Consider the following 142907-nt stretch of genomic DNA (forward strand, 5'->3'; position numbering starts at 1 on the left):
CAATGTTACTTCATATAATAATGTATGTTGTTCTAGTTGAGGTCATGAAGAATAGGTGAGGCCAAAACAATGACTCAAATCCAGGCCCCAGCCAAATATAACTTGGGTACACTCATGTTCTTTGCCTTTGCCTTTTTAAAGCGATATTGCAATTTGGCATCTCAAGCCAGTTTACCTTTTTTTTTATTAAACCGTGGCGTCAAATTACTCATACCAATGAATTCAATAGTTGAAACAAAAACACTGAAACAACCATTGAGGATTTTCAGGACAATTATATCAAACATTTGTTTAAAAAAATAATTTGGAGTAAAATGTGAGTGGTAAATGTTTTTTTTCAAATTTAATATGTTGATAACTTCCTCAGGACAGTAACTGGTAGCAAAATGGTGGAATATCAGAACATCATGTTCAGAAATTGAGCAGATAAATTACAAAACATTTCTTACAAATTTGCAATTTGACCTTTTACCCATGTGGTGCAGCCCTACTCTAAATTTCCAATTGTTACAGCAAAGGTGAAAAAAGTGCCTTAAGGTTCTAATGTCTTTACCTCATTTTAAGTTAACCAAAAAAAAAAAAAGACAATAACAACCGATAAAAGTGGTGAGAGTGGTAAATTATAAAACATTATTTTCTATGTAATCTCTAAAAATCAATCACTCCAAAGACAGGCATAAACTATTAATCTTATGAAAACCTGTTTGATTGGGACAATCATCAGTGTTAATCAATCAGACACTTAAAAGTGTTTACACAGCTTTCCTAGTATTTGAGCAATTCTATGGATCCATCAGAGCCAAACAAACAGATACATTATCAAATTGATGCTTTAATATATAACAGAGAATCTGTTCATGTGTATTAACCTATCAGCCTAGTATTCTCAAAGCTCAATCAAACTGACTGAATTTTGTTATGTTCATGAGCAGCTCAACCCATATGAACAAGAACAATCAAAGGTCACTGTTAACGGACACTTTCATGTACATAATGGTTATCGCTGTATAACAAAGACATTGTTTTATCAAGCCGAAGCACCGGTACTGGTCCTTCTCAAATTATTGCAGTCCAAGCTTTTTGTTAAAAAACCGAATCTCATCACAATGATCAGAATAAGTTTTAACTAACACTTTTTCAAATTTGTGTCATTTTGATGCAAAAAATCTCTTGTGTTCAAACCCTCAGTAAAAGCTGAAAAGTTGCTAATGTGATGAGGATTATTTTGGATGGAGGGCTGACGCAGACGGGAGCCAAACTGACGTCTCTCACAGCAGCACCCATTTCAGCAGGCCGGGTTTTCACTCTGCAGTACAATCAAACACGGACGGAGCAACAGCTCAACCTTCCCGGATCTTGGCAGCAAGAGCCGAGTTCTCCTGACGAATGGCCTTGTAGTCTTCAAGGATCTTCTCTAGGTTGCTAACTGTTCTTTTGCCGTTTTCAGTGTCAATCTACAAAAACAAAAACAAAAAAAACCCACTGAAGACAGTTGAAAAGTGACAATGAAATGATGTTTGCTTAGATCTAAACTTGACTGTGTTTCACACCTGCTCCTCAAGATCTCGGATTTCTCTCATGATGGTTCCTGTGTCCTCTATAGTCTGAATCAGCTGAGTGCAGTTCTGAGAGCACATAAATGTTAGACTGATAAAAATAGCCAGAATCACGTGGATGTCAGGAAGGGCATTAACTCTAAGATCAATTGTGTAGTTCAAAGGTTAGACAGATTGACTAAAGCAATGCTAATGGCCTTAAAAAAAAAAAAGTGCCATTTTTGTCTAAAATGTTTTTTGCAGGTTCACAAGCAGCTTGCCTTTTGCTTGTCTTCTCACATGGGACAAAAAAATACAACACCTGCATTTTAGGACTGCAATATGAAATGTTTCTAAATAATCAAGACCAGTGACAACATCAAAAAAAATATATATAATCACATTTATTTGTAGATCAACTTATATAAACTGATACGCAGACACATACCTCATGTAAGGCAGCCAAGTACTTGTAGGATTTGCGGACAGATTCATCTTTTTTGGCATCCTGCAGTTTGAAAAAATTCAGTTGTTTAATATTTAATTATTATTACAAAACAATGAAATGACACTTTCTCTAAGAGGGTCTGATATCACACCGAAAATAAATTATGATTGCAGTATAAAAAGAAGAAATGCAAATATATCTATCTTTTTTTTTATATACACTACAAACATTTGGAATCAGGTTTAATAAAAAAATTAATACTTTTATTCAGCAGGACTGCATTAAAGGGGTCATGAAATCAAAATTATCTTGATGTTTTGACATATAAGAGATCATTGTACTGTATAAACATCCTGTAAGTTTCAGAACTTCAGAACTTTCTCGTTAGTCTAAAAATAGCTTATATATTGACTCCAGTCAACCAAAATGACAGGCTGTGGAACATGCCACTTTATGATGTGATAGTGTGGCTAAACCCCGCCTCCATAGAATAACATCACCTGCTCCTTCTACATCACTGCCTGTTTAGCCCCGCCCACCAGTACACACGTATAGTAGATGAATAACAAGAGATGCAAACACAGGTCTATGCAGAAATCAAACAATAAAGATGGCCCCGAAGTCTTTGCATTGACTTCCTTCTGATCCCAACATTAGGAAAGAGTGGATGAACTTTATTTTTATTGAAGATCCACACCGCTTCAGTAAGCACTTGGTCCTTTGTTCACTTCATTTTACCACGGATTCGTTTTGACAGGATTTTCAGAAAGATTGAAACTAAAGTCGATGCTGTGCTGAAAATATTGGAGCCGAAAATAATGTTGGACCATACAATTGTGAGTAATTGCTTTTATTATGTGGTCACTCACTATTGCTTTGTTTGCGATCACAGATCGTTGGATACGTTCTGAGTATTTCTTCGATTTTAACCTAAATAACAGCAGCGTTCATCTATGAAGGTCGTAGGATGTCTGCTGTCAAATATACACAACTGTTAGCCAATCATAGCAGTGGGTGTTTTATTTTTGAGCCTACAATCCGCCACGCTTATTCAAACAGAACATTCTGATGAGGGGGTCAAAACAGGACAGAAAATAGCCTATTACTGCTAAATTATTTTTGATGTAAAAAAATAGGTGCACCAAAGAAAACAGTACAAAAAAATAAATAAAGGCAGTTTTCATGACCCCTTTAAATTGATCAACCATTTCTATTTCAAGTAAAGGCTGTATCTATTTAAAGAACCCTAAAAATAAAAACCACCATTCCGCAAAAATATTAAGCAACACAACTGTTTTAAACACTGATAATAAGAAATGTCAAATCAGAATGATAAAGGATCATATAAATAATAGCTTTGCCATCTCAGGAATAAAATACATATTTTAATATATATCAGTTATTATAAATTGTAAACTAAATTACTGTTTCACTGTATTTCTGATCAAATAAATGAGCATTTTTGGTAAGACTTAAAAAATGTAAAAAGAAAATCTTATTGACCACCAAAGGAAAGATAAAAAAAAACACTTTTGGACCCCACTAGATATAAGACTGACCTTAAACACCAATTCATCTGTGACGGCAAATGTTCGGTCCAGTTTTCCAGTCAGGCTGTTAATCTCTTTCTGCAACTCCTTCGTGTCGGACAAGATCTACAGGGGGTGGATTAATTGGGTCAGAGGTCAAAAGGGTTCTGAAGACCTGCCAACTTCAAACACAATGCTTAAGTCTGTGGACACAGGTCATGACCTCAGATGAAGTATTTTATTGAGCGCTAGATAAAGGATAATCACAAACAAAGACCTTAGTGATTTCCTCCTTCTGTTTCTTTATGTTGCCTACAATCTCCAAGATCCTCATGGTGTAGGCTGAGCGAGACACATCTTTAGATAGCGTTTCATACTCAGTTTGCTGTAGAACATTAAGGAAGGAGAGTAAACATACAGACTGAATGTTAAACCAACAAACAATAAATATTATAAAGATATACATAACATATAAATGCTTTCTTAGAGCACATCCTAACCATGCATTCTGATAAAACACAAAACGAGACAATCACAACCAATCAGAAAACATGTTTTTGGTGTGGGGTTACAGGGGATGGGGTGGGGTTACAGAGCCAGATGTAACAGAGATGGAAACCAGAAGATCATTTATCCTATGATGACTAATTAGGTCAAAAACTCATTTACATGGAACAGATGGCATTGAACACTTGTTTTTGTGAGTGTGACTGGTTAGGACATGGTGTAAGTGCTAAATGCATTTCTTGTATGACTGAAAGGAGAGGGAAGGGATGAAAAAAAAAACACATTACGTACCAGCTGCTTATGTAGACTTTCCTTCTTTTTGGCTTCCTCAGCAGACTGTCTGATTTTGTCATGCAGGTCTTTGATCTCCGACAGCTTCCTGGAGGACTCGGACTAAGAGAAAGTTTACATAACTGGTCACTTCATGAAGGCACACATTGCAGTCAAAGTGATAATTAGGGCTGCACAATTCATCGCAAAAAAACCCCCAAAATCTCAATATGGCTTATTGAGATCATAAAAACACTGTGTTCTTTTACGTGTAAGCTGCTCATGATGCAGTGTTTGCAGTGTCTCCGTGCGGCTTGGTTCACTGTAAATAGATCACAACATGCAGGAACCATCAAACTTGTAATGAGAAGTGCTTATAAACTGGCTGTTATCAACAAAAGAGAATCTTTATGTTCTCCCTGCAGTTTTACTGCCAAAATATTTTAACATTTTAAATACTATACAAGTTTCTATTTTGCCATGAAATATTATAATAGAAACATTTCTTATTTAATATTTGTATTTCACAAAATAACTTTAGTAAAAAAGAAAAAAAAGTAAAAAATAAGAAAATCTTATTTTATTTGTAAGTTTACTATAAAATAACCGTATTTGTATTTAATACTCCCTTTTTATTATAAAAATCGAATAGTATTATCAAACTTTATTATTTTATTTAAAAAAAAATAACTAAATAAAGTGCAGCAATAATTGAATAATCACTATTATTAATTTACTTTTTTATAGTTATATTTAATCGGTCACACTTTGTGCAGTGTGAGGACCAAACCAAATCTCCAGGTTCTCTTATGAGAACCAGGCTGAAAAACTGCACCTCTGTATATGTATATTATTGTTATTATCATTATTATTGTTGTTATTATACTGATATACAATCAAAACATTTTTGTGCAAAATTATGCAGCCACAATAAAAAACAAGCATAGTGAACAACACAAACCAACACAGAAAATCTAGTACTTAAAAAAACAAACAAACAAAAAAAACATTTAGATTCCAATTGCAATTTGTATCAGAAAAGCAAAACAAAAACAAACAAAAAATTAGACTTTTTCATCAAAATCATACAGGCTTTTCATATATTCAGGGATTTGATAGACAAAGAATTGAATTGATATCAATGTGTTTGGCTGTTTAGATAAGAGTACATATTAGACTTGGATGACTGCAGAGGTTATAGGGCTGTACAACACATCAGGGTTACACAAGGTACCTCTCTGTTGCTACACAGCTCTTTTAGTCTGCGGTGCTCGTCAATCAACGGGACTCTGTGTTTCTCCCACTGAGAGGCCAAATGAACCACTCGTTTAGAGCTTGCTTCTACCAGACTCTACCAAACACAAACACAAAAGAAACATGTCATTCGCCACAGGCTAGTTACATACCGTTTAAATCTGTCTGCACTGCAATGTTATTCCTGATTTTTGATACAGGTGTGTAAGGTGTGTGACTTGTGCACCTGTAACTTCAACAGGTTGTTCTCAGCATCAGGTAACAAGTCAATGGTCTGTCTCTTCATTTTGACTGAATTCTCCTTCTCAGCATTTCTAATCTCTTTCTGTTGTAGTTCATCTGACACCTGCAGACAGGAATACAACATATTAATGATTAGTCATGACCTAATGGTTAGAGAGGTGGATACCAGCATGGGTGCTGCAACAAAAATGGTTGCCCACTGTTCAGGGTCTGTGTTCACTGTGTGTGTGTGTGATTACCTGCTGGATAGACACAGTGAGCTGCCTGATGTCTCCGCCCACTTCTTCCATTTGGACTGACAGCTGCTGCAACTGTTGCTGCAGAGAAGAAAGTTCTGCTTCCTGCTGGGCCTTTAGGTCCTCCTCTGATTGGTGAGAGCTGGGAAGTGCACTTGCTGCTGCTGCCATCTGCTGGGCAGCTTTCTCGGGTTCCTGAAAATCAGATTGACCTTTTGGTTTAATTTGCCTTTTTAGTTAAGAGCCTAAACATCAAGATCCACTACATTCAGCTGCAGATTCGAATCAGATTAAATTAACTGGATAAAGAGTCTAAAATGATCAGTTGGTTATAGATTTAACAATAAATAAGAATAAGAAATGGCTTTAAGTAAAAAAAAAAAATAATTACTATATAATTGTTTTACAATTTATAATATATATTTGTTTTGAAAGGTGTATGTATTGTTTATGAATACGATTATTACTACAATATGGTTATGTTGATGATAATAATATTATGAATATATAAAATATGAAATAATAATACTTTTGTGTTTTGTAATGTTTATGTATGATTTATAAAGGTGTGGTATAGGCCATTAGTTTACTGGAATAATCATACAATCTAAGAAATAAAAAATGAAAAAACTGTAATAACCAATCACAGCCCTGCTGAGAACGCATATTTTCAGTATTAATAGTTTACCTATGTTTCTCTCAGCCTTTATTACAAACAGCCTACTGACACATTATTTTTACCATGTGTTTACTGTAAATAACTCATCTACAGTCAGTCAATACATACAAAATTACTGTACTGACATCGCATATTAGCACTTTGCTTCTCACTCAAAACAAAAAACTATTTTAGACACATATTTCTGGTACATTTCCATGTCTGGCAAGCTTATTAGTCATAGCTGTAGTCCCAAAATGTCTACATTTTGAAAAAGCCTTGTTAGTAACACCGTCATGTCACTATTATTTTCCATGACATGTGTAAAAATTTTCCAACTCTGGCACATCACAGTTTGAGTAAACCAATTCTGACAGGTACCTGTGTAAAGGTGAATTTCTCTGTATGGGTAAAGCGTGTGCCTTTGGTCAGCACATCTCCCGCAGTGGAAGCCCCACCGAACGCCTGCAGCAGTTCAGCGAGGTCAGAAGTCGAGCGCGTGGCTCCGTGTGTGTCAGGTCGAGGCTGAGACGCTGCTCTCAGCTGCTCCTCGATACGCTTCTGCAGTCGGGCTTTCTTTCTGGATCGGTACTCCTGAAGAGACAAGATAACAAGGACGGGAAGGATTTAATTCCCCAAATGAAATGCTTATCATAAACATATCTCTTTAGTTGAATATCAGTTTATTAATTTAATAAATCATGACAGCTCTGAATAAACTATAAAACCTAAATGTGCTATGGTTATTTTCAGACCCACAACTATTCTCAAAGCTCAAAGCAGAACAGAAATAAATTAGAAACACAGATGAAGCCTTGCGATTGGCAAATAAAATGAAGAACATCTTGGAGAAAATCTAGAGGTCAGACAGTAGGCCAGTATGTGAGCTGGAGGGCAGGTGAGGTGAGAATGTGGAACTGAGATGTGAGAGGGCAGCGGTACAGTCAAAGGACACATACATGCTGAATGTCACACATCTCTGTGTGCCATCCTCATGTTGATACAGAGACGCCATCAAGGAAAGAAGGACGGCAGGAAAAATATGTACATGCTAGTGTTATTGTTATTATCAAGATGGAACCTAGACGTTGTGCTAGAGAGATGTCATGCTGAGGCTGTAAAACGCCGTCTGTATGAGTAGCCTGAGCCACATTTAAATCAAGTGCTTGCCAATTTAATGAAGTTCAGCTTTAGACTTTGTTAAATGAATACACAATGGAAATTTATTAGCTTAATAATAATAATAATAATCAGTTATTAAAGGGATAATTTTTCTGCTAGTATGTAACCCTCAAGTTTTCCACATTACACAAAACATAATTTTTTAAGAACATCATAGCCATTAGACAAATTGGACATTGTTAAAATACCAAAAGGTAATTGAAATAAATCTGAAATAAAATAAAATATAAATATTAGATAAAAAAAAAAAAAAACTAAAAAAACCTCAATTAAATTTCGAAATGTTGCTTTAATAACTTTCTGAAAATGACTGAATTTCTTACTGAAGTACTTAAGTACTAGAATTACTTATGTTGAGGAACACACCAAAAGATAATCGGGCTGATTTTGGGCCGATTTCCTCCCTTGCGACATATATATATATATAAAGCTAAAGTAACACCATTGTGAACACCTTGGAGACCTAGAGTTAATGTCAAAACTTTTACTAAACAACTATTTAATAATGACAGAACGTTCCTTTATGGTTGAACTATCTCTTAAAAATTGAAAGAGAATAACCTCAGGTGTAAGTCTTGACAGAAGGCCTTGGCTGTTCCATTCACTCTCCCACTCCTGTGCGGCACTAAGTTCAGAGATGTGGTTCTCCAGGAGGGACGCTGGCACTGAGGCATGCTGGGAAGGCTGGGCAGTCACAGGCAGCAAATAATTTCTCCAGTATTCTTGTACCTCTGAGAGAATTCACAAAGAAACACCAAAAACATACTAATGTTAGCAGAATGAATCATAGAGATTCCTCAAAGGGGTAATCACACTTCAGGGGTAAGTGGCATCAAGGGCAATACCACAATGAAGAAGACATATCACACCAAACACCTAAGGGGGCTTACTGAGCGGAGTAAGTGAAAATAAGCATGCCTTTTAACTGTTTCCTGGAAGAGACCTTCACTGAATATGGGAGGCTCAGCGGCTGGGTGTGGAAACTGTGACATGGGCCGGAACTCTGAAATTACATTTTACACACATTTGACAATTAGTTAGCTTGGAAGAAGTTTTACCTATGTAACTGAACATGTACCAACACTGAAATATCATGAAAAAATTACTTTAAGCATTAGTGTCTGTGCATTTATACTAATACATTACTGCTCGGATGTTTGGTTAGTAACTTTTTTTAACGAAAGAAATTGCTAATTTTATTCAACAGGGATGCATTAAATTGATCAAGTGACATTACATTTATAATAATGTTCTTCTGACTATTTTCTATTAAACAAAGAAACCTGAAACAAATGTATCATGGTTCTGACAAATATTAAGTAGCACAACTTTTTTCAACATTGATAATAATAATAAATATTTACTGAGCAAATCAGCATATAAGAATGATTTCTGAAGAATCGGGTGACACTGGAGACTGGAGTAATGGTTTTGGAAAATTCAGCTTATTTAATAAAATGTTTAAGATAAAAAAAAAAATAGTTTCAATTGAAACAATATTTCATTATAATTCTGTTTCACTGTATTTTTTAACAAATAAATGCAGCTTTGTTAAGCATAATACCAAGAGACATAAAATACATTAAAAAATATTACTGACCGCAAACTATTTTAATGATATTGTATACATTCTTCAACCACATCAATATGATATTTGTAGAGTTGCTAAGGTAAATGTATTTAAAATGTAGAATTCTGCATATAAGCCTTGGCCTTGGATTTCAAGATGTACACATGTTGAGGTACCTGTGTTTTATGATGAACGGGGAGTTTACAGGACGGAGGGAGCCAAGGCACTGACAACTGCGCTTTAATTTGAGCAGCAATTGATCTTTGCAACAGTGCAGATTTTCCTAAGAGAGGAGAGATAAAGGCAACAATTAGACTATTCTGAGAAACTAACCTCATCATTAATCATATTAATTTGATCTAATAATCAAGAGCAACATGGGATGCCACAAATGCAAACAAGCAAAAAAATAAATAATAATAATAATTATAGTGAGTCTGAACCATTTTCCTACTGAGTTTAGAACCGAGTTAACAAGCTATTAAGTGGGGCTGACTCTGAGTTCTTTCCAAGATAACAAAACATTTGAATTCATTTTTAGGCAATGAAGAGTGTTTAATTAATATTGCAGAATTGAGAGTTTACTGAAGAAAGCTGGGAATAATCAACGCTCTGAGCTCTTAGATTAACACCTTAGTTAATCACATTATCCTTTGATCCTAGCATGAAGAACACATAACCCAACCATAAACTTTATTATTACACAGCCAGAAAATCATCTTGGGTGTTGGAGAATTTGTTGAAGACTTTGAGTCCCACCAGATTTCATATGATGTAAATCACTGCAAATCACTATTATGGCATTATTCTCTAGTATTATCACATGCTGTATAAAGTAACTGATATAACATAATACTAGAATAGATTGCAATTTTATTATTTCTATTGCACCTGGCAGATAATGCTGCTGAAGTTGTAATAAAAGTAGCAACATTTATTACAATGAGATGCGTGATGTTTATTCACGTGAAAGAAATGTTAAAAAATGGAAAAAAAAACTTGGTTCCAGAAGATCTGAATCTTAAGTAGATAAAATGATGAAATCTGGCATACATAACCAGAAAGAAGTCTGTTGTTTCAACAGAAGATTGCATAACATTTTAATAAAAAATACAAGGTAAATGAAAATAATAAAAATTCATTAATTAAACATATAGATGGATTCTTGATAAAATGCATTTAGAAAATAAATACAGTGAATTTCCATTCTATGCTGTGTTCAATATCAATATCAGTCATATGCCAAATACATAAATGCAAAAAAAACAATGGTCAAAAGTACCTGCAGGCTGGTCCGAGGCCTCTGCACTCTCTCTGGGCAACTTCTCAACCAGAAACATGAACAGAGAGCGAATCTCTGGCTCATTGCTGTAGAGAAATGTCTGGTAACCAATTTCCCCTTTAAAACCCACATCCTAAACATACAGAACAATGTAAAGATTACAACAGAGTCTTTGAAGTCTCTTTTGCTCTACCTTGCTAAGATAGAACATTTAAAGAGGTACTAGTGGTATCACTTTCCAATAATGTTTCATTTGTTAACATTAACACTAACACATAGTTAATGCATTAACTAACATGAACTAATAATGAGCAACATATTTTTATAACAGTTATTACTCTGTTAATGTTATATTGAAACCTTAATAAAAAGGTTCATGTTAGTTGAGAGTACATAAGAAATACTTTTGATTTTAATAATGAGCCTAACTAAGAAAGATAAAATATGACTAAAGACAAATTAACAGCCAGTAAAAAATAAGAACAAATACACAAATTACAGATAAATAGAGCAAAGTTACAAATAAAATAAGGTCGGTAGTATTCAGGTACAGAAATGTAATAATTAAGTGGAAAATAACACTGCATACTGTTCACTGTATAAATTAAATATAGATTAATCTTTGTAAAGGCTGTGTTTTGTTGTTTGGTTAGCATTAATGACAGCAGCAGATATTTATAGGCCGCTGTCCCTTTAAGACCAGATGCAAGGATCCAATATAATGATACACATCCGATCTCGTTCTCTGTTGTTTTGTTCACTTAAACGGTTAGTTCACCCAAAAATGAAAATTATGTCTTTAATTACTCACTCTCATGTCGTTCCAAACTAGAGATATATCGATATACCAATATTTTCCCAATATTTAAAGGGATAGATCACTTTAAAATTTAATTTTGTTATGTTTTAGCTTACCTGAAGGGCATCCAAGATGTAGGTGTCCTTGTTTCTGCAGTACTCTCAATTTGGATATTTTTAGGTCAAACCATTCATGTTTGTCACACACACGCACAAACGTCACACACCAGGAAATGCGTGTGCCTTCAGATCACTTGGATGTGGTTGTGTACAAGAGGTAAAAACTATATAAATACTGTTCATTTTTTCACACAAACAGCTTGTTTCGTGTCTTAGGCCATCGGTGTGTACTTACGATGGGGAATTGTTTGATTTGGACTCTTCTGTGCATGATCTTTGAGGTGGTGACCATAGACCTCCAGTATATGAGTAACAGACAAGAACGGTTTGACCTAAAAATATCAAAATTGGAACTACTACGGAAACGAAGACACCTACATCTTGGATGCCCTTGAGGTAAACTAAAACATACCAAATTTTAATTTCAAAGTGAACTATCCCTTTAAGCATTTTGCCATAATCGGGGATCTGTTTTGTAATATTCGTAATGTTCACTCGGATTCATTGCGGATTGATGCTCAGGAAATGCTCCAGCAATTCAACAATAAAAAAAAAAAAAGATGACTGAAAAGAGGAAAAATCAATGTGAACTATGTTCTTACTCAGTCATTTATTTACTTTATAACAGTAAATAAATATCAGTTCCGCATATCGGTTATCGGGCACATAAGCATGCAAATAATTGGTATTATATATATATATATATATATATATAAAAATCAATATCGGTCGATCACTACTCTAAACCTGCAAGAGCATTGTTCATCTTCGGAACACAAATTAAGATATTTTTTATTAAATCAGAGAGCTATCTGAACCTCCTTGGACAGCAACATAACTGAAATGTTCCCAGGTCCAGAAACATAGTAAATACATCATATTAAAATGATGAAGAAATAAAAACAGTCCATGTGACATCAGTGGCTCAACTTCAGTTTGCGATGTTACGAGAATACTATTTTTTTGTGCAAAAAAAAAAACAACAACAATTAACTCAACCATTTTTCTCCCCTGGGTTACATCTTCTGCCATTTTAAAGAGTATTACAATGCATATGCAAGCTTTCCCCTAAGCGTAAGCAACATTTATTACACAGATTAGGTTCATGAGTGCCTAAGTAAATAACGCTGATTACATCAAATGCATTTTTGAATACTCTCCAAAATGGCAGAACTCGTAACTCAGGGGAGAAGAATTGTTGAGTAAATTATGTAATTTTTGTTTTCTTTGCGCAAAAAAAAAGAAAAAAAAAAAGACTAACTTTGAGAGAGAAATGCAATTTCAATTCTCTGTATGTGCTGTACATGTGGCAGAATTGACAAAGCAGACTTTGACTTTAACTATTTTCCTGTTTTCACACTGTAAAGCTGCTTTGACACAAGGGTCAAAAATAAAGGTGACTTGCAGTAAGAACCTATTTACTGGCCGGAGGAGAACAGGCCCCCAACTGAGCCTGGTTTTTATGAAGGTTTTTTTCTGTCACTGCTATCGCCTCTTGCTTGCTTATTTGGGGACACTTAATTTCCAGTGATATCGCCAACTTGATTTCACAGATACCATTTAAACTGAACTGAGATGGACGATGACATCACTGAATTCAATGATTAACTGCCTTTAACTGAAAATTAAATGTTAACGATTGTCCTTTTGCATTGAACTATTTTCTTATGTTGATACCGTAATGCTGCTTTGACACAATCTGTATCGTTAAAAGCACTATATAAATAAAGGTGACTTGACATTTATCTTTTGTGAGAAATATTTGTACATAATCTATATACTAAGTCTGGTTAATTTATTATAAATGTCATTACTGTAACACCTTTATTCAAACTCAAGATAAAAACAAAAGTGCTTATTCACCAGCAGTAATGCATTCTGAATGGCTATCAGCTGACTGTCAGCTGTGAGGGGTCAAGTTAACCCAAGCACACAGTGGGACATTCAGGCACCATGTCTCTCACCTGACAGGCCTGTGCCAGGCTCATGCCCAGTCTGAAGCGGGCAGACATGCCAGGGGGGAGTAAGTGGGACAAGCCATTGCCCAGAGCCGGGTCGATCACACGCAGGCATTTCACCACCGCTTCCACGATCAGCTCACTGGTGAACTGCTTCACACTCTGAACATCCTCATCAATGTCTCTGGAAGATGAGGAGGTGGTCACACACACACACAGACACAGACACAGACACAGACATAGACAATAAATAAGTTTGACACGTCCCGAGATGCAAATCACTCCAAAGTGTGAAGAGATGAGTTTTCACAACTGAACAGACATGTTAGATTTTGAATACTTACGTGCCAGCTTTTCTTAGAGAGTGAATTAAAATCCTGTCGACTTCTTCCATCACAGAAAGAGGTCAGATATAGCTGCTCGACTGTCTTCTGTAACAATATTAAACCCCCACCGTGGCCGAGGCAAATGAGTATCATAAGGCTTCAGCTAACCCTGAGCATCGCCTTCACTTACAGCCGTGCAGGGCTGCTAACCAGGACGACCGTTCGGTTGCCATGGTTACATTTCAAACCGCAGCTTCAAATGAACCGTGAACTGTTTTTAAACACATACTCCAACAAAACGGCGCGTCAAAATACAGCTTTTTTCACACAGTCTCTTCAAAATCTGTTTTTTTTTTCTGGAGAGGAAGTCAATACCTAGGAGTGTCCGACGCAGTGCACAATGGGACATGAAGTTTAAGATCTTCGAACCGCCCGTACTGAACTACTCGTAAAAAACTAAAGTTCCCGACATCCACAGCGCGCTCAAGTCTCGTGACGAGACCGACGCGTAAGCACGTGCGCTGTCCAGGAGAGAATTGAAATGTTTGAGATGTTTTAGCAGAGGAAGATAAAATCAGATTTAGAACAGTCATATTATTTGCAGATGCTTAAGCTAGAAAGAACATTCTATTAGCCTCAATATTATTAGTGCTGAATATTAGTGTTGAGTGCTGACTAAATATTTAATGATATATTTAAATTTATTATGTTTTGTAGCCTGCAGTAAATCTTAAGAGATTTTTGTGATTTTTTTTCTTCCTTAAACTAGGAAACTACGTCTTACATAAAGCTGCTACTTTGATTCATTTCTGTTTACTTTTTAATTTACTGTTTTCATATAAATCAGTTACAATAAATAAACAAATGTATATCACAAGACAATTTAGAAAATATGACATTATTCCTCAAAAAAAAAAAAAAAAAAACGAAAAAAAGAGGCTATAACAAACCTTTAAAAGTCTTTTTCAGCCGACAATAGTTTTGTGTGCTTGAGACCAAAGTGTTTTATTCACTTTAAATCTAAAGCCCTAGGCCAGGGGTTCCCAAACTTTTCAGTTCACAACCCCCAAAATAACAGTGCCAGTACCTTGGAACCCCTACTTTCCTCTGAGGGGTTTAAAGTATACAAACGTTTTGCACAATGGCCTATATGCACTTATAGCATAATGGCAACACAAAGGAACACAACAGTTCAACAACAATAATATTATGTTATAGTAATTTACTCATTACTTAGATTTCAACCTTAATCTTACCTAATTAGTTGGGTGGACAACATGCTGGAGTACAAAAGTCCATGCTGGAGTTAGATTTTTAATTCAATTTATAATTTTTTATTTATGGGTAAAATATGCTATATCTAATCCTTGATTAATTATTAGATTTCTGGAAATCATCTTGCAACCCCTTCTAGTGGTTTTACGACCACCTGGGGGTCCCTGCCCTAAGCCACAATTTATATATGATATATGGTGATTAGTCATGTGACATAAAAAAAAAAAAAGAGTACCCAATCTGGGTTGTTTTTAGCCCAGTGGCTGGGTAAATATATAGAACAGAACACATGTTGGCCAAATTTGCCCACAAATTGGATAGTTTATTTAATCTGGCATGATATGTTGATTTTACCCATTGATTTTTACAATAATATTAAATATGATATATACATTTTTATATCATATTAAATATCTTTACCTACAGAATAACTTAATCTTGGTAAAATACACAATTCAACCACTAGTTAGTATACAGTCCTTAATACACCATATATATGTATATATATATATATATATATGTATATATATATATATGTATATATATATATATATATATATATATATATATATATATATATATATATATATATATATATATATACATATATATATATATATATTACCTACATTTAAACTTACAAACATTCTACAAACAGTCTAACAAACATTTTAAAAAGTAAGTCAAATGGCATTAACTGGTCTCTGTTATTCCATTTCTACTGTAACAGTATTGGATCTCTTTCTGGAGCTGTGTTTGTGTTCGGCGGGGGAATCACAAACCTCAGTCCGCTGCTCTTTATTCATGGAAGCCGAAATATGCTGTGACTGACTCATAACCTGCATTTGACCCAGCCAAAGGGTTCCAGAAAACTACCCAACACTGAAAAAATTACACAAAAAATTACTAAACAGTAACTTTTCACTTACATAAATTTATTTACATGTCTTGTTCTGAGTTTTGTATTTTCCAGCTCAAAATATGGAGCTTCTTGTGGATTGCATTACATTCTATCAATATGATGAATGAGAGAAAAGCAGAGGTGAAAGAGTTGAAGAGCCATTGAATGGAATGCTGTTGTCTGCATTAGTGGCTTCAGTTGTACATGACATCACAAGTAATTTGAGACTGCATTGAGAAGCTCCCTCCCTTTCTAGTTTTTTTCCTCCATGTGCTTCCCACCCTTGCCTTACACCCTTCTCCAGAACCACACTGTCCTTTCTCTCTTGAGCTCTACTTAAATCTTTTAACAACTGGGATAAAAAGCACCACCTCAACTAAGAAAAGCTCCCAGAGAATGCTTAACAAGCACTGTCTTTGAGAAAACATCAACAGCCATTTAAAAGGGTGAGAGAATCTGAGTTTTCTGAGTATCTGTTGTATAGCACATGGTCTATAAAAATCAAACTGCTGTTGACAGGAAAGGCTTAATGGCTTAGTAGAGTTTTGAAAGCATTATTACAGCTTTCATTATGTTCTGTAATTTTTTTTGTATATACATTTTGTTCTTTGATTGCTATTAATTGCACTTTGTGGTGGCTTTTTATAACAATTTGGGTTAGTGAGATTTAAAGTTTGTTATTCCCCTCAATGACATTACATTAATTGTTCTGAAGAATATGTGTAAATATGACTAGTTAATAGCGTGTGTGAGCTGCAAAGGAAAATCTTTCAATGCACACTGTTCATGACCTTATGCGGGTGTCATATGTCCGATCACAGGACTAGAATTAACTCAAGCCAGATATAAAAGACCAATAGCTGATCTGGATTTAGACAGAAAAATTATTGGAAGTAGAGGGCAGTATGTATGTTCTTATGTCTTTTATTATGTCTTGAGATGGTTTCTGTTGACTGAGAGCAGTGTGCACCCACCCCAAATATCTTAAAAAACAGTCACTCTTTCTTTATGAGGTTGCTTAGAATATATTTCACACTTGGAATGTTTCTATTAAGTTAAACTACCATGTCAGTGTAAGAAAATCAACTTGATAGACATGTAGGTTATATGTAAACTTTCAGCATATATCAGTCAATACATATGCATATATATCTGAACCATTCAAAAAAATGTGTTGCGCAACATTTAAGAGTACACCCAATGCACTGTGAGAAGTAGATCAGAATATAAAATGTATTCGGTAGAAGCATTTAAAGAGCAACGAGGTCATATATTTGGGAACAGAGACATCAAATATCATTGAACTTGGTAACTTCAGTTTGGTAATTCACTATTAGAAATCTGTTCAAAAACTGTTATGAAGTTAAATGGGAGAGCAGAAGTATGTAATTTAATACACTTTACTTGCCTACTGTAGTGGTGATTAAAATGTATATTTCTTATGTTGTTCATAAAATGTAATCTGATTTGGATCAAAGTCACAAGTATAGACAAAAGCTTATGTAACATGTAAACTGTTATAATCTTTCATGTATTTATTGAACACATTCCATTAAACATGCTCAGTGCTGTGGATGTTAAATAAAAAGTAAATGTTAAATAAAAAGTAAATGTTGTTGTTGTTACCTGGATGACCTACAACTGTTTTTCATGTTTTGGACAGTTGTTCATGAATCCCTTGTTTGTCCTCAGTGATTTTCTAAAGAACTTCCTAAGGTTCTTTAGAAAAAATCCTCCAGGTTCTGCATAATCTTTGGTTTTTCAACATCTTCTGCAAATCTGACACCTTTACAACTTAAACTATGATTTTGAGATCTAACTATTCACACTAGGGACCAGTGATGGACTTGACTCAACTACACAACTATAACAAAAGGTAGAAACATTTACTGATGCTCAAAAAGGAAATGTGCTTTAAATGCGGGGCGGTGTCAAGTTTTTGAAAATGATGATCAGGGCAAATTGTACTTACTGTACTATGAAACATAAGTATCTTACATAGCTACTGAATTGCAGTATTAAAAGAAAAAATAAGACGTTTATTTTATAGGTATATAGGTTGTCCGAATACAAAGCATTCATGAAACAGTAGATGAATATTATTCAGATCTTCACCTGCTGGGACTTTGAATTTCACAGAAAGTGGACACTTTGTTATCTCAATGAGGCCATGAGAAACTGTAACTTTAAGTCGCTCTTTTCAAATGCAATTCAAGTGAAACTGCAACTTATCTCAATAATGTTGTCCATCATAGCATAGTTAATACTTGTTAACTCCTGAGTGCATTATTTATTAGTAGTATGTAGCGCACAAAGGACAATGGCATTTCTTATAATACGCAACGGCAACATATATCAATCATAAAGAAGTATATTCCTTGTCAAATTCAGCACGTACTTTGAAACTATGTGATTTTGAACACAGGAGATTTCACTGTGCACTTTCCTTATCTGCCACTGACTGGCCGAACACTTAGTCCCACCTCATGCCTTTGGTTGTGCTATTATTGCTATTTTGGGTTGGTCAGAATGCTTAACCAGAGTAATTTATTGATAGCACGCCAGTAGTAAAACTTTTCGGTCTTCAAATGTCTTATTTATAGCCTCTGTATAAAAGAAAGTATTTTAACATGTTTACTTTAACTTAGATGTTGCGTAATGCTTAAACTGGATGGGCAGTATTTCTTCTGCTATTTGCTTGGAAAGCAAATTTAACCACAAAGAACAACAGTCCCTCAACCCAGTCTGTTTAATTTTGTGCATCTGAGAGCGTGATTTCATACAATATCATTTTGCTTACCAATTTTAGCTGTTGGATTCGGGTGAAGCACTTCCTGCTGTGTTGTAATCTTTGAAGCACATACAGTTCTATGGCTAGTGTGTTGAAAACAACACATCACTTTCATATATTTGCTAACATACCAATGTTATCTGAAAGGAAAATTAGAGGAAATCATTATCAGGTGGAGAATGAAAAGGAATGTGTTCAGTTTTTTGAAGGGGTGTTCAAGGCCCAGTGTACACACTGAAGTTGTGACCCACACAATTGATAAACCTCAAGAGGTTTCCGGAGCTTTTTGAAACGGATGTCCTGGACATATTGAATATATATGGCGAGTGCATTGTGTGGTCTACAACAATGACCAGACCTGGTCTTCTACTTTGGCTTCCACTCTTTGAGGCTTTTGGGTTTAAAAGTAATTCTGATGTGGAAAATGCATTCTGTTAGTGCTATTATATTAGTAAAAATGACTACGAGTTTATTAAAGCCTGCGTTTTGGCATACAGATGAGATTGAGCGAGGGGATCATATTATCTCCGGGGAAATGCTCTGGAAATTCAAGTATGGGCAAGTGCACTACCCTCTATCTGTCACAAAAAGAGCATTTGAGCACTGTAATACACCTCTGGCCAAGGCCATAAAATGGATAGCAATAGTGTGATTTGTTGACATATAGGGAGAGAGTCTATGAAGAATGAGAGTTGAATGACAGGAAATGGATGGAGGCACAGAAAGGAATGCCAGTGTAATGGGTGGAGAGATGATTGCTCAGCGCTGATGGGTGAAGATAGTATAGAGGGTGGGATCTGCAAACCTGCCAAATCTTGTCCACAAATCTTGTTGCAATTCAGGTTTAAGTGTTACAAATGTGATTCAAAGGTACTTTTGATCACTGGTTTAGTTCAGTGCCTCTCAGTAGATTTTGCTTTGGATCCAGATTACAGAGCTTATAGTACTACAGTGTCTGTTACACTAAAGTAAATAAAATTGTTGAAAATATTGAAATAATGCAAATATAGAAAATATGATATTAACCATAATAACATTACAAAATCTAATATTTACATTACTATGTACAATATAATATTTTTCAAGTAACACACTGCTGTTAAACAGTTTGTGGTCACAATTAATTTGTAATGGCTTTGTAAGCCTTTACAGGGATGCGTTTATTTGATCAGAAATACAGTAAAAACAATAATATTGTGAAATATTATTACAGTTTCAAATAGCTGTTTTCTATTTGATTCTATTTCAATTGATTTCTGTAATGATAACGCTATTTTCAGCAGCATTCTTCCAGTCTTTAGTGTCACATGCTCCCTCTGGAATCAGTCAGGCTGATTTGGTGCTCAAGGAGCATTTATTATTATTATCAATGTTGAAACCATTTTCTTTGAAAATGAAAGAACTATTCATCAAAGAACAGCATTCATTTGAAATTGATTTTTTTAATTACATTTTATTTTGAAGCACATTTGCTAAATAAAGTCCAAAACTGTTAATTTTTTTTTGTTAAATGTGAATAACCAGCAATTCACTGCACAAAGCAATTTTATTTTTATTGCAAGTGAAGCTGTATTTTCTTTTATCTCACATAGTTCTTTTACCATGGTTTCCGTATATGATGGCATGTCACAAAAACTGTCTACCTGTCATGTGCCTAATTTGTTTATTTTTGTAAGTGACAGATGAATTTACACTGAACAATACTGCTGATTGGATGAGTCAGATTCAAGTTGACAAGCTTATGTGTGTGTGATTATATGTTCAAATGCATTTTGCATTGTTTTCCCATGTAGTCAGAAAGTTGGGTTTTACTACATGAATGTTATCCATCTTGAGAATCTCTTAAATTTAATTCAGCAACAGCGAGTAAAGGGTTAAAAGTTATTCAGTGTCCCAGCACCTCCCCCTCCCCTACCTTTTTCTCTTTTTTTTCTCTTTTTTTTCCAGCCCCTCAATAATGTCTCCCCACCCTGCATGTTTTAACTGAGTGCTAAGAAGTTTAAACAAATAAGTCAATGATTCCCTGAGAGTGAAGCGGAAAGGCTGCCTGGGCCAAGTAACATTTAGCATTTAAAAATCAGATCCAGAGAACGTGGCTTTACAAACAAGTCATCTAGTGCTGCATGGAGAACTAGTATTTCACACTTGAACAGGAAGTTATTGGGAGTGGTTGGATACTAAGTGGTCTTGTCACAGAGAGTTTAAAACCTCTTTCTCCATTTGCATATAGGCAAGCTGCCTTCAGGGTGAAATTCTTGGCATAAACATGAGTGTGACATTTTGCATCTGACAAATGTAATTTATAGGGGTTTTTTCCATGAAAAGGTTTTTGGTGTTCGTTTAGTAAGAATTTGCTATATAAGAAATATGCTATAATTGGCATCATTTCCATGACTTTCAAGAAATGATCACTTGTCTGTTGTTTTAAAGGTAAACTTAATAAGTTAACAAAAGCTTCCCTTCAGGAATGTTGTCCAGTCGGTTTCGACCGTAGTTTCCACGTGACTCTATATGTCTCATGCCTTTAAAGCTCATAATCTTCTTTGGTTAAACCTGTGGTTTGTGCTATTGGCCACACTCTACAACAAGATTCTATATGTTAACAGTATAGTTAAAGAAATAGTTTACAAGAAATAACACTTTTAAACCATTTATTAATCCTCTAATGTTAATTTCTACATAGGCTTTGCTAATATATAACATTACCACAATATATGTTTTAAGAAGTGTTGTTTTTATTATTAGTTTCTAATGCATCAACTAATGTCAACTAATTGAAACTTAAAATGTTGTTTTATAGCTATATAAATTCTCAGAAGTCCATCAATACTGCAATTGAATACTTCATATAAACAAAAATATTTTAGTGCTATTTATGTACTATTAGAGTATTCAGTAAAAGCTTTTATATTTACAGTTTTCATTTAAATTTTAGTTTATGTAATTATTTTTTCGCTTTGTACAGTTAATTCATTTTTTTATTCTTCTCTTAAGCTCTGATTTTCATTCATGTTTTTCTAGTTATATTTGAGTTATTCTAGTTTGTTTTTTTTCATTTGATAGGTTTATTTTTGTAATAATAAAAACTGATATAACGTACTAAAATTAGGCATGAAACAATGATTATGAGCTTATGAGAAGGTGCAACAACTTTCCAAAACAATGCTTCATTATTGTTTAATCGTGCTCGTGCACAATTACATATACATATAGCATAAACATTACAGATTGCGCAATTCTCCATTCCAGTCTGCAGTTGGTACAGAATTACCATTCAGCCTGATGTGTCAGACACTTTAATGACTTTTACCATACAGTGTGGAATTTTGCCAGTCCATAGAGCAAAAGGTCATCATTTCGGGATGGCAGCTGAATGCTAAATTTTGGAAACCATATAGTGACAAGATGAGGCATACAAGAGTCACAAACTTTTAGAAGATTTGTGTTGCTTTTATGTCCTCCAGATGAGTTTGTTAATTGTGTTGGCAAAATTATAATTTATTAGTATTTAATTTTGTCACACACACCTCATGAATTATGTAAAATCATATTTAGCTTTTTTTAAATAAGCACTGAATTTTAAGGCACACTAATAATATTCCCTTTAAAGTCTCATTCGGTTTCATATAGCTTATTATATTTTAAAAACTTCAGCACTTTTAATTTCATTAACTTCTAGTTTTATGTGTTTGGGGAAAGATCAAAGCGTGAATCGCCATATGCTGGCAGTATGTTATTATTACAACAAATCTAATCAAGTTTTTGGGTGTACAAGGTTGCGCTCAGAAAGCAGTTTGAGAACGAGAGGAGCTGGCAGGAGCTGCTGGAAAATTTCCTAACCTCCGAATACTGAGCCACGTATTCAGACTTTTGGCTGAAAGTGGCTGTGGATTTCATATCCCACAGTAATTTACCGTGTTGCTTCTTCCCACAGCATTTCACATGGTCTTATAAACATGCTGATCTCATATTTGTTTACATTTTTCTGTTAGATCTGGGCATTGGAGAGGGATTTGTTTCCATTTACACTTTCTTATGTGTTTGAGACATTGTGAGATAATTCACATAAATGTGGCAAGAGACGTTCTCAATAGAACTGTCTGAGTCACACACTGTTATGTCTGTTAGCATGTGACCATTATTCCCGCCAGATGGAATAGATCCCACTGAGTTCAGCATTTGAACCATCAGTAGTCTGCAAACCATGCACTACTGAGTTAATATATAACATACCAATGTTGGTCTGAGTGATGTCAGTCATAATGATGGAATGCAGATGTACTTTTCATTCAACACTGTGCACACTATAACCACTACACACCCTCATATCTCCACCCAGGGTTCTTATACTAAAACCACAAAAAGCAAAATTTTTCATTTTGATGAAATCTTGACTAACTAAACTTAATAAAACAACAACAACAACACTATAATAGCTATAAATAACACTGACCCCCACTCTTTGTAAAAGCTAAAACACAGAATGTCAAAGGTAGCGTCTTTCCAGAAGCAGTTTCGGCCGCGCTTGTCAGTCAGTTAAGATTAAATGTGTGTCCCCTTTGGGGATGAGTGTTTTAGCAACACAAAAACAACAAGTGTAATATTTAATCTTCCAGAGTTTCGGTCCATATTATGGTGTGCACGATGGTTTTAGAGTTATGTAATGACTAAATGGAGCACAGAAGGTTTTTAAGTCAAACATTAGGTTACAGTTCCAAAGCTCATCATTCAACAACAAATTCACACACATAGAGAATGGAATGCAGCACCAGAATTATAATTTGTCTAGAAGCATGTGGTGTTTGACATGTCTGTCAAATCAGAAGTGCTTTCTCAGAAGCTGTTTCTTTATAAACGCTCATTTACACAGTTGAAGGCAAGAATCCAAAATAAACCCAGAATTACAGATTTCTTGTGTATTTTTAAGCTCTTTCCCCACTTGAAACATGGCCTTTAGAGCTAATCAGAATAGAGGTGGTGGGAAACAGACACATGGACCTTATGTTTCCTGGACGTTCAGCTACATCTTGACAGCTCTCACGGATTTCTCATCGGATAACTTTTAGGAGAATTATGAAAAAGAGGCTAAATAAAAGGTTGTATGAAGACAGGGTCAAAGAGTGCACTTAATAGTCTTCAGGTAGAGTTAAGGCTGCTCAAAAGTAGCTCTGTGATCGTCATGGCAAATATTGTGTAACATCGCCTGGTATAGAAATACTAAAATATCTGTATGACAACAAAGAGACACTTTGATTGTGCTTTGATTCTTTGCAAAGATTGAAAGGTAGAGTATTTTAAAATGTGGAATCTATCATTTTTATATTTATTTGATATTTAATTTATAATTCATAGTTAGAATTTCTTGCTTCCATATTGATGATGTCATATTTAAAACATTAATGTCATAACATTATTTCTGCAATTGTATTTCCTATGTAAACCCACTTATATGCTGCCTCTGTCTAAATACTGTACTGTATGATACATAACTAAATGACATTCTTTTTGAAGGATTTTAGTTAAACTGCTTTCACTGTGTCATTATTTCCTGCAGATCTGCTTTAACGAAAACCCTTCACTCCGCACCTCACAACTTTCACTGCTCGAAAAATATACATCATGGAACTTCACAAACTAACAAACGGTCACCACCAAGACTTTCAACATCTTGAAGAAGGGTATGTGTCATTCATTGTTAGGGATTTTGCATTAAAAACAGAACTGCGAACGCGCTTTCTATCACTCACTAAATCTGTCACTACATATCTATTTTCTACTGCCCTGCAGATTCATGTTAAAAGTGAAGCAAACACACAAGTCAGTTGCTTAACTGTCTGATTCTCTAGAACAAAACCACAGTCATAAGCAGAGTTACATTTATTTTAAGTTAATATTTGGGTAAACTTAAACTGAACCCAAAAGGAAAATGTGAGCATTGCACATCAGAATATTTTTTTCCAGGGAGTGAGAAATTTAGCAGCATACCACAAGCATAGCCTTATTAGTACATACACAGAAATAACATTTGATTTATGGTCACATTAATGCATTCTATACAGGTTGAACAAATCAGTGTTAACTGTTCAACAACAGTTCATTAAGTGATATTATCCTTGACACATTTTATTACATGTAAACACCATTATATTGTCTATTTTTTTAGAGAATCACCTGAACGAGAGGAGTTTTTACCACACAAGAGTGATGGAGGAAAACCCCCTCAGTTTACAGATGTGAGTGCAAAAATATAAAGCTCATATTAATAAAGCATCCAATTTTCAAAGTTTCAAAGTTCCAGTGACTCCCCCCACACACACATCCTTTCCCTCTTATTGTTTCTGTGTCTGTTGTTTCTTCTAGTTTGAAGGAAAGACGTCATTTGGAATGTCTGTCTTCAACCTCAGCAATGCCATCATGGGCAGTGGGATTTTGGGACTGTCTTACGCCATGGCCAACACTGGTATCATCCTCTTTCTGTGAGTATCCCAGAATGCACTTCAAATCCCTTAGTTTCACAACTATAGGCACAATGTAAGTGCCCTTTCATGGCATTTCTAACCATCTGAATGACCTATCGTTTGAAAAATGAAGACAGCTTAGCATCTAGTGCATCTAGTTTTAACAGTGTACAATGTTCTTGCCTTATGTGTTCTTCTTTCTTTTTTCTTTTTTTTGCTGGCTTTTAACAGGGTCTTACTGACCTCCATTGCTGTCTTGTCATCATACTCTGTCCATCTTCTGCTGAGGAGTGCAGGGGTTGTTGGTATGGTGATTCAAGAGATTTGGGGTTCTTTTTAGTATTATTTAAAATATTTGTGTTATAAAAATAAAAGAGACTTGCTTGTTTTTATACAGTGGAGCTAAATGCTTATATATATATATAGTTATATTCTTCTACTTTACATTATTTTTCAATTAAATACACTAAATATAAACTTTTAACTAAACTTTTAAACTTTACTCTAAAGCTTTCTGATTGTTTCCAGGTGCAGTTAGATTTTGTGGTACCAGACGTTTGGGCCCCACTGTTAAGATTAGAGTTAGTCCAGTAGACCAACTAACCTGTAATATTGTCTGCACAGGTATTCGCGCTTATGAACAACTGGGTAAAAGAGCATTTGGACACCCGGGGAAAATACTGGCAGCTGTTGTCATTACAATGCACAACATCGGTGGTAAGTTTTGGTTCAGTTCTAATCTTATTTCCAAACTTTCCAAACCTTTGTTCTGTATTTTTTTTCTGACTCTTTCGTTGAAAACTGTAACACTGATTATTATTCTCCATTAGATTCTCTATAATTTGGTCTGTTAGTAAGACATGAAAATGTATATTTATAAAGGCTTTTAAATGAATATAAAGCCTTAAAAAATACAGTGGTTTAGTAGCAGGTCCTGGGTTTCATGAGGAATGATGTACATGCATATATTAGCAGCATATATGCCATTTAGAAACTGGGCGGTGCAACCAAACTGTGTCTGATGTATCCGTCTCTCTTTCTTTCAGCTATGTCCAGCTACCTCTTCATTGTGAAGTATGAATTACCTCTGGTTATTCAGGCATTCCTTGGCCTTCAGCACAGCAGTGGGTGAGAAAACAATTATATGTGTATCCCAGTGTTCTCCTAATGAGTTTAATTTAATCTAGCCAAGAATTAGATAACATTTTTGGGGTTATCCAAGGCAACTGTATGTATGAAATACATAAACATTCACTACATTCCTTGCACAATGTGAGTTGGCTGATTTTTATATTGACTTATTCTCTCTTTTATGAAGTGAGTGGTTCCTGAATGGCAACTATCTGATCATCATTGTGTCCATTTTCATCATCTTCCCCCTTGCCCTGATGAGACAACTTGGTAAGCCATTCTGCTCTGTGTTTGTTGTGATTGAATCCATCCTTTTCTCATCTTTTCCATTTGTCACATTGCCAGTGTTCACAATATACTTTGCTAAATACACATTTAAAAGGATTCATTGCTTTTTCTGTAGAATCCTGAAATAGAATCCAGACTCATTTAATGATGTTCTAAAGATCATTTTTATGGCAGGTTTTGGAGAAATTGGAACTTTTTCTGATTTTTAAATCTACTGATCTGTTGTAGATTTCTGATTTCTGTTGAAAGAACTGATTTATAACCCTAAACCAATTTAATAAACTACAGTGAATTTGTGAGTAAAACTGATTTGTATATATTTGTACAGCAGCCTCACAGAAATATCTGATCTTAATGCGAATATCTTATTGTATCTTCATGTCTTATAGTCCTATATTAGAAGAACAGATCTGGGTGATAATATAGCATAAAAAAATACATTTTGTGGAATATTGTCTGTTTTTTGTTTCAGGATACCTGGGTTATACCAGTGGCTTCTCTCTGACATGTATGGTTTTCTTCCTGATCTCAGTAAGTTCACTTAAAGGGATAGTTCACCCAAAAATGGAAATTTGATGTTTATCTGCTTACCCCCAGGGCATCCAAGATGTAGGTGACTTTGTTTCTTCAGTAGAACACAACTTATGATTTTTAGCTTCAGTCGTTGCAATCTCTCAGTCAGACAATGCATGGCAAATGGTAACAGAAAAAAACATGCACAGACAAATCCAAATTAAACCCTGCATTTTGTGATGATACATTGATGTGTAAAGACACAAAACGATCGTTCTGTGCATGAAACTAAACAGTATTTATATAGTCTTGGAAGCCATGGTGGTAAGCAGATAAACATCTAATTTTCATTTTTGGGTGAAGTTTCCCTTTAATGCTGTTGTTTATGTGTGAGCTTTTTGTGATAAGATCCAAAGATCACTCAAAACATTGCTACTTCTCTTAAAAACTCTGTGATACTCTCCAATATTTCTGTCTCTCTTTCTCATGGTCTTGTTTTTAGCTTTTATGCACTCTTGTTTGTCTTTCTAACTTCATTTCTTTTGTGTTCCCAGGTCATCTATAAGAAGTTCAATATCCCCTGTCCTTTTGATGGTTTCACCAACCACACTGTTGAAAACATTACTATTGATAGTCAATGTGAAGCCAAATACTTCACTATCAACCAGCAGGTACGGAACTGTCTTTTTTATTCCAAGAATCTATTTAAGAAGTTAATTTCTAAATATTGTTTAACTTTTTATGACGTCCAGCCCAGGTCAGACAAGCTATTGGTATCATAGCTCAAAACAGACAGGAAATGTTTAGTACGCAAATGGAAATAAAGTTTCCAAGCAACTACTAATTTTAGTATGATGACACAAGTGTGAGATCAGATACGGCCTTGAGTAATTTCGGTTACTCTGGTCGTTTTGCAGACGGCATACACGGTTCCCATCTTGGCCTTCGCTTTTGTATGCCACCCTGAGGTGTTGCCGATTTACACCGAGCTGCGCAAGTACGTTCAGAAAACACACGCTCTCTATGAAAATATTCATGACCACAAATAATAATGGTGGTCACTGTTTGAAAACAGTCTCTATCTATACTCTACTGTTCAAAGGTTTGAGGTCTGAAAGTTTTTTTCTTTTCTTTTTCTTTTTTTTTAAGAAAAAATATTTTTATTCAGGGATGTAATACTATTTCACAATATTTCAGTTATTCACTGTATTTTAATCAAATAAACCCAGCCTTTTTAAACGTAAAAGACTTTTCAAAAATTTCAAAAATCTTGCTGACCCCAAACTTTTTAATGGTATAAAGACATTGGGTGTCATTTTTTTTGTTGCAATAAGGGAGACATGAGTCGAAAATAAATCTCCTTTTATGATTGTTGTTTTGACACTTCTAGTCCTACAAAGAGACGCATGCAGGCCATTGCCAACGTGTCCATCCTGGGGATGTTTGTCATGTATCTGCTCACTGCCATCTTTGGCTACCTCACCTTTTATTGTAAGCACTCTGAATTTTAAATGAAAAATGATGTCTAATGCTGCAAGTGAGGAATCCCTGATGCTATCAGGTTACCTGCTAGACTCGTGTTTTTCTCTGCCACGGTTCCATAGTTTCTCTGCCATAGTGGTTTCAAAATAATCAAGTTTGTACAAATAAAAGAACCTGTTGTGTACTTGTGTGTGTAATTTAAGCAGAGCCTGGAAATAACAGTTAATCTCAATATGTGTTCATCTCTCTCAGTAAACACAGAGGCAGAACTTCTACACACCTACAGCATGGTGGATCCTCTGGACACGCTCATCCTGTGTGTGCGTCTGGCTGTGCTGGTGGCCGTCACTCTGACTGTTCCTGTTGTGCTCTTCCCGGTAAAGAGACTCTTCAGTGACAGAGTTATATAGCCACATCCATTTCTGAAAAGACAAAACTATGTTGTAACATACTGTCAAAATGTAAAGGGATACTCCATACAAAAATGTTTTACTTGCACGTATGCTGTCCCAGTTCCTTCAGATAAACACAAAGATTTTTAGAAAAAAATTGTGAAAGCATATACTACAGTACGTGTTTACGGGAAACTGAAGTGAAATGAAAAGAATAGGAATTTGTGAGACAAATACTAATATTTTCAACATTTTTGGACTGTAATCCAGTGCTTCCAGCCAAGTGTCATATATTTGGTTCATGAGAGCTTGGTAAAGCGCTACATCAGCACTTTCACACAATGTGCTTAAATCACAATGTGGTCATGATTACGTCAAGTGTGAACTCATGAACCCATGTAAGATGATACAGTTGGCCGGAAACAATGGTTTACAGTTAAAGACATTTCAAATATTATTCACCATGGGGTGTAAAATATAGTGTCAGCTTTGGAGGTCCCATACACTTGCATTATATTGCCTCACAGAGATGGCTTGTTTTTTTGAAGAATCTTTGTGTTCATCTGAAGAAAGACAAAATATATAATAAAAAAAGACATGTAGATTTGGGATGGCATGAGGGTGAATAAATGATGAACGAATTGCTGATGAAAGAATTTCATTTTTGGCTTGAGTGTCTCTTTAATGTGTAAAAGATTCAGTAAACACATTTTTAATATATTTTCAGATTCGAAGAGCCCTTCTTCAGCTTCTGTTCCCTGATAAACCCTTTCACTGGTTTCGTCACATCTCTATTGCATTGTGTCTCCTTTTTGTTGTCAATCTGCTCGTCATTTTTGTGCCCAACATTCGTGACATTTTTGGCATCATTGGTGAGTAAATAAAGAAAATTGTAGACATGCACCTGAAGTAAATGCAAGTGCGTGCTATGTAGCAAACGAACATTGCTGGAGTTTTAGTTTAGTTGCAAGATAATCTAATAAGCAAAAAAATACTTATCACACAAAAATATTGGGTAAAACGATACATTTGTAATTATGATAAACAGTTTTTATTGATACCTTTCATTGTCTAAAAAAATTGTATGTTAATTTCAAATATTTCTCCCTTATCTTATTTGCATAAAGTTAAAATATGTTCATTGGCATTTATAAATGGTTTTATGTACTGTTTGCTAGGAAAACAAGACCAATCACAAATCAGCATATAGATATTACAATGATGTAATCACTGGTGCATTTTGAATGCTGGGGAGTCTATCAATATATATCAAAATGTGCGGTAACATTTACAGTTTACTGTACATTTTCATGGTCAAAATCCAGTCATTTCAATAGGAATCTTCACAATTTGGAATTTGGTGTAAGGATAGGTTTTCTACACAAATTTCACAACAGGTTTAGGGCAGTCACACAAATTTGCTGCATTGATCAAAAGAAAGCTGCTTGATTTGAAAGTGAGTTGGGTGTAAGCTGTGGTTCATATATCTCTGACTACTGACACTATTGACAGTTAGCGAATGGGCCTTTATTTCGCCAAAATGTGTGACCACAACTTCAGCTTAAATTGTAAAAGTCTTGTAGAAGTGTCATTTATTCTTTGTTCATTTCATAGGTGCAACCTCTGCTCCGAGCTTGATCTTCATTCTCCCAGGTCTCTTTTACATCCGTATCGTTTCCACTGAACCAATGAACTCGAGACCAAAAATTCAGGCATGTCTCAAACTTTCTCTGAATTTTGAATCAATATAAGTTTCAACTAAATCAAAAGAAAATATGATTCTGTTATGGTCACCTGAGTTTAGGTTATACTCGTAGTCATCAAAAGCTTCTGCACCTGTGTTTCAGGCTGCCTGCTTCACTGCTCTAGGCTTCATCTTTATGAGCATGAGCTTGACGTTCATCACACTGGATTGGGTCTACGGAGAGAATCGAAGTGGAGGAGGTCACTGATCTTCAACCAAGATACCGTAAGGGTCCAAAAAGCCTTCTTAGAGGAACATCAACACCCTTCTCCTGAACTTGAGAGAAACCAAACATCACTTAGGCTGGACCCAACTCACGTCAGATCTGTAGTAAGGAAAGGACTGATGTTCTGCCATCTGTAAAATTGAAATGGATAAAAATCCTATGTTTCATGGTGGAAGATTTCTGGGGGACACAGAAATGTCATGCCATTTTGAGGCCTTTTCTACAAACAGGTTTCACAATGATAAATGATGCTTGTGTTGGAGATGGAAGACCGCTTAATAGATTTACAATAATGCTAAATATACAGCAGAATCCAAAATAAATAACTGTAGAGGTTTGTTTTGTCTGATGGAGACCATGAAACAATCAAGTTCGTCATATATCTTTTCTGTTGTCCCCATCAAATGAAAGCCATATTCCCAGAGTGCAATACTAGGGAAATTAAAACATATTTTCCTGCTTCAATTTGTTTGTTAGAAAATGTTGCTCATGATAAAACAGTTCAACATCCTCTTAGAGCGGCTACAGACCTGAACTGAATCTGTCAGCGTCTGTTATATGTGAGAATGAAATTTACCGGAAGAAAATGTATTTCAGTTGAGTTGAAAATGGGTCCTGAAATATTATGTGACATAATATGCACTACAATTGAAAACAGACAATCAGATTTAAACTGTTTCAGGTTTTTTTTTTTTTTTTTTTTTTTTTTGCTGGATATCATATATTATGTCAAACATATGTGAGGTACGTACAGATCCAGTATTCTGTGGTGCAGTGGGGTAGAATGCCATCTATTGTGAGGAACAGGTGAAAAACGATGGTTAAGGTGCTTAATTACATTGATGTGATGCGTCTAACATGTGAATTCAGTTATTCATAACATATTCCCATTGATCTGTCACAATCTAATAACAAGATAATGTGTCATAAATTGTCCAACCCATTTTTGCAAGGAATTTATGAAAAAGTAATTGTATAGGGCTGACGAATTTGTAAGAAACCAAGACTCTCAGAATTTGTACTCATGCAAAAGTGCCAACACATGCCCAGAACCTTTAAACAACAAAAGGAACAATGTCCCCTGTAGACTGTGAGACAATGCTTGGAAGTGAAAGATGAGCACACCTACTCACAGTATCAGAATATTATTGCTAATACCATAAAAGGATGGCATGCTCCCTCCTCTTCAAGTTCCTATGTCCTGCAATGACTATTTATTGTTTTAAGGGAAATAAATGCATTGTTTCAATGACTCTGTGTTTGTTAGTTAATTAGAAAACTAGTTGCCAAAAGTATATGAGGTTAAAGACTGACAGTTCCCATGTGAAACACAAACACACCAAAGAGAGTTGGCAGATGAAGAAGTGCCTTTTTCTACTGCTTTTACATTTGTTTGTTGGTTTACTGAACTGGCCTTTGATTTTGTAATACTTGCCATTTTCAATAAAGATTGTGTGGTCAGTATTAACAAGTGCGATATGTATGCATTTATTTTTTGTGTACCCGAGAAGGCCAACTGCATGCATAATGTCTATTGAATCTCTTATGACATATGAAAGCACTCATTAATTATTGACTTCTTATTGTTTAATCCTTTACTTCCCTATTATCTCATTATCTTTAACATGTAAAAGTGGTTTAAAGAACTTTTAAATAATAAGGCAATTATAAAATAATATAATAATAAAAATATAATGTTAATACATTACATTATAAACAAAGGACAATTGATGCATTGTTAAATTACTACATGGTTATATATTTATATATGCATCCTCCTTATATAAATGAAGGGGGATGTACAAGGCGTTCCTCCTTTCTTTATGTGAGTGAAGGAACACGTGCCTGTCCACGACATTCTGAGAGCAGATCTGCGCAGTGGTTTAGTTCTTCCTGTTCTCTTTTGCTGTGCTGTATTTACCTCAGATTACAGAACACGGAAGCAACAGTTCCTTCAAACCATTTGCCTGTACTAAAAAGACTTCTGGCAGGTACCGTGGGCCAAGCAGGGGCCCCAGGCGTGGAGTCCCAGGATCTAAGAGGCCATTTCATCGAGGAGAGATGAGCAAAGGAAAAGCCAAGGGGCAGGAGAACATGCACAGTTCTCTTCTCAGCAGCCAGGAGAATGAACGCCTGGTAGAGCTGCTGGGAAGGAGATGCATGGTGAGTGAAGTCACTTTGATTAGAAGGCCAATCATAGATGGGGCATTCTGTCCCAGAGAGGATGTTTTGTGGATATACAGTAAATCAAGCTGGTATAAAAGAGAAACTCCTGAAAGGAGAGACATGGTGCAGAGGTCACAGATGAGATTGGAGCTATTTTTGTTGATGTCGGTTAAACCCAAGCTCAAAATAAGACTCAGCTTTTCAAGTCTGTCTGTGTGCAAAATATACGTTGATGAGACTGTATACACGACACTGAAATCTGTGACAGTATATGCTATACAAGCCGACGTATTTAAAAGAATGTTCCACCTAGGAAAATTTACATTATAAAAATAATATTTTTTTCAGAATATCCATTTTACAACATTGTCAGCAGTGTCACCTGTCAGCAGTGACAGATGTATGTAACGACAAAGTTTTACAGGAGAGCAAAAGGAAATACTGTTTTGAGGCCACTTCCTGTTGTTGTAGATGATGCTGATGTCTTTGCTTTACCTTTCATTGTAATACCTCACTGATTATTCCACTTTTCTAAATGCACTTTCATATCAGTTGATTGTGTTTGTGTGTGCAGACCATGGCCACGACAGTTGTTCAGTTGTACATGGCTCTTCCTAACAGTCCGACCCAATGGAGTCTCCAACATACAGGAGTTGTGTGTTTCATTAAGGACAATCCTAAACGTTCATATTACATCCGACTCTATGACATAAAGGTCAGAACTTCAGTTTCTAATCTGCAGTGTAAAAAACCTTTAACAAACCTGCTGTTAACTTCATCAGAATTGTTATGCAGAATGTTTACGCTTCTAGCATCTTTGAAGATAGGGATGTTTTCTGAGATTATAAAAGCCCAGGATGATAAATTGCTATATACTGACTCTTGTTAGCATGACCAAACTTGACCTGTGGCAAAGCAAGCTGAAATTAAATAAAGATACACTTCTGCTTTGAGTTCTGAGTCACAGCAGCTCAACTCAACTTAGTTCATTAAGTCCCACTCTGGTAGCACCATTTAGACTTTGATAACATTTGTGCGTTTTTATTTGATTTATTTTCAGGAAGGGAAAATGGTTTGGGAGCAGGAGCTGTATAATCAGATGACATATTCCTGTCCAATGAGGTTCTTTCACAGTTTTGCAGCTGATGTGGGTACAGGCCCTTTAGAAATCTCAATTCAAGCCCAACCTCAACGCTGTCCGACAAGTCTAAATCACTGCTTGAATTAAGCTACAATGTCTACTTTAAGTTTTTACTTTACATTAAATTTGTCAGATTGTGTCAAGTTTTCACTGTAAAATCTATATTTGAATGCACTTGTGTCTCAGGACTGTCAAGTAGGTTTGAACTTTGCCAGTGAGACAGAAGCTGATTTTTTCAGAAACGTCATTGTGGAGAAGATTAACCAGAGATCCAACCGCCAGGGTCAGTTACTGTCATTCTTATTTCATATGACTTTTGCTAGAATCATTAACCATAAACACTCATAATTCATCAGTATCTTTTTGTGCCTTTTTTATATATGCATATTTAGAAAAAAGACAGCATGCTCCGTCTCAAGGTATGTGTCCACAAGTTTAAACATACACTTAATCCTAATTGTTAAATTAGCATTTTAAAGCTGGTTTTTATTTTGATTAATAGAAAACCTGCCACTACAACAAACCTCTCCAAAAAATGGTGAGTCACTTTAAAAACACTTCATGCAGAAATATAAATGCTGCCATCATTGGCTTACCTGCATGTTGTTCCAAACCTGTATGACTTTCTTTCTTCTGTGGAAATCAAAAGAAGATCTTTTGAAAAATGTCCCATTGTTTTTGTTTTTTTCATGTTATGAAATGAATTTGTGTCCAATGTTGCTTAGATATTATTTGTTCTTAAAAATACTTTTTTTGTGTGTTCAACAAAAAAAAAAAGTTTACTTATCCTGCTGTGATCGCATGTTCTAATGCATTGATAAATGCAATTGTTTAACCTATATATGTCTAATAACCAGGTCCAGTTTCACAGCCAAGTGTAATGCCCACAGTGGACATCCAGAACCCTGATATTGTGGCATCAAGGTACCGCTCCACCCCAGTGCCAGTCCCCGCACCAGCCTCACTTTCCATTGGCAAAAAGGACAAAAAGGGAAAGAAGAAAGGCCCTAAACTCACTAAGGCAGATATAGGAGCACCTAGTGGATTTAAGTAAGAGTATTTCACCTTAAGCTGGAGACTCACCTTGTGTTTTGTTGCATTTGTTTAATGTGATGCTGACTGTGCCTCTCATTCCTCTTCAGACATATCACTCATGTTGGGTGGGATCCAAACTCTGGTTTTGATGTAAGAAATGTCCTTTACCGTTAAAAATGCATAAAGCAAATTTAGTCACATAAACTGACACTCAATGCTTATTCTAATTGCAAGTTAAAAAGTATATATGAACACTGACTTTGGCCCCTCTAGACCAACAATCTTGACCCTGACCTGAAGAAACTGTTCAACAGTGCTGGTATCAGTGATGCCCAGCTGGCAGACAAAGAAACATCTAAGATCATCTATGACTTCATCGAGCAATCTGGAGGCCTGGACGCAGTAAAAGAGGAAATGAGGAAACAGGGTCAGCTCATAAAAAATTTAAATCTAATACATTCTAGGTGTTTCTCAATGTCAAGGAAGGATCCTTGGAAGCCAGTAGTTCGAGGATGCTACGTCATAGACATCCGTCGAAGGACTGTTCCAATGTCGAGGATCCTCGGAATTTCAACCAAGGACTGAGTCCTTCGTTCGAAGAATATCCCATACACAGGAAAGGATGCATATGTGCATCCTTCGCACTCTTCGCGCTCTCAAATCACCCACAATCCTATGTGCGCAGCTTTGCTATCTAACGTTAATTCAAAAATTCAAAAATGTCGAAGGTTAACGTAGTCGGAGCGTTAACGTTTTTATTTAAGTTACCAAACATTTGTTATAACTGTAGAATTGGTTAAAAGCATTTCTTTTATAAATAACTAGTTAAGTTGTCCAAAGTAATTGAATGACACCATTCACAGCATTATTCAAACAGACCTTTTCACTGACGTAATGACGCAATTATGTGCACTTGCTACCCTGTTCCATTTACGTGTTCTCCGTATGCTAAAGAGGAGTCTCACCTAGCCTCTGAAGGAAGTGACTTGGAAGAATCAGTCCTGCCAAGGAAGTATCCTTGACATTGAGAAACGCCTCCTGTGTGGAATATTTGAATGTTTGATTTGGATAATTTCTCCTTGCTAAGATTTTTAATGTCAGCATGATAGTGAATTCTGATCTATTTTCTAAACGCATCTTATTGATCTTCTTGTAAACTTTTAATCCAAGCATGTTTTATTTATTTATTTGAAATTTTGATCAAAATTTTTTTTTTTATCAAAATCTCATAACGACCTTCCTAATGAAAAGGACAGATTTCTCTGCTGACATATGCAGGGCTTCTCCAATCATTTAGTTTGCATAAACCCTGCCCATTTCTCATAATCAACTGGAAATTCACATTCAGATCCATTAAATCAACAACCAAGTAATAGAACCAAATCCCAGTACTATTTTTTTTTTCAGTTGACTTTAATGTCGTTTGTTGCCCTCACAGATCCTCGTTCTGCTCCTGCACCTCCTCCACCTCGTGGCGGGCTTCCCCCAGTCCCAGGTCCACCTGGACGTCCTGCACCACCTTCACGCAGCCCTGGACCCCCGCATCGTGGTCCACCACCACCAGCACCACCTGGAGGCCGTCCTGGGCCTCCACCCCCTATGCCTTCTTCACTTCCGCCACCACCACCCCCCAGCCAAGGTCACAGGCCACTTCCTCCTCCTATGGGTGGAGGTGCACCGCCTCCACCTCCGCCCCCACCTCCTCCTCCACCACCACCTTCTTCAACAGGCAACGTCCCTAGTAGCCCTGCCACCTCAGCACCACCTCCTTCTCCTTCCTCTGGTGGTGGAGGACGAGGAACCTTACTGGAGGAAATTCGGCGTGGACGTGTGCTAAAGAATGTATGTGAGACACAATCGCAACGCATTCCAAAGCAACGCAACAAAATTGTATCTATAAGGACCATGCACACTAATGATAATGTTATAATAATTATTCTAATTCTATGAATAGGGAAGTCCACATCACAGCTATAATGATAGCAAAACAGAGAAACAATACCATTGGAATCACTTTCATAAATATTTTTTTAATTACCATGCAAAGGCCTATATTTAGTTATAGTAGTAGTTATATTTATCATTTTATTATTATACATATATTATACAGTATATCTCTATATCATTATTGGTGTGAATGGGCTTTTTACTGTGCTTTGATGGGTATAACCACTTATGATGTGCTGTTTATGTCAGGTGTCTGACTCCCCGGACCCAAATCCTCCAGGTCAAGATGAATCCTCAGGGGGAATTGTGGGAGCTCTGATGATGGTGATGCAGAAAAGGAGTAAAGTCATCCATTCCTCAGGTAACCCATTTAATAAATCTATTACTTTCAAAACCACGGGCCACTCAAAACATGGCTTAACTTGATCTTTCCTAGGTTATTGTGTTCCAAATTTCACATTCGTAAATTGCGTCTTAATGTTCTTATTTGCATATTGGCTATGTTTAATTGATAGGACAAACAGCAGGTAATAGAGCTGTAAATAGCTACTGCTCTCGTTCTTGGGCATCAGACTTACATTTTTTCAGTGTAGCTAGGCCTATACCAGTTTGTCATGGCCCATCCAATATTGAAACGGTCTCGTCTTCATTTAAATTGACTAGTTTTCTGTCACTTTTTGACATGTTATTTTCTCAGATGGCGTGCGTGCGGCTCGTCAACGTTTCTGCGTCTGCGCAAAGCTAATGAATACTTAATGAAGCAAGCGCTGTTTAAAGCTGAAAAAAAGTTACGGACGGCAGCTCTGATTACCGCTCCCGTAAGAAACAACCAATCAGAGCTGCCGTCCAAACCGTGTTTTTAGCCTGTCCTGAATCACTAGGGTACACCTATAATAAGTGTTTATATTCGGACTATTATAAATTGCTTCAGGGGTGCTTCAGGCGGAGTAACCCAATACCTTTGTGATTCTTCATAGACATAAACAGAGAGAAGTAGTTCCGGCAACGATGTCCTTCCGCAAGACGCAAGCAGTTCTGTTTTTTAACCGCTAGAGCGTCAAAAGTTACCGACTGCAGCTTTAATTTTTGTTTGGTTGGTTGTTTCTACGCACACGAAAAGAAACTCTCAAAATATGACGTGAGACAAACCATCAATACACAGAAACGAGTGCATTAAAGTTATGCGCGGTATCAAAAAGGGTTTCAGCTGTATTAGCGGACTTTAATTTGTGTACAAATAGTGTTATTTTTATTTTTTTGCTTTCTTCAGGAGATGAAGACGATGATGGGGGTGATGAAGATGAAGAAGATGAATGGGATGAGTAATGCTTCTCTCTGCTCTTGGTTCACACATTTATGCCATCCAATTCAGCAAAATGAGGTGATTAAGCCAATGCTCAATGTTAATCATTTTAGCAATAAGCATGACATTTTTTTAGGTTATTCCATACTAAAGTTGGACTGAATGATCTGAAATCTGCTGTAAATCCAATAAAGCAATTAAAACCCAACTTTGATAATGATTAGGTTTCAAGCCTGTTTTGCAGTGTCTCAGCCTTGTTTCAAAGACTGGTCTGTTTTCATCTCCAGCTTTCACTTCACAGTAGCTCAGCGCGAGTTCATTCAGGAAGACGGAACTGTAGTTGAGCCAAACCAAACCAAACATAGGACTGCCAAGCCTAACCACAGGTTTATGTTGGATATTTCCTTCTGTGTGCACATGCTTTTGACTCATCAATGGTCTAATTCCAAATCTGACTTCTTTACAAACCCAGTAATGTTTTTTTTTCTTGTCAAGTTCTATGTAGTTTTCTGAAGCTGGACAATGTTCTGTGCATCTGTTGACTGCACACAACATTCCCCTGCAGGACAAATGTGGAACTGTCAAAAAGGTTTAAAAAGAGTATTAAAATAATCTATTAAAATGTACTGATGATGACACTTCTGATATAGATAGATATGTCAAGTTTTCAGATAGCTAAAACAATAAATACATAAGTAGATAAAAACAAAAACAGCAGTTTATTGTTATTGCTTAAAAAAAAAACACCTATTAGAACTCCCAAACCCCAGAATACCATGATAATAAAATAATATTTATCACAAACAATCACATTAACATGAACCTACACAAACATCTGTAAATACAAAGAGGAAATATTTAAGAAGCAACCATATTTAGGAAGTTTCTGTTTAGTTCAACAACCAACACCAAAGGAAAGAGACAACAGGACAAAGAAAGTCTATGTGGCATTAAAAGTTCTTCAGAGAAGCTGTGTTGGATGTCATTCTGCATAATAACATCTCTGTGGAGAGGAATGAAATGTGGTTTGGACTCTAGAATCTGTTCTCCACCCTTCACGACCAGATGACATGTCTTGGGTTAACACCACAAAGCATTTCAAAGCGAGTCTTTATACATTTTCCACCAACATCTAATGAAGAGAAACACTCATCCTTTAAAAAAAACAAAACAAATGACAATAGTGGGCTAGACAAAGTAAATGTTCTCAGAAGAAAATGATACAACACCTTTCCCTTGCTTTTGTCCTTTAGTTTGGTGTCAAGTGATATTCCATAGAAAGTGCTTGAAGAGGTAGACATTTCTGGCTTAAAACACACTGTGAATATGAAATATTTCAGGCCAAATAATAAAAAGAGCAGATTTTTTTGCCCATATTTTTTCTTTAGAATCCCAAGGTTAATTTAAATGTCATAAGATGAAAATATTTTTGTCTATGGGTTAACTGATTTAAATTTATCCAAAAACATCTCCCTCTCAGCATCTCTCCATGTACCCTGGTCCTGTTCATATACAATACAAACAATGACATTTTTCATCAGAACCAGCCCTGTCCCACCACCAAAGAGCACAACTCGCATGAATATGTACACTCTCACAATAAATATGTTGTATGGTGTGGATGAGAGAGAGAGAGTGAGAGAGAGAGAGAGAGAGAGACAGACAGAGGGTCATGTGACAGATGAGAAAAGAGACCAGTGACTAGTCGAAAACATACATTTTCTATGTACATGTGTCATTGTCACACAACACAAAGCACAGATACTGTGTTTATACACAAGCAAAAAACATGACCACATATCACCACTGACAAACCGTGGAATACAAAATGTTTTGATTTGATGGATTGAAAGTGAGAATATTTTTACTGGTCCGACTATCACCAGAGTCCAGAGTCAAAGATAGAAGAGACCAGACTGAAAACTATATATTCAGCCGTTCAAATCAGGGAAGATCCATTTGCTAATATTCGTTGGCATTTGTTTTACAAGACAAAACCAGAAGATAACTGACTTGTACTTTGGTTACAATCAAAATTGCAATGTGAAGTACGTATCAGGGCTTTTCACATTACGGTTAATGCTATGTCTGGTTTCACTGATCACAAGGGAGAGATTCTGATGCATAATTCCTACAAACAATTTTTTTTATTTTTGCAAATCCCATGTCATTTTGGTCCACAGTCTTGTCTGAATAAAACATTGAAATTTCCAGGGCAATGATCCAATCATGTTACAAAGGGCTGTTTGTTCCGCAACAAAAAGGAGACAAAATATATAATATTTTTAGTATCAGATAAATATTTTGTTTGGCAAATATTTGAAATGGAAATGGTTTCTTAAATGTATTTTTTAATCTAATGCCTAATAATGTTATTGCAATTATTTTAAATTCACAATCTATCTGAAGTTTTATCTGAAGCAACATGTTTAAACATGGAAATGATACTGAAATATCATTTTTGGTAGAAGTTGCTTTTCAGTTCTAGGTTTTCAAATTTCTGTCATGGATCAAAACTAAAATTAAAGCTCAAATTTATGGAGGACTCGAAGTGACACTTAAAAATAAAATGATAGAAATATAATGATATAAAAAAGTTATCAATGCATTAATTTTTTTTTTATTTCATTTTAATGTTTCAATTATTATATTATTGTATATACATTTTAATTTTAAGTGCCACTCCTAGCTGTCCAAACAAATGTACCTGTTCTTCAAAGGACTTTAACTGCAGAAAAAAAAGACGAAACCTTCGGTGGTCAAAATTATTGTAAGATATATTGTGTTTTAGGCTAATTGCAGCCTTGCAGATACATAAATCCAACCATCTTGAAAAGCTGCAAAACATTCCTTCCACTACTGTATTCCATGATCTGGGAGTTTAGAGATGTCTGACTGAAACTGCAATCTTTAAATTTAATCCAAAACATCTTTTGAAGCCTCTACAAATGTACATGTTGTCAAGTGATTCGGATAATATTTGCACTGCAGTCATTGATGTACTGAATATTAAAATGGAATAGCTTATGTTTTACATAAAACAGCAGTAGTTTTGCTGGTGTGGCTGGACGTTTTAAGGAACTATACTAATAGAAAACTGTGTGGTTTAAAGCTATCTATGGAAGTGAGCACATCATAGCCAGATTTAGATTAGTTAGGGGAGCTAAGCACCACAAAATGAAAATAAATCTAGTTCAGACACAGTCTGACACATTGAATGAATCAATTGAATCAGTCTAAACTAATGAATCATTTTATTAAATGGACTGAGTTTGCCTAGAGGAAGAAAATAATGATTGGGCACACGGACAGGACGTGGTCAACAGGGTCCCAGGTGCTGTTCCACTCACTGCTCCTGTAGCTCCTCCTCTTCCTGTTCTCCAGTGTGCCTGCGGTTGTTTCGTTTGGCTTTGTGTGGCTGGCTTTGTATCTGCTGCCTGTAGGATTGGCAGTACTGGCTGATGAGACGCACCTCAGGCTGTGGGTGGAGCTGGAGAGCAGGTGGGTGGGTCTGAGGGGGAGGGGGCGGCGGAGGTCGGTGGTGGGAATGGTGGCGGCGGTGCTCTGGTTCTATCGGGACATCTGATTCAGTCAGCGCCTCCACGATCTCCCGGTCCAGGATCCGTAGGGAGATGCGCGCCACGGTGTGTTTGAAGTTGTTCTCGGTTGCCAGGCAGTGATAAAGGCCGGCGTCTGATTGGGTGAGAGATTTCAGCAGGATGCCATGACCGGTCTTCAAGACATCTTTGTCTCGACTGAGCTGAAAAGGAAAAGGAGTCATTTATGCCTTCTAAATTAATGATAAAAAATACAAAAGAATAATTTTGGAGCATGTTTCAACTGCTTTTGTCCAAACAATGAGAGTCAACAGGAGTTCAAAACAACATTGGACCGCACTGACTTTCATTATACTGACAAAAAAAATCCCGAGACATTTTTCAAAACATCGTCTGAAGAAAGAAAGCCATTCAAGTACAAAATGACATGAGGGTGCACTGTAATAAAATAAAAAATGTAATGGTAAAAATTGTCATATTAAACATGTTAATGGCTTTACAGCAAGTTCCCAAATATTCACTATTAAATCTTACTGGACATTTAATGAAATTTCACAGTAAAATCCTGTTACATGTTTTTATCTTTTACCATGATGGTGTTTTGTATTTGTGTGCACACTGGTATTTACATCAGCTTGTGGAAAAGCTATGTGATGAGCTTTTATTCTACTTGTGAATTGCAAGGTTACAATTACAGGTTTACATTATAAAGGTACAAACCAGACTTCAGTACATTGGTATATTAATATTATATTATTTTTTTTTCTGTAAATTTAAGTTTAATCTGAGAAACCAAAAATGTTGCTGCCATATGTTTTACGAATCAATACTGGCGACCACAGCAGCCTTTTTTACTGTTAATTTCACAACTTTTTTATAACGTGAGTATCTTACTGCCTTTCGCTTGCCGTCCTTCTGGTAGAGCCATTTGACGGTGGCCTGCGGGGATCTTGGGTGGCACTCCAGGAACGTGCTGCTCCCCTCAACCCCAAACTGCACTGTCTCCCTCAGACGCTTCTCTACTGAGAGGGTCAGAGGAGGGCCACATTCAAGCTTCTGAGGATCTCCTGCATCATTATTCAGTGTCATATGAGAGGCTGTTTACAAACCTTTAGCGTTGAATCCTCTGCACTGCCGTAAAGGATCTCCATGTTTGATATCTTGCCTTCTGCTTCTCCTGATAAATTTATTCACAGATGATTTAATGGTTTAAAGCTTATAGATTATTTTAACTTTTAACTCAACTATTGCTGTTAATCACACCGTTTATTTTTCTTCCGCAGATCTGATGAAGACCAATACGCACTGTACATGGATTGACAATGTTATCAGCAATTAAAATGGGCAGTTTATAAAGTCTAGATATCTATTTGAACACAATTTGGACCATGGACCACACATTGGGGTGAATGAATGTGGTCTGACCTCTTGGTAGCGGGGGTGAAAGCAGAGCAGTACTCTCCGTCCCAGGCACAGTAGGGGTCCCGGGCCAGGCAGCAGTCCGAACAGGCCTTGCCATAAACGGCACACCTGTGCAGGGACACCTGGGTAAGACCCATTTCTGAAGACACGTACAACTGTTGCTATAAACCGCAAAGGAGAAAGAGAAAACGTTTAGAAACAGCAGAGATTTTTCAGCGATCATTACTGATCTGTATCATTGGCATACCTCGAATATTAAACAAAATTGTGTTTTATGCAGGGTTATTTTCATATTAACTACAAAACTTACAAAACCTAAACCATTACAAAAAAGCATTTACATATCTATATAAATTAAAAGACATATTAAGAACTAGTAAAAGCGACAAAAAATTACTCAAACTTAAACTAATGAAAACGAAAAGAAACAATATAACAAAATCTCATTCAAAATTAACAAAACTTTATTAATTCAGCATATCAATGACACTACACCTATATTTACCCTTTTAGTAGAAATCTTTAGAGTTTTGACGGCAGCTGGAGTCTGGAGAAAATTAAACGGACAAATTTCACGTACAATTTCACAACATTTAAAATCATGCATTAGAGTATTTTAGGGTAATTCCTACCAGACAGCAATATTCTGTAACTTTTGTACCTTAAAAACCTCAACCTCTTCCAAAACGATCTCTTCTGTTGTGCTGATGTCTTTCGGTAAGACAATCACCTTCTGGACTGTTCCACGATCTAAAGTTCAATGGGTACAGTAGATCAGATTTGCCCATGTTTGAAATGTTTTACAAATTAGGTGGCTCATGTTGCAATGATGCACCTTCTCGTGCAACTTTAGGAAGATCTCATCCTGCATGTAACTCAACAGAGAGTATCTGACATGATCAGAAATGTCTAACCTGTCCCCAGGAAGAGCACTTCGTATCTTCCATCCACAGCATCCACTAAGTCCACAGCAATAGTGGTGAAACGGTAATCAACGCCAGTCCTGACCACCAGAGGGCGTTTGTGTATCGGATATATAGGTTGATACATCAGCGGATGGGCACGGACGAAGTTTACAGCCTCGTCAGAGAAGGATTTAGTGGTGTGGAGATCAGGGGTGAAAGTTCCTCCAGGACACTAAGCAATAAAATTGAGCAGAAAGATCAAAACATAATGAAATATCAACAAGGACAATAAAAAGATACAGTACAATACTGGATTTCATAAGCAATACTCACAGTCCCCGGGCGAGGGTAAGGGATTTTGCCAGTATAAGGTGTCCACTGGTAGTTGTGACCATGTTTGTGAGAGAAGGGTCCATTGAAGACATTTCTGATGTCTGCCATTGAATACACACACACGGCAGAGCCTTTAAACACAGAGCTGGAAAAGAAAAGAGAGAAACAGCATAGGTGTCATAACTCATTAAACAAAAGACCATCAGTATAAACACTGATCTGAAGGAAAAGTGATGTTACACTCAATGCAGAGGCTTTTTGGGTTCAACTATGCCTTTTAATCTATATTTAAATTATGTTCAAAATATTTCAGGATGATTGGGATCGGTTTTTTTACATTCTGTTTCAGAAAAAAAGTCTCTTATGACCATTTATGTGATAAAAAACAACAACAACTACAACAACAACAACAGTAAAACAGTAATATTTTTTAAGCAGCCATTACTCCAGGCTTTCAGTGTCACAGTTCAGATTTTCTTCATAAATCATTCTAATATGCTGATTTGGCGCTAAAGAACTATTTATTATTATTATTATTATTATTATTATTATTATTCATTTTGTACAGGATTCTTTGATGAATAGTAAGTTCAAAAGAACAGCATTTTTTTTTACATTATAAATTACTTCACTGTCACTTTTGCTTAATTAAATGTTTCCCTGCTAAGTAAAAGTATTAATATTTTTCCCCCAAAAAATCTTACTGACCCCAAATATTTTAGGTTGTAAATGTTCACATGAGATTCTCTCACCCAGCAGTGGAGAACACAGCATACACGATGGGGCTCCGTTCATCATGGGTCCTCTGGATGAAAACATCCCCTACAAAACAAACAGACATCAGAGACAGACTGAGAGCTGATTGAGAACATGTTACGATCATGGACAGGAGAAATACATATGCCATACTCAGTTCATCAAAGTAAGTCTCAACCCCATCTGCACCAATCACGGAACAGACCAGTCGTGCTTTGAGGAACGTCGTCCACTTATTCACCAATGACCTTTGACCTCCATCGTCATTCTAAAGGGAAAGCACACAAACAGAAAAAAAAAGATTTGACCTTAAACACACCTTGGGTTCATCTAATTTGCATGACAAAACTCATCATAATTAAGACTTAAAGAGTCAAGTCTTGTGTCTAACATCTAGATTTTCTCACCAGACAGACTCGGCCAACTCTCGCGAGGACGCTCTGAGCGCTCCCCCCTGAGGCATCTAAACTCTTCTCCCGAAAGAAGAAGTAAAGCTTATCATCATTCTTCTCAGCACTGTCTGGAATCTTCTGGATTTTTATAAACACAGGCTCTGATGGAGAGATGAAGGGATTTGTAAAGAGATAAAAGGGATCATATTTGTCACCGGTCCATCTTTTCATTTGAATCGCTCCACTCCTCTGCTCGTATCATACCATTCAGCCATCGGGAGTCATACTGCTCTGTTCTGACTGCGGGACGGTCTCCCAAGGTCCTGAAGATGGCTGGATCTGTACCCATGAAGTCCACATGTACCCCAGCATACAGGTTCCCATCTGAAGAGGGTAGAGAGAGTAATGTGGAGAGAGAGAGACAGAGAGAGAGATAAATCATGATGGATGAAGACTGGCTATATTTATACCACTGGCCCATTTATACTGCTAGAAGACTCCCATACAGCTAGAAGTGCTTAACAGAATGGTTCCCACACTTCTGACCAAGGAATTTCCATGACTCCAGTCGATCAAGGTTAGATCACTGGTTAAGTATTTTCAAAAATAACTTCAGAAATATTTCTGAAGCAAAATTCCATTTCTAAGTTACCAAAACCTTTGAATTTATAGATTTAAACAATCACAAGTTTTGCTCTACGAGGCGAGTAAAATATACTACTGTTCAAAGGTTAGGGGTCTGTATGATTATTTCTTTGAAATAAATAAATATTGTTTTTAGCAATGATACATATAATTGATTAAAAACAGACATTTATGTTCAAATTAATGTTGTTCTGTGGGACTTTCTATTAATTAAAGATTCCGGGAAGAAGAAAAAAACACAGTTTCAACAAAAACATTAAGCAGCACAAATGTTTTAAAAATTGATAAATAAAAAATGTTTCTTGAGCAGCAAATTAGAAATTACTATGATTTACAAAGAATCATGTGTCACTGAAGATTGCAGTAATGTCTTTAAAGTCTCAGTTGTGCTTTTTAAAGCTTAACTTCATGCTTTTGTAATGAGAGAAACAAAAGGGCAGGAGGGAGAGATCTCACTGATCAGAGCTGCTGCGTTCTCCTGGCGGGGATCGTAAGGAGACTTTCCTTTTCCAGAGTCCACATAACCTGGAACCAGCCGGAAAAGGTATTCCTACACACAATCACACACAAACTTAGACATTAAGAAAGTGAATGGACTGCAGAGCTAATCTTTTATATGTGTGTAAAATCTTGAAAAAGTTCAAATTTGAATAAAAATTTTCAAAATCTTTTAAACATCCATCAAACATAAAAAATAAAAAATAAAAATAGAATTCTGTTGATCAAGATAAACAATGCTGTCCTGTACCTCAGCTCTCCAGCCTCTGTTGATGAAGGTGCAGATGGGTTTATAAGCTCCTGTGCCGCAGGTGTACAGGTGAGTCCTGTTCCACGGCTCGATCAGACGCACAAAGTTAGCACACTCTCCCTGAGAACAGAAGTAAAACAAGAGATTTTAGCAGTGAACCTATTTCTTTGTTAAAATGATTCATCAAAATAGACTGTAATAGTGTACCTGTCCACCTTTGCCAGTTAATTTACACTCCCCTTTCCTTTGTGCTGTTGCTGGCCAGTGAATCTGAAAACACACAAGGCTTATTTAAAATACCGTACTTCAACATAATCACTAAAAGGTAGCAAGCATACCACTGAACTACCATACAACTGAAATGGTTCAATTTCAGCTAATGAACATTTAAACATTTGGTGTTTTTTATTGATTTCATACAATAAGAGAAAATGCAGAATAAAATAATTCCATAACATCTTACAATAAGGGGCTCTTTATTGACATTTTGCATGTCTAGAGAGACCAGATATTCACGGCTGCCCAGGTAGAGCCGGCCTTGGTCTTGGTCCATATGCAGGATTCGGTAGTCACTGGTGTTGAAGGAGAAACTGAACGGCCGTATGGTTTTCGTCTCTAGTAACTCTGAAGGATAGAGAGAAAATATCAGGCAGTTAACATCAACTAAATCTTTTCCAAAAGTATCAGAGGTAGTTCATGTATGGGTGCTTTAACTGGGAAATTATCCCTCCACATTTCTGGGTTTCACAGAAGTGGAAGTTGTCACAGTTGGGTAAACGTCTATAGAAGTGAATGGGAGTCTACATCAAATATATTTTTTGCACTCCCATTTGCACAAATAGCAAAAGAAGAACTTTACTATAGTGTTTTTCATGACTTTCAAAAAGAGCAAAATATAGATAGAGATTAATAATGACAGTAAGAATAGAGATATATATATATATATATATATATATATATATATATATATATATATATATATATATATATATATATATATATATATATATATATACTTACTTATTTGTATTTTGTTTATCTCTTTTACATTTTTAAATAATATTTTATTTTATTTTTTCAACCCTGGTTTCTTTATCCGTCATATTTTTCACACAGCAGGTGCTGGTGGTTTCCATCTCTCTCTTTTTCTTTCTCTCTGAGGGAGGACACAAGGGAGAACAGAGCAGGTTTAGAGATGAGAGACGGCTTCAGCTGTCTGAGTACACTGTGCTCCAGTGTGCAGTGTCTGTTCCCCGTCTCGATCACATTCAGCCACTAATTTCCCCAAAGACACATCACCAATTTAACCCGTCCATTTACACCAAATATCTAGTTTTTCTGTCTATGTTCAGCTTTAAATGACAAAAACATAATTAAATACAATCACACAATAATAGTGCAGAGGTAGGGCCAGGGAATAAGGAGAAGCTAGTTGACTTTCTACATAAATCTGAGGTTATGAGGACGTGATGACATCGTTGCCCTCTGAGACTACGAGAGCAAGTGTGTGATTTTAGCGGAGCGGAACGGCGCAACTGACGCCGAGCGAATCTATAAATTACTCCATGTTAGCGTCATACCACAAACCACTTTGATCTCAGAGGTATTACTGTGCTCTCGTCCAAACGCCTGTGCAGCGTTACACATTGGATAAACAGAAATAGAACGGGCTGGCGACTGGAAGGTCAGAGCGAAGTACATTGAAAAGGTTTTAGATAATGTATTAAATAAAGACAAAAAACTCTTGTATACATGTTTAAAAGGAAACAATGGTCAGACTGAAGGTCCAACCTAAATAACATTTAATCATTCAGACACTAAATGTGAACACGCGTATATGAGATCATATGTGAACAGGTGACATGCCACATATGCTCTTAATGTGTGTGCCTGCACATATGTGTTAGGTGTGCTCCTCAGGGCTCTAACTAGTTGGCCAAGTGTACTAGTGTGTGTTTGTGTGTGTGTGTGTGTGCGGTTCTGGCAGCTGTGTGGGTGATCCTCCAGTCATGTACAGAATCTCCCTGGACCGATCCACAGGGGCAGGCTGGGATTCCAGACCGCTCACTGCGTACTGGGGCCACGGATCTATTCTCAGCGTGCTCTCTCATCCCTGTCCAACAGGCTTCATCCACAAAATCCACTATCTTTTGGCAAGGGACGGCAGCTTTATTCAGTAAGGAGGCACCTGACAGCCTGTGGACGTCAGGTCAGACCTTGACCTTTACCACTGTACAAACAATCTGAAGCACTCACCCCTTAAAGAAGTGATGGGAAGTGATGTCATTTTGAGGAGTCGTTTGTGTGAAGAAGTGCTGTCAAGGAACTGACGCAAAGTTGATTTTACTAAGAATTAATTAAGTTTTATAACAAAAGGTTAATTTACAATAATAATAAGTAACAATAATAAATATAAAATAAATGTATTATAATGTATTAGATATTTTTTAATGATAATGTATTAGATATGTATTGTTTGAGAATATATTAATATTTAATAGTTTATTATTAATTTATAAAACATTTATTATTAACATCATATTATTTTTATATTGTATTAATTTATATTTTATAATAAATGTCAATAACATTTATTGTAATTATTATTATAAATGAGTTAGATTTTTGTTTATTATTTATTAAACATCAGTAATAAAAATATCTAAATGGTAAAAATCTCCCCATAATACATTATATGTGTATCTCTGAATGTCTATCAATTATTAGGTGACGCATATCTTTGTGTGTGTTTTTGGGGAGTTCTGCTTCTAATATTGTCTTTCCAGCTGGCTGGATCAGTTGTGACTTTTGCCAGTGTTTGCCACGAGTCAAAATCAAATGTAATCAAATCACAATGCCATAATTTAAGGAGGACAAAAGCAGTCAGATTTTCCACTCACAATGTCCCAATAGCAAACATTTCATGTTCGCCAAACTTAACTACAGTGATGGTGCCAACAACAGACGGATTAGGTTTAAAGCAAGAAGGGGAGAAAAAAAACAGTTACAGTCTAGTTTTTATAACGCGTTTAATGGAAAAATATGGCATTTTGTATATTTTTTCCAATGAATCCTTTGAATTTATAGTCTTTTACACATGGAAACACATCAGAACCATTATAATATCGCTGCTGAAGAGCATGAAGATGCTTAATTCAAAAAGGTTAAAATGTTAAATATCTCCTATAAGGTACAACAAATTACACAGATGCCATCACTGTGTGCTAAACTTGTCTTTTTGATCAACTATGGTTGAAATACTGAACAGCGCAAATCTGATTATCTCAAGACTTGTTTGAGAGGTTGCCTTTAATTTAGTGGGTCATTATAACTCATTAGTGTCCCAGAGAGCTAGAGAAGAAGTGCACTTGAGTCCAGAGTTCCCAAGACAGATTTGCGGAGAGACTCTGTGGTTGTGCCAATCTCCTGCCTAATTCACAAAAGATAAGCTGTGGAACATGCTGAACAATGAGTTGGGGAAAATGTCCCATTTATTAACAACCCCTCTGTTGTCTGTAAAAAAATAAAAATAAAAACATTATGCAATGCTGTGGGGAGGAAAAAGACGCCAGACCCCTCAATTAAAGTGCAGTGGAAAACTGGATTTGATCCCTTAAGAGGCACACATCTCAAAATGTCTTGTGTATGTTATAGCTAAATTCTGATTATAATGTCCAACGGAGCATCATGATTTCATCTAATACAGTAATCAGAGCCAATGCCTGGAGGCAGGTGGACAGCAGTTGCTGCCTCTGTGAACAAGGACATCTCATTAAAAAAATACATCTGGAAGAGACTGGCATATTAGGAGCTGCGTCAGCAGTTCAGTCTGCACAGAAAATAGACACAGACTGTATAAAAAGTACAGCAAACTATCCACGTCTGTATATTTCTTTTGGACATCTCTAGTTTGAGTCTCGTCTAAACTCCTGCTGCGTCTGCGAGTCGGCCCTGACAGCTTCTTTCCAAAAGCTGCCGCTGCTCCACCTCACTGATTTCATAACCCTCTGGCCAAATACTTTTTTAGGAAATCTAAATATTTAGGTCATGACCTAAATGCACAAAGTTTCCATAAGAGAATATATGTTTTCATTCATTGCATTTGCTTAAAATGACTTCAGGTGCACTTGTAGCAACCCAGCAAATGGAATGTTCCAGGTTAAATAGAATTTGAAAGGATAGTTCACTGAAAAATTATAATTCTGTCATCATTTACTCACCCTCATGTCATTCCAAATCTGTATGACTATTTTGAAAAATACCTTTGTGCTTTTTTTTTTTTTTTTTTTTGAAAGTCAATGAGTTCAGTGTTGACATGCTGTCTAAAATATCTTCTTTTGTTTAAGAGTCATACGACATTGTTTGGACCTCATGTTGTTCCAAACCTGTATGAGTTTCTTTCACCTGTTCAACACAAAAGAAGATAACTTGAAGAATGTTTGTTCAACAGAAAAACTGAAACTCATACAGGTTTGGAACTATTTGAGAATGAGTAAATTACAATTTTCATTTTTGGGTGAAATGTCCCTTTAACAGACTCTAGTTTCTGGATCAACTGACTTTTATTTAAATCTGAACTGTTATGCTGCACCAAAAATATTTTAATCTGACATATAACAAGAGAGAGGGATCAGATCACATTATTGTTCACACGCATGTATCGTGAGCGTGTAGGCCTGGCTGAACACTGACATACTCGGTCACGAACATATGCTATTTTTACAAACTACTCCCTATACTTTTTTCCTCTGTGAAGAACTATGAATATGTTTGCCCCGCTATTGTGCCATTTTTACAGTTTGACTGTATAAAATTTTGGTTTGCTCAACCAAACTGCCACCCTGAGGTAATAGATTTTCCATTATATTTTTGTGGACAGTGTCTCCCACCTACAAGTTTTCAAACATTATTTAGCGTTTAATTTGGGGCTGCAAGCCAAAAACTCTGCAGGTTGAATTCCAGAATACAGGGGAAAAAAAGGGTAAAGAGTATCATGAGAATCTTCACAGATCCAACTTTTAATAATGTTGTTAAATCAGTTCCTCTGTGGCACTCTGCTCTGGATTCTTTTTTTTAAAGGCCAAGATCATAATTTGGACATGGGACGCAAGCATGGGGAAAAGACTGGCCTTTTATACAGGAAAGGACATAAGTTAAAGTGTCTCATTGGTGAGGAATTCCTCCGAGTTTTTCCAGGGAAGGAAATGTTGATTGTAGATGAAATGCAAAACTCTACATGACCTCATTATAAATGCATCTGCCAACAGACACATTGCACAAAAAAACTTGGATGGTCATTTATGAGGGAGAAAACCCCATCTGTTTTCATTTGGAAGCCTTTTATCCAACAACAAAGATAAGTTTGAACAACACAGTTGTATCACTACAAATCTGATAGATGTGTTCAAGAAATACCCTCATTACTGCACAAGGCACCCATGCAAAACATCCAGTATAATCTGTCACTTATTTTTTATGTAAACTATATAATGTCTTCATATCTATTGCCATCAACAGAACAAAGCTTGACTAAAAGATCAACACATCTCTAGGAGCTACAGTAACTTTAATTTTGAAACCACTTGAGAAGCTAATCTAAACATTTATTGTTTTATCAACAAATAAACTTTTTGCCTTTCAATTTATGCGTTGAATTTGAAGCCAAATCGGCAAAATAAATCTGTAGAATGGATTTATTTGGAAAATATGTTAAATGTAGCATAGAGCCCTGCATATGCATAATCAACTATCAAAAATACAGATTAAACAAACACTCAAGTGTAACTGGATGTGGAGAACTTCATGAATGATTGGAGATTCAGGACTGTTTGAAGATTTCTGTGCATTTCATAAGTGGATCTCATTCCCATAGACATTCAGGGGTCAAGCCACATGAAAAATCATCTTCCATTGCTCTATTTCTGATCTTCTACTTCATAATTCTGGTTTACAGAATTCATTTATCCACATACCCTTTCCAAAAACGTTTCCAACATTTATATGCGGGCATTGCTGTCAGTTTGTAAGTGACACTCTGGGAAAGTGGTCTAGCTCCAGAGAGAACTCGCAGAACTTGTGTTTCTTGTGTAACTTGTGTTTCTCTCTTAATGCACTTAAAGGGATAGTTCACCCAAAAATGAAAATTTGATGTTCATCTGCTTACCCCCAGGGCATCCAAGATGTAGGTGACTTTGTTTCTTCAGTAGAACACAAATTAAGATTTTTTAATGCAAACCTTATAGACTGTCAGTCTGTCAGTGATACAGTATAATAAATGTAAATGGGAATCACAGCTTTGAGAGTAAAAAAAACTTCTTCTTGCTTTATGGCAGATCGTATGCCAACTATCTCTCAAATGGACCATTGCAACTCCTAACTTAGATTTTAGATAATGTTTCAATGGTCCATTTGAGAGATAGGTGGCGGTAATGTACTTACAAGTCTACAATCTGCTGTAAAGCAAGAAGAAGAAGAAGACGTGTCATGGGCCGGCTGCTGAGAAGGCGCTCCAGACAGTTTGGACATTGCAGTGAATCAGAGGTAAAAAAAACAATATAAATACAGTTCAGTTTCTTGCACAGACAGATGGTTTTGTGTCTTTGCACATCAATGTATCGACAGGAGTCGCAGGGTTTAATTTGGTTTTGTCTGTGTTTTGTTTTTGTTTTTTTACTCTCAGAGCCACGATTCCCATTCACTTCCATTATATGACTGACAGACTGCAACAGTTTCAGTTAAAAGTCTTAATTTGTGTTCTACTGAAGAAACAAAATCACCTACATCTTGGATGCCCTGGGGGTAAGCAGATAAACATCAAATGTTCATTTTTGGGTTAACTATCATCTTGGTCTTGAGATGCAATGGGAGTGGCAGTGTACACAAATATAAACAAACAATCATTTCAAGAGTGTAAAACAGAATTTTTCCATTTAGATACCCTGACTGGTAGTCCCAAAATCTTTAAGCCCAACCCGGACCAAAACTCAAACTTCAAACCTGATCCTAACAAAGCCAGTGGCTCTGCTGTGGGGTGGAGACGGATTCAGGCTGGATGACACTAACTGAAGCTCCTAACATTCCTGTTGTCTCTGTGGCATTTTAGAGCAGATTGCTGGCAGTGAGCCCTGTCATGCTTTGGGGGGCTTCCCTGTGATTTGGCCGAGGTAAACACAGCAACCACACAAGCTAATAATAAACCTCAAACGCTACAAGCCATTCCTGTTTCTCAGAACAGGGATCTATCCCACTGTCACCTACGCACATAATAACCCCAGTCAACCCGGGGTCATAATCACTCTCGCAAACATTTGGGAGCATCGGACATTCATGCTTACACACTCAGACACTCACACATACTATATTTCAAAGTCTAACATGAACCTCATATGCATGTGTGTATATTGTATTTTAAGCAAAATCATGAAAAACAGTACAAGAAAAAGATGTGAGCCGCTTTACAGTGACTGAAACCCTGCTACAAGAGTGTGTCCAGATGAAGGCCAATGGGGTGACCCTTTCAGCCATTGCAAGAGAAGCCGGTCATTCCAAATCTGGGATTTCTAGAATATTGCAGCTTTACGATGACACTAATTAATTCAAGTTCACCAAAAGGCTGGTCATCCACATAAGACAAATGGACGAGAAAACAGAATAATGCAGAGACTCTCAATGGTGAATCGGTTCAACACTGCAGCTGGAATCTCTCACCACTGAACAGGGTATGGATCTGTCTTGGCATGTTAAAGAGAAGCTGGACTGAAAGTGACAAAGCCTCTCATCAGAAAAAAGAATGAAAAGTCTAGACCATTGCTGAGGAGGAGAGAGAAGAACTGATCCAAAGTTCACTTTTGTGATGAAAGCAATTTAAATTTATTTGGGTCCGTTGGGAAACATTATGTTCGGCGTCAAACTGGGAAAAGATTCAAGCCTGAGAGCCTAAAGAATTCAGTGAAAGATGGAGAAGGAAGTGTCATGGTTTGGAGGATGTTTTCTGCAGCAGTAGTTGGGCTAATTATACAGCTACATGGCAGGGTGAATATCAATCAGAACCTCCTTCAGCAACAAGCGGTACCTTTCCTGCAATGTCCTGTAAGAACACTGAAATGATGAAATGGCCGGCCCAGCGTCCTGATCTAAACCCAACTGAAAATCTCTGGAAAATCCTTGTCCACAAAGTGATGGCTAAGAAATGCTTTACAGTTAGAGACTGGAAGAAGAGTGGACCAAGATCACACAAGCGCGGTCTGAGAAACCAGTGATATCCTGTGGCCGCATATATGCTGAAGTCATTCAAAGCAAGGGCCTCTACATTCCTACTAATTTTTGACAGCTGTAAACCTTCAAAATTTAGTTCTTAATCTTCTTTCATGCCACAGTAGTTACTGTTCTCTAATTTTGATCACTGTATTTGTCATAAAATTAACGTTTTTGTGGAAATGCCTCGGTTATTTTATCATACATCGAACAGTGGTATACCCACAGCTGATATTCCTTCAAATTTTGAGCGATGAAGATTAACAATATTTTTTTAATTGTTCTCTAATTTTGATATATACTGTGTGTGTGTGTATTATATAATGTGTTAAATAATTCAATTATGTTCATATATATTGCACAAACAGTGGTCAGTGTATATTAAACACCAAAAATTAAAAGTATAAATTCCTGTGTAAATTCCAAAACACTGTAAAATATGGAAAGAATACTTTTTTTGTTTGTTCTTTACAAAGGAAACCCATAAAAAGTATGTTGCATTGAGAATTATCAAGATATGAATGCCACCAGGTTGTGAACTAACATATACATTGCGGAGGAGACTGTAAGTGTGTGTGTGAGTTTATGCATTTCTGTGTGTGTGTGAATACTTTCTGATGGATTACACAAAGTAATGGGGCTCCAGTGCAGAGGCACCTGCTGGGTCGTGTGTGACAGTTTCTGAGAACCGAAAGCGAATTCATGTCAGACTCTGACCTGTTGTGCTGCTGCGCTTCTGGCAGACGGATTGGCAAAATAGTATTATAAATGTGTCTGCATGCAGCTGTGCCTAGTATCTTTCATTATATAAAACAATATCTCTTCAACAACGCCACAGTATCTTTTCAAGCCCATTCTTTGACCGCCGTTTGCGAGCTGAATGGGAAAAAATGCTAATGCTTTTGTGTTCGAGAGATTTGACTTTTAAACTTCAAACATCTGCCTCACTCTGCTTGCATCTCTTTGTGCCCCGCTGTGACACATCCCCCTGCAGAGGGGATGATGGGTAGTCCCCTCTCTAGGGCATTAATTGGGAGATGAGGCATGCTGGTGTCAGATTCAAAACATACACAGGAAGAAGACTGGAAGCGAGAAAGAGAGAGAGTGTGACATGAGGAACAGTAAGAAAAGAGAGGCATTAAAAAGCCACTGATGACAAAGTGCTCAGAAGCTCCACAAAGCATGATAACTACATCCCACAGACTTTCTAAAGAAACTCAAACAGTATTTTTGCTACATTAACAAAGCATTTTCAAAATATTATTTTATTTATTTATTTTTTTTTTACAAAAAATAGGGAGTGGTAATAAATGAAAAATTACTCAATAAAATACATTATAATTATTTAGAAAATTTTAGAGTAGATTGTGATTACAAGATTTGGTCAATTACATATACCAACTTTTCAATCAGCAATTACAAAACAATTTCTACCTGATAAAATATTTTAGAACTTGACAAAAATATATAATCATTATAGAAATGTCCATGACTTTTTCATAATTTTATTTCCCTGACACTTCCAGGTACGGAAATGACACTTTTAAAATTCCCTCAAACATCCATCCAGGATAAAACCCACTGGCATTTGCTAAATGTTTCACATTTCTTTTTAGGGGGAATTTATGTGATAATGAGATTTAATAATTATGATCACCTCAGTGGCTCATTTAATTACCAACAATGAAAAAATGCATATTAATATTTTATATAAGCTTATTGTATTCATATTTTAAATAATACTTTATATAAGCCCAGTAATGTATTATTAACTCAGAAAAGAATACACATACAAATAAAAATGTGTGCGTGCATATTTTAAAAAACAAGGGGGGAAAAGTCATATTTCTCACCTTTATATGACAAGTGCACTCGGGGTGTTGTGCGGGCGTTGCCATGACAACCCCAGGCACATAAGCTCAGGATGAGGAGCAGGGTTTGCATCTTGATAATGACAGCAGTAGTTTACCCACCGAGATCTGCAAGTGTTGGAGAGAAAGACACATTCAGTTCATGCATGATATATCAAGACACACTAGGAAGTTCATTCACTGACAGCATCTGTATACATGAACGGTTACAATTAGTTTTCATAAATGTGGCCCATAAAACAAGAGCGATTTCAACAATGCTCAGGTCTTGTTAGCATAGAAGCCCCCACCTCGAAAAAAAAAATCCAGCCTTGAATTTAGGCTTGTTTACAGGTCACTGAAAATGTAAGAAAAGTCCCACCCTTTAGTAAAGAGGCCCAGAAGAGTAAAGAAAGCAAAGCACTAAAGGGTCTCGTTGCTTTTTAATATTTGACTACTGTTTCCACACAGGGCTGTAAGTTTCTCTGTCTTTTCCCAGAGCATTTACAGCCGTCCACCATGAGGACTATAAACACCTTCCCAAGGGCAGCCAGGCCAGTTAAATCACAACGTTGAGGTATTTAAACACAACAGCTCAATTTATCCATAGATACACAACCTAGTTTTCTTTTGAGCTTTTTATCTGAAAAAAAAGAAAAAGACAGATATCTGAAGCCAAATGGCCTTTTCCATGAAAACAGTGTTGGACTGTGTGGGAGAGGGCAGCAAGTCTTTCTGCAGTGGGGACGTGCGCCCAAAAGAGATTAGAAAACTATGCAGTCAGAGAGCAATAGTTTCTTAAGTACGTCTGCCAAATCCTTCCAGCTACGGCAAATCCATGTCACACTGTCTTGCTTTAAATCTTATACACTTAGTTCCGGCCGGTCGAGAATGGCAAACCTACTGTGAGCCTCCGTATCTGCAGAAAATCACCCTGTTCTGAGGTGTTAAACATGGCGGGCACGTATCTACGCAAGCTGTGCACACAGATTTACATGCTTAATGAGGGATAACCGGAACACGAACGCAAACACTTGCTAGCATGTTTTATAATGAAAATGCTCAAAGATGTTGAACTCCGAACAATGCTGATGTATATGTACAATATCTCCATTACTTTAACTCAATTTAAAGTGGAGTTTACAGTGAGGCATAACATATGTGTTGTTTAAATTAATAGTCCAATGTTAAGTACAAGTTTAGCTAAATCAACAACAATGTTGTTTACCATATTTTTTAACCAATTTTGGGAAAATTCTAAAGCAATGTGAAGCTTAATATTTCATAAGCATTCATACTGTATTCATTCGTACGATTTCTGAAAGATCGCGTGACACTAAAGTCTGGAGGTATTAAACAATCCTGTAAAACAATTAGTGTCACCACAAAAGTACACTTTGTATACTATGCTGTTATTTAACAGGTTTAGTGGTTCTACCACTAACGGCATCTTCGCTGAGGTTCCTTTGTAACACGCTATGAAGCGCCACACTTTGGCCCTCTTCCAGGATAAATGACACTTTCCCAAGTGATGAAAAATTACAGAGGAACAAAAGCCGAAAGACAACGCTCTTTATCCATGATAAATGTTTAATTAATTTGAACTGGAAACCAGAAACGCTTCATAGAAATATACTTTAGGATCTCAAGCAGACCAATTGGTGTAAAGATATTACAGTACACGTTTAGCACAACTAGTGTGTGAGAGTCATAAAACAATAGCACTGCTGAATTCTTCACTGTCTGCTACTCTTGAAACATTTCAGAAGATTCAAATCTGGCTCAAACACTTCTTACAGATCCAGACAGACAGGAGAGGCCGAGCGCTCCCACATTATGTCTGATTTGCTTCCTTTTGGCTCACTTGTCAAGTTTACATGTAAATATATGAAAAACATTACAAAAGAAGAGCATTTCGAATACTGAAATATAACAACATCATTAGCTGCTGTGTTGAGGAAGCTCATTTGAAAACTGTAGCTTGTCAAACTTTGTATAGTTAAAAGCTACTAATAAAAAAAATATATGAATCTTGATTTGAATGAAAGCACTGAATAATATATGAACAATTCAATTTACACTATACTTCCAATTAATGCAAAATAATCAAGTAAAAAAAAAATTAATTGAAGAAAATAAATATTTTCAAATTTATAATTTTGTAGATTTTTCAGAGGTGCACTGAATCAGATAAATGCTTCAAAAGAGTCAACATTTTGTTCATTCAAGAATGAAGAGTAAATTTGCTTGTGCAGTACAAAAGCGTATATGAACATATAGCTTGTTTTGGTTAAAAAAAAAAAAAAAAAAAAAAAAAATAGGAACTTAGTTACTGAATAGAAACACTATTTTGATAACAACTACTGTGACATAACTGAAAATTGTAGTTAAATTATTAGTGCCGCCACTTTTCGTACCCCAACACTGATTATTGGTAATAATACACCGCCTTGACTTCTCTGTTTGTTAACAGTACACATGGCAGTACAGTTCCAAACTATCTGCATCATGCTTTTATTTCTGAACCTGAGGGAGTGCATCTTTTATTTTGAGATGCACTGTAAATGTGAGGGTGCAATCATGGGTGAGTCCTGTAGCCTGGAGAATACCTATCGTTAAGAGTCAGCACATGTCTGCTCTCTAATTATATGCCTCAAGTGACTACAGGGGTGTCATTATCACTGTGTGTGTGTCTGCATAAGTGAGCCACACCTGCATAAGGAGCGACAGAATGATGAGGTTCTTAGAAAACGGAGAGGAAGCTGAGTGAATCTGAGAATAAACAGAGGTCGAGGACAAGGGTGAGGCAAAAAAATGAGCAGCAGAGGTTGAGACGGACAGCGGGAAGGATGGATAAAAAAAAACAGGGATAAGGTCTGAAAAACATTATCTGGACATGGATTTAAAGTGAAGAAAAAAAAAAGTATACATTTAGGGCCAGATAAATATATTTCTAAATATAATAGGAGTGGAAATTTCTGCGGGTGATTTACTGACAATGCACAAATTAAAGAACACAGACTACTATTTTAACACCAAACAACGGTTTGCGCTGGTGCAAGTTGCAAGTAAATCTAGCCCTTTATCTGTTAGAAAGCATGAAAGTTTGAACATAGCTTCTTGTTGAACAAGCAAGACTCAATTAAATATGTATAGGAAAATTAAATAAAATGGATTTATTGATGATAAATATATAATCCTATTTACGGTGTATTTAAAACATATGCAGTATATGAATACTATTACAAAAATCTCATTCATGTATCATTTATTTATGACAGACAAATGCATCACATTAGGTATCAAGTATTTGAAAATTAAAATACACAAATCTTTAGAGTAAATGATGACTTTTCTGGTAAAAAAAAAAAAAAAAAAAAAAAAAAAAGAAGAAAAAATAATTTGGCAAAGACTCTCTCGCCCCTTTAGACTCGTTTCTGTCCCAGTCTCTAAAACTCTCTATTTTTCTCTCTCCAGCTGAGCTCCTCTTCAAGTGGAAATTAGTTTCCATGCAGCAGGCATGAATACAGAAAACCAATAGCGCAGCACATTTACCATTAAGGAGCCTGGGTATGTGGAAACAGTAGGTCATGGGGCGACCCGACACAAAGGATTCTGGGAGACTTTCCCTCAATGATTCAACTGCAGTGGCTCCCTCCTGCTGAACCAAAGTCTGCATTTTCACTCACAGGACCCTTTAGAGCAGCTCTAATTGACAAATAAGAAAAATGTAATTTACAGAACCTCATGCTTATGAGGAGATGGTGATATTTAGAGGTCATTTTGAATCTAGAAGTAAAACATTTAAAAGACAGTTTGTAAGTCATTAAATTAATTAAAGAGAAATACACAGACCTCTTCAATGGGCTTCCAACAAAGGAAGACTTTTAACAGGGGAGCCCCAGGGAATAAAGCAAGACATGATTGATCACATGACTAACACCCTGCGTGTCCCCCATTATTTAAAAGAATGTTAAATCTCATTGAATTGGCTGTTTTAAATCAAACTATACGGCTAAGAAATTCAAGGGTGCATTTCCAACAGCTCATAGAGTCAGTAAAAAGAATCTGAGAAACTTCAGAATCAAGTAGAAGGCCATTTCTGAGCTCTGAGGGATTGTCTAGAGCCGATAACCCTGTGCCACACATTCCTCCACAGAAGACAGGCCATTTCTCAACTCGAAGACCTGTTGGTCCTCATCAGTCTCACAGTGACAGTAAACTCGTCCTTACATGTCTGTCCAGTTTCCTCTTCGACATCTTCACCCTTTAATGTAATCTTTTCGGTGCTTATGTATGCCAAACATTCAGTTTATGTTCATCATGTTCTCTTAATGGTTCTCTTCGAGGTCTCAAAAACAGAGTAAGGAAACCTGATCATCTTCATTTGTTAAAACCCCGAAAATGATAGAAGGGTTCTAATGGGTGACTTCATCTTAAATTCCTTGTGCACCAGTCACGAGATTGATGAAATCAGGAAACCCATCACTGCTTCTGTGGGTTGGTTTACTGTTGGCTTTTCATGAGATGAAGAGGCCTAAAAGCCTATATAACTCACAAAAACAGTCACAATTAACTGAGAGCTTCAACTGAGACTCACACTGTGCTTTTTAACCACAGTGGCCAGCCAGCAACCTTTAACCAAAGACACACAAAACACAATGACAGCATCACTAAAGATGGATGATCAGGCTAAATCCTGCATGCCAAGAAAACCAGAAACATGAGCGCCTCAGAAATCAAAGGGCTGAGTTGATGTCCACTTTCATTTGATTTGGATTAATTTGCTCCTTTTTTCAAGAATGTGGTTAGTTTTCCACTAGTCATTTATTTCATCCAAAAAACTTGTTTTCTACTTGATATTAGATAGTTGATTTCTGGTAAATGGTGCAACAAAATAGATGGGAAATCTGCATGATGGTGGCTGTTTTGTCTGTCAGTTTTGGGCAGTGACAGATTGCATATGTTTATCTGGGCCACCTGATCTCCAGAGGCACATTGCGAACAGCCCATGGGGGGAAATCAGAGGCGTACGATCAGAGACTATTGTCAAACTGATGACATCCTGAATTTTAGCCAGGAACGGTTACTGTCTGACAATGAGTTACATCTGCAAAGAATAATAAATTTGGTGAGCATGTGCACATCTTCTCTGAGGTTTTGTTTGCTCTATAGTCATTAAATAAATAGGCCAATGACAAAACAAGAAAAGAATGTATAAAACCATATAAAGACTCAATACAACTATAAAGAGACCTCTTTATGTGATCCCTTTATGTGAACTCAAACCAGCCTCTTCTGAAAAATGTGCCTGTGGTGACATTTCTGCAAAATGATATTACGTTACATCTTGTTTCAAAGTAAACTGTCCAGTGAGTGATGCTTAAAGCATGTTAAATTTTCTTCATTTAAAACAGATGAAGCGGAATCTGCCAATGTTTTAATGTGTTGATTGATGTACATATTGCAGCAGTTTGGAAAATCACACATGTTCGTTCGCACTTTCAATAAAACGTAAATTTGCCTCTCACATTTTTCGATTGGTTAAGTCTCTTTACATGGAGGATTTTATGAGATAATGCGTATGTATAAATCCAGATTTAGAATTCAAAGAGACAAGATAGGCTATACGTGACATGACGTTTTCATAACAATCGCTCGCTCACTCACTTGTCACGCCCATGTTCATATCCGCACTTTATCCAACATTCAGAGAGGTCACGATGAGTTCAAAGCGACACTCCTTTTTCACATTTTAAGTCAACAGGTGCAAGTTGGCTTGGCATGTGGCATCTGAACTGTGATGAATAATTTGCTACATGTTTTCTTTTAAAACTTCTCCTGATGAATAATTAGCGAGCTTTGATCGCAATTTAAATATTAGCTACCACACACAAACATGCACTTATTCAGTGTGTATGTATTATATATATATATATATATATATATATATATATATATATATATATATATATATATATATATATATATATATATATATATATATATATATATATATATATATATATATATATATATGTGTGTGTGAGTGTGTGTGTGTGTGTGTGTGTGTGTGTGTGTGTTCGTGTTTTTCAATGAGTCTATGTTAGATTAATTTGCAGTTTCAATGGACAACCAGTATCAGATAGCTCCTTTTTTTAAAGGCCAAAAATACCACTATCATTGGGTAAAACAACATAATAGATCTTAAGTAAAGCATGCGTGTCGATAAACCACTCCACCTACATCACCCAAGATATACGGCTACATGTCAAGCTGAACTATAAACTCCAAAACTCTGAAATCCCCTCCAAATCCTCAGGCTACATTTCATTCTCCTGTGAAGAAAGTGAGACTCAAAAGCATATTCCGCACCACAAAGCCTCTGAACATTTTGTGACCACTTTTCAGTCAGCTAATCTGAGTAAACATTAGAAAAATGGGAAAGAAAGAGAGAAAAGTAACAAGAGCTTTAGCCCAAGCAATTAAACCACTGAGGTGGAGAGGAAAAGGTGAAGCAGTCAACCCTATCACCTCTCAGAACGCAGGCGGGGCGGGGCTAATGCAGTCTGCTGTCAATGCTAGCACTCATTAGCGTGACGCATTAGCTCAGCAATAGAGCTGCCACAGATTCGGAAAACAGCCCCCAGGGATTAACAATTGTACAAAGGGGTCAAGAAGGTCATGTTTCAACATCCACCACAGAAGAAATACAATAATCATTTACCAGGAACTCAGTTTTACTTTATACCTTCCCGGCTGAGAAAAAATTGAGTTTTACTAGTTTAGCGACTGATCTTCCAGTCAGACAAGAACTCAAGACACCCTCAAACAAGCAAACCAGGCCAGAAGCTTATACACTGAACAAAATCTGGTATAGAAACAACTTACCCTTAGAAATTACTAGTAAATATCAATTGCAAAGACAACACAATTAAGCAGAAAATGTTGAAGCAGAAAAACTGAAATACTATTTCCTTGTAAAACATTTGTATGTAAAACTTATTATGTTTATTTATGCATTTTTAAGAGTTGCTAATCCAAATATAAAGGCTTGTTTTGTAAAATACTTTGGGGTAATTTTTTGGGAGATTTATTACAAATGTTTTTTTTTTTATTACAGTATTTTAAGATTAAATAAGCAGGTCAGTATAATTTATACATCGTAAACAGTAAATGCAAAGATTTTTGGACCATGTTACACAAAATAATAATAAAAAATTATATTAATGTCATGTTTAAGTAGATACATTACTTGCTGTTTCTTTGTAATTATTTGTGCTCAAATACATATTTAAATTTGAGAAAAAGTTTTTGCAATTGAATTGTATTTTATATTATCAAACCACACTTTTCAAAAGCATATGTTCAGACAAACTGTAAATAAAAAAAATCTCTTATATATTTTATATTTTTAAACTATACAAAAAAATTAAATACAAAATGAACTGGTAATTTTTTTTAACTCTAAAATACAATAAACTAAAACACCTGTGAAATATAAACCATTCTTTCAATTTATTAACACAGTACATTGAGCCTTATTATAAGGGACTTATCATGTTTTTTGACACACTAACAATCCATTGTAGCCTTTGCATGTTTTTACAAAAATGGCCAACAGCCAGTCCTGAAGTATACTGGCAAGAGGCATAACAGATTGTCTTTCTCAGGGCCAGGTCTAAAGTAAGTTCATGTTGTGCACTTAGCAAGTGAGTGAAGGTTTTCACAAACACACATATGCTCTCTAGTGTCAGGGAGCTAAGTGCGTGCCACTGTTGAGGGAATTGTGGCCCTTCTCCAGCTCTAATGTTGGCTGCCCCCTACACGAAGGCCCAGGACCGTGCATTTAAACTCGGGTGGAGTAGACAGCCTTGGAGTCACTGTATAAGCTTCTCCACCCGGATTCAGCTCCTGTCTACAAAGGCTGTTAAGCTCCGAACATCTTATCTGTGGGTCTTTGAAGTGACCAAAAGCCACAAAAAAACAGTGATATTTTCACCTTCACACGTCAGCAGTGTTGTGCAGTCACCAAGCAACAACCATTTCCTCATACAAAAAGAAAGAGAAGGCACCACATAGGTTTTTGCGAATTGGAAAATAATGAGGCACTAATTTAGAAATAACAAAAAAGGCACTTTGCATCATGCAGTATTAATGCACTCCATCATTCTCAAGCCATACATGCACAGTTGCGCACATAAATATGCGCACATGAACTCTGCCCGTCTCTTTTCCTAATCCCTGCCACAATGCTTCCCCTCCCCTCTGGCAAGACCAGATCCCTGAAAGTGGTGCTTGTGTGTTGTAATGTTTCAAATTGAGAGCAGGAGCATTAGAGAGACTTTACGCAGAGCGGGGCGAACAGCACATTGCCCTAACAGTGCATACCAACACCTGTTTCAATGGCCTCTCTTCTTTTATTTACATGATAAACACTGAATTCCTCTACAATTACCCCACCAGCATGGCCCCTGCTATTCATAGCTGACAGCTGTTTTTCAGCATCAGGGGACCTCATGATAGGATGCAATGTTGTCATGCACTGCATCAAAAGAATAAAGGAGATTTAAAGGCACAATATGTGATAAGTTTTTTTTATTTATTAAAGTATTTAAAAACCACTTGAACGGTGTTATATATTTTGCTGATTTGCGTACTTATGTACATTATCCCAAATCTTCCGAAGAATGTTTAAGCAATTTTAACTAGTGACATGGACCGTGTCCATAGTGTCATTGTGTGTGTACTGTGTATATTTATATGTAAATACACAGACATAAATGTATAAATGTAAGAAATATGAATATATACGTGTATATATTCATAATCGTGATTTATATTATTTATATTATATATAAATATAAATATTAACACTAGCTTGCTCTTTTTTTTTGCTATTCCATCTGTTTTCTTTTTATTTATTATATTATTTAAAAGTCCTTGCTACGTGTACTGCTTTAAGCAAACTGAGACTTGTTATAACACTTGTACATCATTGCTCTTGTTGTTTTTGATTGCTTCCATTGTCCTCATTTGTAAGTCGCTTGGGATAAAAGCATCTGCTAAATGAATAAATGTAAATGTAAATATATTACATTTATTTCTTAAATGTATACACGTGTGTGTATTTATATAAACATATAAATATAAACAATACACAGATATATTATATAAACACAAACTTTTATTTTGGATGTGATTTATCGCGATTAATCGATTTGACAGCGCTAATTCTATTTAATAAATTCTATTATTTTAATAAATAATTGTATTATTTAAAAAAAGTACACTTGTAAAGTATACAAATTTATATTTTGTAATTTGCTTAAGATTAAATTATTATTTTTAAAGATGTACTTTAACAGAGTTAGATGATGAAAAACTTCATCTAAATGCAAAAATGGAATATATTTATAATAATGGAATAAATTCAATATCTGCTATCAACTGATGAATTAAAGAAAAACAACTAATGTGATACAACTGATATGGTACCGAAATACTGCACAATCAGTTCACAACCCCATTCAGACCTAAAGTAAGACCAACTGAGAAAGAGTTGAGATCATCTAATATAATATGACGCTTATTCAAAGAAAAGAAAGGGTTAACAAGTTTCAGTTTGCTATTCTTGGCATCCCTCACTCAACATTTGACTCAACATTTATTTTTATTCTTTTGTCATCCGTTACATTTTCCAGAACAACCAGAGAACAACCAGACACTACAGTGTGACTAGTGTAGCATCACTGGACCAGATCAACGGCTGATGAACGCCCTGCATCTTTTCCCCCCTCCAAGCCTTTTCATGCCCTTCTGATGTGATGACTTTATTTTTCTTCACATCCACTATCCTCTCCAGCCAGAGAATAGATCGTTTGGTCATCAGCGGACTCTCACAGCAACTACTGTTGTTTTTTGATTGGCAAAGACCCAAGAATCTTCAGAATGGAGGCTTAATACTCCCAGGACTGACAGCTGCAGGGATTAGGCACTCTTGCTTACTGTTATTGACGCCGCTGCATTGTGCCTTTCTCTATAAATGTAGCACCAGGACAGGGATGGGGGTGATGAGGGGGCTTTATGAGGGGGTCAGCGCTCTGAAGTCATGTTATGTGCTTCTGCTTTGAAGCCTGAATCGATGCATTAAAGAACATTGAGAATATGTGATATATGAAGACCAAAAAATTTGGGAATAGGCGTGAAAAAAACCTGCCTCAGTGAATGATATAATTTACGATCTGCATTAAGAACGCACTTGCTCGTAAGGTGGACGCCTCCCAAGATCCACCATGACATCACTAAATTATCACTTATGCCCCAGATTCCCCCTTCCACCAACCCCTAGAGTCCGGTCTGACCCCACTCTGACCCCCCAGCACCGCTGACGCTGTCATGACAACCGTCTCAAGAGGCTTGTTGTATGTGTAGAGAGTGAGAAGTGTATACATGAGTGCATCTCTTCCTAAATGTGTGTGTGTGTGGGGGAGAGAGAGGCACTTGTGACAAATGGGAATTTAAGTGTGTCATTTACGTAGTGAACAAAAAAAGCTGCATGAATGTTGAAATGCACAAAAAAATAACAACATCATTTGTTCAGATCATTCCCCTGAATTAAGACAAAATGAGGGGAGGGATAAAAGCTTTAAAGAGCCACACAGATGGGAAATCCAAAATTACCTGTATTACAGTGTATGGTGTAGCTGTCCATCAGTGTAAACAATATGCAAATAATTAAACCAAAAAGTACACGATTTATAAAGTTATTGGCTTCTAAAGTAAGGAGTCGACTCTGAATCGCTGAAACGAGTCGTTATAGATTTCAAATCTTTTGCCCATCTCTATGTACGTCACTAGAAACACTTTGCATAATAATCTCCACCTACCGTGTTGGGAGAAACGGAACTCTGACCTGCCTCACCCCCACACACAGTGTGATAGCATCATGTCGAGGAGACAGTGTGTTTTTAATTGTAAAGGCAAGTTTGTTTTATTTTCACTGCCAACGAATGAAGATCAGAGGAACCAATGGCTAAAATTCATTTTTACCACAATACCAGAGCAGTACAACAAATCCCTTTTGTTGTGTCCACAACATTTCACTGATGACTGCTTTTCTAATCTCGGTGAGTACAGCGGGATTTTCAAAGCGCTTGGCCATAAAACATGGTTCATTAGCAACTTTATTTATAACAACGAGCATCTCCGAATCACAACGCGAAGTATGATTATGAAATTATGTGTTTGCTTTCTCCAGAGCGTCTTATCAGTATGTGTGCTGTCTGCAGCGCTGATCGTCATGTACAAACACGTCATTAAAATGAAGTGTAACTCCGTGAATACTCAACGAAGAGACATGAGAGAGATATCTATAGAAAGCTTGACATGTCTACTTTAAAACTAAACAAGTGCTGCCGAAAACAGATATTCTGTGATAAAGTAATCCATTTGAAAACAACGCGATGTCTGTTTTTCATGTCTCCCTTCGTTATATGTGCGCGCGGCTTGAATACACCCACACAGAAGAAAAGCAGTGAGACTGTTCACGTTTTTTATTTTACTGTTTGCTTCGCGGTGAGAGGAATAAGACTTAATTCACCCTAAACAGATGCTAACGCATAGTTTACCGTGGAGGTGTGTGCGAACAACCAATCCAATCTGCTTGCATTTTAGTTGACCAATCAGAACACATTATGCTACCGAAAGGTGGGGTTTAAGGAAACTGAATCTTTTGAACAGCTTCGCGCGAACCGTTTGGGGATCTCTGATCTCTGTAATTTTAAAATGATATTTTGACAAAATGACAATGTTTTTTAACCTTGGATGGATTTAAACCTAATGTACAGGACAGTAAAATAAACAGTGATAGGAAGCTTAGAATTTTCATCTTACTGGCTCTTTAATATTCATTTAGATTTTGTGAACTTGAGCAATGGTTGCTCTAAATAAATACAAAATTTTAATTAAAATGAAAAAAGGCAGATATCCAACATTGACAAGTATTGAAGTCCAATAAATTGTTTGCAAATTATAACTGATGAAAAGACTACTTCTGTTCTCATGACAAATGTTCCTCATTACGCTCGAAATATTATGTCAACAGGTTTGTACAGGTATTAATTATCCATATCTGGGCTCTTTGAAATGTGCCTGGAAAAGCATCCGTGTGAATATTTAGCGATGTGCTTTAAAGGGTTGTTTATATAAAAAGATTCCCTTCTTAATGTTCAAAGTGTGTTAAGCACAAAGACAACACCTCAGAGTTCTCTCATTGCTCTCTTCCCAAACATGACCTCGTAATGTCTTCAAGGAATGCTCAGAATAGAACAAAGTGACCAATTTAGAATATTTACTTAATTTAGTCTTTTATCATCATCTTCTTCATCCTCCTGACAAGGGAAGCGAAAAATTATTAAGAAAGGATAAACTTGGATGCAAAACATTTAAAAAGAGGACTAGCAGCATAAAAAAAGCAAGCATGTCATTGCATTAAATAAAGCCTCAAATAATTTTTCATTTATTTTAGAGAATTTTAGAAAGATTTGAATTTATAAAACATTACATTTATTGTTTGAAATGAAGACTTGGAAACTTTGTAGTTCGGAAATGTTAGCAGAATGTGATGGTGATTAACTGCATCTATAGTTACTATGTCTGGAAACTTGAGCAACCTTAAGGAGATCCCCCCAAAAAATAATAAATAAATAAATAATCATCTTGAGACCATTTGGTTTTAAGTAATCACACAAAAAAGCCACCTGCAAAAATTTTTTTTCTTAGCCATGTGGATTGACATTTTATTTCTAATCTAATCAAATTTAAATATTAATTTTGGGACCACGGTATTTCTCTATAGTGACCATAAATGTACTTATGTGAAACCTTAAAAGCACACAATTCCTAAAATCACTATAAGCCTTGAAAAAAAAGAAAGAAAAAAAGATGACGGCAAAAGCAAGAGATTTCAGTATGGATGGCACAGCTTAAGTCAGTATATAGTGTATGATTGGCAAGATTAATATTTCACTAAGGCCTGTCAACATACCAAAATAAAGGCAGATCCAGTGAACCCCTCAGGGCAAGATGTCTCTCAATCGATTTCAGACCTTCTTTCCTCCTCTGCCTCAATAACTGTTCAATAATTGATGAGATACGATCCACATGGATCCCAGAATTCCACTGTAAAGTCTTTCAAGCAGCAGGTTGGTTTTGAATAACTTCAATAGGTTGGTGGAAATTCTACACCACCAAAACAGTCCATCATTATATCAAGGACAGAAGCAACATATTAAAAAATAATAATCAGCATGCAATACACCAGAGAAACAACAACAACAACAAAAGAGGCATTTAGTAAGAATCAAGGTTACAAAAAGAGAATTGCATGAATACCTTCATGTGGTGCATTAAAGGATTCTAACTAGTATTTACACCCATAAGCACATAAACCGAGTTACTAATCAATTCCTTATTCATCTCCACCTTAATCGTCTTAGTATCAAAAAACATCCTCAAGTTCCCTGAGCAAGGACCTTGATCAAATAAATTTTTTATATTTCAACCGCTACGAGCACAGGAGGTGAATTTCGAAACAGCCTTAAAATCATGACCACTAAGTGCCTTTTCATGTTTTGCACAGGATTTTGATTGTCCCACACATCCAGCATTGCTGTTTGATACCACAAACCACCAAATGTTGTACAGCCAGGGCACTGGACAGTATTTTAGACAATGTTCAAGTTACAAATAAATCAATGGACTGATTAAAGGACCAAATAAACCGAACATTTAACAGTTTTAGCCTCTTTTATAATGCCAGCTCTGTCTTGAACTGTGTACCAGCTGCAATAAAACCTCTCATCTGAACTAAAATGAGTACTATTAGAACTAGTAGATTAAAGCCCTCTCTTATTCTACATATGTAAAATATAGGATTAGAAACCTACAAATTATAAATCTGACATTATTTCTGATCTGTTATGATTTTAACTTAATGCATTACTTTTTCAGTTGGGGCTGTGAATGAATAATAAATTGGCCCAGTGAACATATAATGTGCATTTCGAAATGTCACCTCAAAGTCCTCTAAAGTTGCCTAATGAGTTTGTTTTAACAGAAAACAATTTCTGAGCAACTTTGTTGTGTGGGTGTAAAGTGGACAATGAAGGCTGATGTGGGAACCTCATGGCATCTATGAAGATGCAGGACCTTGTGGACCACTGAGACAATAGTTGTGAGCAGCCCACCAAAATAAGACTTGGTAGAAAACATTATAAATAAGAGTAAAAATTAGACAAAACTTATAGGTCCCGTTTTGTGAATAACTGGTTCCTATAGACTCAGAACCTTTCATCGGTATAGCCATTTGTAGAACCTCAAATATCTTTTAATTTTTTTACACTTTATGCATTTTCCGTGTCAGCTGCATTTTTGAGAATCATATGTTGCACAAGTGCTCTTAGGCACCTCACTGTTTGAGACACAGCCTGTAAATGACATGATAATGTAAACAAAGACCTCAAAGATGAGCAAATTCACAAACCGTATCAAACAAACACGCTGCTGAATGTTTCAAACATTTCTCTTTCTGTAAAGAGCCACTTACTTCTTGTCCAGGTAACTTAAGATGGAAGATGTTACATTCCGTGGCACGCAGCTGTCCGATGCGAACACAGGTCACAAAACACACCTAAACGCGTCAATGTCCATTTGTTTGTAGGCTTGTAGGTTCGTTCTTCGTTCGTTCTTCCTCAGTTGCCAAAGTTTCCAGTTTGCGCAGTGAAAGTACTAGCTAGCGTTCATAAACCGGTTAACCCTTTGAGAATTACGCGGAGCTCCAAAAAAACTTTCCCATTTCCAGGCGCACTGTCATCTTTCACAATATCATGAGGAGAAAATCCGTTAGTATTTCAGAGACAGTCGCGCTGCCTCTCTGTACGAGTCCAGTCAAGTGTTTGCAGGTGTCGGCTGTGCTGTGTGCTGTACCTCGCCCTCTCTCCACTACCTCCCTATTAAATCCAGCCAGTGTTAACCAGCTCCCTGCCAGCACTCGACTGCGCGGAGCCCCCGCTGGCTGATTGAGGCACTGAATGAAGGATTGTCATCCAGCTAATAAACCAGGCCTCTTAGTTAATCTTACAAAGAGGGAATCATTAATTATAAGCTAGTACATGAAGTTCCCAATACTGAGTCCTATTAACTTAGAGTTATTATCCATGGTGTCAGGTTGCATGGGTTATAATAAACCTCCTAGTTGGGGTGAGGCCTCATATTTAATTCTCTCTGATGTGAGACAGAGCGGGTTTCTGTCAGCCGCTCTGACACTCTGGTGATAATAGTCTTATCTTCTAAAGGCAGATATGTTAAAATGAATAGAACTCTGAAAAGATTACCATTTGAACATTTAACCAGTCAGTTGAGTCTAAATTTATTTCAGTAATATGTTTCTGCTAGTGCACTGTGTTAGTCTATTTGGAAAACACAAACCTCATTGACTAATATGCATTATTGGAGTTTCTACCTCTGGCTGTGGAGGGAGGTGATTATATGTTGGTGTTTAATGTAGCTTTACATGAGCCTTATGGGTTGAGCAGAAAAAAATCACCATAAACAACAGATGTTTTTCTCACAGTATAACTGTGTTGTTTTCTGGTGTGCTTCCAGCAATTAGTCTGTGTTTAAAAGAACGTGAAACTGCTGTGTGTTACAATCTCAGCCAATTAGAATTTAGGTCATGTTTAATGTATATGTTGAGCTTATTTTAGACCAATCATATTCAACAATGGGCGGGGCTACCCAGGGCAACCTTGCAGAAATAGAAACAAAGCAACCAACTAAATGTATCCTAGCTCTATAGGACAAAAATGGAAGAGATTATTACTTTATCATGCTGCATCTGGTGTAACAGATACAATCATGTTGGGTTTTACTTTTAAAAAGCTTTGCTTCTGTATATATTATTATTTTATTTAATTTTTTAATTAAAGGTAGGACAATTTTGTCCACCACTTGTATTTGAAAATAGTCTAACCCTTGAATTATATATTTCTTTAGTATTACTATTTATATACTATTATAGAAAGTTGAATTAGCTTTCATTGATTTTTATTTCAGTAATTTTAGTACATTTAGTAAAAACTAAATTTAGTTCAGTCAGTTGCCAAGGTAACATTTCTAAAGTTTCCCATTTAATATTAGGGATGCACGATAATATCGGCACAACATCGGTATCGGCCGATAAAAGCTTAAAATGACCATTATCGGTATCGGCCGATATGAATATTTCTGCCGATGAGCCAAACCGATATTCTCCAAGTGAAATAATTGACCTGTTTTTCAGATGTGAATGTCTGTCTACATTTGTAAAATAATAAATTTATGGTAGAATCAGTACAGAAGAGATACATGGATTTCTCTTCAGTAAAATTAAAGTTTAAATTTATCAGTATATATTTGTATATATATCGATATCGGTATCGGCATCGGCCAAAATTATTTAGAAAATATCGGCATATCGAATATCGGCCAAAATCCAATATCGTGCATCCCTATTTAATATTTATCTTTTATTGCATTTTAACTTAATTTATTTGACCAAAAATCATTAATAACAATTTTAGTTTCAGTTAAAAGTAACAAAACAGCTTTTATTGTATTTTACTTTACTAGATTTAGATTTAGATTTGGTCAATCTAGCACTTTTAAGAGATGTTAAAAATAACTGTCACCAGGAAAATACCTTTAGACATTGAGAGGGACTCATCTTCATTATTCAAATGGCTGATTAATATCTTTCTAAATTTTGTCTTTTGTCCCCTTCATTATTGAATATTTGACTATGTCCTTGCATCTGAATTACCCTTGATACTGATTTTGCTCCTCTCTTTATGTTGTTACAGTTTACAACACAATAGTTAACAGGTTTTTGGCACATCACAGTTGAGGGGTAAGAGAGCGGAAAGAGGTGACAGATAGAGAGAGAGAAAGACACTGAGGGGGATCTGACCCTGTACACAGACAGGGCAGTGCTGTCATTGTGCCCAATGTCTCCATGCAGGAAAAGGGTAAAAAGCGCACTGGGAATTCTTGAGATTCCTGACAGTCCAGCCTTGGTGGCCCATAACGAAAGAATCAGGGTGACCAGGAAAAGGATTAAAGACAGCATTCACATCAGGCCATTCTCAAATTTCTCTCTTACGTGTATGTGTGTGTATGTGTGTCTTCCTCCAAAACAAACCCCATGTCTCCTTATGGCCTTTTGTGTGGGGGGTCACCTTGTTCTCCAATGGAGCCCAAGACCCTTCACCTCCCCAAGTCAGTCATAAGCCTACTCATCTCACATAGTCTATTCAATCCCTCGCTCCAGTAGATGCTCGTGATTTTATTGACAGGCATGCTGCAGGGCTCCTCTACCTGCTGGGAGGATGAATCGATCGAACTTGTTTGCCATCACACAGAGAAAATGATTTGGGATGGCCGACAGAGGTATGCAGCTATGGGTGAAGGGGTTCAGGGAATGCAGGTCATTCAGGCACTGACACAAACCTAGTAGTTTTGCAGTCTTTGACAATATAAACATCCAGAAAATATTTTTCATAAAAGGCATTTTGTTTCAGTTTTGTTTCAGACCTAATTGTTTTTGCATATTTGTTAAATTTATAAGTTGTCACATTTTAGACCTGGTGTGTATGCATTTAAGTAGTTCCACTGATTAATACAGATTATTTTAAATGAGGGAGCATGTGTCCACAGCTATTAATTTGCATAAAACACACCCACATCATGTCCACGTCACATCATCAAGGGTTTTCTACAGCATCTTTCTCTCCTGCTCGTTTGTTTGCTCACACTCTTGTGTGAGAACATGCACAAGAAGATCAAGCAAAGCTAAGAATGTAATCGTCAAAACCAGTTCAAACACAACAATTTTTTTTTTAATAAACCTATAATACATTTATTCCCCTCATTTTTGTTACTCATAAATAATTACTTCTATAGAAACAGTTGAAGAGTTGGACATATGGAGCTCCACTCTATAGTAGTATTTGGTGCTTCTGATTGCTTTGGTGCTGAACAGGATAAGAAGCAGTGTCAGAAAAGGGTGAAGTGTAGTTTCCCACCCAGGGCAGTGTCGCTAGGATTTCCTCTGAACACCCAATCTGATGTAGCTGACAGTAACATGCAACAGATGCATGTGAAACACCTACATGCTTCCTCTAAGAGGAAATTACTTCAGGTGCAGCATGCACACAGGATCTTTTTATCACTTCTTATGTTTTTGATTTTTCTTTTAAATATATCTTGTCCATATTTTGGTTCCTTCTATAATTAAAAGGCCCTAAAATACCTATAAAAATATGACAGATTGATTTTATACATGTGATATTCATATTCTGCTCTCCTTTTTTCTTTTAAAAATAGTTTGCAATGATCATATTGTTGGAAACGTACTCTAATTTAGTTCCTGGTTTGCTCATGAGACTTATACGTTCTGAACTTTCCAGTGGTTTTTCCAGCATCACTGCTTTGGCAGTTACTTCATGTAATCATATCCCCATACAAAACCTGCAAGGAAGAGCATGGCAGGAGCCAATGTTTACAAGAGTATTTTGTCCTGTCATCTCTATTGTGTACAAGAGCCACAGATGCATACGGGAACTTACAAATATTTTACAGTCTGAACGTGTTATTTTGACCTCACTTGGCTTGCAGAAGTATTATGGAAAGTTCCCAAAGCACAGTCGCATATACAGCACTGACAATGTGTGAACTTCACCATATATTCATCTCAAACTTGAGCTGTTAGGTTTTCTCTAAAACAGCGTGATGACAAACATAAGCAAAAACGAATTAAGGGAACTTCATATTCTGTATCTTTGGCTAAGCATCATGCATGACGCACAGAGTTTTGCGAGGGTTGGTTTTCTCCAACGGACATGAACGATTTCCCATCAGACAACGGGAGAACAGGAAGAAGGTCAAAGAGAAAGTCAACAAAACCCACCTGAAACTGTCAGCTTTTCCCAGAAGCAGCCTCTTTCCTTTCTCTCTCTGGCCTGTGAGAGAGGGCCTCTGATAATATCAGTGAGAACCATACCAAGAAATTCTGGTTCTGCTGAGATCACTAAGAGTCAAAGCACTAAGATCACACTCAGAGAGGGGAACATGTCAAATCCAATCATCACTCTCTAGATTCAGACAGTTACCCACAGAATTTACTTTATCACTGAAATTAACTTAAACACCTGTAGTTTTTAAGGTCATTGGTGATAAAAAGCAAAAAAATAAATAAATAAAAAATACAAACAATAAATAAAACTCACTCTCTTTTCCAAAAACATCCTCAACTCCATTTGTATCCGATTAAAGGTCAAATACAAAAAAGTGGTTAAACTCTACTGCAACAAGAATTTGACCTTAAGGTCAAAGAGATATGAGTTTCTGTTTCTAATAAAACCCCAACCTCTGTTAATCCATAACGGAGGCCTTAGTCCAAACTAATACTTCATATCTAATCTGACATAATTTTGGTGATTTGGCAGACACTCTCTATCCTGCTGAACATTAGCAGCATGTGTCATACTGATTTCATAAGTCTCCTGCACCAGAGCACTGTGTAAAGTCATTTAAGGAAATCATACTATTTATTTTAATGAGAAAAAAAAATAAGAAAGAACGACAACAAATCCTAAATGGATTAGATCTGGCCTTGCTGCACAATATTCATTTAGTCATATCTGCTTGATAAAATTGGGTAACTGTCATCATTTCAATAATGTTGAGTAGACAATTTTTAGACATGTTGTTTGTCAGACATATGCCATTGATAGAAAGCTCTGAGCTAGTAATCTCAGAAAATGATCCCAAAAAAAGTGTTCTACATCAACTGTTTACACTGGACACATTAAAGCAAAACTTCTTTAAGCCATTCATTTGTCAAGTTGTCAGAAACTGCGCGAAACACATCAGGAATAGACCAGGCATCTTTCAGCGCTACGCAGCGCAGTGCATCAGCAACTATAATGTATATTTGATTATAATGGATTCTATTTGCAGTTTACAAACGCAACACTATGCTCATAGCTTTTGTCAACTAAGATCCTGAGCATCAAGAAAGAGAAATATGAAACTAGAAAATAGATTGATGCTCTCAGTCAATGGATGATGAACATCTTCCCATTAGTTTTTTTATTTATTTGCGCTGATGAAGTATTAAAGTTGTAAACGTATGTTTTTAGTCTGCTTAACAGAAAGTCAGGCTGGCGAAGAGCCAGACAGATATAAGGTTACACACAACTTGCAGAGAGTTTTCTCTCTGGGAAAGAAAGGGATTGTGTCTTGTTTTAGAAAAAACATCTAAAAGGATTTTCTCTGCTTATTAATGTTATCTTTCCAAGATGGTTATCTGAATATGAAAGGCCTCCTGATAGGGCAAGCTCAAAGCAACAGGATCAACTTCTGTTCTTTACAGGGCTCAGATCTCAGTAAATCTACACAGTTTATTTGAATAAATAATAAAACATATATATTTTCTATATATATATATATTTTTTTTTTTTAAAGACTAAATAACCAAAAAGAAACTGTGGTAACTCAGCTAACTAAGGTTTTATGAGTTTTCTGACTTTCTTTGTCAGGTTTAAAACTGTGTTTCTTTCTTTCAGACTTCTCAGAGAGGATTTCTGGGGAACGGGGGGCTTTTGATAACCAACCCAATAGGGATGCTCTTACTCTTTCTTTCTCGCTCTGCCTCTATCCGTAGTCCCGTTTGAATGCTGGGATGGGAAGAGGATTTGGGGGGGATGGGTGAATGGGGGGCAGGGGGTGGACTATAGGCTCTATTTTTCCATGGACTCCATCCATCTCAACCACATTTTTCTGTCAGGTCCTGGGAGATGAGGCTAATTATCCTGCTATTCATCTTCTCGCTCTTCATCCTAATCTCTCCATCCCTCCCCTTCCACTCTCCTCACACTTCGCTATATGTGCATATATGCATGTGTGTGTGTGTGTGTGTGTGTGTTCCCACATATCTCTGTGTGTGCCTGGGCATGAATGTGTGTTTTCATGCATATAAGATTGTTTATACGGAAGCTGTTCGTATCATGATCCCTGCTTTACAAGAATGTCTCATTTAAAGTCCCATCAACAGAAACACCAGTCTGCCGGAGTCAAACCCATTGGAAATCCCTGGACCAGAATTAAGCATGACATGTCTATGCTTGTGTTCACATCGCCAATCTAACAGGCTTCAAATCATCTCTTCGTTCGGCTTTCTCTGTGTCTGTACGTGCATATGCATTTGATTAGCAGCAGTGGATCGGTTTGTTCTGTATAATCCAGGTTGTCTACTATTACACTCTCTAAAAATAAAGGTTTAATGTTGACATCTATGGTCACATGAAGGACATTCACAGTTATGGAACCTTTTCAGGTTTTTTAAAGTGGAAAAAAAGTTCTTTAGTTTTTTTTTAAAGGCTCTTTACCCTAAGGAAAAATGTTTTTTTAAGAACTGTTTACTGAAAGGTTTTTGGGGGAAACCAAAGATTGATCTTCTATGGGATCCCTTCAAAAACCCTTTGAAATATTTATTTTTGTATTCACTAATGTCAGGTTTGGATTAAATCAAAGTGATTGCTCTGTTAGTACAGTACATTAAACAAATGGACCAAGACCCCCTGAAAAGATGGGTCTCTCGGCCCACTTCGAAACAAACTCAGGTGCGGTTCAAATGAAATATGAATGCAACATCACAACTAACCAATCATCCTTTTTTCTCGTCATATTATTCATACTGTTTGTAACAGTTTGGTACATTTGTTGGAACCGCCATCTCCATTCATTTGTAGGTTTATACATTTGCATGCTAAATCCTTTACACGTTTTGTAACAAGTTCTTTGTGAGTAAAAATACCATCATATGTGCACATACATAATACAAGCAAATTTCTAGAATCTTCTCACATCTCCAGACGTCTCTGCCCAGGTAATTAGATCACAGCACTTGTTAAGCTAAAAAAAAAAATGGAGGTAAGATTACCTCTATCATTATGGTTTCTTTCTCCCCCAGAGCTATTTGACTACTGTATCACGACTTGAAAGTTGAGGAAAGTCCTGAGCTGTCAGAAGGTATCAGAGAGCTGCGGTGCCCTGCGGAGAGATCGTCTCCATGCTGCTAAGATGGAGGCCAGCGCCCTTTCATCCTCTCCTGCAGAAAGACGCGCTTTCATTCTCTCAAAGGTAATATGTCTAACAACATCAAGGTGAGGGAGATTGCAGATGCGGTGCAGGAAATTCTGCTGTGCTACTGGGATGCTGGAAGGAACAAAGAGCTAGTGAGAAAATATCAAACACATGGGGGATTGGTGTAATGAATTTAGATATACTGTTTAGATAACGACATCTGTGTTTGGGAAGAAAAGCCCAGCTTGAAGTTTCTCAAACCTGAATGGATGACCAGGGCCTTTCCTGATGAGAAATTAATGAGGTCTAGCAGAGCCTATTAAAATGTGTCTCTCTGCTAAATATGATTTTCCTCTCTCAAGGTCATACAAGTAGCAGCAATTTAGATAAATGTGTGCTCATGTAATTAAACTGCGTCCTGTGTAGGCACAGCTCAAACCGCACAGACAGCAAATCAGTGAAATCTTTAAACAAGAACAAAAGAGACTGACGGTTTTAAACATGGACCAGGAAATCTTCAGCAGAGTGAAGACCATAGGGTAAATTGAATTGAACTAAATGGAACTGGGCATACTGGGAAAACTGAAACACGTTCACTTTGTCAATTAGTCTTGCATTTTGAATAGATTAACTTTAGGATGGACACCTTAGGCATTAAAATATCACAGAAAAAAATAGTTTAATTAAAGAGGACATAGTCATCTATTGTTGGCATCTCACTGCAACAGTATACTATGTTAAAAAATAGTAAGCTGTTTTTAGTGCATGTGCACACCAATTCCTGTGTCTAGATCTGCTTTTATACTTCCTTAATACAGGCAGTTTCATGTCTGAGAGGCTGATTTTTAAAGCTACATAATTTTTGTTAGGCTATATGAAGGTCACTTTAAAGCTGTTTTTATGCCTTGAGAGTCTTTTTAGGACATTGGTTTTCTTGAAAGTCCACAAGAAATCAGTGCTCATAATTATAGTTGCACATATGTGTAGGTGCGGGTGTGTCACTTTTAGGAAGATGAATAGACAGACTGAGGCTGAGAGTGAAGCATGGCCTCTAGCCTCATAATCCTACTTACAATGCAGAGTGAGCCCTGAACTTACCAGAAAAACCCTGGCTGTCTGCCTCCTGCTGAGACCAGAGAATATGGACGCTTGATTGCTGGTACGTCAGCACGTGGGGCCCACACCAGTACAAACTCAGTCACACTTGAGAACAAAGACACAGTAAAGGGGACATTAACAAATATCTTTATATAATCAAAATCCCCAAAAGTGGGTTTTTAAATCACAGATAAATTATGTTGCTGAAAACCAGACTGTCTGACAAATAATCTAAGGAAATGTAAAATAATTAACTCTTTTTAGATGCTCTTCAATGCATTTTTCACCCAGCAAACCAGAAAAATGAAGTTTTATAGTGCAGCTGTTTGCATCAGGTTGTACAGGTGCTGAGTGATTTATTGCTCTTCTCTGTGATGTGGTTTAGTTGAAGGAGTGTCATTTATGCTATTCCTTATCTCTGTCCCAGCCTGTCAAACATACCAGCCCGCTGGCTCTGTGTCGAGCGTTTGCATGTTTCAGAGATGGGAAGTTGTCAGGGACTGACGAGACAGGTGAAACAAAACCTACAAGCCCAGTTCTCTGTTGAGTCTGTCTTTCTTGTCAAAGAGACGGCTAATGAAGTGTGAGATATTCACCTTTGTGCTGTATGCCTAGATGAACTAGTTTCTCTCCTGTTCTGGGGAACAAATGGAATCAGATTTTGTGCAGCGCACTACCATTCCATAGAGCTTTTACACACTGCTCTTAACACCTGGCTATTTTATAACCCCGGGTAAAGGTAAGTTTTACACTTGTAATTTAGAAGTGGGGTTAGCACTGCTTTTTACCCGGGTTTATTTGGTGTTAACCCTGCATTGCGGTGCCAAACGTGCACAGTGTTTAGCAGAGACACCCAATCACATGGCTCATGCAGGTCACATACTTTATTTTGGACAGTCAGAAACACATTGCACATTCTAAAAACAGTCGTTCCAGTATTTGAGGGGAATTTGTCAAGTTGTTAATAGAAAACACATGAATTTGATTCAACAATAGACTATTTTATTCTTACCGTTGTAGTCCACCAAACAGACCATTCAGGAATAACTTGACAGTACAGTCTACAATAGAAGAATGAATAGGTATCTGAGCTCCACTGCAATACTTTAAAAACAAAATTACAGAACAACCTGTATTTCTAACATTTGAATCTGTGAAAAAAAAAAAAAATCTCAGAGATGACACACTTTCCACCAAAACACATCTATTGTGAGTGTGTAGAAAATAACTATGATTGTGCTCAACTATCTAGCCTGAAAATCATAAAAATAAACAGTAAAAAAAAGGGACACTGTCCATTAAAGCTTAATGTTTTCTCTGGCTATAAAACTCTGCAGAAAGTCCACTAAGGACATTCCATCCTCTGTTTCCACTGCATATCTAGGGCAGGTTCAGGTAATGAAAACACAGCAGTCGTATAACACTGAGACACCTGTTTGGAAGTCCACAGGGGAGGAAGAGCAGGTAATAAGCACCTGACACAGAGAGAGGCAGCTGTCAGAAACAGTGAGGCTGTCCAGAGCCGGTATAACGAGGTGTGTTCTGAAGGAAATGCTCCAAGTGTAATTAAGGTCCAGCTAACTCTAGCCTGCGGCTGTCAACTGCCTATTTTTCATCATAATACATCTGCAGCACTTAAGGCCATGGAAACAAGAAAGAAAAAAAATATAGGGTTTGAAATATTTTGTCAGATCAGTGCTCAACCAATAAAATTATCAGCAGGCATGAGGAGTCCCACTGAGACGGCTGGAAAATGTGAGCAATAAAACGGGTGGAAATATTTTGTCTTTAATTTTGGAACACACCACAACAGTGCATTTCACAAACTTTAAAATATTTATAGAATTGACAAGTCATTCTTAAAATTAAGTTCATTACACGATTCTTAATTATTTAAGAACATTATAGATAGCTATAGTCACATGATCGCAGCAAACAAGGCTTCGTTTCTAATGATTTTAATTTCAACAAACATGCATAATTAAAAAGGTAGAGTGAAAATAGTTTCTTATTGGCTTTCTTAGTCAAGTCCTGCCTAAAATAATAAAACAAACGCTACAACTTAAAAAAGAATAAAAATTATATACACACTTCATAATCAACTGAATTCATTGACTTTCAGTTATACTTTCATCAAACATAAATTGGTTTGTAAAAGATGTCTTCTGGGTTGTGTTCACCTTTACTGTTTTGACCAGCAGGTGTCATCAGAGTGAAGTGTTTCCAGTGCATCAATTTATTTATTTCTCGGCTGAGCAATTTGTTAAATAGATTGTTGTTCCATTGTTTGTTGTTGCATTGTTTGTTCCATCTCTACTGATTTGTCCAGGCAGCCCATTTGTTCATGTTTTTTGTATCACACTGAAGGCATATTTGTGTCACATGAAGTAGGCTATTTGGTACGCACTATTTTACTTAGCGGAAGTTGTAATGAATGTAAGATTATATCCATGTATTGGTGAATAGGTTATATATCAATGACATTGTGACAATTCACATAGTGGCACTGGAATTGACGGGTGAGCAAAAGCCTGTGGTGGCAGAGGAGCACAAAAGCACAGGCTGAAGCATCATGAGGGGTGGATGCATTCCCATCAAGCTGGAAGACAAAACAGAGAACCACAGGGGAGCAGATGCAGTTGATTTATGTACTCTCCACCTTTAGACTGCAACATGAATTCACAAATGTGCAAAATAGGGTTTAAAAAGTGTCCTGATGAAGTATAAGCAGATAAAGCATAGAATTCTAATTCAAATTAACGTGGTGAGTCATTTCATAAGACATATTTGATTCAACATAGCCTACAATTTGACCTTGACCTGATTCAGTGGCTCAGTTTTGAGTAGTTTTACAGAGTAAGAAGGATCAGAATACGATTTAAAAATGTGGAGAGGAAATTTCTTTGTCTTTCATTCCAGCAGTTTTGATGCTTTTTGTCTTTGCCTGCTCTGTTACAGAATTACCACACCCAAAAAATGTGCGCGCGCACAGATGCCCTCTTCTGGTCAGGTTGGAGTCTGGTCCGTCAAAGTGAAACACGGAATCATTTTGACTTTTCTAATATGTTATTGCTGTCGTATTTTGTATTACATCACATACATAAAATTATATAAAGCAAGACAGTAACGTCATATTTTAAGGAAGACTAGTTGGCATTTCTTCAGAGATACAAAAAAATGAATATTAACAAATATTCCATCCTTGAGGATAATAGGCCTACTAAATCTCTGACATCTAAAGCGGAACTTATTGATTTTCTGCATACTTCACTTTCACTTCATTTCACTGAGAATTTGTGGCTTTTACTGATACATCTGAGGCTTCGTGGGATGAACAATGGGAGAAGGGTGTCAGCCATTTCAAAGTGTAGTCCCTGTAAAACATCACACGAGAGTCGTTTCAAAACAGCGAGCTTATTTTGTACATTTAATTCACATTTCTCATTTTAATAATCTTGAACATCTCATTGTGTATGTAATTCGTCTAAGGTTGAGGGAAGAGCATGAGAGGACCTGTGGATTTTCTGCCCTTTTCTCTTCTGAAACTCTTCCTCGTCCACTGTCCACACAGCCCCTGTCCTCCCGTCCACCCGCACAAAGCATTTGTGGAGACTAAGATTGTGTCGCACAGCATTCTGAGGAAAAAAAGGTTGAAATAGTTGTTAATCAGAGAATATAATTGATATTCATATGAAACAGGCCTTCTGGCTTTATTCAGTATGATCTAAAGTCAAGAGCTCCACCATGTGGACATAAATATAAATAAATATATAGAACTGTCAGACCAATCTCAGGATCTTATAAATAAACCTGCTCAAGACTGGAGCTCCTTTGTTTTAATTCAGCTAATTTATATGGAATTAAACCTCTCAAAATTTGATAAAAAAAATATTATTATACATATTATACATTTGAGTAATAATAAAAAAATGCTTATATTGAGTTTCGAACTGAACAGAAATGGGACTGTCTCCAAGTGTCAGCATATGTAGTACCTTCCATGTAGGAGAATTATGACGGAAGTAGAAGAACATTCTTGTGAACCAGTTGTAAATTTCGTTTAGCGTCCGCTGTTTTTCTGGGGCTTCTAGAATTGACTGTTGGAATCAATAACATTTTTTTTATTTTAAAAATACAAGGATTCGTTTAAAATTCAGAGTGAGCATTAGCTAAATGTATTAAAATAAATATATAATAAAGAATTTAAATAATATATATTAAATCTAATCAAATATGTATTAAATCTGATATACCATATATACATTAAAGGCAAACCAAAGACGTGTACTTACCCATCTGATTAAGAAAGCATAAGTATATGGAGGTCGTATATTGGCATATTTGTAGTATTCAACGCTGCTAACAAAATCTGTTATTGGCAGAAAACCGAATTACTAAGAAGCAAGACATTGCACAATATTCTTGGAAAATGACCACAAACCCATATACACTGTGCCTTAAGTGTCTCACTATGAGTTTTGCTGCAAGTGCAAAACATCGTGTAACAGCTATGAGTCAGTCATTTTCGATAATACACTTGCGCAATACATCTAGCAATAGCAAAATTTTGTTTTTATAGTACACAGCTTATAAGAAAACTCCAGCTGAGTACGTCTGAACTACATTCTGTCCAGACCTTAGGCTTCCTTTGTGGTCTGTTGGCATGCCTAGTGTGGGAACAGGAAACAAGCAATATCACAGCTCCAACTGTAGTCATAGTGGTAGACCACCAACTTTCTACTGTCTGGCCAACAACATAAACACATTAAGCAGAAGGAAGTAAGAACAAGAAGACCTTCACAATGTAAACAGCGATAGGTGGTGACCTTTATTAATCTGTATATTTTCCAACCACTTCAGCATCTGCATTTCAGTTTCACTTGATAGGTTTTTACTGATGACACTACTAAGCTAGACTGTGTGTGGTAAGGGCCACAGCAAGGTTTTACCTGGCAGCAGGTGTGGTAGGAGTATGTGCCAGGGTTCCTGTTGTACTGGTGCTTCACTAGCTCTCTCTGTCCTGCCATCTGGCTCCCCCACCTGGGGCAAATTTGGTACCAGCGGCCTCCAACAGCCTGGAGCAGCCCCCTGAATGAGAACACACAAGAGAACACACCTACATATGAGAGTGATATTGAGCACAGATAGGCCTATAGTTTTCCGTAGGCGTCTTAAGATACGATTTGTTCATCAGCACTTTTTATAAATTTACTGACGTTTTATGAAATCACAAAAAGGAAATGTCTTGTTCACTGTGAGAATCACTGTTTCTATACGCACTCATGAAACTTGTGCCAGTGTGAGAATACAGAGTATTCTTACGGTACGTGTCGAGATGCATTCAAGCAGTTGAAGGTGAAGTTGCATCGCGTGAAGTTTCTGCTTCTCCTGAATGAGCTGAAATCATCACATATAGCTTGTTAGAGCCGGCGGGGTTTCAAACCACCGTTACCAAGACGTTTGATTCTTTTGGGTTCACACATGACTCAAAACCAATGAAACCATGATTCACTCTCTTGTGCCTCATTCATGATAAGTGATGATGATCAATGATGCAAAGCGTGACTTGTGTGTGCGCCCCGTGAAAGACTATTGCTGAGTCCCAATTCGCATACTATCCGTCCTAAATAGTATGCGAAACTAGAATTAGTACGTCCCAAATAGTATGTATGTTGAAAAGAGTAGTAGTATGTTGAAAAGAGTATTCCAAAGATACCCGGATGGTCTACTATTTCCGGTTAGAATTCGAAGTGCAGATCAATGCACACTCTAAGTGCTAATATTGCCAACAACCCATTGCATGTGGGAGGGAGGAGCTTTGTGATGGCTTTGCGGTGATGTAAACATGGCAGCTGGATGCAGCAACGAAGATGAGCCCTCAGCTTTTAAGTGTAATAATTCAAATGTTATTGAAGTTTTAATAACTAATTAAAGTTGTATTTTATTTTGTTACACACTTTGCACATGAACGTCAGAACCAGCCGCCTCACAAACGACCTGCGTTTGGTTCTACGACGATGCAGCCCTGCTTCTTCACTCCTCAACTTGGTAGAAGAACACATTGTAAAATGTATTGTGAAAAAAAACGATGAGAAAAAAAGATGGGAATAGTAAATAAAATTTTAATGGACATAAAGAATGAATGAAACGTTAACAGTTGTGGTGTGCGTAACTAGGCAACCACGTTGTCGTTCACGTTGCATGACGTCATCGAAGTATGTCCCAGAATGTGCATACTCTTTTGCTGCACACTCAAAAGTATGTACTTTTTCCTCACAAAAAAAGTACATACTTTTAGGTCGTAGTATAAGTAGGCGAATTGGGACTCAGTGAAAATCACTGATGTACCTGATTCTCCATGTTGTGTACCAGATCTTGCTGAACTCGCCACTGTGCAATTGTTTTATCATCTGTGCTGTGCTCTTGGTTCAGATGTCTAGATAGGTTGAGAATCAAAAGCTGTATCCTTACATTTGAAAATGATCAATTCCAACAATGAAGGCTTGCTGATGTTACTATATATATATATATATATATATATATATATATATATATATATATATATATAGGGCCCTCCATAAGTATTGGAACAGTAAAGACAAAATTGTTTTGTTTGCTGTGGAATCAATAAATCTGTAAATGAATATGAGACAAAACTACAGAATGTCACATTTTATTATTGGGTGATTAAATACAAAGATGTTTTTCCAGCTAAGAAGATCAGCACTTTTAGAATTTCCATCTCCCTATCTGATGTGGAACAGCTGCCTGTTATATCCATTGCTTCTGCATTCTAAGGGGCCGTTCACATATCGTGTCTTTTGCGCGCTCAAGTTCGTTATTTCCAATGTAGGCAGGCGGTATGCGCGCTCATAATGGAAGAGACGCGATTGCGACGCACACGCGGTGCGACACGCCAGTTTTTTTTCAGGCGCGTCCACACCGCATCGAGTTAAAAACATCTCAACTTTTCAGAATGCCTCAAGCGCACCGCAGGTCATGTGACAAGATCTAAACATTCAGCTTCATCCTTTCCCGTAACAACGTTGAAAGCTCAGCCAAGAAGAAGGAACAGGTGATCATAGATGTATATGGATTGCCATTTTGAAATAAATTTAGTAGCAGAACTACTGCAAGATATTTTTGTTATTATATATTTTCCGCGTCTTCATGGAGAGAGCGCGTCATTTTTGCTTAGCAACAGCAGACGCCTCAGGAGCGCTTCTGCCCGAGCGCTTTGGAAAGAAGGAGAAAGCGGCGCGCGTTTTAGGCGCGATATGTGAACGGCCCCTAAGTCTTGCATTCGATGATGACACATACAAAACAGGATGAAGACGAGAAAGCCAACTCTGAAAGAAAAGCAAGCAATTTGGATGCTAAAAGAAAATAGGAAGACAATGAGAACTAAAGGAAAAACAAGGGACATGGAGAAATCAAGTAGTTTGGAAACTACCGGTGACATCAGCAACCAATGACAACCTGACCGGCTGAGAAAAACAACAGTAGTTGATGACATTCCGCAGGAGATTTTGACACAGAATTACAGGCAAGGCAATTAAAGGCATGATTTTTCACAAATGTGAAGAGTTCTGTAGAGTTCTGGAACTGAGTTGATGGACAGATGAGACAAAGATTAACCTTTATCTAAGTGATTGGAAAGAAAAAGTCTGGAGAAAAAAGGGAACTGCAAATTATCCTAAGCATACAACCTCATCAGACTGAATTTGGAAGGGTACAAAATCATCATGGCTATTGAAATCACTTCATATTGGATCAGGACAATGACCCAAAACACCCTGCCAGTTCATTCAAGGACTTTATCAGAGCAAAGAAAGTACAATCTTAGACTGCCCAAATCAATCTCCAGATTAGAATCCCATTGAACATTAATTTCACCATCTGAAGAGGAGGCTAAAGACAGATACTCCCCAAAACAAGCAACAGTAGGAATTGGCTGCATTAAAGACTGGGGAGAAGCATTTCAAAGCATAAGACCAAGAGTCTGGTGATGTCTATGGGTTGCAAACTCTGCACTGCTCTTATGGCATGCAAGGAATCTGCAACTAAGTATTAGCTTTTAATCTTTTAAATCTGCCTTAAATTCAACTGTTCCAATATTTATGCTCACATCAAATAGTGGGATGAGCTCTAAAAGTACTGTCCTTTTTATTTGGGAAAACATGTATGTGTCGAAAGACCTAATAATAAAATGTGACATTCTGCAGTTTTGTCGCATATTCATCTTTTAATCATATTTGCAAATCTCTTGACTCCACAGCAGAAAAAGCAATTTTGTCTTTACTGTTCCTATGTTTATGGAGGGCACTATATATATATATATATATATATATATATATATATATATATATATATATATATATATATATATATATATATATATATATATATATATATATATATATATATATATATATATATATATATATATATATAAACATATGTAAACATATAGACTTACTTCAAAAAATGTGTATACCCTTCAAAGACTTTATCACAGCCTGGCCAGCGACATTGTCCGTTTACAAAAAGAGAGTTGGATCTCTGGATTTCTGACTCGACTGGGCTGAGAGGGACACATGAGGGGCATTAAGATTCTTACTGATGAACATTTAATGGCAATAGAATTTAATTTTTTTTACCTGAACTTACCTGTGAGAATGAAAGCTGGAAGATTGTTTCCTGTGCTGGCTTGATCCAGAGACAGCTTGCATGAAAGTCTGCGCACTGTGACCTATGTCTTTTCTTTTGTTCATGACTATTGGGTTGCCCTCATTTGCTAAAGAATAAGACAAGATAGGGCTCACTTGTGAGTACTGTAACAAATTCTGTAACAAATTTTTCAGCTATTTATTATTTTATATTGTTTTTAAATTAGTAAAATGTACTATATGGGTATGTGTATAAAAATAATTTCAAAACGATAAATCTCAAATAAAATAATTTGAATTGTCTTGAAATTATGTGTGTGTGTGTGTTAATATATTCTGGAATATATATATATTATATATAACATTACATATTATGAATAATACATTGAAATCACAGCATAATAAAATAGCAAATAGCAATAGCGGTTTTCGTGATTTGAAATGCCTTTGCTCATCATGAAGTTTGAATAATAAATTTGAACACAAACCCTGAAGCTGGAGAGCCGGAGAGCGAAGTACAGATGGCCTGATCGGAACGGTCTGGAAATTCTGAAACATCAGCTGAAGAAACTGCATCCGTTCAAACTCATCAGCAGCTCTCTGCACATGAACACCCACAGAATCAGACCAACACAATAAAGACCATTCACAGAGAGCTACAGCACATTTGTGCACTATAGCTTTTAAACATCAATAGTTTATTAATTTACCTGGCATAGAGGATGTTTTATTTGTGATCAGGAAAAACAGAAAATAAAAATTATAAACAATAAGAACAATAATATATATATGTATATATATATATATATATATATATATATATATATATATATATATATATATATATATATATATATATATATATACACACACACAAAAAATACACATAGCAAGAAATGTAACAACAATTTTATTAAACAATATACTTTTATACACAAAACCATTTTGAATCTTCAGTAGTGCAGTTTAAATTATAAGCAAACAACATACAAAGGGATGTTGTGCTTTTTAAAGCATTGTTACAGAAAGTACCAGAGAATAAAGCTCACTCACACAACGGACCCCAGAAGAAAGATGTTCCACCGGCTGTGGGGAAGAAGATTTGTATAAAAGAGGGGGAGATGCATCCCGTCGTTCATTTTCTCTCCCACTCGCTCTTTTGTCACCCTCTCTCTCAGATTTAGGCATTCCTGAAGTCAAGAGTTTGAAAAAGATTGCAGATTGATGTACAGATTGCAAACATTCACATTACATTTACATTTTACATAACATATACTGTAGGACAGACAATGAAGCATTTAACTGAATGTTATCTTCTTAAGTTAGCAATAGCGGTATATATATAATAGTATATATATATACACACACACACTGGGATTCTGCTTTTTCTGTTATTCAGTTATTCAACATAGAATATTTAATTTAGTATTTTAGATGAATAACATTTTAAATATCAATAAGAAATTATATCAGAAGTCATTTATAAATTCTGTAAATGTTTACCCCGTCTTGCAGTAGTGGGGTGAGATGACCTCTTTGTATAATTTTACAGCTTGCGCTAAAATAACTAAATTAGCAAATGTTTATTTTTATTTCCCATGATAGCACACTGGAATCATCCTGCATATGCTAAACTTATATCTAAAATATGTTACAGTTTAAAGGAAATACAGATTGTTCTTGAGGGGGATATTGCTGACCATCTTACCCTGCATCTTGAAATGTACTGAATTAAAAAAAAAGATTTTTTTTCTGATAGAAATTAGTTATATTTACATGCATGTAAGGAATGTGAGTGTTACGAACACAGACCCTGATGGTTTTACAGTAGCCACAAGACCATTATTATTTCTTACATACTCTAATCTCTAACTTCCCTATTTTATGTTAAAGTCTCTAGAAAAGCCTAAACATGTGAGTTGCTTGAATGCAAACCCAAAACATGCACGACATCTATCTGTCATACAAAACACAAACCTCTCCCACCTCTCAGGAAACCACAGACACACTTTGCATTTTGCAAAAACATGCACGAAAGAAGCAACCCAGGAACAGGATAAGGGATATAAAACAGCAATTGAATGTGGTTGGTGATGTTATTGAACCTGAGTTGAGATCAGTGTATTGCTAACAAAAAAAGGATGTTTTCATCAAATGCAAGCAAACATGAAAATTCAGTGAAAAATGTATTTTCATTTCATCTATTAAATAAAAATGAGAAAAATTACAATACTTTAGTCAATATTCAAAGTCATTTGCTTTTCTACACAAGGTGAAGAGTGTCTGGCACATATGCAATTTTGTTTTCAGGTTCACACTCAGCGATGGAATATTACTCACTATCACGCTTGTTCATTTTTCCTCTTTTCACATGCATTTTACATAATCGAAGTGAAACTACACATAGGCATCATTATTGGTCAGCTACTTTCCATTCCTTCTCTACCACATGAAAGTAAAAAAAAAAAACTCAACTTTGTTAGTCTTCATAAAATAAGGATGCTATCTGCGAAAATTTGAGAAAAAAAACAAAAAACAAAATTACTCAAATCTCTTTTACTTTCCTACATTCATATTTCCAACATTTGAGTATAGATGTACATGCAGTAAAGATAAACATGAAATAATTTCAATAATAACAATCTCGATTTCATATGCGACATACATAGTATCATAATAATTTGCATCACAACAAGGTTAAAATATTATTCAGTCATGCATAACAAGTGTTAAAAAAATTATAATAGTCCTATGATTTAAAAACATTTTCTCTGCAAAATGAGAGTTCATTACCACCGAATTAGAAGCAACCACGTCCCAACATACATCTTGTGTGCATGCAGGTTATGTGAATTCAGATTTAAGAACAAATGTTTGATCATTTGGAAATATCTTAATCCATACCTGTCTCATCTAAGGCCTGCATGGAATACTTTGTCATCAAAGTTATCAATAAAAGACAAGTAGTATTAAATCAGGTTTATTTCAGAACAAAATATTCACCAAGAAACAACGTTCTTTACCTTGCACCTCTGTAGTCAGCCGCTGTCTTCCTGTGTTTTTCTGGTTAAAAACGAGACTGAAATGATCTTCAGAGGATAAAAATATAAATCTGAAAAAAGAGATAAAATCTCACATCAAAGGAATAAATGCAATGCTATTTTTTTCTAATTGTATCAAAGGTCATGTAGACCACATGCAGATGGCATGCAGCAATATTATTACCATAACATGTCAGTCTGCAGAGGTTTTCTTGTGGAAGATGAAAGGCATTTCATGTTGTACATTTATGTTATGTTAAATGTATTTCTGTACCCCAAATCTTTCACTATGATTAATAAGCACAATATTAACAGGAAAAAATTGATGCCCTTCTATAATAAAGTTACCAGGAAATGTAGAGACAAAATATCATTGACAGTTTCTAGTTATTTTTTTTTCTTTGAAAACAAGTGATAAAAAGTAATTTAATAAAATGTTGTGCTACGAAAAACCTTTAAAAATATTTTGGCATTAGGTCATATCATATCATATACATATATATATATATATATATATATATATATATATATATATATATATATATATACATGAGTCACTGGTCTTTGTGATCTATCATTTCATTTTTTTCCAGCAGAGACAAAAAATAAAAAGGTTTTCCAAAACATGAGCAAAGATTGTAACAGGCAACACATCAAATTAATAGTTTCCGCAGAGCTGTAGTGCATCTTCAAACTCACCTGAAGTTGCCACCTTCCCACATAGAATGTGTCATTGTCAGTCAGTATAAAGCACTATTTATACTCAGAAAATACTCTGTGTCATCACAAAGGAAACAGAAAGAAATGTTCAACAAACAACAGAGCTCCAAAGACCAGGTGCTCACATGGCATCAAACAGTGAGCATGTCAAAAGCATAATTAATAAAGGAAGAAATATAATTTTTTATCACTGACCTTTAAGAACCTTTTACATTACCATTTACTTTTTAAACATCTTTTGTATACAATAATGTGATTTACACAGGTTTGAGGGAGGCGTCGCATATTTTTATATTATTATTATTGTTACAATATCAACAGTGACATCAACAATAATAATTTTATTATTAATAATAAATATCATCATCATAAAGTCTCAAGATCATTATCATTTTAACAGTGTTGGGGGTTACGTATTCAGATTACTTTTTTCAAGTAACTAGTAAAGTATTGCATTACTTTTTATTTTACAAGAAAATATATTTTTCAAAAACGTAACGTTACTTTGTTTACCCATTTATCGGCTGACAAGTCTCCTGTCCCCATATTGAGAGAAATCAGAAGTACAGAGGCGATGTGTGAGCGGGGTGAACATGATGCAGTTCTAGACTAAAAGTGAAAATTCATTCATTCATCCCACTCACAAAACAAACAAACAAACAACAATTTCTTTAGCATTCAACAAAATGAATTAAATTAAAATTAAAATTAAAATTACATTTTCTAAATTAATTAAAACAGTGGAATGTAATCTCAGAATATCAAACAAACCTGCAATAATTAAATATGTTAAACAACACAAATGTATCTAATCTCATTTTATTAACTAATGTCCTTGCAGCTGACCTTTGATCCAGTTCAACCATAAGCAAAAATGACTTTAGATAAACTAACAAATGTGCTTCATTGTTTTTTTTTATTGCTGAAGACTGTTGAACCTTCTTCCCCTGCGTTCTACTGTACAGACGTGAATTTACTTTTCCTTCAGCCTGAGCTTTATTTATTACACTTTTTGGTGTGAAAGGGCTTTTATATTTGCTATAAATATAACTTCTTATATTAAAAACAATCAAGCCCTGCTCATATTTAAAAAGTAATGCAATAGTAACACAAAAGTAAAGTAACTCGTTACTTTCCATAAAAAGTAACTAAGGAATGAAATTAGTTACTTTTTTAGGGAGTAATGCAATATTGTAATGCGTTACTTTTTTTAAAGTAACTTTCCCCAACACTGCATTTTAACTGTGAATCTTTTTCCCTCCAATTTTCTCTTCCGTATTCAGAACTGTAACCAGAACATAAATAACAGTTGCTACCTGGAAATTACATAAATGTTAAATCATAGCAAGATTCTCAAAAATTATACAGGTAATTCTATATATATTACATGCAATATTCTCTGCAACCTTTTAAGTCACTTCTATAAGAAAATAAGAACCATGAAGATGAAATCAGCATCCGTCATATAAAGAAAAGAATATGTTAACAGTTTCCTACTGTTGTGCCATAGTCATTTTCATTTCAACAGTATGTGGTATAAGAAGCCGAAAGTATAATAATAATAATAGTGATGTAGACAGTTGACTGCATAATGGCATCTGACAATGTTTAATAAAGGAATGATTCACCTCAGAAACGAAAAAGTTCTCATCATTTACTCACCCTGTTGTTCCAAACCTGCATGGCTCTCTTTTTTCTGTGAAACACACACACACACACAAACTAAATGAAATACTGTAGAAGTCCACTGTCCATACAATGAAAATCAGTGTGGTCCAGTGATGTTTGAACCCCAACATTCTTCATAATATAACACAGAAAGCCACACGTTTGGAACGACATGAGCTTGATTTAGAAATAAAAAATGGAATGGGTTGAATTATCCCTTTAATATCTTTTCTGTGTGTTTTTGTCAATATATTTTCTTCATTTTACAGTGTAATATATTACACTATAAAATATCCTTAGTGAGAATATTGTTGCACTATCTCACTAAATGTAACAAGATGATGAAAACAGATAAAGAAAGTGCACTGATATACTTGGCAACCATTAAAATCTTAAGCAATGATGCCCAGAACTGCAAAATGTTTGACCCTTTTGTTTTTTAGCAGTAAGGTTGCTATTTTAAAGTATGCATTTTCTTAGTACGCATATGTGTGTTTCTAATTATCTGGATATCTTCATCAGTAGATATCTATCTTTTTTTTTTATACAAATATGAGTCAAATGTGTTTTGAGTATTATGACTCAGTATTTCTTATTGTAGGTGTGGATTCAGGTCTTATTCAGCGGATTCAGATCCGTTTTTAGGTGTAGAAGATTGATTTGACATAGTAGTGCCGCCACAGAAACAACATGACCCAATATTCATATGTGAGAATTATCACACGATTATCATCCCACTGCCTGACCAAAGCACAAATGCTGTTGTCAAACTGTGAAACTCTCTGGGTTTTTGAAAAATGGGTCTGACAGTGTTTTTGAAGACATGTGAAACTTTGATCTTAAATTCTACAAACCGGCACACATTCATCAACAGAACTGTTTAACGTTTTCTACTTTTACTGAAATGAACACCTATAACGGACCTTTTCAGCAGAAACCCCCTAATAGTTTAAATGTTTCTATTCAGAGGTGGGTTTTGCTTACATCACGTTTAGTGCAGATATTTACGCCTAAATCTTTTGCTTTCATAGCAGGATTTGATCGCTTAAGTATTATCTTTGGAGGGTGTACTTATTTATAATAAGGCACACTGCAATAAAACTGAATCAACGCATCCAGTTCAAACTGACTAAATTTAACTGGCTTAATTTAAAGCAAACATCTATGGGAACGGCTGCTACAATTACACACACAAAACTGACATCTGCATAAATGGGACTGTCCTCACAAGAGCAAATGACAAGTTTGTTTTGATGAGAATTCTTATTTTTGTGGTTAGCAAATGTCCCATATGACATGTTCTGACTTCTGATAAGCCGCATTCTGATTTCCTCTGAAAGTCTGTCACTCAAAATCGACAGTCACATGATTTTATGTCATTTAAAATTAGCACAGATAAAGACTTCCACTGGAACGAGTGACAAACACTCTTTCTAATTATGGAAAGGAACTCTCACTTATCACAAATAAATCTCTTTAGAACCAGTGAGCAAATTCCATACGTCACTACTATATATTTATAATTTATATCAGTAATTAAAGACTATCCTGTTATTTGCACTAGGCCTTGCATTGAACAGATGAACTGCATTATGGGTGAGGGGTGGATGCTGATGAACACGAAGTGGAGGTTATTTAATTCTAAACCTTTTAAATCATTTCTAGACTATGAAACACATATAAATAAACAGTCTCAATCCCGAACCGGCCTTTGATGTAGAACTCAGGGTGAAGAAATTGATAAGCACGGAAAAGTAAATATTAAGCATTCATTTGTGTTAACAGACAAGAGAGGATTCAGGCATTGTGCTATAATAATAATAATAATAATAATAATAATAATAAATAGATAAATAAATAAATATTATAAAAGTTTATTGAATTCAGAAGTATGTCATGTGACAAAATTCTATTATAAAATGGGTACATTTTTAATAGAAATTGATATTGTAGAAAAAAAGTATTCTTATTATTATAGTATTATTTTAAACTAATTTCTATGTTTGTTATATTAGGCCATATTATTTTAAAATAACACAAAACATTTATTGCATAAGTTTTATTTATTTATGCAGCCATAATGCCTTCACTATAATGGCCCTACCAAAAAAAAAAAAAAAAAAAGTGAACACAAAAAAAAAAATCACTCCACATTGTTATCAATGTCTTTACGGGTATTAATTGCTCCATAAATATAATTGAATGATGCAACATTTCGACCATCAGGTCTTCGTCAGGCACGGAGTGTGCGGAAAATACGTTTATATTTTTTGTCCTGCACCTGAGCCCTGTGTGGAATGGTTGTTACTTTTTTTATACTTTGAGTTACGGTGATAAGATCACTACAGAAGACAAACTATAGAGCAGCGAGCTATCTTTCTGCCCACTAGAGGGTGCTATTGCATACATATTGTCCTTTTTCATTTAGAGTAATTGAGCTTTTTCTACTTGAGGTTAATGCTTAGTGATTTAAGCAACTGTATTCCTAAGATTATTAATAAATATATATATAACATAATTTTAAAAATCATAATAAAAGATGATGATGATCACATACTACCAGATTATACGGCAATGTAAAGGGTAGCCTATATTTAGCCTTGTTCTGTGAGGTAACTGTTAAACTATGTCCAATATATCATCTTAAAAAATATTTATATTAATATTATAAAAATAGTAACAAATACGCTTTTTGTACTTTTATTTCTTTCAGATGACTGATTATGTGTCCATAGGTCGGTTTTCCCTTTGTAGGGTAGGCCATCTGTTCCTGCGGCTTCCAGCGGTTCAGGCAGCTGTTTGGCCAGGCATGAGGACATGCAGCGGATCGCTGTGTCACGCAGAGACAAAACACCTTTTTTCCAGGAAGTTACAGATAGATTAAACACTCACACACCAAGGGCCTACTGAATGAGCTGGCTTACAAGATTCCTCACTTCAATCAAAAATGTGCCAAAGACCCAGAAGCCATGGAGGAGAGACGGGAGTGTTGTAATCACAAACCCTAAGAAAGCCTACAAAAGCCTACAAAAGCCCTTAAATTATAGCCTACATATTGGTACATTAAACATTGGCTATAAGTACTTTAAACGTATAGACTGTAAAGCACAACCAATTTATCATTATTATTATTAAAATAAAAAAATAACAATTACGCAATAGGTAGCCTATTTTTTGGACTTTTAATGAAATGTAGGCTACTTATTGTTGGGCTATGCCCATATCCCATCCTCTTTTAAAAAGGTAAACAAATATGAAAATTTAATTGAAAATTATAAAATGACAGACCTACTAACATCTCTATAGAGGCCTATGCCTTTATTATTATTATATATATATTTTTAGTGCTAATTTTATGTTTTTGAAAACACTCGCCATTTAAAAGTTGTGGTTATCTGTGTGTCTTCAGTGCACCACTGTGGCTATGTTGGAGAGAACAGCGTCAACGAGGCTGCCGAAAAATCCCGAGACTTTTCCGAAGGGATCCGATCCTGAGAAAACCAAGGTAGAGCGCAGAGACGGGAGCCGCTGTTTCCAATTCACCATCGCAGAAGAACCCATTTCATTTCGTTTATTTTTCGTAACCATTCGTAATTTCAGCGATGGCACCGGGATACTGACATTAATGGCGAATTCCCGAGCAAAGAATCGGGTCACTGCCATGTGTGATACATCTTTTTTGCGCCTTACATCAGAGACCTTACCAGGCTTGTGCATTTGAAATATATAGGGCGCTTACATGTACTGTGTACATGTCTCCTCATAGAATGACTACAGTAGACAACGCTGATGCCAATGGATATACAGAGCGATGATGCGTGATAAAGCGGATTTATTCCCGTCGAAGATAAGATGTGTAACGTTATCGGTGTGACGTGGGAGAAAATGTCTTTGGCTCCAGCCAGAAAATGAAGATGGGAAGAAGCGCCTTGTCCTGTAGCCCAGTAGCGAGAGCCAGTCGTTATTTACACATCTAAATCAGCGCAGAAGATAATGATATTGACGCTGTATCTCAGGATTAAACGGTACCACAAAACACATCAGAAATAGAGTATTTGTGCTATTAAACTCTGCTTGATTTAGTCACCGTGTGATGGGAATATACCGCTAAGGCTTGGCCTAGCTTTATGGAAAACCCGAAGACATGACATGCACACGAAAAAAGAGGAAACGATATTTTTTTGTTTTTTAAAACCCGTATGTGTGTAATATTTCAGCTTCTGGCATAATATTGTTTAAACCGTTCAGCAAAATACTTCCCAGTGAAACAGATTTTCTTTCTGTTTTTCAGACTTGACCATCCCCTGTATTAATTAATTAATTAATTGCTATCATTATACTTTTTTATTCTCTGTTGTTCATAAAGGACGTCGAGGTTCATCTTGGATTACAATTTGGATTCATGTGCGATTCCTTGAACGCGGTGTGTCGGGTCGAAAAAAAACGTATTTGCACATTTTTGTGTATGTTTTTGTTTTTTATTTATTTTTATTTTTTATATATTTACAACAAGCTCCCGTTAAGGCCTACCACTGAGACAAGATCCATTGCCTGGAGGAAGATCGAGAATTATAGGTAAGAGCTCCATCACATTATGACTCTCCTATTTGATGTTTATCATATTATCAGGCTACCTATAAAATGGGGGACACGAGTGCTCGAGTATTTAAATAATAAACAACAAAAAAATTAAAATAAAATGACTCTCGTCATGACGCATACTATGTAGGCTACTGAAGTGAAATGCAGGCCTGTTTTATGCATTTATTTCATTGTCCCTCATGCAAATGCGCGCGCGCGCGGAACAAGACACACACAGAGAGAGAAAGAGTGAGAGAGAGGAAGAGACGCCGTAGTTCTTCATAATATACAATGATAACCATGCAGGTCACAATGCTCAGCACTTCCAAGAAGACGTGTCTTGGGACTGTAGGCTATATGTGCGCTGACAGTGTCCATACGGGTCATTTGCGTTTTTGCGTATTGGCTGTGCGGGTCACGTCATTAGTTCTAGGTGATTCATTATTTTTATGTTCTTTCATGTGTTTGAAGGAAAACAATCGACAACGCACGCGCTGTAAAAGAGGCTCCAGTTCAATAAACGATTCATGTATATTGTAGCGCATCGCCAAGCGCACCGATAGCCCACATGAAGATGATGGAGATACGCAGAAAACGTTTTTATAAGAGTTAAGCATGAACGACGGGATCTCTCTTTGTCGTATTAAAACGATATGTGGGAGAGTCGAAATGATTCCGGCTCGTTTGGTTGGTGAATTCCGCGTCGCCTCCTCCCACCGAGACCACGGTAACGATATTCACTGCTGTTGCTATCCAGCCTTCTACCTCCAACCAACTCCCTTTACATCTGACTCCTCCCAACGACATCGAAGGCCTTCTCACTTTTACTGCGAGATAAGAGCACACCAAACCTCTGGAGGGAAATATCATAGACTCTTATTCTATAAATAATAGAACATAATGATAACCCAAGGGTTGACAACTGTAATAAATGTAATAGAGCTAAAGGCTTTCCTTGAGGAAAATTTTCCGAAGTCTGTGAAAAATATTCCTTTTTATTGAATATTTGTCTGACAAAAAGTCTATTTGGATTTTAAATCTTGTAATTATAAAATATTACTCAACCATTATGTAAAACACCCTTAGGATGACTGTACACTTGGGGCAAAATGTATCACAATTGAATAATTTTCAGCATGTCATTACCTCTTTCTTTACTCTTATGATTTTGTTTATATACAGTGACAGGTAGCTTACAATATTGGTACAGGTAGGCCTATATAAAGATATATAAAGATTTAGGCCTCACTAAATCTTTGTGATTTGGGGACATTTACACATCTATCTTAAATGTATTCATTCGCTGAGATTTGCACTTTCTTTCACAGGGAACCTGTACAATAATTTGAGAAGTAATATGCCTAAAAATATATGTGACAATAGCAATAAATATGTAACATTCTTAAAAAAATATATATATACTTTTTGGCATTGCACATAATAAACTTATGGGCTAGAGTAATGGCAATAAATGGGTGTTAAAGCAAGTATTGTGTTGCTATATACTGAGAAAACAAAATTAAAAGGGCCTTAATTTTAGTAGTACCATTCCACACAATAATGGATATTTAAATTCATTAGATTATATGATGGCCAGCAGACAAGTTATCAAAATATATAGCTTACATTCCCCACTCAGTATCTGAGAGACTGTTTATCAAAGGGCCTATCAAAGAATTGAGGAGAAAAGGAGGGTACATTCTTCTTTAATGAGCAAATTAAACTTTCAGCTTCCCTCTTTGGAATGTGAACATGTCTATTTTCTCTAGAGCTGAGAAAATAGAGATAGGTGAACACTCACTTATGTAGGAAACAGCTAACAGTACCAGCTCTGACACATCCAAATAAGCCACATTCTTGTTTAGCCCTTTACTTCAAAGAACAAAACACGAGTGCATTAGCATTTACTGTGGGAAATGCAAATCATCATCTTTGGACCGTAAAGATGTAAACACTCCCCCCATACCAGGTCACTTAACCACCTTTTATTTCAAGTGAAAAATGGGACATAAGCACTTGCAAAACAGTTGTTCAGGCATCATATTCCTTTTTCTTTGCATAAAGGTAAGGTTCAGTGACACGCATGTAATAAGTTACATGGCTTAATATTCATCATATTTAAAATTACATTGTCATCATTAGACTGTTTCTACCTAAATGTTGCTACAATTGAAAACATCTTCAGAACAATAACAATGCTTAGACTACCTTTCTGAATCTGAATCACAGTGAAACTGCCAGGTCAATTAACGCCTGTAACTGACGTAAAGTGGTGCAATTTGTAAACTGGTTACAACGGGTTGTCATGATAAGGTTGTGACAATTTATCTTCTCTGTGACAGAAACATTCACTTCAATCTCTGTTCTGGCTGATTATTCCTCATGAGTGACACTTTCCATCTCAGCTCACCTCAGCGCATACAATTCTGAGTTGCATTCAGGCTTACAAAGACACATACACCGCACAAGGCAGAAGGACCCTGTAGCCTAGCAACAAGCAGCTGTAATTGCTGTGACACAAGTGAATTAGTGTTTCTGCTCTAAAACAATGGGTCGGCGCAGTTCTATCTCCTGTTGGACTAAGGTACTCAGTGGTTTTGTCATCAGCTGGCACCTAAGTTTAGCTTTCTCTCTACCAGAGGCTGTTAGTCGGTGAGAGTTAGCACAAATGGCTCTTTAAATGCTGCCAATAGCACCACAGCAGGTGGAGGTATACACCTGAATTCATGGATCAATGCTCTTTCACACTGAGAGAGGGGGATAATGCTAGCTTGGCTGTTCTACGCCCCAGCAGGGGATGTATTTGTTTGGCAGGGGTATATGCCCTCATCTAAATACCATCAACTGGGCCGGAGTCTGCTCTTTCGGCATGTGGGTGCAAATGAGAAAGTCTGGGTTAGGTGGAACTTCCAGAAACATTAGAGGAAAGTGGGCCCAAATTATTCATGCTGTATCTATATAGTTAGTTCTAGATTTCACTATCACTATATATATATATGCTAAAGCATTGTCTTGAAGCTCCATTGCCGCCTGCAAATGCAGATTAACAAAGATTTCCAGTCCCGCTAACACATTTTTATTGCCCCCAGCTCCCCACACCCTTTGCCCCCGCATCCCCGGTCCACATGCCTATACTCTACACATAAAAAGTGATCTGCTGTAGCCTAGCAACAATGAGGTAATTACCATGAAAGACTAGTTGCTGGCATGCCATGTAGCATGTGTTGGAAACAGCTGATCTGCTCGGCACTAAGGGGGAAGCAGAAGATGTTCCTCAGCATGTTACAGCAGATGCTTACCGGAGCCCTGATAATCACATTCAGCAAACTATTGATTGATCAGTTTACTGATGGCGGAAACAAAATACCTTCTTTGGCGTAAAGTGCTCTTTTTTCCCATTCTTTCTGTAGCTCTTTTCTAGTATTTTACATTTGGTGAAAGCACTCATAGTTAGGAAAAAGATGAAATTTATTGTTTAAAGAATTGTTTTGTGTGCATTACTTTAGAGATAACTTTTTAATTGATGTAACATGCTCCGTTTGATGTATTATTATTTAAGAATGGAAACATGAAGATTAGATTTCTTTGATTTTCATTTATCATTGATATTTAATATTATTTAAAAAAGTGAATGCATGTGCAATTAGTTAGAGATGTAAATTAATTAACGTAACAGAATGATTATTTATGAAACATAAACTGTAGCTATTGCCTAACAGGTATTACAACACGTGTCTTAAGAAATCACATCTGTTTCAGTATGTTTACATGGAAAGTTAAGAATCACGCTGCAGCAGATTTTTGCATATCCGAGGCGCATTCTTTATCATTTTGACACAATGTGAAACCAAATCAGTATGCAAACGCTCTTTAGTAGCGTACGCAGATTGTGCACACCGCTGTGCAACACAACCACATTATCTATGTCAAATTTGGACTTTCCGTTGAATCAATTTTTTTTTCTGTTTTAAACATGGGCTACAGATTAGTCTAGTGACTGTTGCACTGTCTTGCTTCGGTTTCAGCGTCTCACGCAAGTTCGGGATGTTGTGTTGAAATTCTGCGTTATTTTCCATTCCGCTTTTTGCGTTCACAACCCATTATTATTTATTTTTGCCTGGAATGCAGGCCTTTAAAGTGCTTGTAAACATACTGACAGTCCAGTGAACAGCAATAAATCAGCTATTTATTAATAAATTGCTATTTGTCTCATCTTTTACTTTGGGGATAATAGCATTAATGTAGTTTGAAATCTAAACATTTCTGGTACAAATAACATAATTTTAACGTGATTAATAGGTTTTTCTGGATTTTTTTATTTTCCAGTTTTTTCATATACATTTGACCAATGGTGTGTTTCCACACATTGTAAATAAAACCACATTATCCTTATTGATTGTTATGCTTTTTAAAGTGTTATTTGCAGTTTTTGCCTAATTACAGTAGATTAGATTCAACTTTATTGTCATTGCACATGTAAGGTACAAGGCAATAAATTGCCATAGTTCTAGAGTTACTGTTTTTATTCAGCACCAGTAGTATGCTGTTGTATTTGTGTGGTCTCCTCAGCACTCCAAGAGCTACATATATTTTTATTTGCAAGAAAAAAAAATACTTAAAATATATTGTAGTGGTATTGAGAAAAATCTCTCTCCTTCCAGCATCAATAATACTCTCACACTTCTTGACCTAAAAATCTTTCTCTTAGGAAATACCAAAATGCTATACCTTTGCCAAAAGTCCGTAGTGTCTGTGGCCTTTAAAGACCAGCATTTGTTTGTGTGAGAAAACAAGAGTTACAAATGTTTTGTTTTTTGTCCATAGGTGTGGAGGCCAGAAGAGGTGGCACATTTGAAGGGGACGCTCCAAAGAGAACTGGACAAAAATGGGGCAATGCAGATCAAGCTTCTCTCCTTCCATTTGAGACACCAACGAAAGGCAACCACGAGGACGGACGACAGCTCAGCCGGAGGAGGCGGAGGTGGAGGAGGGAGTGGAGGAAGCGGGTGTAAAGGGGGCGTTGAAGGAGGAGGTGTGCGATTTGAGCAGAAAAAGGTATGGCCAACGGAAATGCAAGCAGCGACGGGCTTGGGAACCCCCTGGCGGCCGTGGTGTCCACTACAGGTGGCATGATGGGTGGAGCACCTTCTTCAGCCGTGTCTACCTATGTGAAACTTGTCCTTCTGGGGTTGATCATCTGCATCAGCCTTGTGGGCAACTTAGTGGTATCCCTGCTGGTGTTAAGGGACAGAGCCCTACATAAGGCACCCTACTACTTTCTTCTGGACCTCTGCCTCGCCGACACCATCCGCTCTGCGGTCTGCTTTCCCTTTGTCCTGGTGTCTATCAAGAACGGCTCGGCCTGGACTTACAATGTGCTCAGCTGCAAGGTGGTGGCCTTTATGGCCGTCCTTTTTTGCTTCCATGCTGCCTTCATGCTGTTCTGCATTAGTGTCACACGCTACATGGCCATCGCCCACCACCGCTTCTACTCCAAGCGAATGACCTTCTGGACCTGTGTGGCAGTGGTATGTATGGTCTGGACGCTGTCAGTCGCCATGGCGTTCCCACCCGTCTTTGACGTTGGCACCTACAAGTTTATCCGCGAGGAAGACCAGTGCATCTTTGAACATCGCTACTTCAAGGCTAATGACACTCTAGGCTTCATGCTGATGCTGGCCGTGCTAATCCTGGCTACACACGTGGTCTACATGAAGCTCCTGCTGTTTGAATACAAGCACCGAAAGATGAAGCCGGTCCAGATGGTTCCAGCCATCAGCCAAAACTGGACATTTCATGGACCTGGAGCCACAGGACAGGCGGCTGCAAACTGGATAGCAGGGTTCGGCCGTGGCCCAATGCCTCCCACTTTACTGGGCATTAGGCAGAACTTGCACAACCAGAACAGACGCCTGTTAGGCATGGAGGAGTTTAAGGCAGAGAAGCAGCTTGGCAGGATGTTCTATGTCATCACCTTGTTTTTTCTGGTGCTCTGGTCCCCGTACATTGTGGCCTGTTACTGGCGGGTCTTTGTGAAGGCGTGCACCATCCCACACCGGTATCTTTCCACCACCGTGTGGATGAGTTTCGCCCAAGCGGGCGTGAACCCCATCATCTGCTTTTTCCTCAACAAGGACCTGAAAAAGGGCCTTCTGGCCCACCTGCCTCCCTGCTGTAGAACTCCACCTCAACTACCCCGTGAGCCTTACTGTGTCATGTGAAGATGAGTGTTTATTCATAATGTTTTTTTTTCTCTTTCTCTCTTCTGGATGGTCAGAGATTTGACAGCCAGGGGGAGGGAAAAAGAAGTCTTTAAAGATGGAGACGTGGATGAACTTTAAGAGCTGTTGTGGCCTTTGATTCAGTATTAAGATGCTTTAAAAGGGTGGATGTCACGGAATAAGCATCTACTGTCACTTTAATGATTTTAAGGGGGAGATAGGCTCTACTCTAATGTGTGGTTTGGTAAATCAATTCTGAACAGGTTCGAGGAACCGTATGTTTTGCATTAGGGTGGTACAAATCAACCAAACTGGTCTATTTTATGGTGAATGTATGAAGGCTATATCAAATGGCTTCTCATGATCGATCTCAGCAAACATTACCATTTGATTTGGCTCAAAATCTGTATCCCTTTACCAGGATCCTGAGGGCCTTGAATTAAAGATTTACAAAAATATTGTTCATGCCTTGTGAACAGCTGCGCTCCTGGCAGAATAATTGATATTATTTGAACTACTGATTCATAAATGCTCCACGTGCATGTGTTTTACCTTAACTTTAAGGCAAAAACTTGAGATTAAACTACTTTTAAGAACGAGTGCCAAGCATAAGCCTCTAGGACTGAATGAGGCTGACAAAAAAAAAAGAAAAGAAAAAAAAGAGAGGGAGTTCCTAATATTTATGCTAATTGGTTGCTAATGCTAATCCTTCCTGTGTCTCCATCAGGCAGGAATTAAGATGCTCATAAAACAGTGTGTATACAAAAGCAACTTCCAGAACAAATAATGTTTTTCCTCCCAAGTTGATTCAAAGGGATTGTATATGAAAGGAGCTGGATGAAAATATGAATCTTTGTGAAATATGGCCTATTCAGGTTTGTAGGTGCTCTTTCCCTGAGTAACATTTTCAATGAAATGTATTGTTTTTTATTCGTCTCTTTATCTCTTTCAACTCTGTTTACTCATTAATTTTTAAAATATTTTCTAGCATTGCACAAAATAACTCGTGCCCTTATCATTTCCATTACAGGTCTGAATATATGACTAGTCTTACAATATTCAGACCAAGAAAAAGTGAAGTCTTTTACTGTAAGTGGTCTCATTTTGTGAAGCGACAGTTCAGGATTGAGAGAAAATACTGATCTGTTAATAGTGTACTACGGTTAAACCAACAGATCATTTATCCTTCCAATCGATTGCACAGAAAGTGCTGTAGAGGAGAAGTTACTTAGTCTTTTGCGTCTTGAATTACTTAAATGAAAGTTTACTAGCTTATTGGATCTCGACCAAATCAAAATGTTTTTAATATGGATTTTCATACATGTATCTTGGACGTTAATTAATTTAGCCTTTACATTTTCAATCATATGTCAGTGAAAGTTGGTTGCAATCGAGGTATTTTAGTCTACTTGTGTTACATACTAACACATGTTGTTGGATTCCTGAAAAGAAGAAGTTGGTCAGGTAGTAAGGAGGAACCTTAAGTTAAAAGTTTGTGCTGGACTGATTCGGCCTCATGTTTAGCCGAATTATTATTTTTTAATCTAATTTTAATCTTGTAATAAAAATATGAATGTGTTTGAGATAAGGAAAAAAAAAACATGTAAGCTGGTAATGGAATGTTAAGATTTATTCTTTCAAGTATTCCATTTCATTAGGAGCTAACAAGTGGGTGAACTAAATTCCGGAATCCGTTTGATGTCGAATTAATTTCCATTAATATTTTGCACACAACTCAAGAAATCATTGATCAGCCACATGATTTCTCTGGAATATTTTGACTTGAATCAGAATGCTGACCAATGCAGACAGGACAGATTGTAATATTTCTTTGAATGTTCAATGAGATCTCTCTGTAGGGTAGGCATGGAATTGGTCGGAGTGATCAGACTTTCTTTTTCTAAAACCTGTCTTTGCTAGAACAGAAAAACAGCAGAAGAACACCTATGATGAACAGAAGAAGAAGAATAGTTCTTTCTGTTATCTGCATTTTATGCCTTACTCCATTACCAAGGTTTAATGTTACCAATGCAAGAATGATCTGAAAGCTGTATGCATATATAGACAACAATAAATCTCACAAAAACATATGCTGGGGAAAACACAACACTGTGTATTTGTGGATCATCAGAGGACACATCTTGCTGCCCATCACAAACCTAAGGGTTGTGGGTAAGAAGACAGCTGCTTCGGCTGTGTTATTGAATTTGTGAACTGAGACACGCGGGAGTGTACAATTTTGCTCAGTTCTCTGGAGAGACTTGAATTTGCGAAAAAGTAAAAAAGAATCACAAAGAGACGCTGATTTTCCGTGGAATTAAAAGGAACTTCTTGGATTCTTAAGGATTTCTTTGAGACTTTTTTTCTTCTTCTTGTCTTTGGGTTGGGATCGGGGTGGGGGACAGTATGTGAATGACCGTTTGGGCTATTGTTGTATTCACCTGTGAATAGGAAATCGCTTGGGTCGGTGTTGGGTGAAAAGGATGTGATTTTGTAACGAGCAAAAATGCCTGGTAGAACATTTTTAGTTGCTTCAGGCATCTTATCTTTTGTAAAATAACTGTGAACCTCTGTGTAATTTCATGTGTATTATATGGACAACGCACTAACTTCAAGTGGGGGGTGGAGAGAGGGGTGGGGTTATGGCCCTTGGTCATCATCATTTTACCACGCATGTGTGTGTGAGTGTTTACGCTGAGTATGAGTGTGTGGACAGAACTGGGTACTCATGAGGAACAAAGCAAAGGCGAAAGGTCAGACATACAGCGTCTGATATCAACCACTCCTGTAGCTGATCCACTAAAACTTCACATTTTCAATGTGACAACACAACTGTAAAGATTATGAAGAGCTGAGCCTTAAATAAAACATAATGTTGATTCAAATCAACAGGGAATATGGATCATAACCAACACTCAAAAAGGAATACTTTCTTTGTTTCTGTTACCACATTTTGACACCTACATTAAAACAGACAATGTTTGGCTGTTACAGTGATTGTTAAATATAAATGAATCATTTTTGTTTAAAAAAAATAAATTAATTAGAAATATGTGGCTAATGAATGTTGATATTCAAGTTTCTCCTTGGATTTTAAACACCAGTCGACTATTTAGTTTAATCAGTACATTTTTTATATCTGCAATTCTATAACACTACAGCAAAACTTTTGTGCACAAAGAATTGCATACTTTTAGTTAAACAAATAAAATTGCATAAAGAAAGAACCCCAAATGTATTAAGGTAAATCTATGACATCCATTTTCAAAAAATGAGTTTGAGTTTAATTATTCAAAACAATGCACCTAATTTAGCAGGCAAAAACATATAATTTTTTTCAGTGTATGGAAAGATGTATTAATACCTGTGTCTTAATTTTTTGCCTTTTATAGTAAATATCAATTGTGCCTGATTTGATCATAAAGTCATATGTCTGTTTAATCTCTAGTAATTGCCAAATTATAATATATGAACATGAATGAGTGTGAGATTTTATCATGTCATCTCACTGAAATGCTGAAAGAATGAAAAAAAAAATCCTATAGAACAGCCTTAGGATATAAAAAGCCACTCATTCAGCTAACTATTACAAGAGCAGTAGACAGCAACTATCCATCATGTAATGAAATAAATGGGAGTGAAATTTTAGTTGAGCAACTCGGGAGTCGTTTATTTGTGAATGCATGATGAATGAAGGGGCTAAAGGAAAAACTGCGGGAGGGGGGACGTGAGTCAGCTTTCAGATATCTTGATCTGTAAATCAACAGGAGGTTTTTTTTTTCTCAACATGACAATAAAAGTTTACTTTTGTTGCATTTTTGACTAATGTTGTGTGACCTTTACTCAGTGCAGTAAGAAACTATCCTGCCCTTTCACTGACACCTCAGGTTCACACGCTTGGATTATGAGTTGACCTTTGACCTTAATCTGCCCGATATCTATGGTTCATGGTCCACAATGTAGACGGACCAGAGTAAGTCAGTAAAACTAAACTGAATGGACATTTCTCAATTTAGATAAACTTCACATCAGATTTTCAAGTGAAAACAAATATGTTCATTCAGATCCTCACACTGTTCCTCTGATATTTCCAATTACAGAATATTTGCATGAGGATCTAATAACATCATATTGTAGCAGGCTGACGTCTCGGTAATATTGTAATCTAAAGTTGACAGAGAGGTTCCACAAGAGTTCAACTGTGCAGTGATGAGCAGCATGCGGTGGATGAACATTGGTCCACTCGGCGTGAGATTGGCCACGGTTAGATGCTCAGACCATATGTGTGAGGTCAACTGATTAATGTTTGCCAGTCTGCACTTAGTGAGGTTTGATCCACAGCAAATCCAATAAAGACAACCACTCGATCGCAGACTCATGGTAGACTTAAAGAGGAGAATATCATAGTTTATTTAGGTTCTACAGAGGAGAAGATAAGTGGGAAAAGAGGTATGGATATATACGTGAACAGAATGATAGCAGGAAGGAAGACTTAAACAACAGAGAGAGAGGCAGCGACAAGAAAAAGTGCTGGCCTGGAGGAATCTCGCCTCCTCATGGGAGGTTAAAACTGAGCTGACTGTCTCTCTCTGGCCCAAGCTGGGGATTCGGGCCACAGATCAAGCGAGGCCAGATGACTCTATCTGTAAGGTTCTACTGCAGCATTTCCCATATTCACTAGAACTTTAAAAGAAAATTGAAGTACAATCTTTTCTGATCCATATTTCTAATAAAAACTGTTTCTAATAAGAACCTTCACATGGTTATCTGTATAATTATCACAACCTTTAGACCTTCTGATGATTTTTGTTGTGTGTAACTCCCTTGTTGCCATTTCATCTGTAAAAATGTGGTTTACGGTAAACCAAAGGCGTTATGAATACAATAGCACCATCTGGTGGCAAATCTAGACATTTACATATACCGGTAAACAACATTCTTGAAGAGAGACTACATATTACTCCACAGTCCATACACTATCAAATGTAAAATTGTATTTGCTTAAAGGGTTACTTCACCCCAAATTTAACATTTTGTCAGTAATCACTTACACCCATGTCGTTCCAAACCCGTAAAAGCTTTGTTAGTCTTCGAAACACAATTTAAGGTATTTTGGATGAAAACCGGGAGGCTTGTGACTTGTCCCATAGATTGTCCCAAAGCATAAATACACGTTGAAAACCTATCCTTGTGTGTGTTTTTGTAATAGACATTGTGCATTTAATTAGTCAACAACCATTAATCAATGCACTAATATGACAAAAAAAATTGCCTGTGGTGTTCCTCATTTTTAAGATACTTGAAAAAAGCCTGTGCTAAATGAATAAATGTACTTTTTTATTTTTATTTTAGGTAAATCCCTCTCTACACAGAGAACTGAAGAACAGCCACCATCATCCAGCCCATACTGCTCCTAAAGGAAGACAAAAGTTAAGATTTCTCTGTTAAAATGAAACAGACCGAAGAAGAAGAATGTTTTAGCAATCTAAAGAACCTAATTCCATCACAATGAAACATTTAGTACAATGGAAATGTTTCCAGATGTTCTTAAGCAGACATCATTTCCCATCCTGGTACCCATTCATGCTTCTGAAATGAGACAACTGGTAAGTTTAGCCAAGGGTCACACTTTTGGGGTAATAAGAAACAAGTGAAAATGGTAAAAAGTAAATGTTTGGAAACAATGTAACTGAGTCACATAGCTCTGTGGATATTGTTTACTGATGAGCAGTTTCATCTGCAATGTCTTTTACACTGCATATACAAATTGTATAGCATTTAATCATCCATGTTTTACACTACAATGGACTGTCATTATCCAGGAAAAATTACTTCCAGCATTGTAACACAGGCTCCATAAGCAGCACACAGTAGGCATTGTTTGGTTGATATCTGCATCTTTCATCACAGTGTTAAATATCTTACCTTTAAAGAACTCAGATCACACAGGGATCCCATGAACGTGCAGTTGCCTGCCTTCCCCATTGTCGAGTGAATTCAAAAAGACACACGAAACAATCAGTTTTTATTAAGACCCCTAGATGTCAGGATCAAAAGAAGTTAATACCCACTTATCTGTTGTCAGTTTAGGTGCAATCACTGTTGCTTAGATAGGCAACTGTATATAATTACGCCAAATCTATACCCATGTGGCTTCCTATTGCCTAAATGATGAATTTCTGAGCTCACTTTTTAACGATTGACTTAAATGGTGACAGGTAGTCTGTACTATCTCAGACTACCTCATCTTTTATGCTCACAAATACAGTACATGGGAAATGTGTAAACATTTCTAATACATTTCTTTAAAAAAATGTATTTAACAATTTACCAGTTAGCATATTGTTTGATGTTGCATACTTGGCTGGTTACAAATTAGCCTACTACATTTCTTTAGGAATTATACTATAAATTAAATATGAATTTAACATGATGCATTTTTAAAGGCTGATACGGTTTGAGTCATACTTTAGATTTTAAGTCAGACAAGGAATCTGACAAAAAGTGTATAAAGCTATAAGTGCATTGAACTTTCAGTAGTAATATTTAAAATGTGTGCGAAGTACAAAAAAAATAATAATTAAAAAATACCGACCTGTAGTGCTTTTTGAGTAAGGGCATTTATATTGAAATAATAAATTAGAATGTCATGGAAAAGTTCATTTCAGTAATTCAACTCAGATTGTGAAACTCGTGTATTAAATAAACTGAATGCACACGGGATTCACAATTTGAGTTGAATTACTGAAATAAACTAACTTTTCCATGACATTCTAATTTATTGAGATGCATTTGTACTTGGTAGACATAAAGGCAGGATGACTTAAAAATGAGCTTTTCCTAATATTTTTTATTATTATTTCCATTTACTAAATAAGCATGTTCTAATAATTTAAATAAAATATAATGCTGTGTTTTAAGGGCTTATTCGTGACATTTTGGAAGTGAAACTTTTTTCCACGATAGTCTATGGCCTAATAGTCTCAGCTTCAGCCCTCACACCCTCTTGACCGTGGTCTGAAGGTCTGGTTACGCAAGACAAATGGCCTAAACACGATTTAAGCAATTGAAAAGTTTTCTTCACATTTGATTACTAAATCTCAGAGAAGCAAATTAAATCATGATGACTTTGAATTGTCTTAACAGAACTGTGGCGATCAGCAAATACACAGATGGAGAAACAGAATGATGCGGAGGTGACCCGAGAGAGGAGGCAGATGAGATATAGGAGCTACCGTCTCTCTCTCCCAAAGGTGTTGTGCAGGATTCAAGCAGGGATGGTGGTTCCTGGACTCCAAAAACTGGACATCAAACCTTGTCACAAGTACCCCACAGTTTCTCAAATGCCCAGAACATCAAAACCATGGGGAAAATGATTAACGTTTCCCAATGATAAAATGTGGACCGATTTACTGCACATTTTGCTTGTATGCAATATATATAAATTATTTTAATACATTGTAAATGTAACAAAAGAAAAACTGTCACATATTTAACATCAACAACTACCCGACGGTGGTGGTATTTGCAGCTCAACAACTTTTGCCAGTTAAGACCAAGTGTCATGCCTATCAAGTGGTTCCTCATGGTCTTGTGTGCTTGTAAAAGGGAAATGCAAAAGGTTGACACACATCCTGCTTCAGAGCTTATTAGAGGAAGTGAACTTCACTCACAATAGTTCAGTTAGCAGTCAAAGGTACAGATCAGAAACTAAATAACAGCAAAAGGACACCTGATGGCTGTATTGTTTTTTGTTTCTTACAGAATGAATGGATCAGAATGGCTTGATCATGTTTGCATACAATACCTTGGGTTTGTTTAGTCATTGGCAAGTCAGACCTCATTGGACTGCTTTATACAAACAGCCTTTGATAAGTATTTTATTCTCCATTCACAAAAATAATTTTTGATGGTCAGTAAAAAAAAAAAAAAAACAGCTGAAAATTCAAGGTATAGAACTTCCCTGAATAAAAAGACATTCAAAAGTCAAAGTCCAAAATGATGGACCAAAAGCAAGTGCAGCAGAACAGCAGGAATCAGCCATCAGTATGTACATTTGTGTGCATCCAGCAGGGTACTTTTTTTGTTTTAAAACAGTCACCCCTGTATTGGTCAAAACTCTTCTGGTTCGCCCACCTCATCCTCGGGGATTACAAAACCATCCTGTTTAAAGACAGAAAACCACAGAACTCAGCGGGCTGAAGACAGTTTAGCATGAGACTTTCTTTAAAAACACTGATTGACACTTACATCTGTGGCGTACAGAATATCCACAATCTTTTGCAGTGAAGGATCACCCTCACCCTCTTTCTCTTGGCAGATGAGCTCAATGTTTCTCAGTTTGCCAAAGTAGAAATCCCGTTCCTTTTCCATGTCAGCAATAGTAGCCTTCAGGTCATTTATCTGCTCAGATGAGCGCAAGCAAAGAATAACATACATTTTTATATAACAACAATAAACTTATCATCATCATTAATAAAATAATATCTATAAAAAATATTTTGTATAAAGTCTTACCATCTGAGTAAGTGCTCCTTTCTCTTCATCGCCGCCGCCTGTTCCTGCGCCTCGCGTTGGAGCTGGAGCTGCCTTTGGTGCAGATTTGGGTGCTGTGGCTGAACGCTGTGGAGCTGAACATCAAAACCACATCCATCACCTTGCTATACATGCTCATCAACCTGCCTTAAGAATAAGGATCTATTCTAGCTTCAAACTGACTAACTGAATAAATTAAATGGTTGCATTTCATATATATTGAAGGTGATATAAAAAAAAAGACACTTAAAAATAACACACCAGCAAATGCCATAGACCCAAAATTGAACCCCATGACTGTTCTTTTAAAAATGTGCAGCACTTGGAAATGAAGGAATCACTATAATGTGAGAAAAATGCCCAGAGGTGAAGCAACATTGTACAATGTGCTTGAACTAAAACTGACAGTTCTCAATTTCTTACCAACAGGGGCCATAGGCTTGACTGCAGGTGTGACGCCTGTGTCTGAAGCGAAGAGAAAAATCCATGCACAGGCAACGTAAGGGTCCAGTTATTCTCACACATGTGCTGTGTGACTGGGTCACACCCACATATTTTGGGGTCATAATCCATAACAGCTGCAGCTGTCATGCACCTGTTAGCATTAGGACAGCTAGCTTCCGACAATAACGCAAGTCTCCATGAACTATATAACTATATACACCCAAAAAGACTGATGTTGATAATTATTTATTTAAATTATTAACCATTATATAAATATTAGTAGTAGATTTATATGTTTTTTTTATTAGGATAAACCTTAGAAAGGCTGCAATGGTACTGAGAACTTCCTGTTGGTTCTTTCTCTTTACCTGAGCTGGGTTTCTTTGGCTTGCTAGCTGTAGCTGCTGCTGGACTCTGACTGGAGGGCATTTCATGTCCCTGCCGAGCTGCCACCGGATCATATTCCTTTCCATCATAATTTGCATCGAAGAACTTCTTAAACCATTGCACAAACTCAAAGTTATCCTGGAACTTGCCCTTCACAAGCTTGTCAACAGGAATAATCTGCACGGAGACATAGAATGTTTTAAAATAGCAAGTAAAAACACTTCACATTGTAATTCTAAATACATTTTGTCTATCGAAATGGATGATTGTGATTTGTGTGCTAATGAATTTAACAGGTTGACATACTTTGCTAACACCCATCTTTTTGAAGCTGCCTTGAAGGAGTTTGAAGTTATGGATATATTCGTGCTCAAGTTTGGCCTGGAATTTGACTTTCTTCATCGGAATACATGACGGGAACAGCATGTCCATGAACTGACAGTAAGCAGCACCTTAAAACACATTAATAAAGACACAGTCAGCAAATAATAAAATAAAATAACAAAATAATTAGTAGAAAAAGAGTCACGCAGGTCCCAACCTACACAAAATCAGTTTTCACTCATCTTTTTCTATTCTCTCATTTAATTGTGATGACCGCTGACCCAGAAAAATTCAGCATGCAAATGGCAGTCATTATACAAGCCACTATTATTATATATAATCTTTATGGTCAAATTCCAAATTAAGCTTTATGTTTATCTTTTAAAACCCTGTCAGCAATGTAATGGTGCTCAAGCTGGCAGTGTGAAGTGAAGAGGACAGACAGCTGGTCACTGACCTGAGCACAGTTGCTCGATCTTGGCATGGCTCATCTGTAAAGACTCGTTGATCCATGTGAGCATGTCATGGCGGCTGAGGTTTTCACTTGTCACCGATGTGGAGAACACGTTCACAGCCATGGCTGGGACAAAAACGATGATTTAAAGACTACGATACTTTTCCTCTGAAGCTGCTTTGAGAGGAAGAGAGGAAATAAGAAAAAAAAAAAAAAAAAGAGAGTTAAAGCCTCATTTCCTTAAAAACATTCACACCCTTCAGTCCATCTACATCATTTTTACTTCCTACTTAATTTCAATTCAATGTGTGCCTGTATATTTATATCCATCTAAGAGTTTAAGGTCTGAATCTAGTACATTAACGTTACTTACGGAATAAAAATATATTTATTTAAAAAAAAAAGTTAGGTTTCCGATTGAACGTTTCCTCTTTAACGTCAGTTAGTTTTCCACTAAGTTAATATTTAAGATTTTATTTGTAATAGTAGTTAATGTTCTAGTTATGTTTTATCCGTTGTGTTTTTAAATGTAACGTTAAAACATTTAAATGATAACATTAGATAAATAAATAGGTACAGTCCGAAACTAAATGTAATAATAAATTATTGTTTTTCTGTACAGTAAAGTGTTTGTGTTGTGCGTGCGTGTGTGTCACAGATCAAATCAACGCCTTTATCTTACATTTTGTTCTGAAAGTCCAAACTATGATGGTTTGCGAGGGAACCGGGCAGCAGATTCACCGGCGTGCCGCTCGTAGAGTGCCGCTTCTGCAGCAGGCTGGAAAATGGGCTGTAAGCCTGCAACCACAGCAGCTTACAAACTATTCACAGATGTCAAAATAAAAGTCACCATTCGCCTATGTGAAGTAAACAATTTGGTAACTACTTCAACCGATCAAAATAAAAGTAATAAACAACAAAATAAAAGTCACAATTAAACACATAAAACAAAAATGAAAGTTTTGGTAAATGTGTTAACATAAAATTTGCAAATTCCAAATATTACATTTATGTTATGTATATTTTTACTAATCTAACTGAATCTACTATGCGTGTGTGATATTCGGAAAGTCACTTCAAACTAGAGCCGCACGATTAATCAAGATCGCGATCTCCATTCAGACACCCTCTCGATCTAATTCCTAAAGACAACGATTCCCCGAGTCTGTTAAACCTTTAACAAAGTCTTATCATTCAAATTCGTGCTCGCACTGCCGCTGACACAAGAGAGAGCAGTTAGCGGTTAAGAAACATTTTCTCAAACTGTCTTTTGAACTACACTGTACTATTTCTGTCTAACAGTCACTTATATTATCACAGAAATACTGGGATAAAGTTTATAGTTCAGATATAAACATTGACGTCTATCTGGCAGCGATCAAAATAGAGAAAATCCCCTTTTGAAAGTAGCTACTGTGCTTCAAATAACGTTCGTGTCCATTGCATTATTTCACAAGTGTCTTAAAAATGTATTTGTCAATGAATTAATTTTTCATTCAAGAGAATCGTTCAAAAACGCTGATTCATCCAGTAATGAAACAAGGGAAGCAGGTTTATGAGTGAGTCGTTAAATCAATGATTTAAACAACTTTTTCACCACTCTTTAACATAAAAAAAATATATGATATATATACTACCAGACAAAAGTTTTTGAACCATAAGATGTTTAATGTTGTTTTTAAAGTTTATTCTGCTCACCAAACCTGCATTTATCTGATCCAGAGTACAGCAAAAACAGTAAGGTTTTTAAATATTTTTACAATTTAAAATAACTGCTCTCTACTTAAATGTATTTTAAAATGTAATTTGTTTCTGTGATGCACAGCTGTATTTTCAGCATCATTACTCCACTCTACAGTGTCACATTATCTTCAGAAATTATTTTAATATTCTGATTTGCTGTTGAAAAAAAAAAAATTTATTATTATTATGTTGAAAATAGATGAGAAGATTTTTTCAGGTTTCTTTGATAGAAAATTCAGTAGAACAAAATTTATGTGAAATAGAAATATTTATGTCTTTGCCGCACTTGTTCAATTTAAATAATCCTTGCAAAATAAAAGTATTAATTTATATACTTGTGATAATGATAATAGTAACAATAATAATAAAAAAATCGTAGGAAAATTGTGATCTCTGAGACCAAAAAAAAAATAAAAATCATGATCCTCAATTGATCCAGAATCGTGCAGCCCTACTTCAAACTATAAAAAAATATTCCTAATTCCTAGGACACTTCCTAGGAGCATCGCAGTTTAAAAGGGTTTCCACTGCAGTTATTTTCCATTTTCTATTACTGTTATGTTTCTGTAAACATCTAGTGAAATACTTATTCATTAACCTTTTCTCATCTATTAAATATAATTTTTATTAAGCTACATTTTAAAGTATTTGTCTAATTCATCTCTCGCTTCTTAGCACAGTATTAAACCAGCAATCTATTAGAAAATATTAAATCAAACCCAAGTGAACTTTGACACAGTCTGAAAATGGAAAGTTTAGTTTTGTGGGTTGATAAAATAAACAGAAAAAGACAATAAAAAAAAAGGTTGGTGCAATTTATTTTTCATTACTGATATTAGTACAAGCATGGAATATAAAGCTAGGTAAACAGACCATGTAAAATATCAAAAGATATTAAAACAAAACCTGTCTTGAAATCATCAGTTCAGGAAAACATTCTACATACATCATTAGCATTTTTTATTTAGCACCAAAAGACATCAGGGTTTTTTAAGACCCATTCAAACTGGAGAAAAAAAGAGGTTTAAAGGGCGATTTCAAGGGTACAAATATATAGTATATTCTATTCACAAAGAATTGAATAAAAAAAAATCAAGTGTGACCTTATAGATCAGGGTCCTATGAGGCCTGCTGGTGTTGAGAAGACCTGAGGGAGTTAATTCTTATGACACAATACTGCACCTTTGAATTACAAATGGACCATCATTTTACTTCAATTACATGTAACACAGCACCAACACAGGTCTTACTGGGAATTTCCAAAGCTTTGCTACAAGACATACACATCCGAAAGGCATCAAGACATACGTAATCCAGTTACTGACCTTTTACCAAAGCACACAAACCTCAAGCTGGCCCATGCCTTACTAAAATTTCTTTAAACAAGCTTAGTTTAAGTCACTTGGTATCATGTTTCAGCTTTAACTAGGGTGACTGTATTTCAATAAGCATATCCTGGCCGGGATTTCTAAATTGCCTTAATTGTCCAAACAAAGCCAAACCCTGGACAATTTAGAGCAATTTAGAAACCCAGCGAGAATATGTCCAGGAATAGAAAGAGGATGTATGGTCAACCTAGATTTGACCTGTGACAAAGTCAGAACCACAAATCACACATGCTAAACAACTACAATGAAAACAGTATTTATACACACATTATGAAGCACCTAATGTCACACTGACAGTGGACCACAATTGATAACCAAATGTATTTGGAGAAACTTAAAAAGTAAGATACAATTTGGTCACTTGCACTAGACAAATGCAAAGTAGCCACAATTCTTCCCTTTAAAGGTCATGCCAGTCACAATCAGTTCAACAATTTTTTTTTCTTCTACATAAAAATATAGCCTATCAATGTGTAGGCACTTATTCAGTTTAAGCCCTTGATCACATTGCACCATGCTGTACAAAAAGGCTTCAAAGTTAACACAGTGACTTAGATATTGTGTTATGCTAAATCCTCACCAAAAAAAAAAGCACAAATCAATTCTGCAGTGACCAGTTTGAGCCAACAGTTTCAAATCAAAAGTGCGTACAGGTTAGAAATGGGGCAAAATGGAATAAAATCATTAATCCTACGAGTTGATGACTTGTCTGTTGTCAAAGGATTACAGTATGGTCTAAAATTCTAGTCTTAAAAAAAAAAGTAGTCTTAAAATGGCAATGCCGCTCTATAAATTGATAAAAAATAATCAAGATTCCCTTTTTTTTTTTTAAGGGTAAATTATAAGGTTACTGTCAGCTTACATCTATCAATTATTAAAATATAATGGCACAGACCACATTTGAGCTTCTAAATACATAGAGCACTACAAGATTTCATGTATTTCTACAAACAAAATGCTGTTTAAAACCCAAGTCATGTCCGGTGTATATTAACACTTTTCCATTAAAAAGATGCTGCTAAATAAGAAAATATTCAAGTGTTGACTTAGTAAAGTTTACATGATGGTCATCCATTCTGTATTACAAAACAGCACCGCGGGATGACAACAATACCAATCATCATTTTAAAAATGATGAAACTATGTAATATTTAACAACAGGACATGTTTATTCCTAAACAAGGAAACAATCTAGTGTAAAAATGTGATATAAAAAGCTGACAAAAGGTTAAAACTGATAAACTAAACCAAACTAACATTAACTTATTCATTAAATTACAAATAGGCATAAAGCGGCATTCCTCCAGACAATGAACCAATCACAGAATGCCACTGAGGTAGTGGATTGAGTATTGTGTGGCTCTCTCCAGCATAAAATCACTTTAAAAGCAAACAAGTTAAAAACGACAGTACTTAAGATGTTCAAAATCCAATCCAAAAGTGTCTGTGCATTGCAAGGATAAATCATAAGGAAAACAAGCTTTCTGAATGTTGAGAACAACTGTAAGATTAAAATTGGAAGATATTATGTGAAGTCATAATCTGTAGGAGAAAAAAAAAAATCTATTTCATATATCTGAATGACTCAATTTGGACCACCAGTGCCAGTGCTGTCTGGACCAGACACTGGTTTTACTCGCAAGCAAAGTAATCTTTCAGAGGGGCAAAGAGGTGTCGGATCACAGGAACACTCCAGGACCGCCCAAGCAACTTCTGCCTCTGTCCCCGCCCCATATTATTCACATCTGTGTAATGCTTTGGGAACCCAAATATTCTGAGTGCAGGAAAAAAAAGAAAAGAAAAACAAATCAGTCATTTTGTTAAGATTCACATGTATGCCGCTTTTTAAACAAACCCTCTGAACAAGGCGAAACATTGAGTAAAACTCAATTAATATAAACATATCTGACCTCTCCATTTCAGTGCACCAAAGATAGTCCTCTTTTCCGTTCATGGTGACTGGCAGAGGTCCCATCTTCCCTTGTTTGATGGAATTGGACTTGGTGGTGATAGTGCGAATTTTGTTGAACTGAGGATACAGAAATGATACAGTTGTGAAGTAATTATTATTATTTTTTTTTTTAAAATAAGATGCAATTGGTTTTGACATGCTAACATCTAACTTAGTTGAGCCAAGACTTCTGGCACTTTTATGCTAATATGCATACTTCCTAGGACTAATGTAAACTAAAACTGCAAATGAAAATTTGTATTTGTGTATTTCTTTGATTTAATGCACAAAATTTCAAAACCTTTCATTGTGTATTTCTTTGATTTAATGCACAAAATTTCAAAACCTTTCAGTCACAAGGCATAATAAACCTGTTTACCATTGCAGTTCGTCCAACCTCCAGGCAGTCCTGCAGATCTGCTTTATCAGCGAGTGAAGTAGCAAGTGGTCTACAAACACAAAATCAAGTTTTCAGTCACATTCATTTGTGAATGCACCCATCTATTACTGAACATGTATACATTTCTATAAAGGTCCGCTTTATTTTTACAGATGTGCGTGATTGATTGTGTGTGTGTGTGTGTGTGTGTGTGTGTTTGTGCCTGCATTTATACCGGTTCATTCCAGGTAAATTTCCCCAGAAGTAACGGGCTCTGTGGGCTGGGCTTACTTTGACAGCATCAATCATCACAGGATTACACTGGAAACAGATAAATGCATGATAATTCATAACTATCTTTAATAACGACAACAATAACATGCTCATGAGAGTAAGAAAGCATGTCTAAAGGTGGGTTCACATTTAGTGTTGTTTAGCCATTTTTCGCAGACAAAGTCCAGCTTTTTTAATAAGAATCCAAGCAAAATGGAATATCTTGTTAGGGCAATAGACTTTTCCATGCAAATTTTGCATCAGGTTCAAGTTGAACCAGAATTTTGGTTTGGTTTGATTGGTTTGAACGTGACTTCTGTTGTGCTTCATACATGTGCTTCATACATCACTACAGTGGACATTTTTGCCCATTAATATCTACAAAATCTTACTTATGGTGACCACATTTCTAGCTAGCCTGATGGGAAAAAAGGAAAAAGTCTTTTTACCTCCAGGAAACGACAGATATCAGCCTTGTCATGGGCACTCATGGCTACTACATTCTCAAAGAGCCAGAAAAAGGGGCGATCATCCTCCTCTCTAGGCCTCATCATGGTTAACATGCGGTAATATTCAAAGAACAGTCGACCTGTACCTTCTGAAAGGAGATGAGAAATTTATCCTTTTTAAAAATGGTTATGTAAATAACTTATAATACTAAAGACCATGCTATGAAGTTTCACATCAGCATAAAATAGAAAGAAGAAAAAATATCTTACCAAAAAGACCTTTTCTGGCTGGATTCACCATGGACAGGTCATTACAGGGACTTCCACCAATCAGGAGGTCAAATGGCCCCCACTCAGCCAGCTACAGAATGGTACGACAAAAGAGAACTTTTAGACTTCCCCTCATTCTTATGGATATGAGGAAGACCATATAAAAATAGCAATGTTTAGCTATTAAATCTGGTTAACTGTTAAAATCATTATGCCACTTGAAGAATGTGAATGATGATATTCTATAAAAACTTTTTTTCTGCGATAATTCTCTATACGTACATGTTTTCTTGTGATGGTGCGCACATCTTTTACATATTCAACCAGGCCCTCATGTTTGATCATCCCAACAGCGATGGAGTCTTCACAGATCTCAGATGCAATGTAGCGTCCCAATTTAAAACCCAGGTCTTTTAAAACCAGATAGCCTGGAGAGACAAGTATATAAAAAGTGAATTATTGGTATAAAATACATTTAACTGTTTTGGTCTTCAACTCCCACAATTCGTTGCTACTGCACAAACGTTAAGGTAAACAAAGACAAAAATAGTAATTGCTAAAACTGTATTTCAGTATTTCTTTTGATTCAAACAGATTTAAATGTAATAGTTCAGCCAAAATCTCCTACTCATCTTATTCCATATCTGTTTGACTTACTTTCTTTTGCGGAACACAAAAATGAAATGTCAAAGTCTATCCTGACATCATGAAACATTTTTTTTGGTGGAAATATTCTTCTAATATTAAAGCAAAACAAGCGAGCAGACCTGTTGCAATCCCATCAAACAGGGAGAGGACTCTGATTGGACGACGCTTATGAGCTGGAATTGAAGGATACACTCGATGTGGCTCCTAAAATAAGTACAAAAACAGGGTTCTTCACATTAAAACATCATTCTAGTCTTTTCAGTTTTCCTTAATTAGCATATAATGATTTTTGAAAGATCATGTGACACTGATAAATTAACTAATGGCTGATTAAAATACAGCTTTGTCATAAAAGGAATTACATTTTAAAATATATTCAAATAGAAAAGTTATTTTGAACTACAATAGCATTATTTCACAATATTATTGTTTCTTCTGTATTTTTGATTCAATAAATGCATCCCGAGAATCTAATTTTTAAAAAGTCCTAGAAACGCCAAACTTTTGAATGCCAATGTATATTAAAATGCTGATGCAAATAGCAAAATATGAATAGGACTAGTTGGATATGAACACAAGGAGGATAAGAATGACACTCACAAATTCAAAGGCACTGTTATTGGCGAAATACTCCTGGACACGAACACTCCAGTCAGGCCTGAGCTTGAGCACGCCGTAGCACTTAGAGGGCTGGCAAATGTAACAGCTCCATGGGTCAACCTCCTTTAGCTTATCGAACGTCTCTGGTCCCACCAACACATTCAAACAGTCTTTACAGAAACACCTGAACAGAGTGAAAAAAAGAGAAAGATGGTCACACAATCTGTTTGGTTACCATGCCATTAAGGTTTAGGTTTGCGTAAGTTTGAGTTTAAACCTGCAGCAGCTGGCGTTTCCACAAAGAATGACCTCTAGTCCAGCACAGCAGATGGTGCAGTACGACTGATAGCCATCATCATCATACCTGTACAGCGTCTCTGTAAAGTTCTCCTACACAAACACAAAAAATGTAAAAAAAAACATGACACTTCGGCCAGCAAATAGTAAGTAGTTTGTAAATTTTATGATTCCGCACTTAAAAAGACAGAAGAATCGAGTCATACCTTGCACTTTAAACACAGGCTTCCCTTAAAAAGAGGATGGAAAATTTCGACGTTGGCATTTCCACAGGCCAGGCAGAAATCTGGAGAAAGAACAATGAAAACAGACATTCTGTATGATTATCTTGTAATGAATTAAAATAAATGATAATGTATTCGTGAAATACAAGCAATACAAGTAATAATGATGTCCTAAAGGCAAAAATAAGCGGTTTAAAATAAAATGATAAAATGAAAGCTATGAAAATTCTGACAGTCCAAGTAAAAATTAATCTGAAGTGTTTCCACATCTTTTTGACCAATGAATCTGCACGCCTTTTGCTAATTTTTTATATTTAATTTTATGAAGAAAATGACATTTTATTTAAATATTTTAGAGCTGAATATAACTATATTTCCACAATTTTACTACAGCCTTTTATTAAGTTGTATTAATTGCCATAATTTTTCATACAGGGATTTTAGGCCATAATTATACAATTTCCTCATTTCACCAAGTTTTCTGGTGACTGTAAATTATAGTTGAGCCCTAGAATAGCTTCATTAATAAATCCAAATTATGAATCTGAGGAATTTCAGGGTGACTTACCTTCAATGTTTCTGCCTTTAACGGTTACCTCCTTGACCATTTGATCTGAGAAGAAAACAAAACATAGGTATGTTTTCTCACCAAAATAATGTGCATGCCTAAAAACACACTAATAATCTGCAGTTCAGTGTTTTATGAAATAAAAACATGATTTGTTCTCTTTATGGCAAAGTTCTGGCCTATACGCAGACTGATCTATAATTCACCTCTGTTGTAATCCTGAGTTGACGGTCTGTTCTTGGTGACATACTTCCTCTTGGCTGGAGGCGGACAATCAGACACAGAGGAATCGGACTCCGTTTTATTACTGGTAGAGCTGTCTGTGAAATGGAAAAAGCAGAAGTTACTGTTGTTGATCAACCTAGATCAAGATTTTGCTCATTAGATCACTTTCATGCAAATCAATCACACAACTGTGTTGTCACTCTTGTAGTCTTTGTTATTTTTAGCTTTCAATACTAATGTCATTCACCAACTGTTTTTGCAATAACACATTCTTTGTTGTTTTTTTACATACCCACAAGAGGCAAAAAGCCATCAGGACCTGTGGGCTGGAAGCCTCCAAATGCCCAATCCAGCATAGCCTTCACCTCTGCCCCTTTCTTCTCAGAAGGGGGGAAAGTCTTCCCACAGCGCACCGCTGCCAACTACACAAGGACACAACAATATAACTCAATACTAGAATAAGAATAAACATAAAAACTGGTTCTCGATCCCCAATCGTAGTTTTTAAAAGAATGGCTAATAGTTATCTTTCCACTGTACCTCTAGGATTTGATAGATGGCATTCTTGTAGGTAGGCAGACCTTCATAGGATTTACTAAAAAAGCACTTGGTAAATTCAGCGAAAGGCAGCAGTCCCTCTGTATGAATCTAAGATCAACAAGAGAAACATGCTTCAACATGAAACGGATACTTTAAGGAGTAAGAGGAAGTATCTATCAGATGAGAATCAGGAAAAAGCAGGCAAACAAACACTCCTAACCTCTGAAAACATGCCATCTCCAAACCACTCTACACGCCTCATAGACACAGGAAGCACCCTGCCCTTCCACGCCACCACCAGTCCAGGCCACCAGGAGAAGCCTTTTACTTTTCCCCACACAAGCTCTCCAATGGCATATCCTTTTCCATCCTGCACAGAGAGAAACAGAAAGTCAACATTCATAACATGGTTGTCTTATTCGATCAACAGAGGAGTGACTATAAGCAAGGTGATTATAAACTTTTTAATGTAAGAGCAATCCAAAGTAAACCAAAATAATATCACTGAAATGTATAAGATTCATAATATTCACCCCAAAATGAAAACATGCTGAAAATGTACACACCCTTGGGCCAAGGGAGTACATTTTTTTTAGCAGTTTTTCATTTTGGGGTCAAATATTACTTTAAGTCTTCACAATACAGAAAGACTTCACAGAGCATGTTCAGGACGCTGTATGCAATGACATGCAATTGAGATAATAATGTCTGCTAAATTCATCAAAGCAAATCATATAAAACACAACTGAAGTTTACTTGGCATGGGTACTAGACTAAAGTAACAGTCATGTTTGCAGTGAGATTAAAGAGAGATTTAGAAACCTTCGTGACTTACATTGTACGGTTGTTCTCTCTTTCCAGGTCTGGGGCTCAGGGACGAACTTGTTGCAGATGAACGAGCATTGTTCTTAACCTTCAATTAGTAGATCAGATACATCAGTGAGAAATCTACATGTATTAAATCCACACACATAAGTAAACACTGAGCAGCATAATAAAAAAACATAATGGAGATGATGATGTTATGAATGCTAGCAAGGCAAGTACAGAGGAAAAACAGACACAAACACATAGCTACAGGAGCCACATACGATGAAAATGAAGATGACTTAAGAGACTACCATCTACCATCCGGAAAGAAAACCAGCATCCATCGCTTATGAAAAAAGCTCAATGTAATAAAGAGAGCCTAAATGGGACAAAACTGAGACGGACCCTCTATACACTGAATCTTAACCTGGGCAGGTACATACCACCTCTGGTTTGGTGTTCTTGTCTGGGTTCACTGGTTTGCTCCAGGTGCCTGTACCAGCCTGAAAGACTGTACGTTCCTGTGGTTTCTGCCGTAAGCTGCTGTCCCAACCGTATATTCCCCTAACTGAGCCCTATAGACCCATACATATGCACACAAATTACACACATGTACGCTGTCAATCAGGTCACATGACTACCATGTTGAAGTACTTAGTATCTGGGTGCTAAAGTACAGATATGTTGAAAAGGAAAGAAAGATGTGACGCATGACAATTAGACTGATATGTTGAAAAGGCCAAATTATCAGTATTCCCAATAACCATTTGTTACTTTTATTCAAATGGATCAAAAGTGTAATTTGTAAAAAAAAAATAAAAAAAAAAAACATTTACATTTACAATAATTATGTTATTTTAAGGTTTTTATCAAAAAAAATATCTCAAAATTATTGGGTAGCACAACCGTTTCCCTATTAGGAAAGAAGGAGGAGGAGAGGAAGAAGAAATGTTTCTTGAGCACCAAATCAGCATATTAGAATGATTTCTGGAGGATCGTGTGGCACTGAAGAGTAAAATTCATTTTTGCCAACACGGAAATTAAATACATTTTAAAAGTTATAAAAATAGAAAAACAGTTGAAAGTTATTTCTCAGCCACAGCTGTTCTCAGTTATAATACCTCATGTAATGTGCTACTAGTCCAGTTACCATCATTGGCTCCATCTTTCCTTAAGTCCATTTCTGCGGGGAAATAACACATTTTAAACAGTTAAATTGAACAGTAAAGTATAAATGTATATATTTTGAGGTGGATAAAGATAGCAACAATAAACATTACTTTGGAGCACAGACAGAGCATTTACATTTGCAATTTCAATGCAATGGAAGAAAGTTTAGACCAACAGAAGTTTGCCACCAGAAGTGTTTGAGATCGTAAAGCATTATTCTGTAGCTGCTCTAGAACCTCTTAAACATTTCATTCACACCTCTCTGACTGGTGATCTTCTCCAGTTGCACCACACACGGCTTCACTGTGTTTGAGTGTTGAACCATGTCTGGAAAACAGCACATTGTTTGCATCAATCTAACCAGCCTCTGCTGGATCTGACTGGATAGAACTTTAACTGCACTATACAGCTATACAAAAAAATTCATTGAATTTCAATTTGATAATCTTATTGTACCTACTATGTAAATTAAATGATGACACTAAATTAGTCCATGACAATTCACAGTGAAAGTAATATTGTAATTGAGAAGAACCATTTTTTAGAGCCTGTGTTAATAACATGCAAGCCAGAAAATGTTTCTACATCTTCATAGTTCATACTTTAATCCAGATATTAGTCTTGCAGAGCTAGACATTTGGCTAGTGGGATATGGCACTTTATAGCTTTTTCTGGCTAAGAACCATCCACTTAGCCATAAGTTTAGTTATAAATCATTAATACACCCAGAATTTTTTATTATATTGGAGCTGCTTATGATCTTGGCAGTGTCCAATGACTGCTTCCCACAATGAAAAAAATAACAAGCCATTGTCAGCCTGCTCTGACATAATCTGATTTGATCCAAACTTTTTCCTCAGCAACGCAACTTTTAATTTCTTTCAAAATGAATCCCATGAACCTCGCAAAGGCCAATGATTAGTCCAATGATTAGAACGTTTTTAATTCTTCCTCACCAGTGCTCATCATAGTAGCACACTTACCTTGAAAGCACAATGTAGCATTCAGATGAACTAATAAAAAACCTGTCCGCACTAAATTCCAGAACTTATATATTTATTAAAGGGTCTGTGAGCATTTTTTTTTTTTTTTGCTTTGAAGGCAGATTTTTTTTCAGGTTTCTCAAATATTGCTGGAGACTGAGGATATATTTCATTGAGTACGTTTACACGGACATCAGGAATCTAATTATTTACCTTATTCTGTATAAGACAATATTATGATTAAGGTGTTTACATCCTTAACATTGCTTTTAGAATACTCCTTTCATGTTCTCGTTTTACATGTATCAACATTAAGTTAAGTCTTCAGTGCTATACAGTTTTGAGTGTTTCATTTTAAATTTTACGAAAGCGTCAAGTGAAGTTAATTATACGTCATGGTATACGTGTAACAGCCAACAATGGATCCAAATGTGCCTTCTTGCTTGAAGCCATGCATTTTTTGTTTGCATGGCAAACAATTGCATTGTTCGATTTGTGTTTACTTCCAGTACGACTTTAGCCGGACTAAGCTAATCAAAAAATCCCTGTGTACATGGTAGATTCTTAATCAGAGTATTGTCTTAATCGTGTTAATATTTGAATATTGTTGTCATTGTAAACCTACTCATTGTCAATGTGAATTGTTTTTTGTGCATTTTTTTTTTTTTTTTTTACCAGTGTTTGTTGCTGCCTTGCTTAATAAAATAAAAGGAAGGTCTTTAGGGCAAATTACCTGATGTGCTGCTTTTGTTTTTTTCTATTCTCCCATTTCTGGTAGGAGAAATCTTGCCTTCAGTGTGCTCTAAAGAAGAGTCATCATTGGAATCCAGATCTTTCGCCATTTCTGAGTCACTTTCACTTGAACTATCATCCCAATTAGCAGCATCCCCATTTTCAACAGCCTGTGTGTAAGTAAACCTGTTTTAAACACATTACAAAATTGAGATTCATTGATAAAATGGTAGAACGACAGATGCAACCTGACCTGTGCAAAGATCTTTTCTGCTTCAAGAGATGGACAGGGCAAAACCAAAAAAGAGTGGACAAGTCTCTTGAAGATAGATTCTGATGGTAAAGACTTGAGCACATGACACCAGTATCGTTCCAGAGTAAGGGTTGAAGATGTGTCTTCTTCATCCTCTACAAGCTGGTATTCCAAGAACTCATTTGTGAGCTTAGCAGAATCCTCAGGTTTGGAGCAGATGCCAAATTGTACTGCAAGGTCAACTATACTCTTTCCTGTGACCTTTAATCTTCCTGCCGGGCTGAGGAGTTGTGAAATGCCCCTCAGTACACTATCGCTCAGAGGTAGACTGTTAGCAATGGAGGTTGTAAGAGTTTTGTAGAAAGCTAAACACTCATCATGAAACACGTTCAGGTAATCTGCTAGCTCTTCTTCTCTGGCGGAGATGAAGTCTTCCACCGCACCACCTAGACTGAGCTCAGTAGCAGGAAGGCAAAATGTTGAGTTCTCCAGGAGGGCTGGGTCTCGTTCCTTCAGGTAGCGTATAACCGCTTGAGGGCGAAGAAAACTAGAAGCATACGAACGTAGGAGCCCACTTGCTTCTCGAAGGATCTGGACAAGATCAGCACGAACAGAGCCTTTGCTTTGTTGCAGGTGCTGCTCGAAGGCACGTACTGGTCCAAGAGCATGATCCAGAAACATCAAGGTGATCCTAATTTTAGGATTCTCCAACTGCGAACAAATCTGCTTAGCTTTATCATTATTTTCATCACAGGAAGTAAAGTATGATACCAAATCACTCCACATTCCAACCATCCTTTGAACAAGCACACAAAACTCCTCACGATTGTCTGAGAGAGGAGTGCTGGTGACTTTTAGTTCATCAATGCCCGCAAACAGCGTCTTGAGGTTGTCGTTGCTGGTGGAGCAAGTTGAGAAGTGCTCATATATGTCGGCAATAAGTTCCTGAACCTGACTGTAGTGCACCTTTAGGCCAGCACGGAAGGCAGATTCAGGTACGCTGTAAAGTCCACCAAGATCAATCACCTGTGGGTTGAGCTCCTGAATCTGCGACACAACACTTCCTGAGGTCTGTTCTTGGTCATTAACATAGAAAGCTACCATGTTGTTAGCAGGAAGCTCAAACTTCCGGAGAACATTGAGTAAACGTCCAGATACAGAGCTACCATCTTCAGCCTGAAAGACATCAAGGAGACGGATACAATATTTTGATAGCTTTTCCTCAAAAAAGCCGACTAGAACTGCATGGCAGGAGCTCCTTTCTATGTTCTCTGCATCAAGTGGCACCTGTCCGTATATGTAGATACAATATGGATTGATCTTACAAGCAGAAACAATATCATTTGGATAATTTAGGCCGAGGATGTAGCTTGCAGTACGTTGGGAGACCTTGTTGATCTTTGAGGGTAAACTGGAAAGGCAATGGTTTTGAATAAAAAGCAGCATGGTTTCACTATAGGAAATAGAGTTTTCAATCAACTTTCTACCAGATGAATTTAATCCTCCCATCTCATGCTTCCGAGTCTGCTGGTGTCGTTTAAGATGAAAAGGTCGCCTCCTTCCATTCAATTCCATGTCTTTGTCAGATTCGTCTCTTTCTCTGCCTGTATAAAATGGAAAACAAGTTGCATCAGTGTTGTGATGGAATAGTATATTGATTGATTTTGATTTCCCAGTCCCATTGATGTTTCTATAGAAATTGGGGCATATTTTAACATTTTCCATGATTGTGGGAAAACTGAATCAAATAAAAGTCATATTCTCCATACTAAAAAAGAAAGAGAAAAATAAATAATAATAAAATTAAAACTGAACTGGAGGCTCACCAGATTCACATTGGTTTTTCCAGGATTTTGGAGACTTAACAGGGTCATCTACTTGTACAATATCCTGACCATTACGAGCTTCAACTGGGTTGTACTCTCTCCCTCGCCTCTCATTGGCAAAGAAAAATTTCTTGAACCATTTCAGAAAGGTGAAATTGGGTCTAAACTTTCCTGTGAGAAGCTGTTTCACAGGGACTGGCTGAAAGAGGCATCAAAAAAACAGAGAAAATCAACATACTGAAAAGAGTTTGAAAGATTCATATTTAAATATCCATCTTGTAGTTTCTTTACAACTTGTGGGACTAAACAGAATAACAACAACATAACAAATACAACCAAATTTACACATATCAACTTAAACATTTACAATTTTATATGCAGGATGATTACTGGGTGTAAAAGAATAGATTAAGGTTAATCTGACCTCTTTTACACCTGATTTTCGGAAAGCTGCCTGCAGAAGACTGTAGTTCTGTATAAAATCAGACCTCTTTTGGGATTCAAACTTTACTTTGCTCATGTCGATGGATCCTGGGAAGAGCAAGTCCATAAGCTGGCAAAAACATGCACCTATTTAAAAAAAAAAAAAAAAAACATGGCAAAGAAAAATAAAAAATGACGTTTAGTATAAAGGTGTTGGCAATGTGTAGATATTAACTAAATATAAGGTATTATATTTACAGGTAAATAGTACCTGAACGACATTGCTCCACTTTAGTAAAATTAATCTGTAATGTTTTGTTGATCCAGGACAAAACTTCATTGCGACTGCACTTGTCATCATGGTTATTGGGGTCCAGACTTACATTCGTAGCCATCTTATGCTTTCATAAGAAAAAAAAATATGCATGTGAGACAGCAATTAGCAGTAATAAATCATAACCAAAGGTAATTAAATTGCACATTTGAAATCATAGAAGCGTTTGTAGTTTCATGCTTACATTTAAGGTATGACACTAAACAAGTAACCAGGTAACTTTGAACACCTATATATAATATTGTGAAAAAAAGAAATTGCTTCAAATATATAACGCTGGGCGAAGATTATGCATATGGGTTATTGACGTTACTCTTCTTAGATTCATATAAAATGTGTAATGTGAATTTAATCTCAGAAGCATATCAATTATATCATGTAAAGTTGCATGTGAGATACATGTTTTGAAGTTAATCTAAAAGGCATGATGACTAATAAATGTTTTGTATAGTGATGTTACGTTCAACACAGAAGCTTTGAAGCTTGTATAAAAAAAAAAAAACATTTCACACTGAAGCACTGAGCACATTTACATGCACTTCAGTAACCTGCCAAAGCAAGTAAACTGTTCCTGTCACGTATGACACATGCGCACTTCAATAAGCCGATAGAAAGCGGGTTATTGCGTTTACATGCCGCGCAAAATCGGAGTAAGAGGCAAAAAACTACAAGTTGCGACCGGTTTATGCTTACGTCGTTTATGACCTTACTTCGATGAAAGAAAACGGGTTGCCGCGTTTACATGACCAAGTGCGTTCTCTCGGCTTATTAATCATAATCGGTTTAAGAACTTTCATGTAAACCACGATGTAAACGCACTCACTGTATCGGAGCTTGGTTCGTTTTGAGAAAGGCACGTGATCTATGACGTCAATTTTCATTCACCTGAAAACCACGTGACAGCTTCAGAATCCACCCGGCTGCAGCCTGCAGATCGAGGCGGGGCCATACCCTACTCTGATTGGTTCAATCGTCTTTCATATGGCGTTTCTCAATGTCAAGGATACTTCCTTGGCAGGACTGATCCTTCCAAGTCACTTCCTTCAGAGGCTAGGCGAGACTCCTCTTCGCATTCGGAGAGCACGTAAATGGAACAGGCTAGGAAGTGCACGTAATTGCGTCATTACGTCAGTGAAAAGGTCCGTTTGAATAACGCTGTGAATGGTATCATTAAATTACGTTGGACAACTTAACTAGTTATTTATAAAAGAAATGCCGATGACGCAACCAATTGTTAAATGACAGGTCCGGTCCAGTTAACCATTTGTTTTTGTATAATTTACAATATCGGTAGTAATTTGTACTGGCATTTAAACGTCAAACTTTACTTATATTTACTACTGTTATAACAAATGTTTGGTAACGTAAATAAAACCCGTTAACGCTCCGACATTTTTGCATTTTCAAACTAACGTTAGATAGAAAAGCTGCGCGCATAGGTTTGTGGGTCATTTGAGAGCGCGAAGGATACACATATGCATCCTTTCCTGTGTATGGGATATTCTTCGAACGAAGGACTCAGTCCTTGGGTGAAATTCCGAGGATCCTCGACATTGGAACAGTCCTTCGACGGATGTCGATGACGTAGCATCCTCGAAATACTGGCTTCCGAGGATCCTTCCTTGACATTGAGAAACACCTAGAGACTTACATGATAGGAAATGTGTGCGTAGTTGGTGTAGGATGGAGAATGCTGTTTAAAAAGCTAATAATGCTGTACAGTTTTATAAAGCCTTCATAATGCACAAAAGAAGAAAAAAAAAAACATTAGCCTGTAACTCGCCATGTCCCTGAAATGATTGTTTTGTTAAATTAAGCTGATCTTAAGGAAAATGTGATTATTTCATATCATCAAAGTATGAGAAAGGAAAATAAAAGGGGTGTATCATTACTGTTTTAATTTATATAGCATGACAAGACAATTATTGTTACATATAATTATCCGTCATGCAGTTGATAAATGACACAAAAAAAATAATGTGTCTGCCAATTCAATTTTTATGAAACTTTAAAAAAAATTTCCTACATTGCAAAACAGACTTTCTCACTCTTTATTTCAGGAAAATATGCTGCTCCTCGTTATTTGAAAAGTGAAGAAATCGATAAACTTTTATTTCTATCGGCCAGTGATGATTCTGAAAGGACATACCTGTAAACCGTTGCTATAGTAACGGACACAATTTCATGATAATTGTGCTCTTATTTTAGTGGAGTTTAACAGCCACTGTCAAATATTGAGATAAACTTTATAAAGTATCATCTATTTATATTAAATTGGTATCTTCTCCGATATCCATTTTGTGACCATTGAGCCGATTCTTTTCAATCAGCTGGAATGATTCGGGACATTCTACGTTTAATGTGGCTTAATGCATTAAAACAGTGTTTTTAAAAGACCAAACTCAGTAAAATAAATTTAATAATAAAGCATTCTATTCACTGACAGGCAGATGAATCCAGAATAAGAATGCAATGTGTTTAACTACGTGTTAAGCGATTTCCTCCCATAGAAAACCATTAGACTAAAAGGAAAACGCGTAACGTGGCGTAATGCATTAAAACGTGTTTTAAAAAGACCAAACTCAGTAAACATTTTTAATAACACATTTTATTTACAGACAAGCAGGTTATAGGTGAAAATTAAATGCTTTGTGTTCGTATTCTGTGCTCATATCTGCTTTTCTGTGAATAGAATATTTTATTAATAATTTGTTGTTTACTGAGTTTGGTCTTTTTAAAACACTTTTTTAATGCATAAAGGCATGTACTTTCACGTTAAGCGTGCTTTTAGAATGTCCCAATTATTCATTTGTGAATTAATCTGGTAAAGAAGAGTAAACTTGCAGCAGCTAACATCTCTTGATTCAATAAATCAGACATAGTGAGGCAAGTTAACAATAAAAAAAACTGCAATATAGTAAAGGCTTTGTAAAACTGTATAGCCTTTTTAGCTTTTTAAACAGCATTCTCCATCCTACACCAACTACTCACATATTTCCTATCATGTATGTCTTTTAAAGACGATTGAACCAATCAGAGTAGGTGTGGAGCGGGACTGCACGTGCAACCCCGCCCCAGGTGCAGCCCCGCCTCGATCTGCAGGCTGCAGCCGGATGTTCTTGGATTCAAACGGAAGGAACCTCAACGCCGTTTCATTTACATTATATTACATTATAATGGTAGGATTGCCCTTTTTCATCGTAATTTATATATTCATCTTAAATTAACTTTGGCAATAAAATATCAATCTAAGAGCTGCGTTAAAATAAACAGATCATAGATTTAATTTATGAATTTATGTTTTATTTTACTTATTTTAGTGCCAGTACACAGACAAAAATGAATGACTCTGACAATAAACATTATTTATATAAAATATAATAAAACCAAAAAATGAGTTGTACAACCAGATGTGAACCACTGGTTGTAAGTCACATAACACTTTGGAATGTGTTATTCATTTGTATGACCACTAGATGGCCACGGCATACACCGTTTTAAAAAAGCATGAACTTTTTTCGGATAAAATTGTGAAAGCTTCACTTCGCAATCACTAGTTCTTTATTCTAAAATCTAGTGAGCCTAGGCTCTGGCTCATGTTGGACTTCCTCAAAACTAAAAATCCTACCGCCTCTCTTGCGTCAATGTGTCGAGTTAAGGAACTCCTCCTCAGTTCTCGCGGGGTAGTTTTTGCCGCGAATGCTGCACACTTAAAAAAGTAGCTTTCACTTTTACAGGTTTAACCGGTGACATCAACACAGTGAATCGCAAACAACGAGCGCACGGAATCTAATCATAGTAATGAAATAAACACGCGATATAATAACAACCCGGTAGCCTGCATTTAAATATTTAGCGGTTGATTTACAGGGTGGGATGACATGATCGAATTGTAGTACTTTAAAGCCTTCGAATCTTTTATAATCCTGTCAGTGACACTTACTGTATTTTTTTAACCAGTTCAAAATAATTGGATTAATGCTAACGAAGCAGAAATGCATTTTCATTTGTGTGATTTTAACTTTAAAAGTTGCTTTAAAACAGACGTAAACTGCTAACATGCAGCGCGTAACATGTTTGCAAAGAACGACAATCTACGAAACGCTTTTTTGTTTATAAACCATAACCGTGTTCTCATTCTATTGAGGCCGTTTGCCTTTGTCAGTGTGTCTTTGTGTTGCTGTAGCCTAATGGTCGCTCAGATACAGCGAAACTGTATGGGATCGTGAACCATAAGAATGGTTTCTGTTTCAGTAGCACAGACACAGAATCTGACAAAACGTTATTTAAAAAAACATCAAATATGCCCTACCTTATTTGTACCTTAGTTCCGGAGACCTCACTATTCCCCAGTCCAGAAGATTATACCAATCTACCCAGTTCCTTCCCCCAGCATACATTGTGCTTCCAAGGATTGGCCTGTAGAAACTAAAGTAGGAGGTCCTATTCTTCTTCTTCTTCTTCTCCTTAAATTTTTTTTTTGGCGGTTGGCAACTTTAATAGTGCATTACCGCCACCTGCTGGACTGGGGGTGTGGTACTGGATTCTAACCATAGACGGTAAAAGAAATGCACACAGCGACCCCATTGGAACTCAATTGAAGCCCATTTTTAGCGTTTTTTAGCACTTCCGTTTCTGACGCGCAGACTCAAACGAAGCTTGACGACGTCAGCAACCTGTCTGACAGATGTAAATCTTCTAGTAGCTGTGCGTGCAAACTGCCATTGTTAATCTTGCAGAGACGGCGAGCTTGAGCGGGGAGTTCTTTGGCGTGAGTGAGCAGGAGTAAGTATTCTGATTAATTATTTTGAATAGTATTTTAAAATGTAACGCCAGTACGCCATATTAAGTTAATTGCCTGCAAGCTTCTCCTCCTGTCTGTACGGTAATGCGACAGAGAGTCAAGTGGTTATGATGCAATCGTTAGCCTATGTTTTACAAAAACTGTTTCTACGGGGCCATAATGTAACATAGAAGGTAATGGAGCCCTTTATACATTGTCGTGTATCTTTAGAAATAAATAATGGACAAACAGAGTCTTTACACGCCTCAGATGTAAAGTTATTCACTGTCAAAGTGACGCAAAAATGAATGAGAGTCAATGGGAATGCTAACAAAAAGTGAAGTTCTGCTACGGTACTTGCTCCGTTACATTCTATGTTACATTATGGCCCTGTAGAAACAGTTTTTGTAAAAGTAGGCTAACGATTGCGTTATATACCACTCGACTCTCTGTCGCATTACCGTACAGACAGGAGGAGAAGCTCGCAGGCAATTAACTTAATATGGCATACTGGCGTAACATTTTAAAATACTACTTAAGGCTGAAACTGAACGAGAGCAGCAGCAGCAACGACTCGCTCCGAGCGGGGCTCGAACCCGGGTCTCCGGCATGGGAGGCGGATGCCCTAACAAGGAGGCAAAGATATTTTAAACAGTTTTACTCACACGATCGTAACCCTTTTTCGTTGGGATTGCATCATCCTTAAGAAATAAATGATACGCAAATCCGTCGTCAAACTGGGCCTTGTTTGTAAAACAAGCATCTTCGAAATGCAGGGAACAAACACAAACACTTGCACAACTCGGTTGATGCTCTGCAAAAATAAACTCCATCTACTGGTCCCTTAATGCTGTTTCTCTTTTGGTAATCTGTGCAGGGTTGTCTTGCCCTGGCAACCAAAAACACACTTCTGTGACATTTCGCGACGCTCTCGCTCTGATCAGTGAACGTCTGTTGTGCTCCCAGTGCTCTGCTATATGGGAGCGCGCGCTCTTCCGGCAGAAGTGCCCTTAGGACCCATATAAGGAAATCCCGCTCCATCTAACGTCACACAGAGCCATACTCCAAAAAAACTTTCCAAAACTTTTGACAAACCGGAAGGAGTATTTTTGGAAAAGAAATACTCTTTCAAACATACAACTTAATTTTAGAAACTTTGTCCATGGGAATCTAACTCTTTAACAGTGTAAAAAACTCAGTATGCATGAAATAGCATTTCACCCCCCCCCCCTTTAAGACTGCAATTTGGTTCCATATTTACTATACAAAAGCAAGACGACCATCTTAAGTTTGTAAATCCAATTCTGACAACTGTTTACATTCAGTCACACATCAACACGTTTTCCATTCTACTCTGGAATTTTGGACAAACTCGTTTTTTTATTATGTAATGAAAGTATAGAGCATCAAAAGAAGTAAATGTTGCAGAAGTGATAAAAGCACCAACCCCTTTGTTTAACCCAACGTGACAAAGACATTAGCATGTTAACACTTAAAATATGTAAATTTAAAAAAAGAAAGAAAAAGTGAAAAAAAAAAGAGTTTTGTCCGAATTGGATTAAGTTAGGTTTGGAGGAAGTCCCTTTCAATCTACAAATGCACCTTTGTTTTAACATAGGTCATTTGTTTAAAGGCAAAGCAGAAACAGGACTGGTGACAAGCAGACCGTGAATTGTTTTTATTTTATTTTTCTCTCTCTCTCTCTCTTTCTTTCACTCACTCATAATCCTTTTTTAATTTATTTATTAATTAATGTATTTCTTTTTTTTACTTTTGATTTCATGTATAAATATTTGAAGCCATTTTGTGTAATTGTGTTTCCCTTACCCCTTCTGCTGATACAGCTATAGGAAAGACGTGTTCGGATAATTTCCCAGTGATGTTTCTTGGAAATATCAAACTATTACTCTGAGCATTAGAGTCAACCTAAAATAATTATATTGACACAGTCAACACTGTGAGTTTAACTAATGGTGTTGGGAAACGTGTTTTAAAACAACTATTTTTGCAGGTCTGTTTGGTGATTATAGCTGAGGTGTGAATTAACTTACGAGATAGGAATTCAGTTAGGAATTGCAATGATAGGAGGAAATTGTCAGAGGGTTTCGAAAATGACTAAGTTTTACAGACCAGTTCTTTCTAAAAAGACTGAAGAGAATTCGCAGCTATAACCCACACACTCTCAGAAAGAAAAGGTACCAAACTTTTGTACCTTTTACGAAATAATGGGTTGCACACTTGTACGTGTACTTACATGTACTTATAGTGTACTTACAGTGTATTTATCTAAGAAAGTTCTGGTAATACAGTGTAACTACATGGGGTAGGGTTAGGTTTAGGGTTAGGTTCAGGGTTAGTACCTAGTTATTACATAGTTATTGTAATTACTATAATATGTACATGGGGAACAGCACTAAAATAAAGTACTGCCAAATAATGTGTACACTTTAGGTAGTAATATGTACCTTTAAGGTACCAATATGGACTGTTTAGGTACAAAGTTGTGCCTTTGGAAAAGAAACCGCCCCAGTGCCAGCTTTCATACCTTTTTTTCTGAGAGTGCAGGGTAAAACAACGGATTGGAAATGGGAGCAAATTTCTAAGAAATTCAAAAAGAGAGAATAGGACGCAGGTTCAAAAGTAAGCTATGTGTTTCAATGTTTATGTTGAATTATTGATGTTGACTGTCCAGTGGAATACGGAAACTTAAACTGAAGTGAGTTCCTTATCAGAAGTGAAAGAGGTAGTCAGCGATCCCTATAACTCTCGCTGCTTAACAAAACAACAGTGGTCTTTATCTTCTCACCTTCCTGTCCCCTCCAGATGTGTGCCGTTTGAAACTGAAAATAACAGTTTCATATGGCGTACCTTAAACCCACACATAAATCTTTCAAATGCATATTTCACAATGTCTCTTTTGGCACTCCCGAGAAAGTCACGATTTAACTTCTGTTTGAGGCACACTGTTTCACTTGTAATTATATGTAGCTGTTTGCAGTTTGTCAGCAACCACTTTTCTAAGAATTGAAAACACTTGGATTACCTGGGTCTTTCACATGCTAAAGCAATAGTGAAATGAAAGTTGTCATTTACTCACCCTCACGTTTCTCTGACCTGACTTCTTTTATCTGTAGAACACACAGAAATATTCTGAAGACTGTGGTTTTCTTTTGCAATACTGAGGATGTAAAGCTCCAAAAATAACTCATAGGAACTCTTGCTGCAAACGTTCTAAAGTCACGTAGATTAAAAAATCAGTCTGTCTGATTAGTTAAGAGATCCTTTAGACAGTAAAAAAAAAAACAGATGAACTTATTCAAGATCTGGCTTAAAGTAATAATTCATTCAGGAATCAAACATTGTGCTTCTCTTAACGAGGCGGTCAAGTGCAGATGTCAAAACTTTAAGTGAACATCAAGTGCATATCAAATGAATGGAGAGTTTTATTTTTATTTTATTTTTTCAAGTACTTTATTTTTTTTTTAATTTTTTTTTTTTAAGTACTTTATATTTAGTACTTAATTTAAATAGTGGAATCACAAATGTACTTTTTAAAGGTGGTACAAATGTTTCATAGTCTCTCTGTTAAAATCAGCCTATAATTTTAGAAGGAGCATCTCACACTACACAATACAGATTCACTTAAAAAATAGCAGCAAACCCAAAAGTGCTTTCTGACAGGAATGCTCCACTCTCACCTTCAGCCATATATGAACCTAACATCTCAGACAGCTCATCACATCACTGATCTCACTATTGAGATGGCAAATCCTATCTTACTCAGTGCTAGTCAAGCCTGGTCTAAACCACAGCCGGGTCACAGGGGTCAAGGTAGGCATTGTGTAATCAAGAAGGAACGCCCTGTGAGTGACAGGAAAGAGAGATTGTGGTTCTAAACTACTTCAGGAAAGAGAAGTTTTGCTTAAAAAATATAGTTACAACAATCAATGAATTTAGGAGAAAACAAATATAAAACAAATAAAACAGGTTTGTTGATTTTGGTCACATTTTGGTCAAATTTCACAGGCAAAAGTCAGCTGTTCATTGTCAATAGTGTAGAGATCTATGAAGCACAGATACACCAAAGTCACTTTTAAACCAAACAACTGTCTCTTGGTCAATGCGGTAAATGCAAGTGACAAACTTGAACCCTCACACTCAAATTTCCCCACATTGATTTCAAACATGAAAATCTGAACAATGGTAATATGACCACACCTTCTGTCATAAAGCATCTTGCAAATGTCTTAAACACAAGTCAGGATGGGGGTATTTTTTATAAGAGATTTATTTTTTAGGGCAGAGAGCTATTTGGGTTGCTTGAAGCTGCATTAGCAGTTGAACTGTTCTTAATGAGTCTCTCATCTTGTAGGTTGTATTGTACTGAGCATTATTTGGTACTGAAGCTTTCGTGTCAGTTAAGAAAGTGTATGTTCTTTAGGGAAATGTGCTTGTTTTTAAAGGGAAACATTAGGATAAAATCCCTACAAGAAAGACCAGGGATGGTGAATGAAAATGGTAAGTAATTGAGACGGGAAAAAGACAGAAAATAATACTAGAGTGAGAGGTCAGGTCCTGACAGGTGCGATCAAACTCATCACAAGCTCCCAGGATGAGGGAACTCACAGCCAACACAGGGGGTCATGCTGCACTTGTCACAGCCAATCAAACACATCCACAGCATGAGCGCTGCCTGTGTTTGTGTCTCCTCACTGTGAGACTTTTCCATCCAATCATCTTGATTGATTTTGGGTTTGACTGACAGGGATGAAGGAAGAAATTGCAAAGCGTGTAATAAAGGTCAGTGGAGCTAGAAGTGTGTAAATGGCTCTGGACATCTTAGTAAAATTTAAAAGCTCAACACTCATATATGTGAGGGTGCTGTGTCAGAAATGATCCAGGATTAAGGGCAAAAATGCCACAAAAGGAACAAAAATGCCCCAGGTAGCCTATTTAAATGCAGGAAAAGTGTAATAAATGTCCATATAGTGAGTTCCACTTCATTTCAGAGGGCAAATATTGCCACTTAATAAAGTTAATTTCTAACATTGTGAGTGTGTGTGTGTGTGTGTGTTTTCAGTACTAGTGCAGCTTCTAGTTAAAGCAGACATGAATACTGTTAATGTGTGACTGAGCTGGTTCATGTGTGAGGGTTTAATTAAGCTGGGGCCAAGAGGGTCATAAACACCTTGGCTTTGGAGTCATTGTATTATTCTTCCATGGGGTCGCCACAAGGTTTTGAGCATTGCTCACAGTAACACATAGAGCCTCTTTAGAGATACAGGATACACTGTCTACATTTCAGAAGTGTTGTCTCTTCCTTACTGTTTATTTTTAGATCATGTGCTGTTTTATTATTATACTATTTGAAAAAAAGGCATACATTTATTTTTCTCTAAAACCATGTGGCAAACACATGGCCATTGTGTAACCAGTTACTTCCCCTCACAGAACGACCCCACCTGCTTAAAAAAAATGTGCTCCAAAAGCACAATGCATAGAATTCCTGGATAAAATATAAACAGAGCGACCTCTATTGGACATGTATGGCCATTACAACATCTGTTATTAGAGCCTACTTCACATGCCAGGTTTCCTAATGACATGTGCTGTTTACTTTTATACGCTCTTAAAAATAAAGGTTCTGTGTTTTCTTTGATAGAAATTCACGGAACCTTTCCATTGCACAAAAGGTTATTTATGGAAAAAGGGTCTTAATGATCGAATTAATATTAATAATTGTTATATAGGCTAAGCAATTGTCATTAACAATAATAATAACAACACTAATTTGCATAATTATTATTGCTGTCGTTGTCTATAAATCATTACAAATCGAAACTGTCAGCAGTAATTTAGAACATTTCCTCTGCAGGATCCCTCTTGAGCTCCGGCCACCATACTCTGCTGTACCCCAGCCAGGAGTCAAACACATGCACACATACACACATCGTCATGGCACTGACCTTGAGTTGCCATGGCAACCTCTCTGCTCCACTTGAAACTTTACTTAAGTAAAAAGACAGCGCTGAATCCTGTGAGTTAAATACACTTGCTATAAGTCTGTGTATGCATGCCTGTTTGAGCGTAGGAGCTCCAATTATAGTAATTCTATGATACAAAGAGAATAATATTATATTT

General features: G+C 36.5%; 8 protein-coding genes across 19 annotated transcripts; 3 read left to right on the forward strand and 5 right to left on the reverse strand.

The window, feature by feature from the left end:
* Positions 1–317: 317 nt before the first annotated feature.
* Positions 318–14319, reverse strand: LOC128018681 (coiled-coil domain-containing protein 22). The gene is made up of 16 exons (XM_052604366.1): positions 13935–14319; positions 13597–13774; positions 10715–10847; positions 9609–9715; positions 8781–8865; positions 8424–8593; positions 7062–7274; positions 6026–6217; positions 5770–5889; positions 5524–5640; positions 4311–4412; positions 3790–3897; positions 3543–3638; positions 1984–2043; positions 1551–1625; positions 318–1454 (listed from the first exon to the last, which is right to left on the reverse strand). The coding sequence occupies exons 1-16, from the start codon at positions 13982–13984 to the stop codon at positions 1341–1343; spliced, it is 1920 nt and encodes a 639-aa protein (XP_052460326.1). The 5' UTR covers positions 13985–14319; the 3' UTR covers positions 318–1340.
* Positions 14320–16368: 2049 nt separating this feature from the next.
* On the forward strand, positions 16369–32591 carry LOC128018683 (sodium-coupled neutral amino acid transporter 3). 2 transcript variants are annotated; one of them, XM_052604368.1, is made up of 16 exons: positions 16369–16538; positions 24438–24561; positions 25047–25116; positions 25244–25359; positions 25573–25646; positions 25966–26058; positions 26388–26469; positions 26660–26742; positions 27233–27291; positions 27828–27944; positions 28191–28270; positions 28664–28764; positions 29008–29132; positions 29875–30019; positions 30762–30859; positions 30995–32591. In XM_052604368.1, the coding sequence occupies exons 2-16, from the start codon at positions 24503–24505 to the stop codon at positions 31097–31099; spliced, it is 1407 nt and encodes a 468-aa protein (XP_052460328.1). In that variant the 5' UTR covers positions 16369–16538; positions 24438–24502; the 3' UTR covers positions 31100–32591. The 2 variants fall into 2 exon arrangements, with proteins under 2 accessions (XP_052460328.1, XP_052460329.1); XM_052604369.1 differs by lacking the exon at positions 16369–16538 and adding an exon at positions 23912–24167.
* A 413-nt stretch (positions 32592–33004) lies between these two features.
* LOC128018686 (actin nucleation-promoting factor WAS) lies at positions 33005–39880 on the forward strand. 3 transcript variants are annotated; one of them, XR_008184939.1, is made up of 13 exons: positions 33005–33280; positions 33858–33998; positions 34344–34430; positions 34611–34707; positions 34817–34843; positions 34927–34962; positions 35282–35474; positions 35567–35609; positions 35733–35886; positions 36898–37301; positions 37656–37767; positions 38677–38787; positions 38997–39880. XR_008184939.1 is itself a non-coding variant. In XM_052604375.1 (12 exons), exons 1-12 carry the CDS (start codon positions 33179–33181, stop codon positions 38730–38732), a joined length of 1452 nt encoding a protein of 483 aa, XP_052460335.1. In that variant the 5' UTR covers positions 33005–33178; the 3' UTR covers positions 38733–38929. The 3 variants fall into 3 exon arrangements, 1 of the variants encoding a protein (XP_052460335.1); XR_008184940.1 differs by having other exon boundaries at positions 39011–39880; XM_052604375.1 differs by lacking the exon at positions 38997–39880 and having other exon boundaries at positions 38677–38929.
* Positions 39410–72788, reverse strand: LOC128018685 (semaphorin-3F). 4 transcript variants are annotated; one of them, XM_052604371.1, is made up of 19 exons: positions 72179–72689; positions 57574–57699; positions 47931–48091; positions 47675–47737; positions 47468–47587; positions 47176–47269; positions 46339–46458; positions 46090–46235; positions 45836–45950; positions 45679–45748; positions 44927–45071; positions 44603–44825; positions 44350–44438; positions 44194–44235; positions 43692–43849; positions 43530–43571; positions 43376–43443; positions 43161–43285; positions 39410–42469 (listed from the first exon to the last, which is right to left on the reverse strand). In XM_052604371.1, the coding sequence occupies exons 2-19, from the start codon at positions 57662–57664 to the stop codon at positions 42056–42058; spliced, it is 2286 nt and encodes a 761-aa protein (XP_052460331.1). In that variant the 5' UTR covers positions 57665–57699; positions 72179–72689; the 3' UTR covers positions 39410–42055. The 4 variants fall into 4 exon arrangements, with proteins under 4 accessions (XP_052460331.1, XP_052460330.1, XP_052460332.1 ...); XM_052604370.1 differs by having other exon boundaries at positions 43161–43288; positions 72179–72688; XM_052604372.1 differs by lacking the exon at positions 43530–43571 and having other exon boundaries at positions 43161–43288; positions 72179–72788.
* A 9010-nt stretch (positions 72789–81798) lies between these two features.
* Positions 81799–93320, reverse strand: LOC128018687 (forkhead box protein P3). Its single transcript, XM_052604376.1, has 13 exons — positions 93263–93320; positions 92546–92634; positions 90576–90712; positions 90011–90122; positions 89524–89650; positions 89333–89437; positions 87202–87289; positions 86176–86250; positions 85803–85941; positions 85146–85222; positions 84849–84950; positions 84367–84488; positions 81799–84227 (listed from the first exon to the last, which is right to left on the reverse strand). Exons 1-13 carry the CDS (start codon positions 93295–93297, stop codon positions 84137–84139), a joined length of 1299 nt encoding a protein of 432 aa, XP_052460336.1. The 5' UTR covers positions 93298–93320; the 3' UTR covers positions 81799–84136.
* A 5064-nt stretch (positions 93321–98384) lies between these two features.
* Positions 98385–109568, forward strand: LOC128018688 (probable G-protein coupled receptor 173). The gene is made up of 3 exons (XM_052604377.1): positions 98385–98976; positions 99465–99526; positions 104357–109568. The coding sequence occupies exon 3, from the start codon at positions 104590–104592 to the stop codon at positions 105751–105753; it is 1164 nt and encodes a 387-aa protein (XP_052460337.1). The 5' UTR covers positions 98385–98976; positions 99465–99526; positions 104357–104589; the 3' UTR covers positions 105754–109568.
* A 4049-nt stretch (positions 109569–113617) lies between these two features.
* LOC128018689 (microtubule-associated protein RP/EB family member 1-like) lies at positions 113618–116738 on the reverse strand. Of its 3 annotated transcripts, none has more exons than XM_052604379.1 (8): positions 116580–116738; positions 115901–116071; positions 115426–115571; positions 115101–115296; positions 114712–114753; positions 114271–114383; positions 114004–114156; positions 113618–113916 (listed from the first exon to the last, which is right to left on the reverse strand). In XM_052604379.1, exons 2-8 carry the CDS (start codon positions 116019–116021, stop codon positions 113866–113868), a joined length of 822 nt encoding a protein of 273 aa, XP_052460339.1. In that variant the 5' UTR covers positions 116022–116071; positions 116580–116738; the 3' UTR covers positions 113618–113865. The 3 variants fall into 3 exon arrangements, with proteins under 3 accessions (XP_052460339.1, XP_052460338.1, XP_052460340.1); XM_052604378.1 differs by having other exon boundaries at positions 115901–116074; positions 116580–116726; XM_052604380.1 differs by lacking the exon at positions 114712–114753.
* Positions 116739–118441: 1703 nt separating this feature from the next.
* Positions 118442–139950, reverse strand: LOC128018690 (DNA (cytosine-5)-methyltransferase 3B). Of its 4 annotated transcripts, none has more exons than XM_052604382.1 (26): positions 139864–139950; positions 131921–132050; positions 131651–131796; positions 131227–131425; positions 129401–131004; positions 129149–129317; positions 127691–127759; positions 127384–127445; positions 126706–126837; positions 126288–126365; positions 125673–125822; positions 125453–125560; positions 125205–125334; positions 124894–125007; positions 124688–124732; positions 124102–124181; positions 123876–123988; positions 123599–123782; positions 123118–123202; positions 122633–122778; positions 122351–122441; positions 122081–122229; positions 121594–121679; positions 121359–121428; positions 120939–121057; positions 118442–120802 (listed from the first exon to the last, which is right to left on the reverse strand). In XM_052604382.1, exons 2-26 carry the CDS (start codon positions 132042–132044, stop codon positions 120661–120663), a joined length of 4395 nt encoding a protein of 1464 aa, XP_052460342.1. In that variant the 5' UTR covers positions 132045–132050; positions 139864–139950; the 3' UTR covers positions 118442–120660. The 4 variants fall into 4 exon arrangements, with proteins under 4 accessions (XP_052460342.1, XP_052460343.1, XP_052460341.1 ...); XM_052604383.1 differs by lacking the exon at positions 139864–139950 and adding an exon at positions 136307–136531; XM_052604381.1 differs by lacking the exon at positions 139864–139950 and adding an exon at positions 136296–136530.
* Positions 139951–142907: the final 2957 nt, after the last annotated feature.

The sequence above is a fragment of the Carassius gibelio genome, chromosome A8 (genome assembly GCF_023724105.1).
Source record: "Carassius gibelio isolate Cgi1373 ecotype wild population from Czech Republic chromosome A8, carGib1.2-hapl.c, whole genome shotgun sequence".
NCBI lineage: Eukaryota > Metazoa > Chordata > Actinopteri > Cypriniformes > Cyprinidae > Carassius > Carassius gibelio.

Bases quoted from the DNA above. Each gene is read 5' to 3' on its own strand.
- LOC128018681 (XM_052604366.1), bottom strand. From the start codon at position 13,984: ATGGAAGAAGTCGACAGGATTTTAATTCACTCTCTAAGAAAAGCTGGC. The intron at 13,775-13,934 runs GTAAGTATTCAA...CTCATCTTCCAG, and splicing joins TCTCTAAGAAAAGCTGGCAC to AGACATTGATGAGGATGTTC. The intron at 7,275-8,423 runs GTTATTCTCTTT...TTGTCTCTTCAG, and splicing joins TGTCAAGACTTACACCTGAG to GAGTACCGATCCAGAAAGAA.
- LOC128018683 (XM_052604368.1), top strand. From the start codon at position 24,503: ATGGAACTTCACAAACTAACAAACGGTCACCACCAAGACTTTCAACAT. The intron at 26,743-27,232 runs GTAAGCCATTCT...TTTTTGTTTCAG, and splicing joins TGCCCTGATGAGACAACTTG to GATACCTGGGTTATACCAGT. The intron at 27,292-27,827 runs GTAAGTTCACTT...TTGTGTTCCCAG, and splicing joins TGGTTTTCTTCCTGATCTCA to GTCATCTATAAGAAGTTCAA.
- LOC128018686 (XM_052604375.1), top strand. From the start codon at position 33,179: ATGAGCAAAGGAAAAGCCAAGGGGCAGGAGAACATGCACAGTTCTCTT. The intron at 34,431-34,610 runs GTGGGTACAGGC...CTTGTGTCTCAG, and splicing joins TTCACAGTTTTGCAGCTGAT to GACTGTCAAGTAGGTTTGAA. The intron at 34,708-34,816 runs GTCAGTTACTGT...ATGCATATTTAG, and splicing joins CCAGAGATCCAACCGCCAGG to AAAAAAGACAGCATGCTCCG.
- LOC128018685 (XM_052604370.1), bottom strand. From the start codon at position 57,664: ATGCAAACCCTGCTCCTCATCCTGAGCTTATGTGCCTGGGGTTGTCAT. The intron at 47,588-47,674 runs GTACACTATTAC...TTCTGTTCTCAG, and splicing joins TAACTGGCAAAGGTGGACAG to GGAGAGTGTGCTAACTTTGT. The intron at 46,236-46,338 runs GTATGATACGAG...TCTCTCCATCAG, and splicing joins TGACTCCCGATGGCTGAATG to AGCCTGTGTTTATAAAAATC.
- LOC128018687 (XM_052604376.1), bottom strand. From the start codon at position 93,297: ATGACACATTCTATGTGGGAAGGTGGCAACTTCAG. The intron at 90,123-90,575 runs GTGAGTGAGCTT...GTTCATGTGCAG, and splicing joins TTTCTTCTGGGGTCCGTTGT to AGAGCTGCTGATGAGTTTGA. The intron at 89,651-90,010 runs GTTTGTGTTCAA...CTTATTCTTTAG, and splicing joins TCCGGCTCTCCAGCTTCAGG to CAAATGAGGGCAACCCAATA.
- LOC128018688 (XM_052604377.1), top strand. From the start codon at position 104,590: ATGGCCAACGGAAATGCAAGCAGCGACGGGCTTGGGAACCCCCTGGCG.
- LOC128018689 (XM_052604379.1), bottom strand. From the start codon at position 116,021: ATGGCTGTGAACGTGTTCTCCACATCGGTGACAAGTGAAAACCTCAGC. The intron at 115,572-115,900 runs GTCAGTGACCAG...ATGTGTTTTAAG, and splicing joins GATCGAGCAACTGTGCTCAG to GTGCTGCTTACTGTCAGTTC. The intron at 114,157-114,270 runs GTAAGACTTTAT...TCATCTGAGCAG, and splicing joins AAGGAGCACTTACTCAGATG to ATAAATGACCTGAAGGCTAC.
- LOC128018690 (XM_052604382.1), bottom strand. From the start codon at position 132,044: ATGGCTACGAATGTAAGTCTGGACCCCAATAACCATGATGACAAGTGC. The intron at 125,823-126,287 runs GTAAGTCACGAA...CTCTCTGTGCAG, and splicing joins AGAGAGAACAACCGTACAAT to GATGGAAAAGGATATGCCAT. The intron at 121,680-122,080 runs GTAAAAAGACTT...ATCTGTTTCCAG, and splicing joins ATATCTGTCGTTTCCTGGAG to TGTAATCCTGTGATGATTGA.